This window comes from Miscanthus floridulus, chromosome 10 (assembly GCF_019320115.1).
Source record: "Miscanthus floridulus cultivar M001 chromosome 10, ASM1932011v1, whole genome shotgun sequence".
In the NCBI taxonomy this organism is placed as follows: Eukaryota; Viridiplantae; Streptophyta; class Magnoliopsida; order Poales; family Poaceae; genus Miscanthus; species Miscanthus floridulus.
The window spans coordinates 21,416,730-21,560,908 of NC_089589.1; the positions used below are offsets into that span (position 1 = coordinate 21,416,730).

General features: G+C 44.0%; 4 protein-coding genes, 1 long non-coding RNA gene and 2 pseudogenes across 11 annotated transcripts; 3 read left to right on the forward strand and 4 right to left on the reverse strand.

The window, feature by feature from the left end:
• Positions 1-14,051: 14,051 nt before the first annotated feature.
• Positions 14,052-15,175, reverse strand: LOC136485352 (citrate-binding protein-like). Its single transcript, XM_066482264.1, has 2 exons — positions 14,740-15,175; positions 14,052-14,640 (listed from the first exon to the last, which is right to left on the reverse strand). The coding sequence occupies exons 1-2, from the start codon at positions 15,049-15,051 to the stop codon at positions 14,239-14,241; spliced, it is 714 nt and encodes a 237-aa protein (XP_066338361.1). The 5' UTR covers positions 15,052-15,175; the 3' UTR covers positions 14,052-14,238.
• Positions 15,176-34,310: 19,135 nt separating this feature from the next.
• On the reverse strand, positions 34,311-35,301 carry LOC136487808 (abscisic stress-ripening protein 5-like). Its single transcript, XM_066484918.1, has 2 exons — positions 34,966-35,301; positions 34,311-34,850 (listed from the first exon to the last, which is right to left on the reverse strand). The coding sequence occupies exons 1-2, from the start codon at positions 35,173-35,175 to the stop codon at positions 34,662-34,664; spliced, it is 399 nt and encodes a 132-aa protein (XP_066341015.1). The 5' UTR covers positions 35,176-35,301; the 3' UTR covers positions 34,311-34,661.
• Positions 35,302-42,602: 7,301 nt separating this feature from the next.
• Positions 42,603-46,642, forward strand: LOC136487809 (uncharacterized). 7 transcript variants are annotated; one of them, XR_010767369.1, is made up of 4 exons: positions 42,603-43,171; positions 43,513-43,808; positions 43,886-44,883; positions 45,740-46,642. It is a non-coding gene; the product is annotated as an uncharacterized lncRNA (long non-coding RNA). The 7 variants fall into 7 exon arrangements; XR_010767365.1 differs by having other exon boundaries at positions 43,513-44,649; positions 44,732-44,883; positions 45,740-46,641; XR_010767368.1 differs by having other exon boundaries at positions 43,513-43,996; positions 44,441-44,883; positions 45,740-46,641.
• Positions 46,643-49,530: 2,888 nt separating this feature from the next.
• On the forward strand, positions 49,531-56,234 carry LOC136486349 (large ribosomal subunit protein uL3-like; annotated as a pseudogene).
• A 6,441-nt stretch (positions 56,235-62,675) lies between these two features.
• Positions 62,676-67,773, forward strand: LOC136486350 (uncharacterized). The gene is made up of 9 exons (XM_066483213.1): positions 62,676-62,863; positions 64,468-64,592; positions 65,923-66,003; positions 66,097-66,185; positions 66,252-66,326; positions 66,484-66,542; positions 66,625-66,684; positions 67,015-67,269; positions 67,356-67,773. Exons 2-9 carry the CDS (start codon positions 64,470-64,472, stop codon positions 67,439-67,441), a joined length of 828 nt encoding a protein of 275 aa, XP_066339310.1. The 5' UTR covers positions 62,676-62,863; positions 64,468-64,469; the 3' UTR covers positions 67,442-67,773.
• A 1,470-nt stretch (positions 67,774-69,243) lies between these two features.
• LOC136488170 (two-component response regulator ORR24-like) lies at positions 69,244-87,611 on the reverse strand. Its single transcript, XM_066485186.1, has 7 exons — positions 87,475-87,611; positions 87,265-87,383; positions 87,000-87,158; positions 71,362-71,742; positions 71,195-71,271; positions 69,655-70,755; positions 69,244-69,300 (listed from the first exon to the last, which is right to left on the reverse strand). The coding sequence occupies exons 1-7, from the start codon at positions 87,609-87,611 to the stop codon at positions 69,244-69,246; spliced, it is 2,031 nt and encodes a 676-aa protein (XP_066341283.1).
• On the reverse strand, positions 79,854-82,482 carry LOC136487144 (uncharacterized; annotated as a pseudogene).
• Positions 87,612-144,179: the final 56,568 nt, after the last annotated feature.

Here is a 144,179-nt window from a genome sequence, read left to right on the forward strand (position 1 = left end):
ATGTATGTGCTCCTGGAGATGTGAATGGGAATGCCTATGGCTTGTGTGTTGACTGTTGAGTGATCCATTTACTTGATGCGTGTACTGTTCCAGTCTCCAGATCAGGCCGAGATGAAGAGGAACGCTAAGAAGGCCACGGAGAAAGAAGGTGCATAGAGAAAATTCATTTAATAAATTATAAAATAGAACAAAAAAATTTGGGCCGCCTGGGACTCGAACACGGGTCTCAGGGGCTAAGTTGAGGGGTCTTAACCGTTGCGCTAGTAGGAGGAGTTCGAAAGAAATCTAAAAGTTATCCCACTTAACACCTAACTGCTACACCACATCACTGCCGGTTTGGAGAATGGCCCGGCAGTGATGTACCCCATCACTGTCGGTTTACATTCAAAACCGGCAGTGATGAGCTATTTTCGAAGTAAATTAATATTTTATTAAATAGAACAAAAAAATTGCCACCTGGGAATCGAACACGGGTCTCGGGGGCTAAGTTGAGGGGTCTTAACCGTTGCGCCAGTAGGAGGAGTTCGAAACAAAACAAAAAGTTATCCTACTTAACACCTAACTTAACACCTAACTGCTACACCACATCACTACCGGTTTGGGGAATGAACCGGCAGTGATGTACCACATTACTGTCGGTTTAGAAGCAAAACCGGCAGTGATGTACCCCATTCACCATCGGTTTTTAAACTAAAACCGACAATGATGTGTAGATGCTCCTCACATGCCAACAGTGCTCCCACTGACCACAACAGTTGGAACACTGCTCCCACCTACCCCGACAACTTTAGTTCAGAAATAAAAATATACCACGACTGCTAGTTCCTATAAAATGGCCCTCGGCCAGGAGCTAGCCTCTCCATGCATGTTGGTTTCAACCAGGCCTTATCTTCCATGATACAATATTTTCCTCTCACAACAAACCACAGATATCATTATGCGTCGTAGTCCACCAAAATGGTGCACACAAGAGGTACTAGAAGAATGCTACTGAAGATAGAGCAACGCCAAAGATTGGAGATGCCACGAGGTTCACAGAGCCATCCGCTGCGGTGCGCATCTGGAAAAAGGCCATGTACAGATAACGCGGATTCATCGATGCCATCTTGTCATCTCCAACCGGTATAGCTCGTAGACCACTCGGTCCTGCTGTTTGCCCCTAGTTGGTGCTAGAAGAATGCTACTGAGGTGGTTACATTATAATGTGTTGATACACATTGATTGTAACATTGACATGTACGCAAATAGGTATTTGTTATTGTATATGGAATTTTAGTGTAAGGTCTTTGTTATCGTATATGTAATTTATTTCTAATATTTTTGTTATTTTTTGATGTATTTCTTTACTATCTAAATAAATATATCATTGTTGTTAAAACTTTCCCACTGTACTATCTAAATAAATATATCCTTTACATATATGCACCTTCAGTGTCGGTTCTACTAACAAACCGGCAGTGATATTAACTTTCACTGTCGGTTCTACTTAAAAACCGGTAGTGATGTCCATGCCCCCCATTATAAAACAAACCGTCGGCCACATACATCAATCCCACCCACCCACGAACTCTCACAGCCTCATTTCTCACGTTTCACTCTCACTTCTCAAGAAATCCACTCTCTCTACGTGATTTGGTCATGGCTCCTGCATTTTTCAATGGTATTGATATGTTGTCTTCTCCAATATTCTATCTATATTCATTTGATCTATATTTATATTCCTGTTTCTTTGCATTCTACATTTATATATATTCTTATTTCTTGCATTCGATCTATATTTAATTATGTTGCCACATTTTACTTGGAAGAATTTTTTGTGCATATATTTTATGTTCATATTTTTTTGGCATTTTATCAATCAGGTGGTGTGAACAATGGACCTCCCCATCACAAAAACCAGGTTTCCACCCTAGCGATGAGACATTCACTCCTAATGTGGCCATTCCACGGTTCCCTGTTCCAGCTATTGTATGAAATATTTTCCAACATCTTTTGTTTTTTGATGCTAACAAATAAGTGTAATTAGTTTAATATCATTGTTGCATACATATATGTCGCAGACTATATCCCTAATAGATTGGCTGCGAACAGCACTTAGCTGGTTCTTTATCTCGGACATCGTTGAGAACACGGTATCTAATGCAAGTGGTCAGCTATGGACGTGTGAACTTAGTTTTTCCATCCCTTTGAGGGGTGCAAATCATCGGAACCATATCCACGAGACGGGAAGACAAAGCCCGGACGTGATAAGCGCCCAATTCAGTGCCGTGCGCATCTGTTTAGTGGCACTTCGACGTGTTTACTATGATGTGCCTGATTTCTCACACTTCGGGCCCGTTCGCTGGTCTGAACTTTGGCTAAAACTGGCTAAAAAACACTGTTCCGGCTGAATTGTTGTGAGAGAAAAACACTGTTCCGGCTAAAAAAATAAGGCGAACAAGCCAAACTTTAAGACAAGCGAACGGGGCCTTCAAGGCACTTGCTTTGAATGCTGGTGATATCCCCGTCCCGTAAGCAAGCGAATGGTTTGCGAGCTACAACCGTGCGGATGTGGTAAAATGGTCACTTATACGTGAGTCGTGGTTATTTGTTCTTTATTATTGTAATAACATTCTCTAATTTTTTTTCTTTTTCTCCACATGCAGATTGCGCTCCAGGACCTTACCTATGGTGCATGTGGCTTGTGGGCCGTTCTAGACCAAGCTACGAAGCAACTCGGGTACGATTGGGACTTCTGCAATGGTAACCTTGGCCAGCTCACTGTAGAAGGATGCCAGTACTGCATAAGGATTACTAACAGGGGTAGTGGTCGTTCAGTAGGTTACATCTATGGCCCACCATTCTTTCGGTATTGTGAGGCACGAGAGAGTGCACTCATATAGGCATTGGACTTCATCGATACAAGCGGATACATAATCCGTGACATCAATTACCATATATGGCTACAGAGGCATGTTAGTGTGCGTGGCCCGATCGAACCCGGCAGTGATTCCGATAGTAATTAATATTTATTAGGTTGTTTTCAAGGTCGTAGTTTAATTAGGTTCTAATTTTAATTTGTACGGCTTTGTGTATTTAATTATTGTCATGCATGTAATTCGTGTAACATTTGTTGGGCAACTAGAAATATACATTCCGGTGTCGTATTCATCTCAAACTTTTTCTTAGGCTTCCACGTGCCACGTATGAAGGAAACACCTAGTTTGGGATTTTTCGGAGATGATTTGCTAGTTTCTGAGGTTTAATTGAATTTCCGTGCGACGACACCGTTTAATTATAGGTTGAACTGAGTCTACCCACGAAAAGATCCGGAATGTTGCTAAACTTTTACACAGGCTCTAATGTGCCCTAGGGATAAGAATTTTGTGGAGGTGGATGACAAAATCTATTGGGTCCAAGATAAAATTCACCCTCTTTTGTCTCATTCGGCATAGAGAAAAATATAATAAATAAAAAAACTGATCAGAAAAACCTCAGATCCTATGTGGGGTCTTAATTTGGGTGTACATGCTTGCCAAAAAATTTCAAGTCATTTCGACATAGGCGGAGTATACATGCTTCACAGAGGTACATGTGCCCTTTCATCGAACCATGACTATACACATAGGTTATCAAGGTTTCTGTGGTTCATAGGCATTCCGGTGTCGTATGGGTCTCAAACTTTTTCTTAGGCTTGCACGTGCCACATGTGAAGGAAACACCAAGTTTGGGATTTTCGGAGATGGTTTGCTACTTTCTGAGGTTTAATTGAATTTCTGCGCGACGAGACCGTTTAATTATAGGTTGAACTGAGTCTACCCATGAAAAGATCCAGAATGGTGCCAAACTTTTATACAGGCTCTAATGTGCCCTAGGGATAAGAATTTTGTGGAGGTGGATGAACAAAATCTATTGGGTCCAAGATGAAATTCACCCTCTTTTAGTCTCATTCGGCATAGAGAAAAATATAATAAATAAAAAAACTGATCAGAAAAACCTCAGATCCTATGTGGGGTCTTAATTTGGGTGTACATGCTTGCCAAAAAAATTTCAAGCCATTTCGACATAGGCGGAGTATACATGCTTCATAGAGGTACATGTGCTCTTTCATCGAACCATGGCTATACACATAGGTTATCAAGGTTTATTTGGTTCATATGTATTCCGGTGTCGTATTGGTCTCAAACTTTTTCTTAGGCTTGCACGTGCCACATGTGAAGGAAACACCAAGTTTGGGATTTTCTGGAGATGGTTTGATACTTTCTGAGGTTTAATTGAATTTCCGCACGACCAGACCGTTTAATTATAGTTTGAACTGAGTCTACCCACGAAAATATCTGGAATGGTGCCAAACTTTTACATAGGCTCTAATGTGCTCTAGGGAATAAGAATTTTGTGGAGGTGGATGACAAAATCTATTGGGTCCAAGGTGAAATTCACCCTCTTTTGTCTCATTCCGCACACAAAAAAATATAATAAAAAAAACTGATCTGAAAAACCTAAGATCCTGTGTGGGGTCTTAATTTGGGTGTACAAGCTTACCAAAAAAATTTCAAGCCATTTTGACATAGGAATACATATGCTTCTATTTATTCAGTATATAAAAGAAATTTTTTAATATATATAAACATCACTGTCGGTTTCAAAAAACTAACATTGATGAGAATAAACCGACAGTGATACTGGTTATCACTGTCGGCTTATTTTAAAAAACCGGCTAGTGATATTTAAAAAATTAAAAAAATTAGTGCCAGCCCTCGGGTTCAAGCTCGGGTCTCGAGGCTGCAGAGTTCAGAGACTTAACCACTGCGCTAGTATAGGATGTGTGCTTAGGGTTATTTACTTTTTGTTTTGACCTTGATGCCGCTTAATAAATTATAAAATAGAACAAAAAAATTTGGGCTGCCTAGGGACTCGAACACGGGTCTCGGGGGCTAAGTTGAGAGGTGTTAACCGCTGCGCCAGTAGGAGGAGTTTCGAAACAAAATGAAAAGTTATCCTACTTAACACCTAACTTAACACCTAACTGCTACACCACATCACTGCCGGTTTGTGAATGACCCGGCATTGATGTACCCCATCACTGTCGGTTTACAATCAAAACCGATAATGATGAGCTATTTCTCTAAGTAAATTAATAATTTATAAAAAAACAAAAAAACTTGGGCTGCCTGGGACTCAAACACAGGTCTCGGGGGCTTGGTTGAAGGGTCTTAACCGTTGAGACAGTCGGAGGAGTTTGAAACAAAATGAAAAGTTATAATACTTAAGACCTAACTGCTAAACCACATCACTACAGGTTTGGAGAATGACCCGGTAGTGATGTACACCCATCACTGTCGGTTTGGGGAGTTACCCGACAGTGATGTACCCAATCATTATCGGTTTCAACTTACAACCGGTAGTGATGAGATACTAGTATAAAAGAGGCGCGGGTTGAAATTATCCAAATTCATTTCAACCCCGCGCCAATCCCTCCCCCCACACCGCCGGAGCACCACCCCACGTCGTCCACCGCCCCACATTGAAGCACCGCCCCATGCCATCCACCATCCCAAGCCAGAGCACTACGCTGTCCGTGCCCTCATTCATCGTCCACGACACCGGTCGTGCCCCTCCTCCTTCCTAGTGAGTGCGTTCAGGAGCACTCCCACGCCCGAGGCCTTCAGGAGCGCGCTGGACAGCTGCTTTCCCTCCCCCACGGTGAGTGTGTGGCTCACTGCCCGCTGTGTGTTTGATGAAATGCCCCACGGTGTTAGCGCCTCATAGTAGCGCTTCTCCCTCCTGGTTCCTACCTTCCACCACCTATGGCTAGTAACATTGCTGATTTTTTTGTATCACCCACATCACACGTATAATCATGGTCATCTCAACTCCATCTTCCGTGAGTATTAGTGGTCTCCTTAGACCATGTAGGCTCGGATGCCAGGTAAAGGAAAAAAGCAGGGACCTCGGTGGCTTCGTGGATTGCTAGATAGAGCACGGGATGAGTAAAGTGACCGAGTCACAAGATGGCATAACATGGAGTGGTTGGGACAAGAAGAAAGTGACAAATATACACTGTGTTAGGAAAAATTAGTTCTAATACATCCACTCCTATGTGTATTATAGTTTTTTAAGACAGTTGATAGTGTATGCCCACATTGATGATGCTGTTAGGGTATGTTTGTTTGTTCAGGCAAGAATCCTAGGCATCCGATTTTTAAATGTCTAGAACGAAAAATAAAGAACTGCCTTGTGACTTCGGAGAGCATTTGCTGGTTTTTATGAGCTTTCTAGCATCCTTACTAAGATAGTCTTTTCTAGCAGATTTTAGATGATTACTGATGATGATGTATTGTGTGATCTTGATACAAACACTGTAGCTACGTATTTGATGTTCAAGTACAAATTTGTGTGCTCTCGCCTCTCTGTCAGTCAGGAGAAGAAATGATACATTTCAATGGCACAGACATGCACCAGCATCCCAAAAATGCATCTAGTTGATTTTTTAATTTCCTGGAAGATGTGGTTTTCTATTATTTGTTCATCAACCCTTTTACAGCAAAAGCCCCATTGACATACCTACAAATATTGTTCATTAGAGCAGTGGTATCCATAGCCTCATGTTTCATGTAGATTTCGATATAACAGTGTGTGGATTACCAATGCATCAATGAGAGGTTTTTTAGATACTAATGGCAATGTAAAACATGACATAGATAGGTGACACCTGAATAAGTGGATTTTATTAAGATATGACTATATAAGTCAATTTTAGCTTCCTCCAAAATTCATAAACCAATCGGTATAATATGACTATTGGGAGCAATGAAGAATTTGGTTATTCATCTTGCACATGAGCAATACTGACAATGTATTGCCGAACAATGTTCTTACTCTTAAGCTTCCCTAGTTCAGTGAGTTACTATTACCACTTACCACATGCCTAATTTACTTAAATGTATAGGCAACCATGGCATGGTATGTAGTGCATGTTGGTCACATGCCTAGGATTTATCGAACCTAGGAAGATTGCTATGCTCAAGTCAATCGCTACCCTGGTAATTTGCACAAAAAGTACAACACAGAAGCTGAAGCTTTGAGGGCCTACTATAGTCATCCGGCCTACCTTGCAAACCATGGGCAACCGGCCTACTATGGTCCAATGAATGCAAACCATGGCCATCCGCTGGCACTGGAGATTGAAGAGAAGCCACCCGCCGGAGATGTGAAGATTAGGAGAATTGCTCCTTGGTCTTGGAAAGATGTCATGCTTTTATTTATGGCTATGGTCATTGCTTTTCTTATTTGGAAGTTGATGTAGGCTTAGTTTCATAGAACAGTAGGTGGACTTTGTTGTATGTGGTCAATCAAACAATGAATTTGTTCTAGGTGAACATATGCTATTATTTGACTTTGTTGTATGTGGACTTATTATTAGACTTTGCATTAAACATATTATATATATATATATATATATATGAACATATGCTATTAGTAGTTGTCCGCATCCAAAACTAACCACGATCGTGTCACAGCCATGACTCATCGTCGCCTGTTACCCCGTCGCCGAAGAATAGATCGCAACAAGAAGCGACTGATATCGCTAGGGATGGGAGAGCCACATGATCCGACAAACGGTGACGGTGTCAATCAGGATGGTGAGAATGAGCAGCCATGGACCCCGTCCGGCCTGCTCGATCTAGGTCAAAATGACCAAGATGGCCAGGTAACTTTGGTATCATGTGACTATGTAGCCACACACGCTAATCAATTGAGAGGGTCATAGCTTACTTGGTGTCTCTAGTAGGAGCCTCCGCCGGCCAAGGAGCCAGAGGGTTCGGGTAGCAGGAAGGCCAGATCCAAGCGAGGCGTGTCAAAGATTCCTATTGGTAGGAATGCACACTGGCACATTACTGAGTTCGATGAATTCGAGGGATCCACTCTCACCGCCTATAGCTTTGACCAAATACAAGACTATCCTCGGGTTACTTGTTAGGGACTTCATCCCGAATTAGGTACAGGAAGTGGATTGGGAAAGATGATGACCCGTGGAGGGTTCCCAAAGTGAGAAGGATTACATATGGGATGTCAAGATCCTAGAGTATTTCACTTTCCCAATGGAGTATGACAGGGAGTTAGTCAAGAAAAAAGCAAAAGAAATCATGGGGACATGCTTCAAGAATTTCAAGGGGACATTGTACAAGAATTTTGTCCTCCAAAATAAAGAGCTAGATTTCGATGGTGGACAGTTTAGCAAGCAGAAGGACTTCTGGCAGGATTTCAAGGAATACAGGTTATCCAAGGAGTACTTAGAACTGAGCAGGAAGAATAAGGAGAACTCACAGAAAGCGACTGAATCCTCATCATCTCGGCTCTCGTGGCTACGCCAAAAAGATGCCAGAATTTGAAGCAGAACTTCAAAAGATGGATCGCCTTGCTGAGGAAGGCGTTCAGGTTGAGACCACCGATTGGGAGCCTAGATCGGTAATATACTAGTATGGGGAGGAATGTACGGCACGCCGAGGATGGGAGCTTTAGCTCCACAAATGAACCCATGAGCGAACTCATCCAGAGGATCTCCTAGGTAACTGAGGAGGTGAGGCAAGGGACTCGCACTTCTAATAGGGAGAAAGACGTGCTCACCCAAGCACTCGAACCAAGGAGCACCCTAGTCGCACTAGAGGAACCGGTGTTGTTCCTTGGAAACTAGCATTCCCCCAAGAATCTAACACTTACCGAAGCCGCTCGAGGGGTAGAGCGGAACAGGAGGCAGAGTATTTGAGGCGACTAAAAGAGATGGAAGACAGAATGGAAGCACGGATTGAGGCGACTGTTGAAGCGCTGAGTCGAGCAAATTTTGTTGTCCAAGGGCTCAGGAGTACCACAAAACCCTACTCCTACTGCCTTTAGCCCATAGTTTAGGGGTCGCAGCAGCTGCGGATCGACCCCGCTCGACGAAGAAGAGACGAATGTGCCTCATCCGGTGGACGGCATCACTGAACCCAGTCAATGTCAAGTTGTACATCCGTCAGGAATGGACAAAGGACAAGGTGGCGCTTGGCCAGGCCTGGCCTACGGGAGACGGGACAATTAATGGCCGCCCAATTCCACAGGGGTACTGCTCGCGTCACCATTGACAGAATACTTGATAAGAAGTATAACAAGATACCCATTGAGTACCCCGTAGCGGAAGACATGCCGAAACTTGGTCAAAACAAGGGCTCTCAAGTGGCCTGGCGCAAGCGCTTCATTAAGCTTGACCATCAATTGTCCTCTAATGATGAGGACGACTGCGAGTCTTCGCCCACCCGCGATGATCACTCACCATCTCCAACAGAGATCACTCCCCTCCTCATCCGGAGCCATCACCCCGAGAAGACAGAGGTCTCCTTCTATTCCTCCTCGTCCGACTCCATCTTCATCAGCCCCGAGAAAAGAGACTCCTCCTCCTCCTCCATCTTCATCAGCGCCTAGGAAAATAGAATTCTCGTCGTCATCCTCCTCCTCCTCCACCTCAGCCCAAAACAAGATCAAGGACATCCTCGCAGTCGCTAGAAAAGGTCCTTGGATTCGGTCGCTAATGCTCCCAAAGTGGACCAACAAAAAAGAAAAAGGTCGTTCAGTGGCAGCGTTACCACCTTGATGAAAGAAAAATTTACAGCACACATCTCGAAGGAAGATTGTGTTAGTTTCTTCAATCTCTGTGCCTCACTGCCTTTGTTTTGTTGAAGTCCGAATTCGAAAGGCAAACACAGAATAAATACGCTACAACAAGAGACGAAGAAATACACAATAAAGATTTAAGGAACATACAGAAGTACGTCGAAGACAACCTCAGGATTAACCATGGAAGAGGCCGCGAACATCTATTATGATGTACAAGGGACGGGAACACCGGCAATGAAGTATGAAAGGGGCAATCTTTTGGTTCCCGATCATGAGTATAAAAATCTGACAACATATATGCGCCAGTTACATGAATATTACATGGCTCAAGCAACAGAGACGGACGACTTTGGTTTTGAGGTTATTATCCGTTCGCCACATGTTTTCCATTATCCTGAAGAAGAGAAGTTCGATGTCGAGTGGGAGTGCTTGTTCCAGCTATACCAGAAATGCTCTCTCGATGTTCAAATGTTGACTGCTGTGGACTATGTAAGTACCCTACATGCACGATATTACAATTAACTACTCTCTCGAGACACAAATTGTTAACTTTTGAGCACTTCCCATGATTTTATGTAGGTGTATAGCAAAATTTTGCATTCTAAAAAGCAAATGGGATTACATAGGCTTCTTGGACCCCTTGCGAGTCAATGAGAGGACATGTCTAGGCCTCCATGGATGTGACATGGAAGACCTAAACAGAGATTGATTGCTGTTTTCGACGAATTCACGATGAAGAACAAAACCCACATACTTCTAGCCTACAACTGCGAGTATGTGTTCTCGGCTTTTAATTTTATGCTTCTTTTTATGTTAAGATTATTCGATAATTAGGATTCTGTGATTGCAGCAACCATTTCAGTCTTCATTTAGTGTAATCTTGCTAAAAATCTGATCGAGGTGTGGGACTCGAAGAAAAAACCATTTCATCATCTGGATGCACTGGTGGCAGTGCTGAATTAGTAAGCGATCCTAATAACATATTATTTTCTAATCACACATACCGCTTTCTAATGTTTCTCCTTTAATGTTGCTCAGTGTCCGAAGAAGACATATCGGTGGGACGCAGGTCCCATTCAAGGTTGTCGAAATGGAGGGGAAGTACCTATCACAGCCGGCGGGAAACAATGAATGCGGGTTTTATGTAATGTGGGCAATGCTTCGCTACATCGGCGGGAAATCAGGAAGAAGCCGATAAGTTGGTGTGTATAATCCCTATTTCATTTATGTCTGTTAATAATTCAACAAAATGATTTACTGATTCCTCTTTGGATATCATCTTTTTTGAACGACAGCGCAAGAAATATAACCACGAAAGGCTGTTAGACATGGAGATCGTCGCGCTGCAATCGGAGCTGGCAAAATTCATCTTAGCCTGAGGTATTAGAAAAAGATGGAGTCTTTTCCATTGCACAATCCATGAAGTTCAAGGACCCAATATGGTCCCAGAGCGGCTCGCCAGATTATTGTAACAAGTCCGAGAAGCATGCTTTATCTTATCGAATAATTTCTTTTTTATTTTGAGGGATCGAGATCTTGATAAGAACATTTGAACTGTAACCATAACATTTGTAATGTTTAATATTGATGGACATTGTCGTCTACGTAGCGTATATAAAGCGAAACCCAATTCCATGAAAAAATATAAATTAAAATAAATTATAAACAATAAAATAGCGAACGGGCCCTCACTGTCAGGTTAGCAACAAACCGACAGTGATTGTCGTAACCATCACTGCCGATTAGCAACAAACCGGCATTGTTATCATAACCATCACTGCCGGTTAGCAACAAACCTGACAGTGTTGGCTTGCTCAACACTGTCGGCTTGAGCCATGAACCGACAGTGATGGTTACGACAACACTGCCGGTTTGAGCCATGAACCGACAGTGTAGGCTTGCTCAACACTGCTGGCTTGAGCCAAGAACCGACACTCTTGAATGCAACCTTCACTGTCGGTATAGGGACTACAAACCGGCAGTGTTATTTAACTGGACACTGCCGGGTGGACCCTAGGAACCGCACTAGTTGCCTGTAGATCAGTGTCGGTTTTTAAGAACCGACAGTGATGTCAACCCTCCATCACTACCGGTATGTCACTGTCGGTTTAAAATCCGGCAGTGAAAGGGGTTTTCTGAACCGACAGCTATGTTCAAATCTAGGGTAGTGCACAGTAGCCCCCGAAGATCTTTATGATGAGTCGATCTTCCGCTCGACCTGTCAGTTACTCCATTAACGACACAATCCTCAAGCTCCTAGTTTTTGCTCATCATGAACACATGTATTGATAAGAATGGGGGACCCAAGGAGAATTCGAGTTGCCGGAAGTCTTGTCTGCCTTTATCATTCCACCCGTGATCAGTGGCGGACCCAGGATTTGAACGAGGGTAGTCCTAATCAAATTTTTTCAACACAATACAATAAAATCTGAAAAAATTCGCTAACCAAAAAAATTGCAATAAAATCTAAAAAAGTTCACTCACTAAAAAAGTTGCAATAAAATCTAAAAAAGTTCAGTGACTATAGATCCAATCAGCCCAAGCCCTTCTCACGCTCAGTCACTGTCTAGCGGGCCTACCTGTCAGGCTCTTCCCCTACCTCTCGATGTCGCCTCCGCCATCGTCGGCGCCCGTGCGACGAGGCCGCCCCACGCGACCAAGTCCGCGGACCGAGCACCGCGCGGAGCCAGCCCCCTCCCGCTACCGCGTCCAGCCGTCCACCGCACTACGCCCAACGCAGTCTCTCGCGCCCTGACCCACTCTCCCGCGCAACCGAATCGCGGCCGCCATTGACAGCGAGCTCCACGACCTGGCCCTTCCTCCTCCCCCCGCCTCCGCGTCCATAAATCCCGCCCCCTCAGCACCGCAACCACACGCCGCAACCGCTCCGCCCATCCCCGAACCCTCTCCTCTCCCCAGTGCCTCCATCCACTGCCGCCACCGCATGGACGAACTCCATCTCGAGCTCCTGATCTCCCAACTCCGAACCCCTCCGGCGCAGGCACAGCGGTTGCGGCCACCCCGGCTCGTCCATCGGCTCCGACTCCCTTCCCATTGCCGCGGCCGCAGCCTCGTCCCCGGCCGGAGGGGGTGGAAGGAGGTCGGCCACGGGCAGCCATGGATGCGGCCCTGGAGTCCTTGGCGAGCTGCCCGGCGGCGGGTAGTCCCGGGCCTACCTGGACTACCCGCTGGGTCCGCCACTGCCCGTGATACTGGAATAAGGGGAACACCAGCCATCCGATCCACCTACCCCTTTGGGCAGAGGCCTATAAAAGGCACCTCCGATGAAGCTCTCATAGACCAAGCTATATTGGAGGTTCCTAGTTCGTTCTCAAGAGAGGGGAATGAGTTTGTTATGCACTCATCATGTCTCCCTCCTCGAGAGCTCGCAGTCGCCATCGTTGATTTTCGGAGAAGGCTCTCCGTGTCAGTCTGTTTTGTTTCCTAAATGCAGCTATGGCTGCTCGACCGAGGTTTCTCCAATGTCCCGGGGTGTTTGCTCCGCATCTCCTCGAAGTCCCTTGCGGTTTCCCATTGCTGCCGCAAGAATGGTGTTTGACTGTCATCTCCCTTCCCTAGAGCAAAGCAAAAGGCACACACTAGTAGATATCAGAAGAAGACTCATAGCATGCCCCTGCGCTTGGTTCTAAATTCATGCACTGATGACTCGACAGACATCAGGGAAGGCTCCACGTGTATATGCAAATTCTCCTCTAGAAGCTTGAGCTCAACTGGTTCCTCCAGCGTCGAGTGTAATTTGTAGTTTTGCCAACCATCATATAGTTCTTTTCTCGAAAGGTCTTTGTTATTTTACAACTTTCGATCCATCGAAGGTCATTGTTATTGTACATCGAACACAATAATGCATCGAGCAGTTTTGTTCGTCAAACAGTGCCAGTCGAGTACATTGAGTACCTTTCACCACCATGGATGACGTTGGACGATGGCAATGTCTCCCCTGTGAATCGACCATAGGGTCCTGGTCTGATAGTTTATACATCGAGTATAATATTGTTTTGGTGACGCCTTCACTGGTACCATCGTTTGAGTAATAAACGGCTTGCATCCCGGGCAGCAACGTTTACCCCTCGTCGAGCTACAATTTAGATGAGCGAGTGGCGTCTGAGTACCCGTCGTTGACTATCCAGCTCCGTACTACAAGCTGGGACCACTCCTTAAACCCCCAATCAAATATCGACCAGCGTACTTGTCTGACTCGACCGACCACTTTCTCTGGGGGGCACGCCCGCAAATTCGACTAAGAGCTCGCTCGGTTTTCCAGATGCACGCGCATCATGGTAGTTTATAGTTATATACTCAATTATAATTTAGTGCAGTTTATAGTTATCAATTAACTTTTTTAAAAAAAAAAGTTATATTGTCTCTTGTAAACACAACTGCAATCAAATAAAGGACTTGGTTACAACATAAGTTACTACTCAGTTACAACTTTGTGTAGCTTGTAGTTATAAATATGAGACATATTTCTCTTATTCACTACTCAGCTACTTATTCACTAGCTAGAGACACATTTGAGAGACGTCCTCCATCATCACAGTTCACACATCGGATCCATGTTTCCATCAATCGTGTGTCACCAACTCACCATCACGCATACGGCTTGGTGTAGATGGCGACGTTCTTCCAGTGCGCCTCCATGCGGTGCGAATGGTTGTGGAGGCCCTGCGTGTACACACCGAACTTGAAGTAGTGCTCCGTCCCGCCGTGGCCCGGGACTTCCAGCCTCCTCTCGCCGTCGACGTACACGGTGACGTTCGCGGCGGCGACGTCGTGCACCACGTTGAGACGGATCCACCGGTCGTACACGCGGTCCGCAACCACCATGGTCAGGTTGTGGTAGTAGGTGAGCTGGCCGTCGTAGACGGGCAGCATCACCGTCGACGCGTGCGGCTTGTCCGCGCCGAAGATCTGCATCACCGACGCGCCCGACGTGCCCCATGGCACGTACACGTCGCCCTCGAACTGCCACACCCCGGAGCTGTACACCTTCTGGGTGATCAATACGCATGCATGCAGAGTTAGTACACATATAGGAAGAAGACCTGGAATGGTCGAGAAGTCTTGCCGTGGAGAGGAGAGGTGACGTACGTCGACTCTGATCTCAGTGCGCGGGTAGCCGGGGTGCTTGGTGCTGAAGGGCTTGTCGGTGTCGAACACCCACATGCGGCGGACGCCGCCGCACGGGTCGTACCGCTCGTAGACCGGCACGTCGTAGGGCTTCTGCAGCACGAACTGCGACTCGTTCAGCATGACACGGCTGAAGCCGGCGGTCAGTTGGCAAGACGAGGGCAATGACAGCACCGCCGCCGCCGCCACCAGCAGCAGCAGAGAGCACGAGCCAGAAGAAGAACCTGCCATTGCTGTGACTATAGCTAGTGCTATCGAGGACGGTGTACGCATCTCGATCGTCCGTCTAGCGCTATTTAACCGCTCGGCTGCCTGGTCGGTCAGTGTGCACTGGCGCTGATTACCGCGAGGTGGATCGCGTGTCGTGTGCACGGCGACAGAGACGGTGGCCGGCGGCCGGCGGGCGGTGGCGCGACGCGCGCCAAAGACAGCTAGCGATTCTAAATTCCAAGTTGGACGAAGGAGACCTCAAGAGTCGTCGAACGTCTGGAGTGTCGTCCATTCGTCCAACACAACATATACTCTGTTTGACTGGTTGGCACCGCACTGGATCTGTGGCCGTGACACGACGGCGACCGGTTGATGGCCGTGAGCCCGTGACACGTGAGGTCGACCATGCTGTCATCAGTTTTGGAGTGGTAGCTGTCTTTGGCACCGCACTGGATCTGTGGCCGTGACACGACGGCGACCGGGGCTGATGGCCGTCACACGTGACGTCGATCCTTATCCCTCGAGGAGAGGATTTACCGGCCTGGGAATGGCCCAGTGGGCGAGATGTGACGTGATCTGCGTCTCCGTCTGGTTCACGGCCCACACGTGCGTGCTCTCCTCCCAAGGCCCAGATCAAAATTGCTTCTGGGGCTCCTGGGCTCCGTGTGGACATGACACAACCTTCTGTCTTCTTTTAACAATTTTTATTGGTAATAATGCCGTCCGTCCACGCCAGATGCTCCGTTGGTGGACCCCGAAGTCTATCATATCCCTTCCGATCCCCTCCTCTCCGGTCACCCAGTTTATTAAAAAAAAAGCATGCATCACCATGACTGCACTGCGCCGCGTCTCTCTGCCGGTCTTCCTCTCCCTCTCTATCTCCCTCCTCCATCTCCACCGCATCCTCAATCTCCACTTGCAAGCGGCGACCGTCATGTGTGGCTAGGCGGCCCGTGAAGGGGGCCGTCGTGGGCCGGGCCCAGGCTAGGCGCAGGCGCAACTAGCCACTGCTAGGCCATGCCACCATCCTCGGCCGTCGGCTGGTCGGAACCGGCCGTTCCCGGCTCTGCTCTGTGTCGTCCGAAAGAACGGGTGAAAAATATATGTTGCAGGTCTATGTTTCAAGTGTTTTAGATGCTTTATAGGTATGTTGCAAATGTTTTATATGAATGTTGCAAAAGTAGATCAGGATGTTGTATATGTTGCAATGGTTATACACGTTGCAAGTTTCTGTTCCCAATGTTTCATCTGTTTTTCAGACGCATGTTGCAAATGTGTTTATTTGGATATTGCATTTATTTCACACATATGTTGCAAGTGTTTTATGAAGATATTATGTATGTTTGCAATGGTTTCAAGTGTTTTTGCAAGTTTTTCAGACACATGTTTTAAGTATTTCATCTATCTTTAAATGTATGTTGCAAGTGTTGTATCTGAATGTTTCAAAACGAGATCTGATGTTGCACATGTTGCAATGCGCATGAGAAACGGAGGGGCCGCGACGACCATGTATGCGGTCTTGTAGGGGCGTGCTGGCACGAGCACAGGCGTGGAGTGCAGGCGCGCGGGAAACGGACTGCAGCGTGGGCGTCAGGACGCGAGCGTCCATCTGGGCATCCGAGCGCTCGCATTTCCGTTTTTCATCACCATAAAATGTTCTATAAGGTTATATTACCTGTGGAATCGTAAAACCCTTCATAAAAAATTTTAGAAATCATAACAGAATAAAAATCAGAATGCAGAGGCGATGATGATATGTACAAGCTTACAAAATTACAGGGCGAAAGTTAACTTCATTATTATCAGAATAAAAATTGAGAAAGAGCAAAAAAGAGATGGGAGAATTAACAAAATAGTGTTTGTGAACAGCAAAGTCCAAGGAAGCCGTGCCGGAACTTTTTAAACTGCCTTGTTGTAGCTTCTAAGCTACAATGACAGGGGAACTGCAATTGTTTTCAAAACAAATACAGTTATTGATGGTTTCTATGATATGAAGACATGCAAAGTAAGACTAAAATGAAAAGGGTTAGTTACTATGAATACTTTTTTCTATTGCAACTTTTATATAATGAAAATATGAAATCATGATTTTGTGTGTTACATTTGGTAAAGTATATAGTCAGGTTGGGCAATCGGTTTTAACCGACCGTTGGGTTCGGTTTCTAAAACTTTGGTTTCTAGGATCTAGCACCCGATCGGCTTGTCGCAGAAGAAGGAACCGATGAGTTCGGTGTCTGGTTTCTCGATTCGGTTTTCAGTTTGAACCGAGCAAACCGATCGACACAGAGAAGAGAGAGAGAGGAGGAGAGTGCACCAAGGCCCGAAGAGCCGCATTGGGGCCACCCTGTAGTCACCGTGGCCGCTGCCTGCTCGTGCTACCTGCTCGTCACCGCCTGCCCGTGCTCGCTACTCGCGGTCGCGGCCGCGCCACCTGTTTGCGGCGCCACGCGCGCTCTGCTGCTTGCGCCGTCGAACCGCCCATGGTCGCTCCCTGCTCGCGCCGTCGCTCTCTGAGGCTGGATTAGATAGGGCTTCGGTGTGTGTTGGGCTGACCAGCTGAGGAAGTGGGGGTATGTGTGTGTGTTGCTCTAGGGCCATATTGGGCCATTGAGCAGCTGGTATCTAGACAACAGGGATACGCTGAACCGAAGTCGAGAACCGAAGCCGAACTTTCCAAGTATAAAAACTAAAACCGAACCGAAAAACTGACACTTCAGTTCAGTTTTGGTTCGGTTCTTTTGGTTATCGGGTTAAATATGCCCAGTCTGAGCATATAGTCAATCTTCATTTTCATTGGTAGTTCAATTATAACGATCTATTGATGATGTGTCAATTTCTGTATAACTTTTGTAAACTTCTAAACATGTTTTAGAGGCAATTTTTTTATTCCACTACAAGTGGGCAAAATCCAATCTTATATTGAAGAGTTAATGGATTACCATCCCTTGGGTAACATACTATGTTGATTACGCATCATATGTCTCCCGGTCCAAATTGACTTGGACTTCTATTTCAACCATGAACATCCAAAACCCAAATTCATACTTGCAATAGTAAAATCGATCCTTTTAACATGAACTTTCCACACATTCGAACCCCAAAATCATACTTCCAATATTAAAATTGACCCTTTAACAAGAGATTTCAACACACGCAGAAAAGTTCTAAGATTCAACTCTAATTTCACAATTATGAGGGGACCCTCACCATCACAATTTCATAGTGAAACCTTCAAAACCATTCACTTTTGGGAACACAAGCTATGTCAAGTAATGGCCCGACATGTTCAGCCCAGCCCACAAAGGCCCAAGGCGATAGCAAACAAGCAGTATGAAGGAATGAAGGAGCAGCCAGGTTCAGGGCATCGAATCAATTATCAGAACAGTCTTCTCCTACCTCTGTTCCTCTCCTCCCTCCTCTCACCTCTCTCTCCAAGTCTAGAGCTCTCCCTCCCTTGCCTAGTTCAATTCCGCCCTTCTCCACCTAGATTGCTCTACTAAGCTCGAGACCTCCCTTCCTCTGAGGTCGTGTAATCCGATTGTACCCCAACTGAGTATTGAGTGCCATGTCATCTAATAAGAGGTGTGTTAACAAATTGGTACTCAGAGCCAAATCCTGCACCACCACGAAATCCACCACCACTCCATGGATCCCAACTTCTAGTTGATCATCGACGCCCTTCTTGACTTCAACCAGTCTCTGACCCAGCGGTTCGACCGCCTTGAGCAGGCGCTGTCCTCCCGCTTTGATTATGCCTTGGAGGCTACCTGCCAGGTGTTCGACGATGGGACACCGCGCGTCGACCCTGCGGTCCGCTTTGTCGACTCCTCTGCTTCTCTCCTCGCTGACACACCAGTGAATCTCTCCGCGTCGGATGACTTTGAGCACACCATCGCCGTTAGCTACAGCCCCGACATGCTGCTCGACGCTGGCCTGAAGTTCGTCATCCCCCTATCCCGTGGCTCCAAGTCGTTGTGCCTCAGCTCCGTGCTCGAGTCCGGTGTCTCCTGCCCGGAGCAGCTCGCCAACGACGCTGTGGCGACTGAGTACTCATCCGCGTACGATGACCTAAGCAAGTTGGATCCCAATAAGGAGGAGTCCATCACCTATGTCGCGCCCTTGCCCGACTATCAGCTGCCCTAGGACGCCCTTGAATTGTTCATCTCCCCCCCCTTGAATTCCCTCTCCACGCACGTGCCGCCACTGACCCTCTAGGTGCTCAAGTCGCTGGGGATTAATGAGTTGCAGATCTACTCTGCCGGGAACAAGCTCCTTGTGGGCGACCCCCTCCTCCTCACGCCATCCTACATCCTCATCGCCATACCGGTCACATTCGTCCGTGACTACCACGCGCATGACGACCCTACCGCCATCATCGCCTTCAACCGCAGCCCACGCGACATCGACCACCAGCTTGCCTACACCGTCTATGCCTCCGAGTCCTTCCGCATCGGCCCGTCGAGTGCGCGCTCTGGGCCATTCCACTCGGTGGCTACGATGGCTCCCTTGACGATGGCCTAGAGTTTTGTCTCGCTGAAGTGGCACTCGCAGCGGCCGCTGCACTCTGCGTTGATACTGTTGGCACCACGGGTGGTGGCTCGCCAGCATGGTTATTGGCTGTAGGGTCAGCGTAGGCCACATGTTCTATGGTTTGCCAAGCCGGCGATAGCTGCTTCGCTAATGTCACCGTCGGCACACTCTAGGAGGAGGAGATGTTCCGCTAGGACAACAACAACCATGGGCTACCCCTGGTGTCCTATAGGGCCAAGCTCGAGATGGTGACCACACTTGTGCCTCCTATAGTCGAGTTCCAAGAAATTCCCGAGCATGTCAAGCCCAAGCCGGTCGTCATGGTGACTATTGCAATCAAGCCTTCATCTGTCTTGATGCATGCTCTAGTGTTATTCGATGAAATGCAGCAAAGGTATATCACCAACCTTCCTTCTGCATCTTGGATGAGTGTTGTTCTATTAGGTAGTAGTGCCACTAAAGCTGATGATAACCAGCGGGTGTTTGAGGAACTGTTCGCTCAGAATCTAGTGCAGCTTGTGATACTCGGTGATGCTGTCAAATGAAGACCAATTCCTTGACCATCTTTCTATGGTTATGCAGTTCCAGTGCACTTGATGATATCACAGCCACCTATTACACTTTAGAATTCCTTTGGGTGTGTACAGACTGTATATGGACATTTACTGTAGCATGTTTCGTTGGCTTGGAGGGGGTGGATCCATTTATAGACCACCATTTTGATCCTAGCTTGAGAGAAGTGCTAGACAAAGCCATGTCTTTAGGAGAGTGCTTGCTTGGTGGATGCACGGATAGCATGGTGGTCTTCTGTACATTAATGGTGAAGAGGGATGTGCTGTAACCTTGGCCACCACCTCATCAGCTTCAGATGTAGGGCAATGGAGTTCAGCTTAGGCCAACACCCTAGCCATCTTTCATGGTGAAAGGTCCTTGTTTGGTTTTGGTAATGGAGTGACAACCTTAGGTGGACTAATATGTGTTTAAGTGAGATACACAGGTGATTAGTCCACAAGTACATGTGTGAGCAACTTATGCCATGGAGGTGAAATGGCTTGGACTTGTTACAAAGCTCACACATGTGTGATGAAGGAGCTCATTGCATATGAGACATGACATTGAGTCATGTGACCAAGATGGAGAAGATTAAGACAAGGCTTGGCTTGATGGACCGGTTGCAAGTATGAAGGGCAAGTTGAGTGATGACTTGGCACCGATGGACCGAAGCAACGGTGAAGAGCAAGTGAAGTCAAGATCGATGAACCAATACGGTCATGTGATGATATGAAGTGGATCATATCATTTGTGACTTGGTTGGTGCATGTGTTGCATCGACATTAGAGGAGATGGAATGGAATGTGCAAGGCAAAGGTATAACCTAGGACATTTCATTTCACCGGTCATAGGTGTGTAGAGAAGTTTATGACCGGGTTTAGAATAGATGGTCGTACTATCAAGAGAGGCAAACTTGTTTGTATATCGGTCATCTAGTGCCACTTGAGCGATCTAACTTTGTGATGTTGCTAGGATCGAGTGGCGCGGTAAATTGAGTCATTAACTCCTTAAAAATGTTTGTGAAAAGCTAACACACATGCACATGGTGGTTTATACTTGGTGGTGTTGGCACATTTGCAAAGGAGAAGAACTTGGTGAAGAAAAATGAGTTGAAAGTGCTGGTCACGAGGTGACCAGACATGTCCGACTTAGGGACTGGACGCGTCCGGTATTTACCTAGGCTCGGGGAGTCGACAGTGACCGGATGCATTCGATATCGATACCGGACACGTTCGGTATTCTAGCCAGACGTGATCAACTGAGCCGAGTGACCGGACTCAGGTTCGAGGAGGTGACTGAACGCAGGCAGAACACTGTTCATGCATCAGGTCATGGTGACGTGGTACACATAAGTTGGTTCAGTGGGGATTGGACACAGGGGCGCGTCCAGTCGGCCGCACCGAACATGTCCGGTTGTCAAAGTTGCTCTCTAGACCCTTACTGGAGTCGAGCGGACTCTGGCTGGCTCAGTGGTTGTATTTATAAGTGCAAATAAAATATGAAGGATTCCGCAAGCGCACAGAATACCATTGTAGCATTTTACCGGGAGTATTCCAGGTATAATTATTTATATTTTACCATAGGGAAACAATGGAGCAAAGACTTATCAAATATCAAAGGAGTATCTATCAGTCAACATACCTGCAAGGCTAGAGCAGGGGTGAAGGTAATGATAGGAATTAAGGATAATGATACTCAGGGGGTAGATCTATAAGATAACATAAACTAGTCAACTCGGAAGAGCAACGAGTGACGTAGATTCCTGTGACATTCTTATTACATGGTCAAAGTATATATACATCCAACTATAGTTAAGACTAACTCTACTCTTGTGCACTTGGGGACGCCGCTTAGATGGTAGAGTACCCACAATAGATAACTCTACCGATGCGACTGCGGTCCTACAATTTAAGAACCTGCTCAATTCGGAGTGGACTACAAAGGATAGACGGGGTTGTCATCTCCCGCTGCTACCACCCAACCAGAGAACAGGGTGTACTCACAGGCAGAGCATTGTATAAGCACCATGCTTACATGAGGCTCGGCTACTTAGCCCAATCGATAAACTAGCAGGCTAAGCGCTCTACGAACCTGCACACAAAAGTAATGATAACCTCAACTAAGCAAGATACATATTAAAAGTAAGCATAGCATGTAGATAGGAATATGATTAATTTATAATAAGTCTTACAAGATGTGGAAGTGAAGATACAAGGCTTCGTCGAGCCTCCAAGACCAGATCCAAAACTTGAGCATGAGCCCAACTCGACCCTCACTCTCGAGCTACTAATCTACTACATTGGAGAGCCTAGACCTAATCCTCCTGGTGTATCTTCATCTCTGAATGAGACATATGAATTAGGGATGGCTCTAGGGAGGGGGCAGGGATGCTATATATAAGCCAGAGCATCAATTCTAGACCCTCGGATCAAACTGACTTGAAAGAACGGCGTAGATGCAATCTAGGAGGCGGTGGAGAACCGACATTCGAAGGAGGGGCCGATAGGTGGGCCTAGGGGGCTAGGCGACCTACAGGTGGGGCCAGCCAGCCCCACATGATAGCCACTTGCCCTTCGCTTCGGTAGTTTGCCTTCTAAAGTCTTCTAGAGTCTTCCCACGTCAGTTTACTATGGATAAACGTGGTTTGCTTTGACGAATAGGCCCTCCTTGACAGTTTTCTGAGTAAATCCTCCTGCAAACACAGATTCACCAAAACTTGTGAAATTGATTAGTTTAAACCCCTAGACCTATGTTGGTGATCCTTTTTATGCATTTTTATAAGTTATATTGATGGTTTATGATGAACGTTAACTACCGTCAACAAGTTCTCCCACACTTAATCTTTGCTAGTCCCTGAGCAAAGCCAAACTCAGCAATGGATCAGGAGTTGCTATAATACTTTCACTCCTCAAAAGTACATAGGTGTTCAATCAAAAATTTTCCTCTGGATTAGAATAAACTGATCTGACTTTCAAACTTACCCATATTACCTTCAACCATGGGGCTTCTTAGCCTTCACTTGGGTCTTGAGCAATTGAAAGACAGAGTGATCAAGTCAAGCGCTATGTCTCAAGTTCTTTGTTCCACCATTGTTCTGGAATTTTTATAAGTTTTCAAAATAAAACTTAGAGAGTCCATTGTATGATACTGTCAAGTCTCCCAATATATGTGGTATTTATAGATCCTAACCAAGGCAATAAAAATGTTATGCCTTTTCTCTTCCTACCACTAAGGCTTATGTGGAGTTTGTAGGTAGGGAGAAAGCTTAGAGCATATTTGCAATACATATATTGTAAAGTCAAACCTCGGATCCAAAGAGCGTTAAGTCATACAATCAAATCAAGATGTGCATGTGTGTGAATGTATATGTGGATGTATGTATGGTGGCTAACCTAATTCTAATATGCTCCTTGGAAGCATATCTCTCTTTTGAAATTTAGAAACATTTGCTAGAGAGCAGGGGCTATCTTATTAATCTCTTCTTCTTTTTTCAGGCGGGCATCTGAGTACCCATTGTTTTAAATATCTCGGACACTTTTGTGTCTATTTTTTCTCATCATCATTTTTTTCTTTTCTCTCTCTCTTTTTTCTTATGAATAACTTTTGCATAGCCCATGCCTCTTTTCTGCAATAAAACTTTGAGAGATAGCAACAAGAACTTGGAGCATTTATTTGGTGGAATAAAAAAACTATCAAGCATGTTTTTGTGTTCACTCCCAGTGTAGGAGTAGAACATTTTTGGGTGGATCTAGATGGAAAGCATGTTTTTGCGCCTACCCTCAGTGTAGGAGTAGTGCATATTTGGGTGGTGTGTACGTGATCTTGATTTTAAGAGCATGACAAACCTCTCATAAGGGTCAACAAAGCTTGACAAAACTCAATGCAAAAGCAAGTAGCATATATGTGGAAGTTTTCTTAGCCTAATTAACATGTATGGCTCTGGTGGGAATTCAAGCTTTGTCATACAGGAACTCATCATGTAGCATTTTTGTGCTTTTCAAAGGATAATGATACTCAGGGGGTAGATCTATAAGGAGACCAGGCGGCCTACTCCGAGGCCCGTTTGGGTCCAACTTTGGCGAGCGTGGTCCTTGGTCCATTACTTTCTGAATTTTATGATTTTCGCAATCGAATTCCGTTCTGTTGTCGCAGTGTGCTTTCCCCACACTTGTTTCATGTTTTCCTTTATGCACAACATGTGGAGACAAACACATATCCAAAATAGAGAGCAGGTAATAATAATAAGATTCCATTAATATCATAGGGCACTTTATTACACAATCAAACCTAATGCGATCTTTTAACTAGCAAGCACAAACTTCAATCACTCTAACAATCAGAGCTAAGCAAACGACTAAACATTGACCTAACTGTGCCCTATCAATCTATAAGCTAACTCTTAACTCTCATATTTCTCCTTGTTGACAACATAGCGACTTAAGATAGTGAGCTCATATTCTAGGTTCTTGCGATAAATGTGCTCCTTATCTAGCCTAAACTGTAGAGCGTGGGTATAATCGGTAAGGGTTTTAATCTTTTCATGCATCATGGCTACAGTTGGTCGCTGATGCTTCTCATTGTTCTCTAGGACATAGGGTGGCGCCCTCTTCTTCTTCTCCTTCGGTGGAACAACCTTCACTTATTCCGGTGCAGCGCGAACTCCGTCTATGCTCAAGCTAGGTAGGTGTGACTGACCTATACTTCGCAAACATGACATCTCCAAACTTATTGGTCTTGACTCTAGTCAGCATCTCATTCACCCTTGGTAGGATGATGTTGATCGTCTTGGGCACCTTGATCGTCAGCGGCACGTCGGGTTGACGAGGCTTGTCCTTGAGAAGTAAACACGGCGGCGGCAGAGCGATCACTGGACGATGGATGAAATGGGCGAAATAAGATTGATTGGAGGAAACTAGAGCCATGTCTCGTGGAGGGACGATGCTCAGCGCTAGAGCGTCAGGCTTCTTGTTCACATCAAACCCGAAGGGAACGATATCTCTACCGGCCATTAGAGCTAGGGAGGTGGAGAGCTTTGGTGTTGCTAGAGGTGGAAGGCTTTGATGAAATGGCTATGGAGGCGGATAGAGGCTTATTTATATAGGGGGGAAAACTTGCAGTAGGGGTCAAGATGTATCCATTAGGGTCTCGTAACGAAGGAAAAATGAATGCAATGAAAAACTGTAGGATTGTACAGGGAAAGACTCTAGAAGATACGAGAGAATCGACTGGAGGCGTGGTGGTTGCTAGGTGGGCCGACCGGTCTGTAGGTGGGATCGGTCGGTCCCATATGGTGGCCTCTTGCAGAGATTTTTCTCACGACAGTTTCTAATGTCTATCTAATCAGAAAAAAGATATTTATGCATTACAAAACATAAAGAGGATGGTAGTGGTGTAAATGTATGGTAAAATCAAAAAATCTACCTCAACCAAATCCTCGGGTAGTTTTTCAGGTTCTAGAAAGATCTTGAGACGGTGACCATTTACCTTGAATAATGTACCTTTGTCATTTTGAAGTGTTACCGCTCCATACGATGAGGTGCTTATAACTTTGAATGGTCCTTCCCATTTGCTTCGAAGTTTTCCGTGATCGAATAATTTAATCCTGGAATTAAAAAGTAATACCTTATCTCTGGGGGCGAACTCCTTCTTAATCCTCTTATCATGCCATCTCTTGGTTCTCTCCTTGGATATCTTGGCGTTATGATATGTTTTTTCACGCCATTCATCAATCTCAGAGAGTTGCATCTTCCTCTTGGTCCCTGCAGCTTCAAAGTCCATGTTCCATCGCTTGATGGCCCAGTGAGCTTTGAATTCTAGCTCAATAGGTAGATGATAGGTCTTTCCATAAACAAGTTGATATGGTAACATCCCATGTGGTGTTTTATAGGCTGTTCTATAAGCCCATAGTGCATCGGGTAGTCTATCCTTCCATGCAATTCCCATCACATTAACTGTCTTCTATAGAATGTTCTTGATTTTTTTGTTTGATGTTTCTGCTTGGCCACTTGTCTGAGGGTGGTATGGAGTAGCGACATTATAAGGGATCCCATGTCTTAACAAGTAATTGTGAAAGTTCTTGTTAGTGAAATGAGTACCTCCATCACTAATCACCATCCTTGGAACTCCGAATCATGGAAAGATTGTCTCTTCAAACATCTTCTTGGAGTTCTTTGCATCAGCAGTTCTACATGGCATGGCTTCAACCCACTTGGAGACATAGTCAACTACCACCAAGATGTATTCACAGTTCTTTGACTTTGGAAATGGTCCCATGTAGTTGATACCCTAGACATCGAAAAGTTCGATCTGGATGTTGTTGGTGAGTGGCATGGCATCTCTTGAATTGATATTCCCATGCCTCTAACATGCTCCACACCTCTGGATGAAGTCCTTTGTATCTTCATACATGGTTGGCTAAAAGAATCTACTTTGCTAGATCTTGGAATGAGTGTGGAATGCTCCATAATATCCTCCATATGGTGACGAGTGGCATCGCTCGATGATCATGATGCCTTCTTCTGCCGGTACACACCTTCTGAGTAGGCCATCAGAACAGACTCTGAAGAGGTACGGCTCATCCCATATATGGAGATGACTTTCGTAGACAAGTTTTCGTTTGTTCTCCCCTGGTGGTACATAACCTACAACCATAAAATTAACAATATTTGCGTACCAGGGGTCAGACTTTGTGATCTTGAAGAACATGTCGTCCCGCGGTGAATCGTTGATGGGTAGTTCCTACGAATTCTCAAACTGCATTGTGGAAAAGTGATTGGCAACATAATTTTCTACTCCCTTTTTATCTTTTATTTCTAAGTCAAATTCTTGGAGTAGCAAAATCCATCTTATAAGTCGAGGTTTAGCATCTTTCATAGTGAGCAGGTATTTCAAAGCAGCATAATCAGTATAAACAATCACCTTAGCTCCTACTAAGTAAGATCTAAACTTATCAATAATAAAAACAACAGTCATGAGTAATTTTTCAGATGTTGCATAATTAAGTTGAGTTCATGTCAGAGTTTTGCTAGCATAAGAAATTGCATGATGCTTTTTATCTTTTGTTTGTCCCAAAACTGTCCCCACAACATAATCACTAGCATCACACATAATTTGAAAAGGTAACGACCAATCAGGGGGTTGAATGATTGGTGCAGAGATGAGTGCTTTCTTAAGAATTTCAAAAGATTTTAAGAATGCATCATCAAATTCAAAGGGAACATCCTTGGCCAAAAGATTTATAAGTGGTCTAGCAATGTGTGAAAAATCTTTTATAAAGCAGCGATAAAACCCTACATGGCCAAGAAAGTTGCAGATCCCTCTGATATTTACGGGAGGAGGTAACTGTTTAATTACTTTAATTTTAGCTATATCTACCTCAATCCCTCATTCGGACACCAAGTGCCCAAGCACTATGCCTTCTCTAACCATGAAATGACATTTTTCCAATTAAGGACTGGGTGCTTTTCTTCACATCTTTGCAAAACCTTGTCTAAATTTTCAAGACAATCATCAAAAGTTTTTCCATAAACAGAAAAGTCATCCATGAAAACTTCCATGATTTCTCCATTTATATCAGAAAATATAGACATCATGCATCTTTGGAAAGAAGCTAGTGCATTACATAGTCCAAAAGACATTCTACGATAAGCATAAGTTCCATATGGACATATAAAGGTGGTTTTTCTTTGGTCATCTGCATGGATCGGAATCTGGTGATAACCTGAATACCCATCAAGGAAACAGATGAAAGAGTGATTTACCAGTCGCTCCAACATTTCATCAATGAAGGGCAACGAAAAATGATCTTTCTTTGTTGCCTTGTTAAGTTTTCGGTAATCAATACACATCCGCCATCTAGTGACGGTTCTTTGGGAGATTAATTCATTCTTTTTAGTTTTAACAACAATCATGCCTCCCTTTTAGGCACAACCTAAACAGGGCTAACCCACTCACTATACGAAATGGGATAGATGATCTCAGCGTGCAAGAGTTTCAAAACCTCTTTCTTAACAACCTCTCTCATCGCATTGTTAAGCCTATGTTGTGGCTCCCTATAAGGTGTAGAATTAGGATCCATAGGGATGCGATGGGTGCAAAGAGCAGGGCTAATTCCCTTAAGGTCTTGGAGTGAGTAGCCAAAAGCAAAGTGATGCCTTTCTAAGACAGCTAGCAAGTCGAGGGATTCTTCCTGAGAGAGTTTATCACTTATGATCATAGGAGAATCCTGATCATTATTGAGAAAAGCATACCTAAGACCAGAAGGCAGGGGTTTAAGCTCAATGGTGGGCTTGGGTGGTTCCAGCAATTCATCTAGAGGTTCAGGCTCTGGAGGATTTTTCTCTTCCTCTTCGATGAAGAACTGAGCATCATCTTCAAGGATAGGTTCGATCAAGTCATCAAGAGATGCAACCTTAACCTCTTCCATTGGGTCTTCCTCATGAAATGGCTCAGTCTCAACATTTAGAGAATGAATGATGGGTATAGAAAGTTTAAAAAAATTCCCGAGACTAATTTTTAACTTCCCCATTCATCCTTTTTGGATAAGTCTTTCAATTGGTTGTCCTATCAACAGGTTGAACTCCATGGTATCATAGACATAGAGGCTCAAATGAACCATAGTTCCTTGTACCTAAATAGGAAGGATATACAAAATTCCCACACTTGGGAGAATGTGTCCTGAAAGACTTTTCAACAACTTTGTTGTTGGGGTCAATGGCATGTGCTTCAATAAATCATGAATAAAAGATGCAGACATGATATTAACACCCACAATTGGATTATAAAGAGCGTCGAAAGGAGCTTTAATAATTTTGCAACGAATAGATATAGAAGGTGAGTCTAGACGAATCGCATCAGAGGAAAGCTCTGATTCTTCTAACCATTCATTGCTTATAATAGACACTAGCTCTTTCATATTCTTTTTAAGGAAAGCTTCCTCAGAAGGGTCTAAAGGTTCTTCATTGGATGATTATTTCCTAGGCTTCTGGGGTCTCCTCATAGTATGGTAATTCGAGGTATCTCCGTATTCATCAAAAAGTTCATCCTTGAATTCAAGCATGAAATCCGAAATTGGAGTTTCCTCCTTTTCTGGTGGTTCGAGAATTAGGATAGCTGAAGTTGGTGATGGGTTAGGCAAAAGATTGGGTTCAGCTATGTGGCATTCCTCCTCTAGTGGGTTGTTTTCTATGTCTTCAGGGGTGTTCTCTAAGATTTTAGTAAGAATGCTTCTCACCGAATTAGCGGAGACATACAAGAACGATCCTCCTAAAGCTGTATCAAGACGCTTCGAGGTTTTCCTATTAAGACCCATATAAAAGTGTTGAAGAAGAATGGGGTCTTGAATAGCAAGGTCAAGGCCAGTATTAATGAGAGCATTAAAGCATTCCCATGCCATGCCTAGAGATTCTTTTTCTTCTTGTTTAAAAGATAGAACCTCTGAACGAAGGCTGACTACCCTAGAGATGGGAAAGAAATGGAAGCAAAAGCTAGAACACAAGGCTTCCCAATCTCCTTGTCTACTTCCTATGGTGAGCTTGTACCAACATTTAGCTTTTTCCGTTAAAGAGAAAGGAAAAAGCTTCCATCGTAAGGTTTCGTCTGACATGCCAAAAATGCGTAGGCATGCACAGGTTTGCTCAAACTCATTTAGGTGGGAATAAGGATTTTCATCATCTTCGCCCGAAAAGGATTGATCTCGGACCATGTTGATTAAACACGGGCGCAGCTCATAGCCAAGTGTTAGGATAGGTTTTGAAGATTCTAGTGGCTCTAGGCATGCGCTCATAGGTGCGGCATATTGGTAGATAGGGGTGGGTGCTAGATCCATAATGAAAAGAAAAGAAAAGTAAAATATAAATATAAAAGAGTAACGATACAAGGTTAAGCTAGGTTTAAAGTTAACTCAGCAACCGTGTCTCCGGCAATGGCGTCAGAAATGCTTGTTGGTATATATTAACGTACACAGAATAATCCACAAGTGCATAGATATTATACCGATGTAGCACTTCACTGGGAGTACCCAGTTTTATATCGATCTCGAGGAAACGTGTGTGAGAATAACTAAATCTAACTTAACCCAACTTCACAATCAAGGCTAGATAATAGGAGTATAAAGGAGATCACAAAGGTCTTCTAGTGCTAACTTCGGTAAGCTTTGTCTTCTATTGTTCAATTCTAGGGGTATTACTAAAGAAAACATAGGCAGAGTATGTTTTCTATAGCAACAAGGTCCTGCTAAGCCTACAAACGGGAAGTGGACTATAAAGGATTCAACGAGACTATAAGAGTCACCCTCGCGAGCTACCACCGATCCAGAATATAGGGTACATCCACGAGTAACCGAGTCTAAGCACCACGCTTACACTATGAATACTACTTTAACCCAAGAGCTACAAGGATTAAAGTACTCAAAAGAGAGTCGCAAACCTAAAGAATAATATGAACAAAATACTTACTTGAATTAGAAGTCGATTACCAGAGAAATCTCAGAAGCAAGCTCATGAAGAACTTGATTCCGCTAGGGTACAAGCCATAGATAGAGCATCGACAGGCCGGGACTCCTCCAAAACTCTTCCCTCTCACTCTATCTCTCTATCTCTAATACAAGACTAGATCCTATTGAGGACTAATCTTCTCTTGATTGCTAGCTCTGATCCTGGTGGAAATATGAATTAGGGTTTTTGGCCCTTAGGCTCTCAGGATCAAATGCATGGATTCTCTAGAGGGGGGTACAGGTAGATATATATAGGGCCCTTCAAGCATCCTGGACCCTCGGATCAAACTGACTTGAGGCGGTGGAGAACCGACATAGCAACACAAAGGCTAACAGAGGGGCCCATAGGCCGGCTGGCCTGCAAGTGGGACCGACCTGCCCCACATGATAGGGGCTCGGGCTTCGCTTCGGTGGAGAGCCTCCTGGAGTCTTTTAGAGACTTCCCACATAGGTACCGCGGCAGAATTCTGTGATTTCCTCTAACGAATAGGTTCTCCTTGACGGTTTTTTGATTAAATCCAGCTGGAAACACAGATTCACCAAAACTCGTGGAATTTGTTAATTAAAATCCCTAAGTCTATGTTGGTGATCTATTTTAGTCATTTATACAAGGTCTATTGATGGTTTGTGATGAATGTTAACTACCGTCAACAAGTACAAATATGGCCACTACACCTCAGAATTGCAATGGTATTCTCTACAACAAAGTCCTCAGTCATCTTGATGATCAATTTTCTACAACCATGGACACCCCCAGGATATCGTACATGTCCAACATCAATTGCACTTGGAGGCATTTATTTTGGTATTAAGTTGATTGCATTAGTCAGGCCATCACCTGTTGGTTTGCTACATCTGTAACATGCTCTTTTGTGGCAATACTAGTGGCCAACTACAACACTTGCTAGTCAGGTTCAATGGCATGATGTCCTCGAGCTACTAATTGGTGGATGGTTCCTTGATTCCATTCTTTGGCTGCAAGTATCGGGGGGTTTTGACATAATTGTGTGCGCCATAGTGAACCTCGATGGTGCCTGGAACTTTTATTTGGAGCTAGACTCAAGGATTTATAATCATCTACAACTATACTTGGTTTATACTTAGCGCTGCTTAGATGAACTCTTGAGAAGAATATGCACAGGCCATGACATCTAAGAGATGGGTGCTGCACTGCCCTCGGCACATGACTTCATCCAATTTCCTTGGGATCCCGATTCTCATCTTCAACATTGGCTTGAGGGCAAGCCAAGTTTTAAGGTGGGGGGAATGTTAGGGATTGTCAAGTAATGGCCCGACATGTTCAGCCCAGCCCACAATGGCCCAAGGCGATAGCAAACAAGCAGTACAAAGAAATGAAGAAGCAGCCGGGTTCAGGGCATCAAATGAATTATCAGAACAGTCTTCTCCTACCTTTGTTCCTCTCCTCCCTCCACTGACCTCTCTCTCTCTAAGTCTAGAGCTCTCCCTCCCTTGCCTAGTTCAACTCCTCCCTTCTCCACCTAGATTGCTCTGCTAAGCTTGAGACCTCCCTTCCTCTAAGGTCATGTAATCCGATTGTACCCCAAGTTCCCAACTGAGTATTAAGTGTTGTGTCATCTACTGAGAGGTGTGCTAATAGAAGGCTTCTTAGCCTTCTTGTCCACCAAACTTAAGTTTGAAAGAAGTCATGGTGATGGTGACAAGGAGACCATAGAAATCCACAATTCACGATAGCTGAAGAAGCAACTTGTAGTCATTAATAGAATAACTGAAGCAAATTGCTAACTATTTATCCCCACCCTTACACAACCACACATGGGCAACAAACACACTATTTTGCTCTTCTTCCTTCATTTGATCTTCGCTAACAAAGTTACTCCATGTTGTTACTCCATGTTGTGGCATCACCACTCCATGCCTCAACTAGGGGTTAGCTAGGGTCAGGGTGTTCGATGTTAGATGGGACTCTTCTCTGGTGATGCACAGGGTATAGAGGGAGGTCACTAGCCTATTGATAGCCAGCAATGATGGCGAGGTGTGTGTGAGGCAACAAGCCATGGCCATAGGCAAGGAGCTAATAGTGGGTGACATAGGAGGATGCTAATGTCATGGCTATGTTTCTGAGAAAGGGAGACCGTACCATATGTTAAGGCAATAGTGGGGTGGCAATGATAGGGAACCGATAGAGGGAGGAGAAGGGTAGCGCGAGGCATCAGAACAGTTCATGCAATGACCGGCGACAAGGGTGAAAGTCAGCCACAACCTGTTGTTTCTGTGGGTGTTTGATCCACTCATCAAATCGCTCACTCGTCCCACCCTTCCTTGTTCTTCTCAACTCATCCACCATAGGGAAAAATGTTATTCCCCTCTAAGAATTTTATACATCTTTATTATTTGCTCCGGAACCGATTAGATCTTACTCCATCCATTCCAAATTATAAGACGTTTGGGCTTTTCTAGATACATAGCTTTTGCTACGTACTTACATACACTACGTAAAAAATAGTTTTTAGGGGCGGCTCTTAACCCTTTGTAGGGGTGGTTTTGCCAGCCGCCCCTACGAAAGGGTGGCTATAAATCACTGATTTATAGAGGCGGTTCCCAGACCGGCGGCTGGTGTTATTTTTTTTATTTGTAGGGGCGGCTGGATATTGAGCCGCCCCTACAAATCAATTTTTAGAAATCACGAAAAAGGGGCAAAAAATAGCAAAATTTTATTTTTAATCCGATGAGGTCCCCATCGGCAGCCACACACACCCACTCTATCGTTGCAGCATTTTTTCATAATTTTTGCACGGGTTTCGAACCCGCAACCTCTCGCTCGCGCGTAAACTCCTTTACCACTGCACCTCACGATCACTTGTATCTATATTCTATTTTTGTTCCCCACATATTATACAAAACTGAGCATAAATTGATTATTTGAGGCCCTAAACTAATTCAAATAAAAAAGTTATCAACTACAAAGTTTTATAACTTTTTGAGATCTACAACTTTCATTTTGATAGTTTCTCCATCCGAGGTCACTTATAAAATTTGAATTTCAAATTTGAGAAATTCGAATGTAGTTTTCTATCGCAAGATGATTTCAAATGAGAAAGTTATCAACTACAAAGTTTCATAACTTTTCAAGATCTACAACTTTTATTTTTACTGTTTGTTCATCCGAGGTCGTTTAAAAAATTCAAATTTCAAATCTTTTGAAATTCAAACAAAGTTTTCCTTGACAAAATGATTTCAAATCAAAAAGTTGTCAACCACAAAGTTTTATAACTTTTCGAGATCTACAGCTTTTATTTTGGTTGTTTCTCCATCCGAGGTCGTTTACAAAATTTGAATTTTAGTGCTTAATTTTTAATACTCGGTGTCTATTTGTAGGGGCACTTCAATATTGAGCCGCCCCTACTAATCCGATTTATAGGGGCGGCTGGATATAGATCCGCCCCTACAAATCGGGTCATTTATAGGGGCGGCTGATAACACCGGCCGTCCCTACAAATCCATTTGTAAGGGCGGCTTATTTTACAACCATTTGTAGGGGCTGCTCAATATAGAGCCGCCCCTACAAAGAAAGCAAGGCGTTACTATAAATCATTTTTATATATAGCAGTGATATATACTATGTCTAGATGCATAGTAAAAATAATGTATCTATAAAAGCTAAAATGTCTTTTGCAATGGAGGGAGTATATTAGAAAAAGGGGGAATATTGAAAACTAATGAAAATTAAACTCGAAAGAAGCTATCATAATTCATAAAGTTGGACGAGTTGATAAAATCGTGCTGCATTCACATGTCATACTCAAATATAGTACAAGCATTCAACTACTGATACACATGAGCCTTGACTAGGGAGCCACACATCATCATATCGCTCCAACTTATTCAACACAATTATACACGCAGAGAAAATGAAGCAGCAAGTACAGGAACACCTCGACGCTCATAGCCGGCCCCACCCCACCTCTTCTCAGTCTCACTCACACAAGCAACAGCTTATTAGCAAGGTCCGGAAAAGGGACTTATTATGGTGAACCGTCAAATTAACACGCATGCAGTACAGAATTAAACAGGTGGTGGTGCGCCGGAGCAAGCTCGATCGCCGTCCGGTACGGTACGGTCACCCGAAGAGGTGGTGGTGCTTCTTCTCGCCGCTGGCCTCCTCGGCGTCCTTGTGGTCCTTCTTCTTCTCGTGGTGCTCGTGGAAGGCGTAGCCGCCGGCACCGACGGCCGCTGCCGCCGCGACCTCCTCGGTGATCTTGTGCCTGTGCGCGTGCTCGGGATCCTTCTTCGCCTCGTGCTTCTCGTACTATATAGTATATATGGAAGGGGAAAAAAAGAATCCATGGAACGAAGACGAGTGAAATTAAGGTCGATCGTCGTCAGCACAAAGAACAAAGAAGAAGCATCGATCGATGATATACAAGGGCGAAGGCGCCGGCGGCGATGACGCCGGCCTCGCCGAGGTGCTGCTTGTGCTTGTGCTCCTTCTCCTCTTTCTTGTACTTCTCGTACTCGTCCTCGCCGGTGGTCACCACCTCGGTGGCCACGGTCTCGGAGTACCCGTACTCGCCGGTGGGCTGCTCCTCGTCCTTCTTGTGGTGGTGGAAGTGGTGGTGCTTCTCCTCCGACATGGCTGCTGCCCGGTCGAGCTACCTGGTCAGCTGCAGGTCTATACTAAGCTAGCTAGTGTGGCTTAACTGGGGGAGTACTAGCTACACTCCACTTGGCTACCAATTGGCTGTGTTTGACGATAGGAGATGGTTGGCTTGGGGGCGTTTTATAGGCGATTCCACACGCCATTACACAGTGGGCGGTGGGATTAGCATGACTAAACATGCATGTGAATAGGATAACGATATTATTACTGGAGTCACGGAAGCAGATGGGACATATTATGGCATGCATGTATATACCTACCTCACATATTCCTTCTAGCTGCAAAAGTTTGTTCCTCTCTAAGTGTAATTTATTTAGTACCTATAGGACAAAAAAAAGACAAATATTAGGCATTGTATGGATCCATCCAACTTAAGTTTATAGCTAGCTAAAATTTCAAAGTTAACTTTAGCCAGCTAAAAGTACTTCTAGCTAAACTTTAGCTACGGTGTTTAGATCCTCCAACTAATAGACTCAGCTAACTTTAGCTAGGTTAAAGTAGCTAAACTCAGTTAAACTTTAGCTGGACTTTTAAGTAGACCATTTATATCCCTAGCAGCTAAATTTAGTCGGCTAAAGTTTAGTTGGTGGATCCAAACAAGCCTTTATTGGGGTTTTATTTCAACATTTACAATGTTCTCCTTCTGTGAAATGACATACAGATCCCGCGTGATGTCCCTAGGTTTCACCAAAATGCAAATAAACCAATTGGAAGCTTCTTAAATTCTTATCCACACACCACTGGAGCCCATTAACGGGGCGCCACGTTCATTTGGACGGTGCGTCACAACGACCTTGTTGCCGGATGGATGGAGTAGCATTCTGTCATTGACATAGCGCCTACCCCATTTGAGACGACACTAGCTAGTACTACTGATCTTGTCGGCAGAAACTTAAAGTTGCGTATATATACTATATGGCGCTGGTATATGTTGTAGATCTACAGGTATATAAGGCGTATATACCTTGGACCTTGGTGTCTGGTGATTCCAGGTGCAGAAGTTTATAACTCGCCTGATTCGAGCCTACTAGGTAAGAAGTCAGGGGTGCATCCATGTGGTATGCCAGGAGAGCCACAGCATAACCTATTGGTCGGCTAACATTCATTTGATACTTGGATACTCACTTATTAATTTTGCTGTTATAGATAAATAAAACGATAATGATATGATGAGGACGTCCGTCTTGTGACTACCGTCCGTACGTGCTCCCGCAAAAAAAAAATCTCTGTCCATTCGTTCCACTCCCAGCGGCGCCTCCATCCCGCGCATCCCCCGTGGCACCTCCCCCCACCGCCGGCCGCTGCGCCAGCCGCCTGCCCCTTCTTCTTGTCCCCCGCCCGGCCAGAGCTCCCGGCCAGCCCCTTCTTCCCACCCCCCGCTCGGCCAGAGCTCGCCGGCAGCCGCCTGCGTCTACGCCTGCAGACGACCCCTTCCTCCCGGCCCTCACCTGGCTAGAGCCTGCCGGTGGCCTGCGCCATCTCTAGCATGTCCACGCCTTCCCCTCCGCCCACCTGCGACGGCGGCAGCCTGCATCCCAGCCAAAGCTTGCCGGCGGCCTGTCCGCGCCGACCCTCCGCTCTCCTCCAGGAGGGGTCGCGACGGCGCTGCCCTGCGCCTGCCCATCCCGCTTGCGTTGCGTCGTACGGAAGAAGAAGGGTGAAAAACACATGTTGCAAGCCTATGTTTCATATGTTTCATAGGTATGTTGCAAATATTTTATATGGATGTTGCAAAAGTAGATCGGAATGTTGCATATGTTGCAATGGTTGTACACGTATTTTGCAAGCTTCTGTTCTCAATGTTTCATCTGATTTTTCAAATGTATGTTGCAAGTATGTTTATTTGTATGTTGCATATGTTTCACATATATATTTCAAGTTTTTTATCTGGATGTTGCGTATGTTTTACAATGATTTTGAGGTGTTTTTCAAGTGTTTCAGATGCATGTTCAAGTGTTTCATCTGTCTTTAGATGTATGTTGCAATTGTTACATATGGATATTTCAAAAGAAGATGGGGTATTGCATCTCGCTCCCTCCTCGTCTTTTGATGCCTCGCCTCGGTGTCTCCACCTTCTCTCGACGCTGGCTAGGCATCTAAACCAAAGGCGCGGGCGGGCGCCGCACCCTCCCTTTCTTCTTGATGTGGGCGGCTCGTAGTGGGATGGCGGCGCGGCTTGGTATGGTGGCGCAGCGAGAGACGGGCTGCCGCGAGTACACGCGGGCGCGCGCTCTTTCTGTTCTGTTACGTGGGGGAGGGATAGGTGCGCTCGTTTCTTCTGTTATGCGCTGAGATCGAACAACTCTTGTTTCTCGAATCGGATTGGCCCGAGCTACGTCCGGACGCGTTATCTGACGGACATCCAAGCGCTAGTCGTCCAGTAAATAAAAATAAAAAGAAGCCTGTGGTCCAGTAGTACAACCCTCTCGCCCTAACTCTGAGTGTGCTAGTTCGATTCTCATAATCATCTGATTTTTATGTTTCCTATTTTTTTTCTTACACTTCATTTATTTTTTTTATCCCTAAACTAAGACGGTTCAGGTTCAATTTTTACCATGAGCTGCACTTTCTTTTAAACTTTTTCTATTTTTCTATCCCCTACAAAATAATTACCAATACTTATCTATTCATGCAAGGGATCACGTCATATTCCACTAAGTCCATATCATCCCTTATTAATTACAAAAAAATATACACGTCATCTCTATCATGTGCAATACTTTTAATCTTTAATTTATTAACATACGATTCATCTACCTACGCTATTTGTTTCATCACATATTTCTCTATAATGTGATCAAATATTCTATTGGTTTTCTTCTATTAGCTTACCGGTTTTTTACTAGATCTGATACAATAAAATAACATGCAAGTTAAATTCATATATATACATTTTCAAAAAAATCATATATATACACAGTATACATAATACCATATATAGTAATGTTATGTATATAATTGATTTATTTTTAAGAAAATCCTGCTGCAACGCCGGGGTATGCTTCTAGGTTTTCTCCAATTCTGTAATACAAGGCTCTTGTTCATGCGCTCTTAGGCACCCAAACGCATGCAACGAGTCCGTTACTCTCTCAGACAACATTTAGTGTTCTTTTCATCTGCATGCATGGCTAAACGGGTCTCCATATACTTATTCGGCATACAAATATGTGCTCTTATATGTTCGTCATACAAATCATGGTTACTTCAATTTGACCACATATTCGTATCGGTTCAAGTTTTTTTTTAACCTTTTACAAGGTCAGAACATCTCCAGGAGTCTTTGTTAAACTAACTCTCTAAATCATTATATGGAGAGTCATTTGAATAAAAATCACTCATTATATCTTTTCACCCTCCGACCGCTTTTCTAAATCTTGTGCACACTAGAGATCCAACTCCGTTCTCCATCTTCTACCGAGAAATCCGTAATAGAGGATGTCAATATTTGAAAATCCAATTAAATAAACCGTTGGAGGAAACCTTTTAATCTAAATCTTTGTTCTATTAATAAAGAAGGATATAAAGAGGCTTGTTCTCAAATCTAGACGTCGATGTGGATACTATCTTTGCATTTTGACAACCTGCAAAAATATGTCGGTACACTAGAGTTTGTAGAATAATGAGGGTTAGGAGTTAGGACTAAGTATGCTAATAATTTTGGTGGTCAATAGGATGCCTTAACTAAAAGGTCAGCAGCTTCCTCAATGGATACGGCTTATCTTTTGACAAAATAAATCTTATTGCCTACACTCGAAGCAATCGCCGTCCATTGGAGCTAGAAAAAAGGACCAGATCTGAAGGCAAAAAAAAAAAATCGTGACACCTCAAATGCTCTGAGAAAGTGTACTTTGATCGCGATATCGAACGACTTAGAAATTTCAGAGTTTTCTCATCCAAAAAACATGTCTTTCCATTTCTTTTTTGTTTGTTGAGATACCAGAAATGGGTCCAGGCAAATCAAAATAATAAAAAAAGATTGTATAGGTCTCCACGCACTCAAAAAATATTTGATTCTTTCACTTGATTAAGCTAGATACATGCATGTGGCAACTTGCATGCGTGTGCACACATATTTCTCTAACCCAAAGTGTTTCAATTTTTTTATGTCAAACTTTTGTTGCTTTGGTTGTGTCTAAAAATTGTATCATGACAAATTAGTTTCATTAAATCCACCATGAAGTATATCTTGATATTTCATTTATTTGCATTGGTATTGTAAATGTTAATGTATTTTTGTAGCTACATACTTGATCAAAATTAGAGAAGTTATACTTAATTAGGATAATGAATTGGTCATTTTTTACATTTTAAAGAGAGAGGGAGTTATATGATAAACCAATATGTACTACATATACCTCACAATGGCATAATTTGTTCTCCCTAATTAGCTAAGTCAGACATTAATGCAACGGTGTGTTCGATTTGAGGAAGAATATGGTGGTTCATCATTTTCTGAATCCTCAAGTTTTTGTTTGCTCTGTGGAATATATATAATGGATTGATTCTGCACCACTACATGCCTCTCAAGCTAATAGTTATATTATAGGATGAAATGGTTCGTCACACCAAATACCTCATAAGGCCATTCTCAGTGAGGAACTTTATGGCATTGTTTCCAAGACTGACAGAATGAAACTAAACATAGATGAAACACCCACTCTCAATGTAAAGTTTTATTTTATGGTTTCATAAACATTTGATTTTATGACTCAGAGTTGGTAATTGTGCCAAGAGAGTTTCATCCCCATGAAACTCACTTCTCTCTCTCTTCTTAAAAACATTGCCACTCATCAAAAATGATTTTGTGATAGCTTATTAAATGCAAATGAAACTCTGATTAAACTCACACCGATACTGGCCTAAATAACCCAAAGATTTTCGAACTTTGGAGAGAGGTTATCCTTTACAAGTTTGGGAATTATGACATGTCGACTCTTGTGTTTATGATCGATTAATGTACTATATATAATAAGGGCCTTAAAAGATCCACTTTTCCTTTAGCTAAAGAAGAGTATGATGCAAATCACAAAGGGAGCTGGAAGTTGTCGGCCACTTGATCGATCCAACACCCAAAATATCTTCACCAGACGATCGATCCATGCATGAAGACGACCCTTCTCCTATCAACATCATCATGCATTGCATCTTGGCTACCAAATAACTCATATTAAACAAAGCATGTATATACATATACATATGTGGTGTGTTCTTAATTCATTGGCCATTTGCATTGCAACCACAGGAACTTGTGCCGTTGATCTCCCCAAAGTGAGAATGGAGGTGCAAAAGGTCGAGGTAGTTGTTACCTGTGGATCTGGATCAGGTGACACCTTGTGGCCGTAGTCTATGCACGTAATCAACTGCTCAAGTGGTTGACTAGCTCGTCTAGTTCTCTAGACAGTCACTTCACCGAATAACCATGCATCTCGATCATTTGGACGGTGCAAGTCGTACTAGCTAGTAGCTAGTATATGGTATATTTAAACTGATCTACTAATATGTTTTTCATATCGATCTTTCTTGTGGATCATATATATGCATGGCGTATGCATGGATGCATTTTGATTATTTCTCACGGAAAGAAGCATATATATTGAGGCCTCGTTTAGATGCATATGTATCGATCTCAGTTTATTTGTGTTGAAGTGGATTGGTGTGGAATTTAAACTAAATTTCACCCCAACCCACTCCAACACACATGTATTCTAAACAAGCCCTGATGCAGACGGGGTTCATGGCATATCCATTCTCTATCATCATCATCATCATTGTTTATAAGCACATTAGAAATACAAATATTAGCTAGCAACCAATTCTTAGTTTTATCATTATATAAATGTTGGGACGAGCTCACCTTATAATCAATGGTTGTATCCTAAGGTGTTATGTCCTCATCATATATAGCAACTGGCTAGGTAAAAGAAAAGGTTTTATTTAGCTTGCCTTACTTTGGCGACCAGTCTTAATCTAAATGTACAAATTTTATCTTATTTCTTTTCTCATAGCAGAGTAGTCCAGGTGAGTTTGTCCATCCGGTACCTTATTTATCTGGCAATGTCGTCATTTCAAGCAAATGCAACAATAATGACATTGAAGTTAAAGGATGAAAGCAAAAGAGATGGACCAAGACAAGCGACATGTGTGCCCTGCTTGCATTGGATCCCAAGCAAGGTAGATCCAAATGTTCCATGGAGCAATAATGCAGCAAGCACGCAGCAGCAACCACTCCATTATTGCTGTGTTAGGAGAAGTAGCCCTACTACATTTTTCGTCACAAGTGCGATCCAGATCTTGCATCCCAACAAGAGGTCAGGCATGCACGGATCATGAATGATAAATAATAATGTGATGGCGTACATCTCTCATATTTTTGCAGCGTTGTACCACCTATTTCCTCCTATCACAAGTATAATTAAGTCCACTAAGGGCGTGATTGGTTGCTTTGGTGATGGAGAGCCGGGATGGAGAGGCAGTATAGGATTGTGAGATGCATGCTCAAATCGTGCACCCAGTCGCATTTGGTTGTCTTTGTTGTTGGTCCAGTATGAGATGTGATCTTATTTGGTTGCATGCATGGATAAGAGTTTTGAGTGTGTGACACATGGGCCCTTATACCATGGGTGCATCGTGTCATCCTGCATCGCGAGGGAAGTGAAAATTGAAAAGACGGAGCCGTGCGGGATGGTGGAGGGCAGCGGACTGAAACGAAGCAGGCAAAGCGTGCGAGGCGGGGAACCAAACATGACAGAGGAATGAGTTGAAACAGGCAAAGGGTGCAAGGGTGACCTGGTTCGGGCAACCAATCAGCCCCTAAGGCATCGATATAACATATATGGTCCCAATATAGTACTTTAACTTTGTTTTGTAAAAATAATATTGTTTCATATAAAATAATATTGTTTGCCTATCAGATAGAGCCTGTTATTTTTGGTACATCCTTGATCTTCAAACTCCATCCGGCCGGCAAATTGCAGACTCTATCCGAAAGTTCCTTCCAAAGGGATGGGCCAGCGGTTGCACAAAGTCATCTTCATAAGGTCTCCGAAAAGAAGACCAGGGCGCACCACCGGCCTCTCCCGAAGGGTAAACACGAAGACACCTTCAGGCGGTCCGAAACTACTGCCCTTCGAGAAGTGGGGCGAGGGCTGCCGAAGTCCTACTATGCCTGAGGAGGTGGCAATGTTTCGGAGGGCGGGCAGAAGCGAGGACATGGACACTGACCTAGGAAGTCAATTTCAACTTACATGGACTTAAAATCAAAAGACCATAATGTCCCTATGATATTAGGGGTATGCTCCAGGGTAGGAGCATTATGGTTATAGTCCTCGAGTGTAACTTTGACACTATAAATAGTGTCCCTCTAGAATAAAGTAGGGACATATAGTTCTTTGGTGACAACTCCGTCCCAAAAGGACAATATACTTGATGTTCTAGCAAAAAAAAAAGTTAGATATCCTCGCATACCCAGGAATCACTATAGCTCCACCCCCATAGCCAAAGATGCCTAAGGCCGGGCAACCCGGTGGCGTCCCTTAACTTTGCATTAAGCACCCACACGGCCACACCATCGAATGGAGATGGAGAGGGAACACGAAAGAAGCTTGGAGGAAAATGATTCAGGGAGAAAACTTGAGCCGTGACAATAATCCAAGGAGTTAAAAAATGTTTTTCCTTCGTCTTTTGAGCAAGGCAAGAGAAAGTTGGACTGCCCATGGAAGCCCACTTCTCACTAGCTCCGGCCCAATCTGTACTCCCTTCCCCTTCCTTTCCCTTCCCCTTCCCCGTCACCTCCCTGCTCATTGCAGAGCACGGAGCCACGGGCAGGGGCAGGGGCAGGGGCAGGGGCAGGGGCAGGCACGGAGGCGGGGTCTCGTCTCGACGGCTGGGGCACTCTGGCACAGCGATGATAATAGGATGACCCCCGCGCAGGGCCTCCCTTCTACATCGTCAAGGACGAGATCCAGGACTCAGTGAGCTGCTCACCTTCTGCCCGCCCTCTACTAGTCCCCGTTGCTCCATCCGTCCGTTTCTTTCGTTGTTCGGAACCGGGGTGAGGGTCTACTTTGATGCTCATCCGTCCGCGCTGCAGAGTTTGTGCGTGTAGTGAGTCGCGGTGGCATGGTAGGGTAGGGAGCAGTGAATCGAGCAGAGTTGGCGGCTGGCGCCGTTTTCTTGGCTGTATGCAAATGTTCGAAGAAATAACTGTTACACCACTAGTCGTCATATTTTGATTCCTAGACTAGAATTCATACATTGCGTACCCATCTATGCTGCATATGACTAAAGCTTTCTTCTTTTCCTGTTATTGTAGGGAATCACAAAGTGCAAGGTGCATTACACCAATAGGAAGCATACACCTGAACTGAATATGGGAGAATATTTTTTATCTGAACAAAGAACTGCTGACCAGCTGTGGAAGTATCCAATGGCAGGTGCATGGAATGGAGTTGCCTCAGCATTTGGATTCTTGTTATTCTAATTTCCAATCCATGCTATTCAGAAGGATTTCCATGTTATACATTCTCCTTTACATGCTTGCTACACCTCAGGCAGCATCACTATCAGCCGCTCATGTAGTGCTGTTCTGTTATGCTAAGTACCAGAAAGGTTATCGTAAAATTACATCTACTTATTTTGTGATACCGCCAATGTCCTTTACTCACTTGAATATAATTTCGAATAAGGTGGGTGAATCGGAGAAGGCAATTTCAGAGTTTGAGAGAGATCCAGCATACTACAGACTTAATGAGGCCAAAATTGTGAGGAGAAAAGGCTGAGTGACTGCACATAATGAGGTATTTTTCACAGGAGTTCTCAGTGCTGTGAACATATATAAACCATAATTTCACTGCAATAACATATCCATGTATTATGGGGCATCTCATGAGGTTTCATATTTAAAGTGGAATGTTGAAACTGGAAGACGAAAGATAGTCTTTGGATGTTCCACCAATCCTTCTGGATCAATCAGATCCAAGAAGCACGTTGTGCAAGACAATGATGAATTTATTGCTTCAGAATCTGATCAGCAGATGCTCCTGATAGAGTAATTCCATGAAACTTAGCTTGTTGCCTAAGTGTATATTGCTGTAGTCAAGCTTAAATCAAAAGAAGAACTAAACTTCTGCCGCATGGAAGATAATGAATACTAAACATGACCCCTCGATGTTTATGATAAAATTCTTGTTTTCTAAAAAAAAGAAATCCATTAGTCAGGCGTTGTGAAGCCTGCTTACTAGTTTCAGGGTTAGGTCTCTACGATGTCCTATGTCTGTCAGTCACGCTCGGCTTGCAGTTTCTTCCCTCGTCAGCCATCCTGCAACATCACCACTAGCTGCTGCTTCAGCGTTCCACCAACCATCGGACTCGACACATGCAGCAGCCGGCAGCATCAACCCCTGTGCATCCTATGGCAGTTGCCATCTAGTTCCACCACTACTTCTACCTGGTACGCTACTCGACACTGGAGCTACGTAAATGTCGATCTCCTTCCTAAAGATCTCTTCGATTGCTGCTTGCTACTTGTACAGAAGTTGCAAAAAGAAATAACTCAATGGGGGATGCAAGCCTACAGATAACTGAGTCTGCAAATGAGTAGATTGTAGGGCATGGAAAATTTTAATGTGCCTAACTGAGGGGAATTGTTTCCTCTTAGCAGTGATTAAATGATTATAATATACAGGTATGAAAATAGAGCAATATGCATACCATTACTTTGCATGACATGACATCATCAATTTAACTTTGCATGAAATGACTAAACTAAGATAGTTGGTAAGAAGGAGTTGGAAAAACCATAGCTTTCTTGTTAAATGCTTATGCTAAAGTCTTTTCAGCTTCCAGCATCTTCTTCAAAACTTAAATGACTGGTTTGCACACACCATTACTGATCCTCGATACATTTATGATGTGTCTCATGCACAAGCACAACCATGAATACAATGTGCAAGTGATTTGCTGCTAATTCACCTAGAAGATCTCTGATGCATGCAGAACTTTTTTTTAATTGCCTGCAACTCTCTCAATGCATCTCCAATATTAATGCGATCAGTTGGTGTCCCCTCCGAGCACATAATTCCAACCTTCAGAACCAAAACGATGCAACCAATTTCATTCTCTTCAGTGCCATGATAGTTCTGTGCTATTCCTTTAACACTCTGTGTTGCTCTTAGTAGGTCTTGGTCAATGACATTAGCTGCTTGATCTGGCAGTGCCATTTCTACATGCCTATGAAGGCTAAGAGCTTCCCCAAACTCGAGCTTCCCCAAACTCAGAGCTTGTTGGTCTTTTTCCAGTGAACATCTCCAGCAATAGTATACCATAACTGTAGACATCACCATGGATCGAGACTTCATTTCCCAGTCCATACTCTGGATTCAACAAACACTGTGTTAGATGGAAGTAAATTTTAAACAGATGGCTTCACTATAAATTAAATGAGTAGAATTATGCGCACCTGGAGCAACATAACCAATTGTTCCTCTTACTGCACTCCATCTAGTTGATCTCTCTAACTTGTCATTGTGTTCTTGATGTAGGAACCTTGCAAGCCCAAAATCGCCAACATGTGCAACCATGTTGTTGTCAAGAAGAATATTGCTCGGCTTGAGGTCACAGTGAATAATTGGAAATGGTTTGTGATGGTGCAAGTAGTCAACTGCAGAAGCTACATCAATGGCAATTTGGAGTCTCCCAATGATCAACACCTTAAGCAAGACCCTAGAAGCACAAGAGAGGATCCAAGATATCAAGCAAAGTCCAAGTACGAAGATAGGAACCAAGCCAGATGCAAGATCGCGAAGAAACGAGCTTCACAGAGGTGATCGGACGCGGCCCTTATAGCGACCAGACGCGTCCGATCAAGATGCTCGGCATCAGCAGGCGTCAGCAGTAGCGACCGGACGCTGAGGACTAAAAGTGACCGGACGGGTCCGATCGACAGTGACCGGACTCGGTAGTGCGTCCGATCAGGACGACAGTAGCGTCCGGTCAGTAGCAGAAGGCTAGGTTTCGCCTCCAACAACTACTTTCTTGGTGGAGCTTATAAATAGAATCTCCAACCGGTCATTTGAGGTGTGGAGAGTTGAGGAAACATACCAAGGGTGTTGATACAACATTTTAGTGATCTCCACTTGCATAGTGCTTAGTGATTCATTAGGTGATTAGCGTAGGTGCTTTGCGAAGTGCTTAGGTTGATTAGACCACCGCTTTTGCGTTTGCTCTAGGTTTAGGCCTAGTGTTTAGTGAGGTTTGCATATCTCTTACCACTCAGTGCTTGCGTGCACTATTGTTGTACATCGGAGGGGCTTGTAGTCTTACGAGATCATACCAACCGCGTTTGTGGTGTGGCCGCCACCGTGTACCGGAGGGAACAAGGCCCACGGCGTTTCGGCCAGAAGCTTGATAGTGAAGAAGGCGGGGAGCATCCAGGAGAGGCTTACCGAAAGGCACGTTGGAGACACACTTACGCATGGGGAAGGCCAGAGGCTATCCATGGGGTTACCCGACTAGGAGCTTGGCCCTTGCGAGGAATTCCTTGCGAGGGGCTCCAACGAGGACTAGGGAAAGCTTGCGCGCTTCTCGATACCTCGGTAAAAATACTGGAGTCATCGACGGAAGTTTGCATATCTCTACCTTACTCTTTAGCTTCTGCATTTACATTATTTGCATAAACTCCTTTTGCGGTAGAGATAGCAACACACTAGCAAAATCATAGTAGCACATTTAGATAGTTTATCTTTTTGCATAGGTTTTGCTAAGGATAAAAAAAGAAGCCATAGTTTAGAGTTAGAGTTTTAAGTTACCTAATTCACCCCCTCTTAGGCGTCACGGACCCTTTCATCCTCCTATCCTTTTTTTGGGGGGGGGGGAGATTGCAAAAAAACCCTCTCCAACAACTCCTAGTCCATCCTCCTACTCTTTTTGCACTTTCGCGTGTGAAGCAGAGAAGGAGTTCGTCACTGCCACCGTCGTCTGGAGAGGAGTTGATCGCCGCCGTTGTCGTGTAGAGGAGGTAATCCATCAAATTTGGGTCCCACTCGGTGGGATCGTTCGAAATTTGAAACTAGTCCCAGATTGAATCGCGTCGCTGCCGCCGAGGAGGAAGACGACAACGTCGGTTCAGCGAACTGTCTGCGTTGAGGCTTAGAGTTCCTGACCTTCGCCTTCTCAAGCGCGTCGCCCAGGGTGATCGCCGGCGTCACCCACCGTGGTGGCTGTGGTCCTCGCCAAGGTTTTCCGGCTGCCATTCAATGCACGGTTTCGCCGGCCTTCCTAACTCCTGCCAAACTGATTGTGCTACGTACCACTCGGTTTGGATCAACTCTGGCCTCCACCCCCTGCATGAGATGTCGTTCTGGACGTCGACCTCCTCGACCGTCATCGGAGCTGAGCTCCTCCATGAGGGCCCAATACTTTGGACCCCGTGAAATATCGCCTCCGCCCAAGGCGTCGGAGCCCGCGTTAGTCGGCGGTTCCCTCATCGCCTCGCTTCCCTCATTACTCTTCTACTAATCGACTGGCGATGCATAGATGATAGGTGTTTGGAACTATTTGTTAGAAGCAAAATATTATGAACTATTGGAGATGTCAATACTTTTTTAGAGTTATAAAACATGGAGTTTTTAGGATGAATATGTAGGGAACTCTTAGAGATGCTCTTATTTATTTCTCCTAATATTTTTTGACGAGTTAGAAAACTTCATAGTTTTACGAAGAAATTTTTGGGAACTCTTGAAGATGCTCTAAAACCATTATCAAGTATTCACTATCTTTTAACTAAAAAACTAAACTGCCTCCAAAGTCACTACAAACTAGGGTAGGAAGGTAATTTTTGAATGGTTGAAAGTTTAGAGGTGTGTAAAATATATATGGTTTTGGAGTAGGAGAAGGAAAATCACTACAACCTATTTCAAGGAGGTAGAATGAACTTTTAAAAAGAACCTATTCAAAATGAAAATATTTGCAATTTTACCACTCTCAAGTGTGCCGAGTGATTATACATACCCTTAAGTGAATGACACATATCTGGGTGTAGTTATATGTTTGTTTGTACACGGGTGATGTGAGTAGTGGGCGTGCGTGTGTACGAACACATGCTACAGCTGTACCCAAATGAGAGGCATTCAAAAAAGAAGAAGTGAATGACACATGGATCCATTTGAGTCAATGACATGTGGACCTACTAGCCGAAGACCCTTCAATTTTCACGGTCGTCCAATTTTGCCGTCATGTATAAGACCATTTTTTACTATTCAACCTTTAAAACCAATTATTCTTGTAAAAAAATAATTTTTAAAAATTAATTAAGAGGTTAAAAAACCGATTTTATAAATGAAAGAGAATAGCAGGATGACCATGAAAGTTGAGGAGGCTCCGAAGGGATGTTTTTCCTAAGGAAAAAGTCTACATTATCTCCTTCAACTTTTATGAAAGTCTGTTTTTTCTCCTTAAACTTTAAAACCGAGTTTGCCACCTCCTTAAACTTTTAAAACCGTTCGTTTTACTTCCCTGACCGGTTATAAGCGGTTTTCAAAGACGGTTTTGTCTTTTTCTTTTTTATTTATTTCGGCTAAATCTTTGAAAAATCATAGTAAATCATAAAAAAAAATCATAAAATGGGAAACTCAATTTTGTTGGACTCCATATGAGTAGATCTACATAGTGAATTTATAATATGATATGCTTTAGTATAAATTTTTTGTTGTACCTTTAGATCTATGCTTTTTTGTAATTAATTCATAGCTGTAGTTTCTATGGTCCAATTGTGGTGAAATTTTTATGGTGGGCTAACTATTGCATTCTTGAATTTTAGTAAAGATTACATACCAATTGGATAATGTATAACTTAGTTATAGATTTATAAATACTTTTTAACAAGCATGCACCTAAATAAATCTATAACTTAGGGGGTGTCAGAGGCTGCTCCACAAACTCCATCATGGAGCACCTCCAAAAAAAAATTAGAGTTTGTGGAGCATCTCTTTAGGTGCTCTCATAACGTCACTCTTTTTTCTCAAACAGAATGTGGAACTAAAACCGTTTATCTAAAAAACGTGGAGCGGAGCAGTGCCAAACACGCCTAGTTATGGGTTTACACAGAAACCGACCACTTCGTTGGAGTTTTTTTTTTTTTTTTTTTTTTTGTGTGTGTGTGACTACCACTTCGCTGGAGCTGGAGGCTGGTTTGCTTGCTCAAGTACGAACCAGGCAGAAATGGCACGGAGTTCACAGGCCGTGAAGGCCCGCTCCTCACTTCTCTGGCCCAACGTACACCAAGATCTAAGCCCACGTCAGCTACCGGTCTGCTGTCCTCTTCCTGCTCTCGTGTTGGCGATGCCACCAAACCGAGCGGAGAAGGAAGGGGATCCTCAATGGAGCCGGGATCTCGTCTCGACCGAGCTCCTGCCAATTGAATTCATCGGTGTCATTTCTGCCGGATTCAGTCCACCTCGGCTCGATCGAGGTGTCCTCGATCTGGGGCTCTCCGGCACTGCAATGAGAAGATGACCCCCGCGCAGGATCCCTTCTACATCGTCAAGGACGAGATCCAGGACTCGGTGAGCTGCTGCTCTCCTGCCGCCCGCCCCCCATTGCTCCACCCATCAGTTTGTTTCGTTACTTGCATCCGCGAGTCTTGTTTGATGCTCAAATTTGTCATTCGTGAGCATCTTAGCTTGTGCGCATGCCGGCCTGTCGGGTGGCCGTGGCACAGCCGCCGCACAGGCCGTAGCCCGTAGGGAGCAGTGAATCAGGCATTTTTCTTTAATCTGATGCGCCGCTTGTGACGAAGTGATGGAAAATTTACCGCCTTGTGACAAACATCAGGATGGTTATGAATCTGAAATTCTGAATAGCTGTACTCCCCTTCTTGCGGTTACATGCCTTCTTTCAGTTTATTGTGTTGTTGGCTGCTTAAATGTAGGTCATTGGGTATTGGCATAGGGGTTTGGATCTTACTTACAACAATTTGCACCTCTGGACCCATTTCCTAGGTTGTTCTGGCTCATTGCTGTACATCTGTGCGAGGCAATTGCAGAGAACATAATGTAGGTAGGTAAATCATTAGGATACATCTACATGGATCTGAGGTGGGGAGCTGCTTTTCTTGACTGTGAAGTACTAGCTGTATATGTTGATGCACAGCCGAGAGGAAGGACTAAAATTAAGGAGTGGTGCAGCTGGGCTGACCAAGCGAAGACTGCAATATAGCATTAGGTCCGATGTCTAGAAGGCTTGAACACTTTGCAGGATAATTCAGCCCAAAATCAAGCATGTACTCGTGGCGCTACTTGAGTCTTGCGCTGATGCTGCGCATAGTTATTGAACCAAATATTTACCATTATTGTAAGGGAAAGTAAAGGAAACTTGTTAATGATGTCCAATTTTTATTTGCATTTGTCCACCAATTGCTTGGTTTAGTATAAATTTTAACATATTGTAGAATGATGCATTCTATTATACTCACAGATGTCAGAAACATATGCTGATAATTTATATGTGGCTCAAAATATTGGCTGTTACACTACTAGTCATATTTTGATCCCAGAACTGTTACATATCATACTCATTTATGACGCATATGACTAAAATTTGCTTCTTTTCATGTTACTCTATAGATTGATAAAGTGCAAGATACTTTCCTCCAATGGAAGCAGACACCTGAAAATACTGGAGAGTATGTGCATCTGACCAAAGAACTACTAACCAGCTGTGAAAGTATCCAGTGGCAGGTGCATGGAATTTTCTCACCATTTGTATTATTTTCATTATAATTTCCAATCCATGCTAGAAAGAAGGAATCTGTGTTAGACTTTTTCCTTTACATGCTTGGCACATCTCAGGCAGTATCAATCACTCATGTAGTCCTGTTATGTTAAGTACCAGAATGGTTTTAGTAAATTATGATCTGCTTCCTTTGTCATATTGCCATGGTCCATTATTCACTTGTTGCAACCTGTAATTTTACAAAAAGGTGGATGAATTGGAGAAGGCAATTTCAGTTGCTGAGAGAGATCCAGCATATTATGGACTTAATGAGGCCGAAATTGGGAGAAGAAGGAGCTGGACTAGCACTGCACGTAACCAGGTATTTTTCAGGATAGTTTTTAGTGATGTGAGCACATATAAACCATAATTTCACTGAATAACATATCCAAGTATTACGGGGCATCTCATGCGGTTTCACATGACACAGGTTCTTGCTTTAAAGCGAAATGTTGAAGGTGGAAGACAGAAGAGTGTCTTTGGACGTTCAACCAATCCTTCTGAATCAATCAGATCCAAGAAGAATATTGCACAAGACAATGATGAATTCATTGCTTCAGAATCTGATCAGCAGATGCTCCTGATAAAGTAATTCCATGAAACTTAGCTTGTTTCCTAAGTGTTATGTTGGTCTAGTACCCAATCTACTAATCTAGCACTTCAAGCTTAAATGAACTAAACTTCTAATGCATGGAAGATAATGAATGCTAAACATGATCCTTGGATGAACTGAATGACACCTTTCATTATATCATTATGCTTTGATTTAATACTAGTTATATGTACATCTTCAATAGGCGACAAGATGAGGAGTTGGATGCGCTCAGTGCTAGTGTACAGCGAATTGGAGGTGTAGGTCTCACTATTCATGATGAGCTTGCCGGGCAGGTATTCCCTTTTTGTATGTACAATAATTCCTATGAACTCCATTCCCACCTTCCTTTTTTACACACGAAGTGCATATTCTACTGTGTTTTGTCATCAAAATTTCATAGCCTTTCTCATTCTGATATTTATGCTCCCTTTGCGCGTTGTACAGGAGAAGATTCTGGGCGAGCTAAGCCTCGATATGGAAACAACTACGAATCGGCTTGACTTTGTGCAGGTGTCTTTTGTACTTTCTGCTCCAGCACAGTTTGCTTTTCTTAGGAGACCCTGCTTTTTCCCCCTCATTTTCCTAACAGTTCAACTTGCATCTTAAGAAATTTAATTTTTGCCAATGTATTACCAGTTACGCTTACAAAGCTGGCAGAATCTGTTTCACTTGCTTTCTTCTGACTTAGGAGTTCAACACCCTGAAACTTCTTCCCTTTTGTTTGTGCAGAAAAGAGTGGCCATGGTCATGAAGAAGGCCAGTTGGAAAGGGCAGATCATGATGATCGCGTTCCTCGTGATTCTTTTCATCATTCTTTTCGTTTTGGTGTTTTTGACTTGAGATATGTGTGTCACTTGTAATTTTGTACCTTGTTGAGTTCAGAACGGTGCTGGAAGAGCAGAATCTCAGCCATTCATACAGATCATACAAGTGCAGTGTGCAGACAGTACATAAGCACATATTTGTAAGCTTACATTTGATAGGTTTGTCCATGTAAAAGCTATTCTTTCCCATGCTTGGCCGCTTGAATGCTAAAGAAATGGCATGTGAAGCTGAATATTCTGCATCCTATATATAAAAATTTTCTATATCTTTTTCCTTTTGAGAAGATGAGGCTCGCTGCCCAATTCCATTACAGCAATAATGGAAATACATGGTTCTGTTCGGAATGTTGACAAGTAAGATAAGAATGTCACCTATTATGCTACTATAAATCTGATTGAAGAAGTTAAGCATATCAGCGATGCTATTTTCTGTCGCATCATTCAGTCTGTTCGCTTGTTGGTTTCGGCCAGCCAAAACCAGACAGCCAACAGTGTTTTCCTCTCACAAAAAACCAGCACCAGCCCAAACCAGCACCAGCACCAACCAGCGAACAGGCCCATTGCTTGAAATGCTAGTTGGTGCCAACTGAATCAACCAAAATAATTGCACAAAAAATAAAAAATAAAAAAGATGTTTTCGACATCATAATAAAGTCGAACGGTATCATTGAAGTAGTAAAAACGTGAAATAGGGACATTTTTAAATATAAGGGAAATGGATATTGTAAACGAAAACAGAGTACTGGGCCGAGCCCACAATACCTCAGCGCAGAAACCCAGAACAACAGCCCATAATTCACAGGGGCATTTCGGTCCAGCGTGAACGAAACCCTCGCACCCGGGACCCTCCTATATAACCTCTCCTAGGGTTTACCTGCGCCCGGCTCCTCACTCACCCAACCCGTCCCTGCCGCGCCGCCGCCCCCCCAAAGGTGAGCGTAACGAATGCGCCGCCGGCGTAATCTCCTTCCGCCTCGACTCGCCTTGCGCGCCGGCGGCGGCGACATTTCGTCGCCGCGGGGGCGAGCGGCCCACTTTGAGCTCGCGGCGGATCTGATGGGTTTTGTTGTGATGTCCTGCAGGTAAGGAGGAGGAGTAGGCGAGGATGTCTCACCGCAAGTTCGAGCACCCGAGGCACGGCTCCCTCGGCTTCCTCCCTAGGAAGCGGGCCTCCCGCCACCGCGGCAAGGGTACGCACGCATCTCTCACTCCTCTGTCCGATGGTTCGGCCGTTCTTGTGTCCCCACGGTTGTTAGATTCGTTTGCGTGAGCCTGCCGATTGTGTGGTTCGTGTATCTTTAGGTCTGTCTAGTTTGCCACCGCTGCTTTGACATGCCTTGTCTCCATACATGGTGATCTGATACGTTCTACTCTTCAGCTTGTAGAACTGAAGTACTCCGTATTATTTATGTGACTTCTAGTTAAACAACTCATTCAGTGTTGCTCCACTTGTACTGCTTTGGTGGTATTGTTATTCGTCATGTAATAATTTTCAAAGGTTTGTCTTGCTTCAGTGAATGATTGTCTTTTGCATATGTAAGTGCAATCCGACACTGTCATCATGTATAATCTGAAAACGTGCTGTACAATTGGATTATGTTGCTGTGAATACTAAAATAGGGTTTGTTTTGGTCATGCTGCACAAGTGCTTTTACCTGTTTAGGATGATATGCCCATTCCTTTGGCAGGTTTACTTAGTGTCCAGACAATCTGATACTAGTTTCCCTGTTTTTGCAGTGAAGTCATTCCCCAGGGATAACCCCAAGAAGGCTTGCCACCTCACTGCCTTCCTTGGCTACAAGGCTGGCATGACTCACATTGTGCGGGAGGTCGAGAAGCCTGGATCCAGTATGTCCACCCCCCTTCTCTTTTTTAGTAATCATTTGATTTGATCACATTGTCCAGTTTTTGATATATGAAAAATGAATTGTAACACATGCATGATTTCCAACCAGCAGTTTTAGTTTTTTATGTATTTGAAAGCACTTTAGATGATAAGCCACACAAGTATTTCTTTACAGGCCCATGGACTTACTCAAGACATAGTTTTTTTCTTTTTGAATATGCGCAACTGCTTACACTCATGAATCTTGAGTACATGTATTACTCCATGATCATAACTGCTCTGCCTATTTGATCTTCAGAACTCCACAAGAAGGAAACCTGTGAGGCTGTTACCATCATTGAAACCCCTCCTCTTGTCATTGTTGGGCTTGTGGCATATGTGAAGACTCCTCGTGGCCTCCGCACACTCAACACTGTTTGGGCTCAGCATCTTAGCGAAGAAGTGAGGAGAAGGTTCTACAAGAACTGGTGCAAGAGCAAGAAGAAGGCTTTCACCAAGTATGCTCTCAAGTATGACAGTGATGCTGGCAAGAAGGAAATTCAGCTGCAGCTTGAGAAGATGAAGAAATATGCTTCTGTTGTCCGTGTCATTGCCCATACCCAGGTAAGAAGCCTAATTGTGCTGTGTTGCTCATTCATTTTTGTGGGAACAAGGTTTCTTAATGATTAATAATGCAATTACTATTGGTCTCTTATTTGGCTTCATTAGTCCTGTTTATGCAATCTTTGTGTAGTCAAATGACTGTTTATATGTCACTGATCATGTTGTGTTTTATTTATATACATGTTACAATCCTTGTCATGTTATTAAATTTCAATTTTCATTGTAATATCTGTCATGATCATGTTGAGTTTTTTATGCATGTTACAATCCTTGTCTTGTTATTAAATTTCAACTTTCAGTGTATGTCAGTGCCTGCAGGGAAGTAGACCTATCTTTCATATAATGGAAAAATTGACTGTTTTTTGTTCTGTTGAGGCACTTGGTATTAGCAAAATTTCACCTCTTGTGTATTTCTGTCTTTCAGATTAAGAAGATGAAGGGTTTAAAGCAGAAAAAGGCTCATCTCATGGAGATTCAGGTCAATGGTGGTACCATTGCTGACAAGGTGGACTATGGCTACAAGTTCTTTGAGAAGGAGGTCCCTGTTGATGCTGTCTTCCAGAAGGATGAGATGATTGACATTATTGGTGTGACCAAGGGTAAGGGTTACGAGGGTGTGGTCACTCGTTGGGGTGTCACCCGCCTTCCTCGCAAGACCCACAGGGGTCTGCGCAAGGTTGCTTGTATCGGTGCATGGCATCCGGCTAGGGTATCCTACACTGTTGCCCGTGCTGGTCAGAATGGGTACCACCACCGTACTGAGATGAACAAGAAGGTTTACAAGATTGGCAAGGCTGGACAAGAGTCCCATGATGCCTCCACAGAGTTTGACAGGTACTATTTCGGAGCTTCTCTGAAGCACTGTTTCATTAAATGAGAGCGGCATGAATCTGTAGTAACTTGCACAATCTGCTTTACCTTCGTTGCTCTTGTTGCTAATGAATGGCTGGTATCTGCAGGACTGAGAAGGACATCACTCCCATGGGTGGCTTCCCCCACTATGGTATAGTGAAGGGCGACTACCTGATGATCAAGGGCTGCTGCGTGGGTCCGAAGAAGAGGGTGGTGACCCTCCGCCAGTCTCTGCTCAAGCAGACTTCTCGGCTGGCCCTGGAGGATATCAAGCTCAAGTTCGTCGACACCTCATCCAAGTTTGGGCACGGTCGCTTCCAGACTACGGATGAGAAGCAGAGGTTCTATGGCAAGCTCAAGGCCTAAGTTTGTTCTGGTGCCGGTGCTGTGGTGCAGCGACAAGTCTCATTTGTCAAAACCATCGACCTGTGATACTCTTGTTACCTTGCCGTACTAAGTTTTGTAGTGGATGTTTTGGGAACATGTTCTGGCCTTCTATGGATTCTGGCCTTATGGATTTGTGCTCAACCGCAGACCTGCAGTGTCTATGTTCTGTGTGCTCTTTTGCTAGTTGAATGCCTAATCTTTGCATATAAATTACGAAACTGCGGGCTATTGTCTAGCGCTTCCATTTGTTCGCTGTTCTAAGCTGCGTGCTGGGAATGTGAACAATTAGTCATACTATTTCCTACCAGTATCTTCTGATAAAATGGCATTTCGTGGATCTGTATCCTTAACCTTAAGAACCTTATGCAGCCAGAACCTAATGAGCCTTGAAGTTTTTCGAGTACCCAGCAGTCTTCGGTCTTATGTATGCGTTGAGGTCAGAATATTTTCAGCTGGTTAATATAAAATGGATGCAGCTAAATTTTCAGCTGGATAATATAAAATAAAATGACGCAGACTGTCTTCCACCTTGCGTGCGTCCTCCCTTCCCCTCCCCCTTCTTCCTCCTCACCGGTGGCCGCGCTCTACTCATCGCCCACGGTGGCCTCCCCTTTCTTGCCGCCACCATGACCTTCTCCCTGAGCTCCACCATTGCAATGCCCCTGCCCCGACCTAGCTCGGAGCCGATCTAGCTCAGCTGGCTCCATTGCCGCCATGGTCCCTAACCAACCTCTAGCCATCCCCACCGTCTGACCGGCCTTCCTCCCACCAAACCTTCCCACCCTCCCCTTTCTCGTTGTCGCCATGACCTTCTCCCCTAGCTCCATCGTCGCAACTCTCCTGCCCCGACCTAGCCCGGCTGCCTCCATCGCCGCCCGCCCTCCAGCCATGCCCACCACCTGGCCGGCCTTCCTTCCCCCAAACCTTCCCTTTCTAAGCCCGCTAGAGTTTGTGGAAGATGAGAAAGAGAGCGCACTGGAACCCTAATGGATCTGCCATGGCCGCCACCGGGATCCGTCCGAAGCCGCGTCGTCCATGGCGTGGTGGGGCGCGGGCGTGGCCGCCGAGAGAGAGAGAGAGAGAGAGAGAGAGAGAGAGAGAGACACACACACACACACACAGAGAGAGAGAGAGAGAGAGAGAGAGAGAGAGAGAGAGAGAGAGAGAAGGGGGAGGGAGGGAGGGAGGGAGAGGAGAGAGGGCGCGTGCACGCTGACGAAGATGAGCTGGGCGTGCGGGCTGCGGGGCTGCGGGTAGTAACAAAAACAAAATACCATATAAAATTGAGTTATTCTTTATTGTGACCATGGACTTGGATAGTTCAAATTCGGATCTACATTGTGACATTTATAGACGATTTGTCGATTAGATGGTCTGGTTGTTAGATTGCTTTACGGTTTATATACAAATTGGGGATCAAAGTATGAGTATATATAGAAATAATAGAGTAAAGTATGCTAACGGTTCGGTCCCTAGACTATCAAATTGCACGTTTAGCTATCTGGTCCGGTTCTTAAACCAAATTTGTTCCGGTCCCTAAACTATCAAATCGCATGTTTAGCTACCTGAACATTGTTTGGATTTCGCATTAATCCTATCAGATCTGGACGCGTGGTCCATAATGACGGTTCAATATTTGAGCTCTTATGTTGTTGCCAAAAGCCCCCTTCGATGAGTATTTGCAAAGTGGAAACCAGCTCCTCCACGTTTCATCACATGCTATTTTGTTTCATCTCGACGATGGCGACAAGATTGGCTCTAGCAGCGATCGGTGGTAGAAGGAGGTTGCCAAATCGAGGAGAAAAAGGAGGCCAGGACAAAGCCACACACGTACTGGAGCAAGCCACAACCTCTAGGTGAGGATGGTGTCGATGCTGCGAGGGGAAGTGGAGGCGCCGCAGCCATACAGTGAGTTAAACATCCCCTCCGCTTTTCAATTTCTGGGTTATGGATATTGATTTCAGAGTTGTAGTGGTAAGGGTAGATAAGGACTGTTCTTGGTCTATTGATTGTGGTTTTGGGCGTCATTGATAGGGTTTGAATTTGAGTGATAAACCGATCAAGGTGCACTGGTAATGTAGGTTCTGGTGTTGATGGATTTGCTCATCTCATGTCGTATGTGGATGAGAAAATTGACTAGTTCGACTGGATCGAGTCTGAGAAGTAGTTTGCTTTGTGGTTTGAGGATTTCCTTTAGCAACTAGGATATGAGAACAACAGAAACATCAATCTATTGGTTGTGCCAGGGAAAAATATTGCTGATGGATTGATGGTGATTGCATCAGATGATGATGATACAAATCTGATGGTCAGTGTGGTTGAAAGGTGAATAATCTGGTTGTGTATGTTGATCATGATGACAATTTGGTAAGTGTTGACTAGGACGACATTGTTGCCAATCCAATGAATGAATTTCCTAAGTTATTGAGCCACCATAAAGTTGTTTGCTGAAAAGAAGACATGAGACAAGTTACGTATGTTCTATACTAATCTAAAGAAAGTAAGAGTTGATCAAGCTGGACCAAGCCAGGAACCTGATCATGAAGCTGACAATGGATCTAAAGTTCATGAGTTTATAGATAGTGACAATGAAATCTGTGGTTGAGATGATGATCTCATGGAGGATGCTATTCATTTGGAGGCCAAACAGGTCAAAGGCAACAAAAAGGCAAAAGGTAGCTAGGTGAAGGCTACTGTGATCAGTAAACCACCTCAAGTTCATGAAGAAACTGACACCGAGGATGAGGGACTAGAACTGACACAATCAGATGGGGAAAGAAGAACAGAGGCTGAGGTTCAATTCATGAAATCCAGAGGACATGAGCAACCCAACATCCTTTGTTGGGCTTATTTTCCCATCAGTTGAGAAGCTTAGAGAGGCAATAGCAGAGTATAGTCTGAGAAATAGAGTACAAATCAAACTACCTAGGAATGACAAGAGAAGATTGAGGGCTCATTGTGCTAAAGGATGCCCCTGGAATCTATATGCATCATTGGACAACATGGTTAAATCATTTCTCGTGAAGACATACTGTAAGGAGTGGGTGTTGAATTTAGAGATGCACTTCTAGATGGCTGCCAGACAAGTACATGGACTATTTCACAGCCAATGACAAGATGAGTATTACCAGCTTTGGCAGAATTGTTCAGAATGATTGGAAATTAGAATGACACCTTCAAGGAGTAAGATTGCTAGATCTAGACGGGGAGTGCGAAGAGCTATCGTGGAGGACGAGCCAAGCGCTGTGGCGTGGCTAGACGGGAGGGTGCGTTAGCGGCGAGGGCGTGTGCGGTGGACCTCGATAGAGAGGGCGCAAGCGATGGAGGTGGACGGGGAGGGAGTGTTCGATGACAGCAACAAAAGAAAAGCGGCGGTGGACAACGATTCAGGATTGGGGTGGACCTCCCAGATACGACATCGTCATTGGGTCGCAGATTGTAACCCGATAGGATTAAAGTGAAACCCAAACAATGTTCAGGTAGGTAAGCGTGTGATTTGGTAGTTTATAGACCGGGTTGACGTAGCTCAATAAATTTATGGACTGCTAGTGTGGACTTGTTCGGCTGGACTGAAAAATAAGTTAAAATACTGTTTCACCGCACACGCCAGCCATGTGAACAGTACCCGTATGAGTGGGCTGGCCAGCCAGCCACCAGCCAACCGAACACGCTTGTAGTGTCGAGACGACAGATTAAAGGGGGTGAATAATCCTTTCTAAAATTAATCACATCGACTAACCGAAACAAATACGGAATTAAAACTAACGGTCTAGCAAAAACTACACTCTATCTAAGTTCTATAGCACCTTACAAAGATATTAATTAAGCAACTAAGGTGACGGGTTAGCTAGAGCTCACATAACCGATTCTATAAGCAAGGTCACACAAACCTATGCAACTAGCACTTCAAGCACAAGGAAACTCCTACACAACTAGTATACAAAAGCACAAAGCCTAAGCTCACTAGCAATGCTCAATAACAAGACAACTAATATCAAATTAGAGAGCATAAATTACTTAGCTACATAAACTAAGCAATGTGACTAACAAGGTTACTCAAACCGAATTATTCACGCAAGGAAGCTACTTCTATGCTACACAAGCAATAAGGTAACTAGCAAGCTACACAAGCAAACTAATTACAAGAGCAACTACACAAGCACAATGTATATTCAAGTAAATACAAGCTTGTGTAAAGGGGATGCAAACCAACAGGAAGACGAGGATGACACGGTGATTTTTATTCCGAGGTTCACGTGCTTGCTAACACGCTAGTCCCCGTTGAAACAAGGTTCAAGGTTGCCGCCGGTCCTCTTCCTAGTGGTGACCTGCAAGTCACACTCTCCCACATGGAGTGCTTACCACAAGCTTTAGCACTTGGCCTGGTCGGATCACTTGTCTCCCTTCGCGTCTCGCTATACTAGAGTTTCTCTTAGCGGCTTCCGCGGGGTGAGCACAACCCCCTCACAATCACTTTTTCGGAGCACCGCACAATCTTCTTTGCGCGCTTCGACGGAGACTACCACCAAGCCGTCTAGGAGGTGGCAACATCCAAGAGTAACAAGCACCACCGGTTTACAACTCGATCACCTAGTGCCACTCGATGCAATCTCTCAATGCAATCGCACTAGAATCACTCACTCGCAATTGATTCGCACTCTTGCAAGCACTAGTGAGTTAGAGGGCTCCCAAACACTTTCAAGCATGGACACAAAATCCCCCAAGGTGCTCAACCTCAGCCATGGCCGAGACACCCCTCTATTTATAGCCCAAAGGCCAAATATAGCCGTTAGCTTTTTCTGCGCATCGACCGAACGCACATGCGCAGAGACCAGACGCGTCCAGTCGCATGCGTCCGGTCGTTCCAACGCCGCCACGTGTCACAATCGTTTAAAAATAGCCGTTGCTGCCCAAGGCTCTCTTCACGCGCGCATGCCACCAACTGATTGGACGCACAGGTCGCATGACTGGACTCACCAAGCCACAGCATCCGGTCTGGTCCAGTAAGCTTCCAGAGACGCCAAAACGCGATCGGACGCGTCGGGTCATACACGACCAAACGCGCCACCGCATCCGCTCGCCACGCGCGCTCTGTGCCATCCCATGAAAAGTGTTTGGCGCACGTCTGGTCGCCTAGCCAAGCCAGCGTCCGGTCGCATGCAGCCAGCTGCCTTTGCCTCGGGTCACTTGACCGGACGCGTCCGATCACCACGACCACTCGTTCTTTCACTTCACACGGTGCCTTCTTTCACTTGGTCAACAAAGCAAGCATGCAGCCACATGCTCCCTCTCTTTGGCTTAGAGTTAGGGATGAAAACGGGTCAGATACGGACGGATATCACCGATATTACATTTGTTTTCATATTTTTGTCCGGATTCGGATTCGAATACGGATAGTGTCAACTATGTCGGATAGGATACGATTGGATATCGACATCATAAATATGCGATTTGAGTATTCGGATACGGATACGGTATCGGATGTTGGATATCTGGACTCGGATACGGACAGATCTCAAGCCCTCTAAACGGATTCGGTTTCAAATACGGTCGGAAAATATCCGTACCGTTTTCATCCCTACTTAGAGTGCATGCAATGCTTGTCTATTTTTATCCTCCTCAAAGTGCATGCAATGAAATAGAAGCCGTGTGCACACAAGGCTCCCTCTCTCTCTTTGCAATGCATGTGTGCTCTCCTCCATTCATTGTAGCACACTTTTCTTCTCCATTTTCATCTCTTTTGCAAATATGCCAACACCAAAGTATACACCACCACGTGAATGTGTGTTAGCATTTTCACAAAACATTTTTCAAAGGATTAGTCACTCATCTCAGAAAAAAAAAACTAGGGGCCAGCACCAGCCTCAGCTTGTCTTTGGGTCAAACAAACTAGGGGCCTGGCCAAGCAACCTACACTACACACGCCAGTCGCCAGGTACAGTTAACACGGCACGGCTCGCCCGGTCCCACCTGCCAGCGAAGTACAGCCCCTCCCTTATCTCCAAGGCCATCGGCCTGTTCGCTGGTTGGTTTCTGGGCTGGTTTGGGCTGGCTGGTGCTGATTTGTTGTGAGAGAAAAACACTGTTGGCTGGCTGGTTTGGGCTGGCTGAAACCAACAAACGAACAGGCTGCATGTTTAGTTGGGTACCGATTTGGCGCCGGCAGATTTCGTGACACTGTAGCGCACACTGTAGCGTTTTGTTTTTATTTAGTAATAATTGTCCAATCGTTGACTAATTAGGCTCAAAATGTTCGTCTCGCAAAGTATAACCAAACTGTGCAATTAGTTTTTGATTTCATCAACATTTATTACTCCATGCATGTACCGCAAGTTTGATGTGACGGGGAATCTTCTTTTTGCATAGTGCCAAATTATGAAATTTGGGTATCTAAACATGGCCCAAAGCCTCACAGCGAGAGCGAAGGCGCCCTTATCCTACCCGCTTCCCGCACCCGGTGTACGAACGATCCCGCGATCCAGCGCGCGCACGGGCACGGCGCATCCGCGCAACGGACATCCCCTGTGCGCCGGGTCCAGGCAGGTGCCGGAGGATAACCCCGAACCGTCTCCCCACGCCAGCACGCTACGCGGCCCGGCCCAGTGTGCGAGGACGAGGACGAGGACGAGGACGAGGACGACGCGGGCGCACGCAGCAAGCCCTCCTGAAACCGCCCCACGTCCCCACCTCTCCCTCTCGCAGCGCCGCAGAGCCAGCCAAGCCAACCAGCCAGCCAGAAGAGGAGCACGGGGGAGCGGCAGCCGCAGCGGCCGAGGGCGGAGCACGCGAGGTGAGATTTTTTCCCCTCCCCTGGTTCCACTCCCCTCTCCTTCCCCCTCCTCTGCCCCGTCTCGGTTCGGCGCGGGTTCGTGGGATTCGGGGGACGGCCGGCTTTGCGCGGCGGGGCGCCGGTACGCTTGGCGGGTGGAGGCCCCGAGGTCGGGGGAGGCGCGGGGGTTGACCGGGCTGTGGGGCGCGGGGTGGGGACACGGGTTCGGTCGTCGCCTCGGGGCGCCTTCCTCCCTCCGCTCCCATTCGCGGCGTCGTTGTCACGGGAGCGGTTGGGTCCAGGAGTCCAGTGTGATGCGGTTCTCTACCCCTTTTCCCAAAGGGATTCGGGGGGTTTTAGGGGCCGCGGCCGGCAGCGGTTCTGGTTCTGCTGTGATTGATGCGTCGTTCTAGGTGTGCGCGTCGCTGCAGAGGATCGATTTTGGTATCCAAATCGTGTGTTTATCTATTGTGATTTACGTGCCCCATTTTTTGATGGGGTGGGTCAGTGGGTGGAGGAGGGTAGGATACAATTGGAAGTTTGCCAGGGTCTGGGTTCATTTCACTCTGTTTTACACCGCACTTTTTGATACATGTGTCAAGCTGTGTACTTGGTGCTTAAGACTTGGGGAACATGTATCCTTGTATATATATCATTCCTTAATATTTCCTTGGTTCATTGCCCATTGGTGTGGGGTTCTCGATACTTGTACCTGTCTCAGGCAGCATTATGGTAAGGGCTTTGCAGCTTATCTGATGTGGTGCTCAAACAATTGTTCTACCACGTCTGTTTGGGTAGCATATGTGTTGCCCTCAGTTTCCACCGTTAGTCTGGAACATTTGGCAGTCAAAATAGACTTTACTGTTTCAGAGTATTATCTTACATTAAAATCAAGGCTTTATCTACCAAAAAAATGAACACCGATTCGAGCCTTGAGATAGCGTACTGTTAGTATTTAAACAATTAAAATGAACACCGATTATTATCTTACATTAAAATCAAGGCTTTATCTCTTGTGAATTATGGATGTGGGTTTTTCGGATTGATGCTGATTCATGGTTTACCCTTTGAATGATTTCACGGTTTCACCAGACCAGTATGGCTTGCTTCTGTTTATTGTTTGTTTAGATTTGTCTTCACCTGTTTAGGTTAGAGATGTTCTGGTTTAAAGACATCAGAAGAGGCTGTTGTAGTGTCAATATGTACTTTTAGTATTTAAACAGGATTTACTCTTTTCCTTCATCTGCCGTCCTACTAAATGCAATCAGCTCTTATTGAGTCTGTCGTAGTTTAGATATGCATTATGGGTTCCAGGAAAAGTCTAAATCTTGTTTGCCTTGTTGCCTGTACTGTAGATACAATTTGCTGCATTTTTATATCTTTCTTCTCTTCACTCTTTGTTCTTCAGAGACAGAAATGTTACTTTGAGCAGTGTCTGTACTTTTCATCTTTAACTTGTTCTTACGTATGGCTTAGATTTCATGGCCTTTTTGAAGCCCCTGTTGTTTTTGATATGATGAGTTTTTGCCTGTATTATTTCTGCATGGTTTAGGGTACTCTCTTCTGAAATTTACCTGTTGATGGTCCATTGAATATAGTGTACTGAGATTTTTGTCAATTTATAGGCATGGATAGATACCACAGGGTAGAGAAGCCTCGGAATGGCACACCAATCAGCCAGAATGAAATCAGGATCACTACTCAGGGGAGGATGAGGAACTATATCAGCTATGGGATGTCACTGCTTGAGGTGACATGCTGTGATTCAATCTTGGCTTTGTTGTTACCTGTCATAAAAACAAGCATTCATATTGTTTGTCATATGAAGGGCGGGCCTGGTGCAAGCGGTAGAGTCTTACCGCCTGTGACCGGAAGGTCCCGGGTTCGAGTCGCGGTCTCCTCGCATTGCACAGGCGAGGGTAAGGCTTGCCACTGACACCCTTCCCCAGATCCCGCATAGAGCGGGAGCTCTCTGCACTGGGAACGCCCTTATTGTTTGTCATATTTAACTATTGCTGGTAAGTGTTTGCAATCTGAAATTATGTGGAGTGGGGATAGTGTTAGGGGCAACAGTTTGTTTTGGTTTGTGCATGTATGTGCTTTTATTTGTCAGTAGCCTTTTCTTTTTATGATTGTAATAAACCATTAAATCTCTCATCTGCTTGTCTATATTGTTTATTGTTACAATGTACATTAGTCAAATGATAATTTTTTTGGGCTTTAAATGCCTTCATTTAACATTCTCATTTTGTTCACACATCAATGCACGACTTAAACAGAGACACCTATCGAATGGAAAGCCTGCTATTTTGTTTGTTGTGGTATAGTACACGGTTTGTTGCATTGCCAATACTTTTGTCTCCCTTCACACGTTCTTTGCTCTTATGTCCTAATGTCCTAGTGCTCATTTCATTGCACTATTTCTGATTAGACCTTTTCACCTGAATTATGTGAAGCTCACATTATTTAAGAAATAATAGTGCTGATGCCATGTGCTCGTGTTATTTCTTCATCTTGTTCATTGTTCTTCGGAAAATTGCGCACCTGCTTCATTTTAACATTCAAAATATATACAATTTGTCAAATGGTAAGTTTACTCCATTAAATCTTCCATCTAACATCCTCATTTTGTTCAATGTTCACACATCGAATGCACGTCTTAATCAGAGACACCTTTGGATTTTCAGTCTGATATTTTTCTTCTATGATAGTTCCTGTCCTGTTTCCATTCTTATACATAAGAATTCTTAGCCCTTCGCCCCTTCCTGGTGACTGTTTAGCGATCCTTGCGTTGTGTTCAGAGTTTGTTGTTTCAGCTGCTATGAAGCTTATTGGTTTGATACAAAGTACACAAATTCACATATAGTTCAGAGCATTTAGAAATTTCTGCCATTATTATTTGCACTTGTTGTTTCTTCAGTATATATAGCATCTTCTTCTGACCATTCTTTTAATGGTTATAGGCCAATGATGCCACACTACCTTTGCCACTTCTCTTTGTGCAGTAATCTTACCACAGTTGAATTGATACCTGATCCAACTTTTTCTTATTATGAACTTGTTCCCTTCCACTTTTACAGGAAAATGGACATGATGAGATTAGTATCAAGGCCATGGGACGGGCCATAAATAAGACAGTTATGGTTGTTGAATTGATCAAGGTTGGTAGTAGTAGCCTCTTCTGCCTTAAAATGCTGCTATTGGAATTTTTATTAGTGTCTCATTTTTTATCTGGCACTTGACTGTTCATCCAGAGAAGGGTTGGAGGTCTTCATCAGAACAATGCTACTGAATCTGTTGATATCACAGACACATGGGAACCTTTGGAAGAAGGCCTTCTCCCGTAAGGATATTCTTATATTCCTTCAAACAGAAGGAGATTGAAACACTAACACACTTCTTTACACAGACTAGAGACAACTCGCCATGTGTCGATGATCACTGTGACACTGTCAAAGAAGCCTCTGGATACATCATCTCCAGGGTAAGTCGGAAACCTGTCCTCTGGCTACAAACACAGAAGAGTTTCAGGCTTGATCACTTTTCCTTCCCTAATTTGTAAATGGCTGTTCATAGTTTTGAAACTTTCTGTCAGCTTGCCTGCTCATTATTGGTTATGTTTGATATGATATTGTACTTAGATACCAACCACCTATCCCAGCTGAAGAGGTGAAACCTGCTTTTGACTATGATCATGAAGGTGATATTCTCAGTTGATCTTCTCTACCAAATGCTGTAGTTAGGATCACCTCATAATCACCATTTTGTTCATGGTTTTTTAGAATCGTATCCCACTGGTCGTGGAAGAGGACGTGGTGGTGGGAGAAGAGGCAGGGGAAGAGGTATGTTCTCTTATCGTCTATATGAGCAGCAAAGGCAATAGTCATAGTTTTCTGGACAGTATCTTATAATTTTATAATGCTGACTTGTTGAGTTATGGTCACGCTACACTCAGTCCTGTACTTGGTACTTACACCTGCTTTTATGCTCAATATCATAATAGCTGTTTTTAGGCATGCACAACATGTAAAACTAATCAACTGCAGCTGCTGTCCAGGTTTCAGTTTGTGATATCTATAACTTAAGTCAGCACATATACTTTATTTCCTGAAATCAGTAGTGTTTGAAAAAGGAATGTATTTTTATTAATTCTTGCATTTGAATATGCACAGGTATGAGCAATGGCCCCCCACCACCTGCTTATGGTTACAATGACGAGTGGGAGGAGGAAGGAGATTATTACAACAGAGGGCGTGGGAGAGGAAGGTCACGTGGACGAGGAGGGAGAGGCCGTGGTGGCTACTATGGAGGTGGGAGGCGCGGTGGCTACGGTTATGATTATGGCTATGGCTCGAGAGGCGGCTACTATGAAGAGCAAGATGAATACTATGATGAGCCCGAAGAATATGCCCCTCCCCCTGGCCGTGGTAAGCCCCAGACTGATGACATTACATGTTGATGTGGATTTTGCTTTGCATTCCCAACTTATGGTTTGTGGTCTGCTGTTTTACAGGGCGTGGCAGAGGAAGAAGGGGGATGCCTTGGCGCGGGCGTGGTGGGCGTGGGCCACCGCGCGGCGGCCGAGGAGGCTACTACTAGACAAGAAATGCGACGTGCCAAATGGGTGTGCTGAAGCTAGCAATGGCGTGCTTAGTTATCTGTTAGCGTTTGCTCTGTGCTCTTCTATGAAGCTCCGACCCCGGACCGGAATTATCCCGTAGGCCTTTCCAGGTGCTACTTTATTTCAGCTGCTGTGCCTGTGCAGCTCGTCTGGGCAAGTTTTGTGGCTCGCTCGTGGTTTTGTAGCTAGGTTAAGCGAGTGAAAGTTACACTCGGTAGCGCAGTGTTTCCCCATCGGACGACATGCGAGATTGTTTATTCTGCTGTTAATCTACCTACCTTCCTATTTAGTATGGATGATGGATACTGGATGTATGAGTTTCGTGTTTATTTATTTCCTTGTATAATCTAGCATCTGTCATGCTAGACAGTATGAGGCCTTGTTTGTTTCTACATCAAACCAAGGGGGTTAGAGATGATTGAGAGGGATTTTGACTTGTAGGGGATTAAATCCTCAATCCCCTCTACCCCCCTTGGTTTGGGGTAGAAATGAACAAGGCCTGTACACTAATGATTTGCGGTCAATATGGGTCAGGCATTTTATATATCATATACAACAAGAAGTGTGGTGCAGCAGATCCGCACGAAGCGGGGCGCTCGGAAGACTCGAACTGCACGGAAGGGTAGCAGTGCTGGTTGAGGTTGGGGCGGAGTGCAATGGCCTTGGGGAGTGGTGGTGACGGAGATCTGGGATGGCGGCCCGGCTCTCTCACATCGTTGGTCGTTTAATCGTAACAGTTGATGCACGAAAATGAATAGGTTTACTCGTTTTCACTCTAATATTTTGTTCCCATCTCAATCTAGAGGAAATAATAATCAGCTACTAGTACCAATCACACTAGTAGGAAGCGCCGAAGTACTCCTTGTCCTTTTACCAGGAGCTGAACAAAGCTGCACTAATACTCCTTCCCGTTCACTGTTCACTCACTGATATGTAAACAAGAAAATTGAACTGCTAAAGCTGCTGGTGTCATCTAAGACTTCAGATCAAGGCAAAACTGAAGCTACCTCAGGAAGCTGCTGGTGTCATCTAAGACTTTAGATCACGCAAGCAAAACTGAAGCTACCTCAGGGCTTGTTCGGTTAATCCCTAGTCCAAAGGGATTGAGGGAGATTTTTACATGTAGAGGATAAAAATCCCCTTAATACCATCAGATTGGAGATTAACCAAACAAACCTTTAGAGATACACTGAACAATATGGAAGCCGCTCCTGCTTGGCAAACTACAAGCTACTTGTCCGCAGCCCTACTACTGCTGAACTGAAAACCATACACACAAAAAAAGAAGATGTGTATATTAGAGGAGCAATTACATTTGGATAGCTAAAACATACATGGAAGCTGATTAAAAAACAGATGAAATACAACAGTTCAAATAGTTCATGAAAATCATACCACTGGATAGCTAAAACATACATGGAAAAGCTGGCATAACTTTGTCTATGATCACAACTTTAAAAAGGACCCCTAAGAGGGGCTAGGTTGTTTTATGTAAAAATAAAAATCATCACTAAAATTCAAGCCGAAGAGGAACACATAGGTCAGGGGTTGGCAGGGGTGGCACATCCACACCTCCTGCCAAACTTAACACCACAGGTTAAAAGCTACAGCTGATACAAAAGAGAACCAACATGACTACACTAGTGAAACACGGGGATTCCATCAAAGATTGCCTGCTCCTAGCTAGCCTAGTACAAACATTGCAAATTTGCGCATACAACATGCGAGAACCATGAATTGGTCAGCAGCTAGGCGAAGCAAAAATATCTCTCTTCAAGAGTCAAGGGGCGAATTCCCAGACCCCGTCCATGAAAGAATCACCATTGTTGACGAAATCCTGTTGAAAGAAAACAAGTTTAGTTAGATAAATATCATTTAAGTAGTAGTCATCAATATATTCCACATGCAAAGCCTTAGTCTAGACAGAGTAAATTTAAAATAAGCTAGCAATTTAACATGTCTTATGGTCAGGTTATGCATGAACAAGCATGATGAATCTGAGCAATACACTGAGCCACTAAGTACTAACAACTAGAAGTATTTTTTATTTAACTAGAAATAATTAAACCAACATCAGTTAGGAAATTCCTCATGTGTTAATTTACTTTTGCACAAAAATGCGAAATGGAATACAATGAAAATAAGGACAGATACAGATTGTATGCATAAAAAGGAGGAGAAAGGATCTTACTTGATTAACCAAGTGAGCAAGGAAATCATCCAAGTCACCACTCTCCGCATTTTGTGCCTCACTTGTTCCCATGAGGAATTCATTGATGTTATTCACTTGGTCATTAACTGCTTGCTGATTAACAGTGCTACCTTCATGGAGGTTGTCACTTGCACCACCGCCATTCAGCACCTGGGTTAGCATGGCAGAATTGTCTATCTGAAGGTTAGGTCTCGTGCTTGAAGAACTAGCCAAAGCAGAATTGCCAATCGGCGTCAATGTAGAGTGTTTGTCGTTTCCAAAGCTGAATGGTGCCACTTGCTCTCCGAAACCAACCACTGGTATGGCTTTCCCCATGATTCCTGTGATTTTCTTTTGATACTCATTTCCGAAAGTTGGAACCTGTCCAGAGGTGCGTGCAAGTCTTGACAACTGGTTGATCTTGAAAATGTTACCCTGTGAAGGATCTTCAGACGTTCCAATATTATGACCAAGATCAGAAAACCTTGATGGCATAGCAGCTTTCCGGGAGTTGCTAGGTCCTGCAAATTGGTGAACTTCCCTAGCAACCTTGTTAAATAAGCTAGCAGAACATGATTGAGGCTTAACCGAAGGCTGGTTCACCAACTCCGGAAACTGCAATGGTAAATGACCAGGAGCCAGCATCTCACCATTTGCTATGTCTTCGAAAGGAATATCTCTGCTTGATCCCAAAATCTTGCCACGCAATATGCTCGCATAGGAGCTGCAAGAACGTGACGAAGAAAAGCACATGTTCGAGGTCAATGGTGGACCGTCGTTTGAGCTGTTTGCAAATGAACTCCCAGAAATATCAACAGAGAAAGGTTTGCTTGCATTCAACAGCACACCATTTGAAACATTTCCAAAGGAGTTGCCAGAAGGACCAGAAGGGAAGCACTGGCTTGCACCTGGCAGCCCACCACTCGATACAGGTGCATAGGACTTGCCAGAAGAGATGAATTTGCTGATATCCTGCACTGGCATAGGCATAACATCTTTGTGCAGGTTGGCACCATGGCCAACTGTTTCCATGTCTGACCGAGGAATGCCCAAGTTTTTGTGTGCGCTCATGACATTTACTGACTGTGTGGGCAGCAAAGTCTGCGTTCCAATTGTAGATGAGGAATTCATCTTTCCAAAATGGTTGCTTGAGCTCGGAGAGCCAATGAAGGATGGGACATTCATGTTTCTCCACAATGCTTCAGTTTCATCAGCAAATGGATTAGAATTCGTCAGTGTGCCGTCGCTGAGTTTTTTGAGGTAGATTCAGTACTTCTGAACTCACAAAATAGAAAAATAACGTTTTGTTAAGAAAAAAAATGACAAATCCATAAAATGAATGAAGTGGGCTCTTAATCATGGGAAGAAACAAAAGAAATTCAGGGCAAGAAAAACTAACTCTAGAAGTGCACATGTGTATAACATACCAAACTCCATACATATGTGTACGCGACTAGAGCTTTGTGTGTATATCTTTAACAATAATATAGTTGATAGTAACACAAGCATAGCGATCAAGCATAAGAGTAGAAAACCAAACCAGCAGATGGCTGGCGACATTCTCTCTAGTAAGGCCTTCCACATTCATGATTTCTAATATCTTCTTTGGAACAGCCCCTACATTTACAACAACAAAATATTTGTTAAGAGAAACATATTTAACAGAAGAATTGTTGATAGATAAATCCATGAAACATGAGAACTTACTGTCAATGCCAATCTGACCAACAGCCTCTACAAACTTCCAGTGTAGTTGACCACACCACCGGACCCTTTGCTTCTTCTGTGCTGATGTGTTCTCATTTTCCTCATCAGCAACATCCACAACCCTTTTGTTTTTCTTTGAATACTTCTTTCTACGGTTTGCTCCAATTTTCTCACCTTTATCAGCATCCCCAGATGGCAACTTCTGAATAGCATCATCACTGTCACTGTTGATGCTGTTCCGTGGATCATTCTTACTATTCTTCACCACATGTGTCCTTATCCCCCTAAGCTGCTCGAGGCGCACTGGCTTTACCAAATAATCACAGGCCCCATGCTTTATCCCTTTCACTATAGTCTGTGTCTCGCTGTTTGTGGATAGCACTGCATGACATAAGGCAACATAAGTCAATTATGATATACAGAAGTCAATAAGCTCAATAGACTAGACAATGAATGGTCTAGTGGCCTTCATATTCAGTTGACTAGGCACATTTTTCAATTTCTGTTTTCTTTAGGCATTGCATGTGTCATTTACTTTCATTTTTAAGAAAACATGTTATACAAATGGTAAATGCAATTCTCTATCATTTCCACTTTTGTCATTTCAAATAATTTAAAATAAACTTTACAAATTTATTAGAACGGGGCATTGTTCACATCCTTATGGAAACGTCTAGTTATTATAAAAACCAACACTAATGAACCAAATTGCAGGCGATAAATTCAGAAGTTATCTTGGTTGCACCTATAGGGCTTACTAATCCATGGCATTGTACGAAACCGTGCATAAGTGACAGGATTCAATTGTTAGATTGATTGCTCCTGTTACTTAAATCTGAACAAATGGTAGCACACGAGCTACAAGAAACAATATAGTAGTTACTGATTGCACCTACTACATATGAACAAATAGTAGCATATGAAATTAACTACAAGCAACAGTTCAGTAGCTAGATTGATTCAGCGATTTGGATTTGTTAAAATTTCTTTTGCATCTGAAATTGTTGAAATTCACAAATTTTCCATCCAAATTGCAGTAAAAAAGTTAGATGAAATCTGAAAATGTGAATTTCTAAATGGTTCACTAATATGCTTCCTACTTTGCATTTATAACTTAGCCGTAGACCACAAACAAGCTTCAATTATGACTAGAAGGGGTGTCTGGTTTGAACCATATAGCACAGTAATTTCCCCCTCTTAGATGCAAGAAAATCGAAGGAAAAAAATGGTTTAGACGATAAATCTACCCTAAGACCAATTAGACATAGGAAAGGGTGCTTACCACATCAGCAAAGTATATAACAACAATACAATTCCAAAAGAAAGATACTCCCTCTGGTCACAAAAACATGTCATTTTGGGCAAGCTTTGGTCAAAGCTTAAAAACTACAAACATTATTAACTTTTAAATTAATGGGTTTTAAGATATAAGTTATATGTATAGGTTTCTATTCAAAACACTTGCAAAGCCTCATGAATTTTAACAATTTTAGGAAATATTCTAGAACAAATTAGAGGTCAAAGATACACATCAACATTTTAGGGAAAAAGATATGCATCAAGAACCGTGCAAAGTCAAATGTGACAATTATTTTTGACCAAAGGCAGTACTTCAGAAGGAATTTTTTGGTGAAATAATTTTCTTTTCGTCAATGAACCAACGATAGTGCACAAAATGACAAATAACAAAATTCGATTACATATAGGGAAAACTATAACATATGTGTAACTAAAATTGAAAACAATGAGATGTCGACTTGGCTATGAACAAATAGTAACACACACAAGTACAAAAAACAAAATTTATTTTCCATAGGGCTAATGAATGCGCCATAACATATGAAACTAAAAACAATATCATTAAGAAGTCCATCAACATCATCTAGCGCTTATATGAACAAACAGTAACGGTCTAATGCATACTGAAAACAGACAAAATTTTAGTTTCCATGCAATGCTTACAAACAAACTGTGAGCGTGAAGCTACAAATGACAAAAATAAGTAGCCAGCGCCACTGTACTTAGCACTTACGAACAGGAGGTAACATACAAGCACTACTACATATATCATTTATAGGGGCGGCTCAAGACCATTTGTAGGAGTGGTTTGGCCAGCCGCCCCTACCAAACTGTCTCTACAAATTATGTATTTGTAGGGGCGGTTCCCAGACCGCCCCTACAAATCGATTTGTAGTACAGCCGCCCCTATAATATCTATTTGTAGGGGCGGTTCAGTCTAGAACCGCCCCTACAGTACATTTTCCCGCAAAAAAAATATTCAAATTTACAATTCAATTTTGACCAGAACACTGTTTGTTTCCGCGTATTCCATCCAACGTTCGCGTTGCCGGATGCCCCGCGACCAATGTTCCGCCGAAGGCCCCGCGACCAGTGTTCGCGTTGCCGAACTCCCCGTGACCAACGTGAGCGAGGAAAGCAAGATAATCCCACCGAACGTCCAACGACCAACGTTCCGAACCGCGTTCGCTCAAGAGTATTATATAAACTACAAGCACAAGAGTATTATATAAACTACAATTACAAGTCCAATTCACAAGAATATATACAATCCATCATTAAATATACATAATTCACAAGGTAAAACCAATGTCAAATTCCATACACATTGTTATCAATGTTCTAGAGCTAGCATTTCAGTCTCACGAAGGTGTTGGTACTGAGAATTTCTACCTAAGTTAGCCTCTCGGTCATGGTAGGTGCCTTTGACGTGTACAATATGGTCCAATATAAAGTTGCAAAGGTCGCTGACGAGCTCTAAGAGTTGGTCATCCTTGTATGGGTCTCTTTTCATTTCTTTCTCTTCTTTCCACCACAAGAGAGTAAGTTTCGGTTTAGTATTTCATACCATGTACGAAGTTTTTATACTACGGGTGAAGAAGTTCAAACTTACCCTTAAGGGGTGTCTCCTGTAGGCACCGGTGTTACTCATCATAGAACATATATAGTATCCACAATGTACACTCCCAGGCTTCTGCTTGGGGCACCATGTGTTTTGCCTATGAAAATGTTAAGTAATGCTTTTGACAGCCATGTAATGGAGTACTGAAGAAGTAAGTTACACTTACCGCACATAGTGTTTTTATTGCTAGCTTTTCCTTCCTTGCTGGATCATGCCTTCCGTGATGTTTAGTGACATAGAACCTAAATGCCTTGTTCAAATTATTTTAGCAAATACAACTTGTTAGTATCCAAAAGTGAACGTTAGAAGTATGTATACAAACATATAAGCTAATGAGGATTGTCGATATGTATACGTCTTGAGAATCGATATGAAGTCTTTGTATGTCACCGGGTCCCTATCTATTGAATCAAAGACCCATGCCATGCTCCTCCTGACATCGACGTCTATACAAATCCAGTGGTTGCTATATGGATTTAATCATAGAACTAGATAAGCTATTTTGCATAAGCTTTAAGTATAGAGTTGAACTTACTCGAAGTTGTATGGTAGCCATATAGTAGAGTGCTGTTGGAGAATTTTGAAAGCCAGGGCAATGTATGCCGCAACCTTAAGGGACTCTTCCCTTAGTTTTGCCGTACGGATGTGCTCTTTCTCTTGAAGAGCCTTTCCAGTAGCTAGCTCTTTGGCATCCAGTAGCCACTGTTTAGGATAATTAAAATTTATTTGTGCTATAGCTTGAGGGTCTATATACCCGGCTTTCACACTTGGCATTTGTTTGACAATGTGCACTTGCATTCTACAAATCACGGCATGGGTTAGTTACAACAAAATTCAAAGATTACATTCATATCATATCGGGAGGACAAGGACTTACAGGCACCACGTGCGAATTAGATTCATCTCCATTGCTCCAAGGTGAAAGCATGTCTGTATGTCATTGAAGTCAAAGACAATTTTCCCGGTTGGGCTTCCAAATGTGCCGGTGGGGAAGCATGCTTGTATGAGGTCTATGCTCATTGGGAGAACATGCAAGTACCAATCATGGAACCTTCTCATTCCAAGTGGTAGGCGCTGGATGTCCTGGTTTGGTAGGAAGGGCTTGCCTCTTTCATATATTTTTGGGCAATCCTTTGACCATTTGATGGCATCAATATTTGGATACTGCTTTGCTGTTTGGTGGAGTTTGCTAGTGACGGCCTCCTCAGAACCCCATGATGTGACTTTTTTAACTTGGTTCTCAGGCTTGAACTGGTCATGGGAATGCCACTTGGACACCGACGAGACGTCTTTCATCGGAACATAAATTGGTCTTATGGTGATTGGATGCTTCTTTCGAAGTTCCCATTCAGGCACGTCCTCATCTTCTTGTGCATCTCCTTCTTTAGGAGGCACTCGTTGTTCATGTATCAGCTATGCTTGTTGAGAAGACTGTGTCATCTCAATATGCACTTGCTTGGTACGAGCTGGAGAAGACACATGCTCGCTAGGAGGCAGGAAGAATGTGGCATCTCAAGAATGTGGTGGTCATAAGACTGTGAAAATATCTCCCCGACCTCAACAACTCCCTCCAAATTTGGGAGAGCGGGAGGCGGCGAAGAAGCAATCAATATAATGTTCTGTTTGTGCCAGAGGATGAACTGCCCCATTACGTCTCCGAGTAACACCAGCCCCTCAGGAGTTGCGTAGTCTATTCTCCACTGCATGAACTCGGGCTTCACGGTATGCACCTCGACCCTAGTGTAGTCCGGCGAAATCTTATTATTGTGGTGTAAGCCATCGGGAGGATGTGCCACACCCGTTGCCACCTCCATCACAATGTTTTGCCGCCCGCTGAGAAACACCAAGGTGCAACTAGTTGGTTCCCGTATGCGATCGACGGGGTTTGTGGCTACAGTGGAACCTTGGCTACTAGGAACTTTCGGAGGGCTACCAACTAATGCCAGTTCTCCTGGTGGCGTCATTAATGTCCGTGGCTCTATAGACAATCCTTGCTCCTCCAACGCCTTCGCAACTAGAGCCTTTACTTCGAGCTCAAGATTAGTCTCCCGGTCTCTGCCATGTTTCTTGTACATGTGTCTGTCCTCTTCGAATCCTTGCTTCTAGGTCGTCCTTTTCCCTAGCCCCCTGGTGTAGCCTGTGTACTCCTTGTTTCTCAAGCCAAGGCTAAGCTTGTCCCTCTCTCTGGAAGGATTGAATGAGCCCTTCTCCTTGTCTTCAGCATATTTCAGTATCCTTGATACTGCCTCTTGGGTCTCTGGTCTATCAAACTTAAGATTACGGCCGGATGATTCTGTACTCCTCGCATATATCCAATTCCTTGAGCGTACCTTCAAATTCATCACATCGATATTCCTAGCAGTTGCGGCCTCTTCGTCTATCTTCCTAAACTACTCTTCCTTGGTATAGTAGCCACCGGGGCCTAGATGATGGTGGTGTTTGTTCCACTTCACTAGCTCGGTGTTACGGGCACTGAGCTCCAATGCCTCCGATGAAGTCTTTTGAGCCACGAGCTCCTCCCATTGACTAGGAGTTATTTTGCTGAACTCGTTGAAGGGAGTTAACCCCTTTTGGATATACTTCTTGTTGAGCTCCGACCTCCAACGTCAGAATGACTCTCCCATCATCCTGAAAGCATTTTTTTTACCAGTTCATGCTTACCCTCTGAAAATCTAAAATTGAGCTTCAGCTACCTATCTCATAGTTCATTCTTTTTCTTCTCTGGTACCTCTTTCCAGTTAGGGATTGCTGGGTTCAATTTATCTCTTACTAGGGCTCCGGTCACATTACAGAATCATCCTCTTAATTCCTTTGGCTCAAGGATCTCCTCTACTGACTCGACCTCCGTTATAACATAGCATGCCTTATCTGGATATAAATTTGCTTTTCTATCCCCTTGTTTCCTCTTAGGCTTGGTAGTCGTGGTTGTGTCTTGAGGTTGTGGAGCAGAGGCCTCAATGTCCATCTCTATAGCTGTTGCCTCTGCTCTCCTTTCCTCTACTCTGTCTTGTCTAGCGAGATGTCACGGACGTCGATGTTGTCTTTTCCGAGTTTCAGGAGGGACCTGTATATACGACAGGTCAAAGTGTTAGCAGAGGTAACACAGCCAAGCTTTAGCAAAATTTACAAGCTAAGGCTTTATCCCTACCTCCTCGTTCGGGTCAAAATCCTTGTCCAAATCTTCCTCCGTTGGCCTCCTTCTGGCTTCACGTGGGAAAGGATCCTCAGGACTTACATATCCCTCTTCTGAGTCATCATCATCATCATCATCCTCTTCTTCTTCGCCTTCAGCAACCTCTCCTACTCTTCCTTCTGCTCCCCCTTCCTCCTTGTCACACTGCTCCTGAGTAAGCATCACTTCTAGATCATTTTCTATCTCGTTATTGAACTTCTCCTGAGTAAGCTGGTCCTCTAGTGCTTGCTCCTCATAGGTTGGCTGCTCATCATGCTCGGGGCATCGGGCTGCACTGTCTGGTGTCCGTGACATTATTTCATGCTTTGTTCTAATAGATGCAAGAAAGTGTGCTTTAGGTACGTGAGAAGATATAAGAAATCAAAAAGGTCTATAAACCAAAGTAGTCCTATAAAACAACAATATATAAAAAACGAGTAGTAGCAGTAGTAGAGGCCTCAGAAACATGTCAATCATCATCTGATCTTAAACTTGGAGCATCAAGGCATCATAACAGAGAAGAGAGGAGAAGGTAATGTAGGGGCGGCTGCTAATGATGCCACGTTCCTTACAAGTTCTTGATCATCAGCTCATATTCGATATAATGTATGGACTTAGACAATTTCATCATCGGCAAAACAAAGGAGAGGAGAGGAGAGGGGAGATTTGGCAAAAAAAGCAACAGATGCTTAACAAACATAGAGAGGAAAAGGTGTAAAAAAATAGCAGCTGCTTCCCAAACATAGAGGATAGGAAAAATAGCCAAAAAACAGTTGACTGCTGCCACATGGTTGGAAGACCCCTGCAGATCAAAATCTAGTAACTTAGATGTGGTAAATAATGGATTAGAGTAGAGGAGTAATAGTAGATAGAGTAATAGTAGAGGAGTAGAGTAGAGGAGGAGTAGAGAAATGTAGCAGCCAGTAGTTAAGAGCAGCAGCCACTTAGATACAGTAGTAGTCGTAGATAGAGTAGTAGAAGTGAGCCACTTAGTAGCAGCCACTTAGTAGTATAGGGAAGTGAGTAGAGTAGCAGCCAGCAGCTAGGGAAGAGAGTAGAGTAGCAGCCAGCTAGTAGTAGGAGTAGCTAGCAGTAGCAAGTAGAGTAGTAGTAGTTCAGTAGAGTAGTCTAGGACAGTAGTAGGACAATAGTATAGCAGTAGAGTAGAGAGTAGTTCAGTAGTAGTAGAGTAGAGAGTAGTTGAGTAGTAGTAGAACAGTAGTATAGCAGAAGTAGTACACGAGCAAAGCCACTTAGTAGTGCAGTTGAGAGTAGGAGAGGAGTAGTAGGATGGTAGTATAGCAGGAGCCACTTAGTAAGTCAAACTGGAAGGAGATTCCAAGAGCTCAAACACGGAAGATACGAACGAAACAGCTTGCTGGACTGGAAATTCCAAGAGCTGCAATCAGAAAATCAGTCTTCACAAGGCAACGCACAACACAGGAAGGAGATGTTGCTGCTGCACAAAAAACTTGGCCGATTTGCCTGGATGGCCTGGCGGATCAGCAGGCTTGGCCGAGCAGCCTTGCTGCTGCTACGCACACATCAGAGAGAGAGAGAGAGAGAGAGGTACAAATGGAGATAAGCTCTCAACCATGCATACTACTCTAATCAAAATGAAGTAATATAACACTTTCAGTAAATATATATAGCCAATGATTGATTTGGTATTTCACGGATGCATCAAGCAAGCTTTTGACCAACCAAAATCAAGCACGGACAGTACATGCACAGCGACAAGGGGCTACTCTCCGACCTGCTCTAGAAAGGACGCACGCACAGGAACGTGCAAAGCTACCTCTAAAAAAAAAGATCACATGAACTATCCGACCTCTAATCGATGAATTGTGGCACTGGACCAGAAAATTTGTTATGGGACAGATTAAGGTCCAGCAGTGCTTTCATGCTGCTGAAGGATGAAGGGAAAGAACCCTGAAACATGTTTCTGTCAAGATAGAAACTATCTTAAAATGATTTGACCCTCTTGTCAATTTCATAAATTCATTCAGTTTATATCGAGGTGCTGAGGTTATCGTATCAATATTAGCTTCTTAACTAATTTTCCAATCTAGTTATCCTATCATATGAACAATATTAATTGGAATGGTTTAATTTCGAGCAAGGTACTTGAGAAGTTGCTACCAAATTATGAGTTTGTTTATATACATATAATTATATTGAGCTTTATCATGGTTTGTTGTTGTATTTCATTATCGAATACTACTTGTAAGTAAAAATTAATTTCAGCTTATATAGCATATATAGGAGATGCTATGTCCTTAAGCATGCATGAGTTGTGTTAGCAATGCTCCAGCAACGATATATACTAGATTCACCCTAAGGTCTCCTTTGGATGACATGGGGGCAAATGCGCGTGGATTTCAACACCAAAGGAGATTTTTAGCCCTGCACATGACATCCCCTCCCACTCCGGTGACAGTAACCCACGGATGCCAAATTTCCAGCGGTGCAATCTGTGCACGGGAGCGAGAACATGGGCGTGGAAAGTCGTGCAGCTCCGGCGCAGAGCAGAGCAGCAGCAGGTAGGCGACGCCGGTGGCCACTCCGCTGGTGGCTTTGAGTGCAAGCATGTAGATGGCCGCCCTGGCCCCGCATGAGCCACCACGCGCGGCCCACTACACTTGCGCCACGCCGCCTGGGCTCTGCCGCGGACACGGCAACAGTGACGGCGCATAGACGTCGGTGAGGTAGACGAGGAAGAGCGTGGCGAGGAGCGCAAGCAGCGCGTCGAGAAAGAGCAGCATGAGAGAGTAGTCCAGGAGGATGACCGTGAGGCGCGAGCACGGCCAGGGCCACGATGGCGGCGGCGCGGGCTAGCTCCAGGACGTACCCAAACGCGATGGTCAGCACGGCCCTAGACTTTGCCCTGGGCCACACCGAGCGCCTCGGTCACGGTGGCGCGTCGGTCTGCGGCAGAGAAGACGGTGGAGATCTTGATGGCGGATCCGGCCACAACGGCGGCGAGGAGGCAGCCGACGGCGGCGAGAAGAAGTCGCTGGAGGTCGGACTGGAGGGCCTTGACGAGATCCCGGTACGCGGCGGTGGCCGGGTCGACGCGGCTGGTGGCGTCTGCGTCCAGCAAGCACAGCGGCGTCTAGCGGCTGCACGGACAGGGCGTTGCTGATGAGCAGCGCCGCGGCGAGGGCGACCATGAGGACCAGGAGCGGGATGAGGAGCACGCCATTACGGCCCGGGAGGACGGCGCCGTGCTTTAGAAACGTCAAGGAGCCATGGCCATGACGAGGCAGAGACGCTTGGAGATCCAGTCATCTAGCGAGCGCGAGGGATAGAACGATGGGGAAAGAGAATCGCGAGTGCGGAGTAGTTTTTTCTGCGCCCCGGGGAATTGACGGGGATAGGGCTACAAAGGCACGGGTTACGTGGGGGTGTGGTGTATCCAAAAGGGCACCGTGGATTGGCGAGGCAGCGAAGACACTGGCCTTCTCCCCCACGCGGATTAGCCAGGAATCCCCCCCGTGGATTGGGCTACCCAAAGGAGCCCTAAGTATATATTTTAGTGGTCATATTGAGTATAGTGTCGGTTTCTATTTACCTCGGGGATAGGCTATCTATTCATAATAAGACAATGCAGACGGCCATGCAGAGTCGATCCCAAAAAGAAGCGCATCCAAATCAGCAAAAACAAAGAGCATAAAAAAAACAGGCTAAACTGCCACCCTCAACAGTAGGCGATAGATAGGTATTCAGTCATGCGTACGATACGTATCAGCAAACGTATTCACAAAGCTAGCTAGCGGATGAAATAGCTCTGACTCCACACTGTACATGCATGGGTGGTGCAAACGTACAGACCTGGTTCCTGGACAGACCTGGTTCCGGGTAAAATCGTTTTAAGGATGTTGGACAGCTGAATTCTTGTCAGGCCAGTTAGTTTCCCAATATCAGCAGCGATGTTACCAGAGATAGGATTATTTTGCAAACTGAAAAAGAAAAGATCGCTTGAAAGATTGCCTACGGAACTGGGTATAAATCCTTGGAGTTGATTATCTCCGAGGTCCAATACTTGTAAACCAGTACAATTTGTTAGTGCATCCATAAAATTATTGCAAAGATCTCAAGGTATTGCAAATTTCCTATGCCGGAAGGTATTGCAAATAGATATAAGGCATTATTGGGGTATCGAATTCTGCCAAGGCTTCACTACCTTGAAGTCAGCAGCTCCATTATTAAAAAAAAAAGATAGTGAAGAGAGTTCTATTAAAGATGGATCAGGGTAATATTTTTTTTATAAACATTTAATTTGGAAAAAAATTTAAGGTGAATGGTTTATAAGAAATTTAGTGGACATGGTCAGATGTTCTAGGAAGTGTTTCTATGCCATGGCCAAACCTAGACTCTGATTTCAAATAAACGTCACATCAAATAGAATAGCTGTTGCACCATTCTAACTTGCCTTGAGCCAGCCGAAATTGGCCATTTAAACAAAGAAATAAAATATAAGTCATTTCACACATCATGCCTAAAAGAAATCCTTCCCATATATAGTTGTTATGAGATAAGCTAACACAGCAGCATTGTTGGTAGTATCAAAATTCCTGTGTGTTGAAACATTTGCGCTAACCGCTCATATCAGCATCTTCGACTCAGTCAAGACTCAAGATCACAACTCCCAATTAGTAGCTAGAGTATTAGTGTATGAGCATACTATGTAGCTAGGCGTACAGTTAGATAACTCTTAACACCCAACACCCGGCAAGTGGATTAAGAACCAAAGTGGTGATTAAGTAAGCAAAAAACAGTATGGGCCGAACAATAAACTCCAACAAGTGCTATCCACCTAAGTTCATTCAATCGCTAGCCAGTGAATGGAGAAGGGGTTGGGAGTACCTGTAGAAGACCTGACAGAGAGGGACGCCGGCAGCTGTGTGCGGTGGCCGGGGATCTGGACGGCAGAGAGCACAGGCAGCCGGGCCGCCCGTCGTTGGAGGAGCGCGGATGCCAGAGAGCATGGGAGGCGGCGGCGGCAGAAGTAGATGCCGGAGAGCATGCGCGGGCCGACGAGTTCGGTGGTCGAGGTTGGAGAGGGAGCGCCGGTGGCGGGGACACCAGCTAGAGCACGAGGCCGAGCCGGCGGAGCTCAAACCCTAGCCCCCGCCGAAGTCGATCTGGCAAACCCTAGCCGCCCGGGGGTGTCGAGCTATGGCCCGGCGGTACAGAGAGGGGGCGCCGGTGTCGGGAGAGGTCCGGGAGGCGGCGGAGAGGTGGTGCGGAGAGGGAGGCGGTGGCGTTGGGGATGTCGAGTTGTGGCTCGGGGGTGCGGAGAGGGGGCGCCGGCGTCGGGAGAGGTCCGGGAGGCGGCGGAGAAGCGGTGCGGAGAGGGAGGCGGTGGCGTCGGGGATGTTGAGCTGTGGCCCGGGGGTGCGGAGAGGCAGCCTGACGGTGTCGGGAGGAAGAAGTGAGCGCCCAACAATTAGTCACCCGAGCACCCCCGGTTATATACCAAGGGTGATTTGTAGGGGCGGTTCCTGATCCAGCAGCCCCTACAAGTTCCTAATCTAGCTGCCCCTACAAATGCATTTGTAGGGGCGGTTCCTGATCTAGCCGCCCCTACAAATATTTTCTATTTTATTTAATTTTTAATTCTGTATTTTTATATCACAAAAACATAAAGTAATATAAGAACAATTGTATATATGCACAAATATAATATTTTGTATTATTCTATATATGCAGAAATATATATATATATATAAACAATTATAGTCAAAACAATATAGAAAACAAAAAAAAAATTAAAAATTTGAATTTTAAAACTTCGACTACAATTTTATGACATTAAATGAAATAGAATGAAAATGTTGTAAACATAAAAGTTGTATAACTCATCAACATGTACACCTTTTATTTTGGTCATCTTGTCATGTGACTTTTTTTTGAAGGATTCAAAATTTGAAATTCAAATAATTTCAACTTGAAATAATATTTTGAAAGAGTAAATGTTTTCAGCTGAAAAACTCATGAATACCAAAGTTGTAGAACTCATCAATATGTACAACTTTTGTTTTGATCATCTTTTCATTTGATCAAATTTGAACAGTTGAAATTTTGAATTTCAATAAATGGCAACTTCAAACAAGATTTTGAAACCTTAAATAATTTCAACAATAAAAGTCGTGAACATAAAAGTTGTTGAACTCATCACTATCTACGACTTTTATTTTGGTCACTTCTTCATGTGACATAGTATTAGTAAACATTGTTCACAAATTCATATATTACTCATAATTTCATGAACTATACGAGAAACATGTTGATTTGTGAACAATGTTTACTATAACTTTGTCAGATGAAGAAATGATCAAAATAAAAGTTGTAGATCTTGATGAGTTATACAACTTTGGTATTCATCACTTTTTCAGCTAAAATCATTTAATGGTTGAAAATCTCTTTAGAACTTGTCATTTTTTTAAATTTGAAAATTTGAATTGCTCAAACTTTGTCAAATGAAAAGAATAACCAAATCAACACAGTAACTTGATAGGGCATGATTTTAGAAAATTTTAGGAAAAAAATCATCACATTTGGAGTTAGTATGAGGGAGAAAGAATAGTTACAAATTTTACCCAGAGATTAAAAAGAAAAATCACAACTGTTCATGATGATCAATGATTAACAAGTGTGATTTCTCTTTTTAATCTGTGGCTGAAACTTGTAACTAGTTTTTCTCCCTGATACTAACTCCAAATGTGATGGTTTTTTTCCTAATTTTTTCTAAAATCATGCTCTATCATTGGGATGTTGTACATGGTCAAGATCACGTTGGGATGTTGTACATGGTCAAGATCACTGGGATGTTGTTTAGGGCCAGAAATAAAAATAGTGAGGAGAAGGTACTTTCTCTTCTGACACAACCATGTTGGGATGTTGTACATGGTCAAGATCACTGGCCAAGTGCTGTGGTCACTCATCCTCTCATTGAAAGGATTCATTCCATCAGTGCTCAAGCCAAACCGTATATTTCTTGGGTCATCACTGAATTCTTTGTGATTCTCATCAAACATTTGCCATTGACTACAATCAGTCGGGTGTGCAATCTTATCATCATCCACCTTGCGCTCATCATCCCACCATGTCATGAGTGCGGCTTCTTTAGGGTTTAGGAAGATACGTCTCAAGCGGTCGGTCACTGGCAGGTACCACATTACCAAGGCAAGAATTCTTCTCTGCTTTGCATCGTTGCCTAATGGAGTGTCCTCTGGGGGCTGAGATTCTTGTACCATATTCTTTGTACCTTTCTTATTCCTCTTTTTCCCCATGGAGGCTTCATCCCCACCGTAAAGGTCATTGTTCTTGTACCGGTTGGCCCCACACCAGGGATATTTATCTAGTGACTTGAACGTTTCACCACGAAAAAGTACACAGTGGTTGAGGCATGCACGGATTTTTTCAACTCCCATTGTCAATGGACTTATGACCTTCTTCGCTTAGTATGTGTTGGCGGGAACTGAGTTTGGTTGTGGCAGCACCCATGATAGGAGATGCAATAGATCATTAAAACTACAGTCTGACTAGCCGTACTTAGCCTTCAGGATGAGTAGCTCAAGCACAAAACATAGCAATGTCCAATGTGTTGGACAACCCTTTTCAACACCATACACAGTCTCCTTCAATGCTTTTGTTACCCTTTCTAAAATTTCTAGACCTTTTGGGCGATTTAGTAAAATCTTTGGTCCAAGGGCTCGAATCATGTCCTCCAAATCATCTTCATCCCCGACATGTGCTCCACCATTATTATTGGCACCACCTTCATCGTTACCATTCCACCCACCAGCATCACCACCTTGTTCATTGCCAAACTCAGAATCCATTTGTGCATCAAGCTCTGCTGAATATTGGGACAGGGATTCTATAGTTTCGTCGTCGTATTCCTCCTCATCCTAGTCGTTAACAATAACCATTTCATCATGATGAATCCACACTGTGTAGTCCTCAACAAATCCTCGCATAATCAAATGTGATATGATGATAGTCACATCTATCCATGCCATACGGTTCTTGCAATCTTTACAAGGATAAATAATTTATCCTTATTCTCTGTCAACGTCGTTGCATGCTTCTTTACGGCTTCAATAAATTTATCCGCCTCTTCACAGAAACCTGCCTTGAACCTTAATGAACCATACATCCAAGAGTTCCTATACTCCATCTTTTACAACAACAACAAAAAAAACATTAAAGGACCACTTATTCAGATATATATAAAAATGAATCAAATTAATAATTACTTAAGAATAATTGTATATACTTCAGATATATATGAATATAAATCAAATATAATTACATGAAGCATACAAACACACCATGGTATAGGAAAATTAATTAATGGTCCATTTATCCATAAATAATTAAAATACATATTTGCTGATTACAATAAACAATTTCAAAGACAACAATTAGCAACAATTATATTTTACCCAATATCTTTCATACAAACCCTAGTCCAATTTCATCAAACACAAATTTAAAAAACAAAATTAATAAAAAAATCAAACCCTAGATCTAGATCTACATGCACAAGAAACATCCATAAAATTAACTAATTGTTCACTAAAATCAAGAAACATGGACCAAATAAGGGTATGATCTTGTTCCCCTACCTAATTTACCCTAGTACATTCAAAACTTGGGTCTAATTTGCTTCATTAGTAGCTTAAGCACCATAGAAGAGAGAGAAAAACAAAACTCTAATTACTCACTAACCAACCATTAAAACTTCAAAAAAAAGTGTGGAATAACATTTTCTTACCTTCTACAACCTCTCCACCAAAGGATATGAGGCCAAAACCTCCCCCCCTTAGTAGAGCAATTTTTAGGAGGTGCCCAAGGCCTCCCCACCTTTCTTTCATGGGTTGGAGTGAGTAACGCGAGGAGGAAGAAGGTGCTGCAGTTTTTTATATGTGGGTCATTTGTAGGGGCGGCTGGTGATTGAGCCGCCCCTACAAATAGCAGGTGTTTATACGCGGAGCATTTGTAGGGGCGGTTCAATCACCAGCCACCCCTACAAATACCAACACCGGGGGCAGCTGGTGAGTGAGCCGCCCCTACAAATTAGACCCATTTGTAGGGGCGGCTCATATCACCAGCCGCCCCTGCTGTTCCATTTGTAGGGACGACTGGTGTCTGGGCTCCCGAGCACGCCAGTGTAGGGGCGGCTCCATCACCAACCGCCCCTACAAAAAATTTGTCCCGTTGCTACAAACCGTTTTTCACGTAGTGAAGACTAGAACACAAACAATTATTAGCTTGATTATATTTGAACACATGCACCCCAAAATCAAGACTTATGATTGGCATATTTACTAGACCTTTAATGATATCCTAGCCAAACATTCATAACTAGTAGCTTTACTGAGTTATAATAAGCAATCCATTCAATACATCTATCCAGAACAACATCCAAAAATGGTAGTACAACAAATTCTCATGATCGCTATACTCTATAAGATCAAAATTGAAGAATGCCATGCATAAAAATGGGAAAATGAGTTTGACCAAGGGCTTTACTTATGACTAGGAGATCCATCTCCAGGCCGATGAGCTCGAGGAGCTTGAAGCCGTCCATGTTGGGCATGACGACGTCGCTGATCACCAGGTCGAACTGATTCCTGTCCTTCCTCTCCCTAAGAATGTCCAACGCCATCCTGGCATCCGTCACCACCGTCGCTGTGTCGCACCACCAGAATTCCAAAACAATTTCATCGTCTGGCCTAAAATTCTATCACAATGGAATCGGGGAAATAGGGGCGGCTAAGAAGGCAAGAATACACACCATTGTAGTTGCAATACTTGAGCTGCCTCTCTAGGATCTTGAGGTAGACATGGTCATCGCCAACGATGAGCACACGCAGCCCTGTTGGGAAGGTGTCCGCGTCCATCTCTTCTAATCTCCTATATCGAAAACGTACACAATCAGTTCCAAGAAAGCAACCGCCGAACACCAAACCCCGCAAGGAATCCGAGAAGACTCAAACTTTCTTACCTGCTGCAATGGTTTCCGTCGAACAACCCCCAGGGAGCAGCAGAGACAGAGGTTAAAGCGAGGCAATTTTTGGGTGAAGAAGAGCAATGCAGCGAGTGCGAGGGGAAGGGGGGGTTTATATCAGGGGCAAGGCGCATTGGGGGGGGGGGGAGCGGATCATAATGGATGCGTGCGGCTGCAAAGACGGAAGGTGTTCATCCTTGCGATCTAGAATTTCCCTCGCATTAATTCCTGCCTTCTGTTATCCTGTGCTTCCACCACCAGACTTGCTGGGTTTGCTTGTTGCTTGTGTGCTGTGGTTCGCTTCAGTTTCATGATGGATGGAAAACCAGCCAAACCACCCAAGAATCGCCCATGGTTTAGGAATTGTGGTATGCAGTGGCCGGACTCACCCGTCTTCGCCGCTGGTCCTAACAGAGGAACCTCCAGAGATGTGGATTCGGTGGCCATGGCGTACATGCATGACACAATTGGAGACCTCCAACCTGCTTTTTCATTCACGAGAGTCTCCACTACCCCAGATCTGGACATCACTGTCGGTTCAAAAACTCCCTTCACTACTAGATTTTGAACCGAGAGTGGCATACTGGCAGTGATGAGGGGTTGACATCACTGTTGGTTCTTAAAAACCGACACTGATCTGCAGGAAACAGTGTCGGTTTCTAGCTCCACCCGACAGTGTCTAGTTGAACAACACTGCCAGTTTGTAGTCCTAATCGACAGTGATGGTTGCTTCAAGAGTGTTGGTTCTTGGCTCAAGCCTACAGTGTTGAACAAGCCTACACTATCAGTTCATGGCTCAAGCCGGCAGTGTTGAACAAGACAACACTGTCGGTTCATGGCTCAAGCCGGCAGTGTTTTGCAAGACAACACTGTCGGTTTGTTGATAATCGGTAGTGTTTTGCAAGACAACACTGACGGTTCATTGCTAACCGACAGTGATGGCCCATTCACATTTTATTGTTTTATAATTGATTTTAATTTATATTTTTTCGTGGAATCGGGTTTTGCTTTATATACGCTACGTAGACGATAGATCCATCAATATTAAACATTACAAATGTTACAGTTACAGTTCAAATGTTCTTATCTAGATCTCGATCCCTCAAAAAAAAATTGTTCTCGGACTTCACAGATTGTGCAATGCTTCTCAGACTTCTTACAATAATCTGGTGAGCCGCTCTGGGCCATACTGGTCCTTGTACCTCACGGATTGTGCAATGGAAAATACTCCATCTTTTTCTAATACCTCGACTAAGATGAATTTTGCGAGCTCTGATTGCAGTGCAACGATCTCCATGTCTAACGGCCTTTGGTGGTTATATTTCTTGCGCTGTCGTTCAAAAAAGATGATATCCAAAGAGGAACATTAAATCATTTTGTTGAATTATTAACAAACATAAATGAAATGGGGATTATACACACCAACTTATCGGCTTCTTCCGATTTCCCACCGATGTAGCGAAGCATTGGCCACATTACATAAAACCCGCATTCATTGTTTCTCGCCGGCTGTGACAGGTACTTCCCCTCCATTTCGACAACCTTGAATGGGACCGACGTCCCACCGTTATATCTTCTTTGGATACTGAACAACATTAAAGGGAGAAACATTAGAAAACGGTATGTGTGATTAGAAAAAAATATGTTATTAGGATCACTTACTAATTCAGCACTGCCACCGGTGCATCCAAATGATGAAATGGTTTTTTCTTCGAGTCCCACACCTCGATCAGATTTTTGGCAAGATTGACACAAATGAAGACAAAATAGTTGCTACAATCATAGAATCCTAATTATCGAATAATCTTAACGAAAAAAGAAGCATAAAATTAAAAGCCAAGAACACATACTCACAGTTGTAGGCTAGAAAACAGCAATCAATCTCTGTTTTAGGTCTTCCACGTCACATCCATAGAGGCCTAGACATGTCCTCTCATTGACTCGCAAGGGGTCCAAGAAGCCTATGTAATCCCATTTGCTTTTTAGAATGTAAAATTTTGCTATACACCTACATAAAATCATGAGAAGTGCTCAAAAGTTAACAATTTGTCTCGAGAGAGTAGTTAATTGTAATATTGTGCATGTAGGGTACTTACATAGTCAACCTCGAGGCCGATGGGGTAGATCATTTGCTTGGCCAAGTATGTCTTTTTTGGCAACTCGTTTTTTTCTGGGAGCATTTTCCTTATTATACCTAACAACTGATCGAAGCCTTTATTGCTCAATCCGTTTGTCGATTTGAACTCTAACAGCATGATGTCGGCTTCTAGTTTGCTCATTGGACAATTCCTATACAATGGTGTTTTGCCATCTTGTCTCATTTTCTCTAGCTTTCTCAGCTGTCTTTCACTAAGACATCCGGTCTCTACATTACGTAGCAGCTGAGAAATGCCATTGTTATCCTCGGTGTCGTCAGCTAGCGTGTTCCTAAACATATTATTAACTGTGACCATAGGTTCCATGTTGACACTGGGTTCCTCGTCAGCATCGTGGATGGCTACGTCAGGCATGTCCACATCATCATCGCTTCCCTGCAGAACATTCACACCAACCTCACCATGCATAGTCCATATCGTATAGTTTGGCATGAACCCCCTGGTAATCAAGTGCGATCGTATAGACTCAATTTGACGAAAGTTCCTATGATTCTTGCAATCTTTGCATGGGCAGAAGATAGGGTTCCCATTCCCAGCATGGGCTTTGACATCAGTGATAAACTGGCTGATGCCATGAATGTACCGCTTGTCCGTTCGGGACAGATGCATCCACTCTCGATCCATCTCTGCACAAAAAAATACTGAGACAGTAATTACAAAGAATTAATAAGAAATTGAGCTTCATGAACAACAATTGTAGCTCGAAAGTATAATTTTTGGAAAACATTATTGTACACTAATTATTGAAAAATTGTAATTGGTAGCCCCGGCCCTGTAAATTGAAAATCATAGTAAAAAACAATTATTGCACAATATTGAAGAACAACTATTCTACTATACTTCTAACAACTAATTATAGCATCACATACTAACAATGATGATCTTGACCACCATGGAATAATTAGCTAGGAATTTAAATGTGTTCATAGACACCAACCTTTTGGATGATGGATTCACCACATTTGAGCCTTGCACAAATGTCCAATTGGAAAAGTGCTCTCTAGAATGGAGAAAGAACTAGAATGAGAATCAAACAATGTAGCCATCAAAACGAAGCTAATTAAGCAACAAAATCAAAGGAGTGGATGTTTGTTACTAACCTTAAAGCAAAAAGATCAAGCCATTCTTCAAAATCCAAGCACTAGCTTCATGGTGAAGAGCTACCGCAACAATGGAGGGAAGGGTCCAAACGCGCGCCTCTGTTCTCGGGATGGAAGAGAGGAGGAAGGAGAGGACGGCTGTAGCCTTTTTGTGTTGTAGGCTTTTCACCGTCGGTTCTTAGCTAGAACCGACAGTGATAGTGCCCAATCACTGTCGGCTCTTGGCTTAAACCGGTAGTGATGAGTGCCCGCCAAAACACTGCCGGTTCAAGCCAAAAACTGGCAATGATGTGGTTCTTCACTGCCGGTTTTAGCCCAGCACCAATCATTTTTTCATTTTCAAGCTCATAACCGGCAGTGAAGGTACATCACTGCCGGTTATCACAAATCCAGCAGTGATGAGGCCGGTAGTGATGTGCAAATCTGGCGTAGTGCTCCATCCCCACTATCTGTTGGCCACCCAATTTGTTTTGTGTTGGTGCATCTGCTGCGTGGAGGTGCCGGCGAGGAAGTCGAGCGGATTGTGGTATGGCAAGCGCTGACCTGGTGACAACAATGGGGTCCATGCCGGTCAAACTGTGTATCTTCTAGCTCATTTCTTTATTATTATTGGAACCAGAGAATTAATGAATATATATAACTATATAAATATATATAAATATATATAATAAGACTCTAATAGAATGTTTTTTTGAGGTAGACGCCCACAACACGCACGCACACTCACCCTTATGAACACATGTATGCAAACCCTGTCCTTATGAGCACCTCCAAAGGATTGAGCTGACAGATCTCAAGATTTACGAAGTCACCACAGGCGCCGCGCTGTCAATGGGGATGTCGCCTACCGCTGAAAGCATAGCGCCGTTAAATCCTGGCATAAATCTAGGAAAATACGAGCACCCGTGCCAAGTCAAGGACTTTAAACCCGGGTGGGCAGGTTCCACAATAAGGAACCCAACCAAGCCTTGCTACCATACTCCATTACCCTATAGGTGGTAAGATCTTAAATAAATCTGAGCCTTTAATTTTTCAAATATATACAATAGTTAAGTAATTAATAAATAATTTAAAAATAACAAACAAAATCATAGAAATCCTGCCAGATCTCTTTCCTTAATTGCTTCTGGGCCAAAACAGTCAAAATTACTAACAATAATATCTTAGAAGAACTATTTAGTCCTTAACAAAATCCCTGCTAGGTCTTCCAGATTGAGTTTGCAGGATAAATAAAATCATTTAAATGTATATTTAGTTCATATTACTAACAAAATTTCTCAATCAAATGTCTTCATTGTACCCATGGCTCTAGCTCCAAATATTTCTAGAGCTATGAGTGACCAGCTCCAAGAACTATTGGAGCTAGAAGCCTAGAACTAAAGCCAAAAAAGGTCCTATAGCTCAAAGGCAATGTAAGCATCAATACAACAGCATATCTAAAATTTGCTCCAATATCCATCTTGGAAGTTGTTGCATGGAGAACATCTTCTCAATGAAAGATATTGTCACTAATTGCAAGAGCAGTTAGCAAACAAGTCTACACCTCATTAGAGTCGAGTATGAATCCCTAGTGTTGATGTCAGGGGCTTGTTTGGGGGTGGCCGACTAGGGCAGGGTGGAGGTGGCAGCATGCTAGGGTGGCGGTGGGTGTAGGTGCGGCAGCGGCGGCGCTAGGGAGAGAGAGAGAGAGATTTGTTTAAAGAGCAAGGCTCTATTTCCTTCTTGAGTTGGAATAGTTATAATGCCCTACATCTATAGTCCCTATTGGACTTGCACACCAAGCAATCTATCAAGGAGTCCTTATAGATTTGGACTCTCATTTCCTAAGAAATCTAAATTCCTTCCCTAAACAAAATCTATACCTATTTTTCCTAAATATTTTTATTCTCCTAAATCACCTAGAATTCAGGATGACATGGAGGTGGAAGGCCACCCCCTTGCGGCTCCTCCTAGTGCACGCATGTGCCCCGTGGCCTTGGCTACCGCCGGGTCTCGGGTTCTCACTGGCCCGCTAGGACAGCTATGGGGGACTCCCTTTGTGGGCGTGAGCATGACATCTCCCCCTTCTCCGCTCGGCTCGTCCCTAAGCCGAATCATTAGCCAGTCATCGATGCCTTGCAGTGGTGTAGTCGATCTGGCAACTCGCTCAATGTGGACCAATAGATCGCCACGGAGAACTCCTATGGATAGTAGGTTGCGGGGCTCTTGGTCGAGGATGAACTCAAAGGAATATTGGAGATTGCCACTATAGACATGGATCTAGTAGTGGTGCTCTCCCATGGCTGCCTCCTGGAGGAGCGGTTGCTGAGAACGGACGAGGGTCGCTCTGGCGATGTTGGCATCGAGGTGGAAGTGGTGCGGTCCCTACGGAGCTTGCTCAAAACCCCATACCTTGTTGTTCACGTTGGGGAGGATGAAGCTAGGTATTTTGTAGTAAATGGTGGAGGGCTCATGAATTGTTGGCATGGTTGTCAAGTAGAGCATCTCACTAAACATGAAGTCGATGTCATTGAGGTCATTTGTCGTGATCAAGTGGCGGCGGTTGTTGGCATTGGTGTCGATGTCGATGGCGACGTTGGTGATGGTCAAGCATCAGGACCCCCTGTTGTCGAAGAAGGTGACCATTGCTGAGAGTGGATTGCCCCTTGCCCATGGGCGAGTGAGCAATATGCTAGATGGCAAGTTGTAGGTTTGTGTCACTGACATTGGGAGGGTATGGAACCCCACTGCAAGATAGTTGAAGTTGTGGACGCAGTTGCCGCTGATTAGTGTGTCGATGAGGGTCAGAAATAGAGGTGAAGCCATTGGTATGTAGAGGTGCTCATTGAAGATGTAGCTGGCTTCCAGCGACCATGCTTGGGCCACCGTCTTGTTGATGATGGTGATGTCACGTAGTTCTGCCTCATGCAAGGTTGCTCGGTAGAGTGTGTCAAAGACTGGTGCCTCCTTATTAATGTTAGCAAGGCAGTTTGGTCGTTAGGGCCGTGTCGCTCGGCTCAGGAGGTAGTGCGCCAGTGCTGGTGGTGGAGGGGACCGTGGCTGCTGTGCGACTAGTCTGAGTGTCTTCATTACTGGAGCCAAGGAAGGGAGTCGCGGTGGTGCCACCATCCATGCGGCTGGTGCTGGTGGTGCTTCACATGTGGTCGGCGCTGGTGGTCTCGCCCATGCGGCTGGCGCTGCCCATGTGGCTGGCGTTGGTGCCGCCACCCATGTGGCCGATGCTGGTGCTGGCGTTGCTGCTGGAGGTGCAGGTGGTGTTGGTAGGGTGAGGTGCCGTGGTGGCGCTCAGTGGTCCGAGATGCTGGTGAAGGTGACTGTCCGATTGTCCCACCGAAATTGCATCTCTAGGGATGTAAAATTCCAGAGGGCGTTGCTGACGTGTGTCAGCCATGGAGCTCCCAAGATGACATTGATGTTGTCGCCGATGGAGAGGAGGAAGACATCAATCTGGAATGTCTCACCATCGGTGCGGAGCGGGATGGTGAAGCAGGCCCCTCGGCAGGCTAACTCCATGCCACTACCAACGAGCACGATAGTGGTGACGCGACGCTTGGCTAGGCTGATGGTATGGGCGGTGCTGGAGTCAATGATGCTGTGGGTAGCACTGATGTCGATGAGGATCTAGACACCCTGGCTGAGGATCGCTCCCACCAAGGTCATGGTACATGCTTCTCACACCCCTAAGTTTGGGGCGCTTGTCAGCATCATCTTGCGGGGGTCAATTGCGATGCTATCATTGTCGTTGTTGTCATAGATAAATGATCTGCAACCAAGACCATAGAGTTGTAGTAGTGGTGTTGACGATGCTCCTCGGTGGCTCCATAGATGGGGAAGCTATGGTAATTAGCTTGCTCGCCACTACGTCCATAAGATCGAGATGCATGGTGGTGGTGGGCGCCTCTTGCTTCCTCTTGAGGAACATGAGTCCGGCATCCTCCATGATGTGCTTGCTTCCTCCTCAAGCTCCTTGGCTAGGACCTCATGTTCCTTAGGGCAACGTTGACGCTTTGGCGAGGCGGGCGTTGTGCTTCGTGAAGTTCATGTTGATCTCGTTGAAGCGGATGCTCATGTTGACGGACAAGATGCTCTTCATCTTCTTCATCTCGGCAATCATGGTGTAGGTGGCCATAGGATCGATCTGGTCTCCGGATACTAGATGTCAGGGGCTTGTTCGAGGGTTGTCGGCTAGGGGGCGGCTAGGGCAGGGTGGAGGTGGCGGCGTGCTAGGGTGAGGATAGGTGCAGGTGTGGTGGCAGCGGAGCTAGGTGTAGGAAAGAGGGGGCGACGCTTGGGAGCAAGAGAGAGAGAGAGAGATTTGTTTAAAGAGCAAGGCTCTATTTCCTTCGTGAGTTGGAATAGTTATAATGCCCCTATATTTATAGTCCCTAATGGATTTTCACACCAAGCAATCTACCAAGGAGTCCTTATAGATTTGGACTCCCTTTCTTAAAACAAAACCCTCTCCTTTCCTAAGAAATCTAAATTCCTTTCCTAAACAAAATCTCTACCTATTTTTCATAAATATCTTTATTCTCCTAAATCATCTAGAACTCGGGATGACATGGAGGTGGAGGGTCGCCGCCCTCCCTTGCTGCGCCTCCTCCTGGCATGCGTGCGTGCATCGCGTGGCCTTGGCTGCCACCGGGTCTCGGGCTCCCATCGGCCCGCTGAGCCTGCTATAGGGGACTCCCTTTGGGAGCGTGACAATTGATGTGTACAGTGTGGTTTTTTGCTCTTGTTTTCTAAAGTTGAATTTTTTGTACAATATTAATATGCTTACAACTAAAATGCAATTCCAATTCTATCATACACACGTTGACAACAAAGTGGTAAATGTGGCGTCAATAGATAGGGTTTTTGAAGTTGAGACTAGATATGCTTTGCTAGAAATAAGAAGCTACAATAGGGTTGCCATCCATACATGGTAAATATTTGGAAATAAAGAGATTCAATGGTCATCTACCTTGAATATGTAGAGCAAGCAGAAAACTCCCTAATAGCTTTTGGCCTATATAATTAGTAGAATGAATTGTCCTCGTCTAATAGCTTTTGACATGAAACTTAATTCATCTACAATGATATAGGAGCATTTTTTCAATATTTTTCATTATTCATGTAAAATTCATTTAGGCCAATTAATAATTAGAATGTAAGTGATGCATGCTGAACAACCAGTCTCGAGCTAAATGGTTGTTGAGCCCACTTTTTGGCTAACAATGGGCACCAGTTGTTCAGCATCTAATATTTAGATGAAATAAGTTTTTTTCCTTAAGAAAATGTTAGAACAATATAAATTGTCTTCCCAGGGATGCTAATCTCCAAGAACAAAGTAGAAATAAGCATACAAAATTTCAAAAACTAGAGCAACAAAAGTAATGGGCAAAATTCAATCTTAAAAAACAATAAAATTAATCAGTAAATATAGATATATTGAGAAGGACCAAGAGAAATGATAGCAACAACTCATAAGCTTTTCCCAACAGCGATATCACAGAGGTTTGCTTGGTTAGTCTCTTTGTCCTATTATATTTCATAGTAAGATGACTCTACATTTTATTTTATTTGTATTTCAAAATTAAGATGATTCTATATAATTTGACACACAAAAAATTAAGTTTATGGAAATGAATAATATATTATATTCAAAGGTTAATAAGCACAAGAAGCCAGAAAATAGAGAAACAAGAGTTGTGGTCAAATTTGCATCTTAAGAAAACAACGAAGAGCAAAAAAAAGTTAATGGAAAAGTACAAACAGAGTTTTTAGCAACAAGGAACAAACTTTGATGAACAATGTTTTCATTTGAATTTATTGGTGACTCTGTTGTCCTTTTGGTATTTCTCTTTCAAAGTTAAGATTGTATTGTATTGCCACCAACAAAAAAGGCTTTAATCAACTTTGATTACTATTTCCTATTAGAATCTATTTATAAAATCAAATAAAGTATATGATTATGATACTACTTCTTAGATGAATCTACAGAATGATAAGCTTTTACAAGTCCACAATAAGTACTTCAAAAGTTATTGACATCAAAGTTTAAATATTGGACCAACCATGTCCAAATTATCAGTTTCTATGACTAGATGAAAAGGCAAAGGATGGAGTAAAATCCTCATAAATAAAAGGAAGAATATAAGCAGGGCAACGTTCTTCAAATATTAATAGTTAAAAACTCTCAAAGATGCATATGGACCAGAGCAGATATAATCGATCTACTACTTGAAGGTTTCATATGGATCCTTGTTCTATCCTGAACTGATGTGGAAAAAGAGATGTTTAGCTAACTTGCAGGTTCCATATGGATCCTTGTTCTATCCTAAGTTGATGTGGATTCTCTGTCCATGGACATGATCTACACAACAACATTAGAAGGATCATATCTTCTTTCATGAGAGTCTCCATCTGCACCATCCATTGCCCTTCCATATTTGTTTCCCATTTGTGCTTTTGATAAGTCAAGGTGCCACCAGGGAGGTGAGGGGGGATAATGGTATGGGCAAATGGGATGCAAAGACCAGATGAGAACAGTGTGGTCCAGGCTAGTCAAATTATGTATCTTCTTGTTTCTTTTGCTTCCTTTTCTATTGGTTTCTAGCTCATTTATTATGTGAAAAAGGAAAAATAAATATTTATAAATAATGAGAATCCAATAGAATGGTTTTGATCCCAAGGTAGAGAGGATTCAAAGAAAGTTGTGAAATTATTTTATCCTATCTGAATGCCTAGAGAGTCCCTTGTTGTTTTGGTGTAACAACAAATCATGCCTTTTCATACCATGAGAAAAAAATAAGGATGGAAGCTGTGATTGTTGAGTTCATCCTTGACACCTAACATTTCAAACTTCTATATGCACATTGTGGAATGAGTTAACATTTAGCCTTTTTCGACAACAAATGGTTATCACATGAGCTGGATGGAGTCAATGTGATGATCACTATATTGGTTGGTTGGTGTATATGCGTATTTCTATTGGTAACTATAGGAACATGTCATTATAGGAACACAGATGCAATTTCCAAAACAATGCAGATATTCTCAAATGATGAACTACAAGCCAACCCATTTTGGACAACGCAAAGATATATATGAATCGATCGATTGAATGTCCTCAAGGCAAATAAGGAATGTGATAGTCCTACCCTATTTAGAACTAGCTAGGTAATATATGGTGTGATTTGTTGCTTGCATGAGTCTTAGACTACATTATACGTTATTCAACACAATCTACGATGGTAGAAACGTATGCAATGTTCTTGGTTTGTTGTCCTGCATAGGCCAGTTGCTTTTAGTAATATTGTGTTTGGTTGCTTACATTGTGTTCACCTACATGTTATATTAGAGGTCTAATGTTATAGTATAGGTGGGGGATGTGAGAAGATTTCATTTTTGTGTGCGTATCGGCTTGTGCAAATCTGCATTGCCTAATACGGCCAAATTTGGCATACTAGCCAATGCTGTATTAGGCCTACTTCGAGGATTTTACAAGCCTGCATAAGAGCCTCTGCGGCCAATAAAACATGGGTGAACTACACTACGCAAACCTGGATACAGACTAATGCGGGCAACCAAACAGACCGATAGGTAAGGTACATGATCTGCTCAATTTCATCAATGGGGGATAAGTATGGTAAATTGGTAATGCCTACCTATCATTATGGTAAAATATTTATCATGTACTATTGATCAAGGATAGACATGGGGATTATCGTAACAACATCTACAATTTTCTCCAATTTTAATTCTAGAAATTGTTGCGTCAAGAACATCTTCCTGATGAAAAATCATTTCTACTAATATTAAGAGTGACGGTCGGCAAACAAGTCTGCACCTTGATGGAGTTTAGTGTTCCCTAGTGTTGATATGTATAGTGTGTTTTTTTGTTTCTTATTTGCAACAGTGAATCATTTTAGCACAATACAAAGATGATACAACCATAGCAACTCTAACTCTATTATATGCATGTTTAGAAACTGGCCAGTGATTTCAGTGGGCAGGGTTTCAAACTTAAGACTAGATATGCATTGATTAACATAAGAAATTAGAAAATAGGACACATATGTGCAAGGAAAGAGATACCTTGTTTTCGAACATTGACATCCTAAAACTCTACAAGTTAGGATTACTCACCATTTAGCACAAAGTAATGAAGAAATATACATGTGTTTTGCTCTGACATACTTTTGATTTCTTTGTGAAATTGGTATGCAATGATGTAACATAACCTTGAACTAATAAGCCACCTAATTTCGAAGTCAAAAACTAAAAATTTTCGTGCGGTCAATATGAAGGTATACCGCATTGCAGTGAAAATTATGGTAAGATGAAGATGGATCATGATTCACGGACGCATTGTGGTTTTCTCACTCGACAGCAATGTTGATGTCTTCCTCAACATGGCGAGTTGGCGTGTCGAGTCTCCTGCAGCACAGAATATCCGATAGCTCTTGTTTAGCAGCATGAGGCCACTAAACAGTGAATGTCTGCCACTACCGGAGACGACTTCTTTGCTGAGTGTCCCAGACTTTGCCGAGTGTTTTTTATCGGGCACTCGGTAAAGAGGCTGTTTGTCGAGTACCAGATAGAAAGCACTCGGCAAACAAATGGCACTCGACAAACAAATGGCACTCGGCAAAAAGGTGGTTTGCCGAGTGCCGAACACTCGGCAAAGAATAACATTCGGCAAAGACCAGGTTTGCCGAGTGTCAAACAATAACACTCGGCAAAGGGCCGCCACCGTTAACGGCCGACAGCCGCCGTTAATCCTTTGCCGAGTGTCTTCTCCTGGCACTCGGCAAAGAGGCTCCTTTGCCGAGTGTCATTTTTTGACACTCGGCAAATCATATTTTTTTTTCACTTTTGACCTCCAAACTTTTTACGCAGTCCTTAGACAATACCTGATACTCCATGTTTCAATGTGGCACATTTCTCGGACTTTTTCTATATTTCTTTAATTTATTTCATTTAATTGAATTTTCTTGGATAATTCAAATTATAACTGCTAGTCATTCGAATAGTGAAAAAATGAATGGAAAAATAATATTCATGTTATTTAGTATAATGTGAGGCCGTATCCAGGAACAGACCACCAATTTCGAACATCTTGTTCACGAAACATGACCACAAACTTGCGGTCGAGTTGTTTTTAAATTCTATAAAAAGCAAACGAAGTCCGAAAATCATGAAACTTGTTAAGATGTCAAGATATCATATGTGGAGGCTATGATAAAAAATTGAGGAGGTTTCGCACAAGTTGTCACGTACGATGCTTGCAAACCGAAGCAATCGACTCGGCCGCTACTCCCAGTCTCTCCCAGATTCGAGCAAGCAGCACGAGCAGGAGCCTGGCCATACGACCTCGGTAGGACACTTCACACCACTGGGTGGAGGCACTCGAGGTTATTCCTGGTTTATTCGTCGTTCATTTGTTTTTTCATACCTTTCCTTTGCATTATTGTAATATTGGGGTGAATATATTGTAGGCCCAGCTGGAACAAGGGAAGAGGATACGGGAGCAGATGCAGGCGAAGATGGAGAGGGTGGAGGTCGAGCGGGAGGCCGAGCAGTAGAGGATGGCGGAGATTCTTCAGTACATGTAAAGTCTTGGCGCCACTACGGGTGTAGCTCCGCCACCTTCGCTATTCGCTCCAGCTCCAGCTCCACCTCCTCACTATTCTACTCCTGTGAGTATAAATGTTTTAGTTTGTATGTTCATGCTTACGGTAAAACCTAGTGGAGTATAAAAGTTTTATTCATGTATGGTATATATTTATCTTGTCTCACACATGCAATCTCTTCTCCTTTGTGCAGAATCAATCGACGGCATCGAATGATCCTCACGCTTCAGGGAATCCTTCACCAAATCAGTGATGATACTTGTGGTTGTTAATGATACTTCTATTTGCAATTATGGTTGACGATGATGGAGCACTTGGATTGCTTGTGAACTTATTTGTGATATATTGTGAGACATGTGACGTTTGTGATATATATGTGACGTTTGTGATATATATGTGGTGTTGGTGATATATATATGATGTTGATGATATATATGTGATGTTGATGATATATATGTGATGTTGGTAATGTTTGTTATATATATCTTCTGTTTGTTTGGATGGGATGTAAAAAACAAATAAAAAAGGCTATTTTTAGTCACTTTGCCGAGTGCAATGGCCATGACACTCGGCAAAGTGACCATCTGGGAACTACCTGGGAACATGCTTTGCTGAGTGCAATGGCCATTGCACTCGGCAAACATCACAGGTTTGTCGAGTGCCACGGTCCAGGCACTCGGCAAAGGTCGCCACTTTGCCAAGTGTCTTGTCGGCGACACTCAGCAAAGTGGCCACCTTTGCCGAGTGTCTAAGTCAACGGCGCTCGGCAAAGCGGGTACCTTTGCCGAGTGCTTGACCTTGACACTCGGCAAAGCCGCCGTCACGGTGGCGCTCGCCATCACGGCCACTTTTCTTTGCCGAGTGTCGGATTGGCACTCGGCAAAGCCTTTGCCGAGTGTCGGATTGGCACTCGACAAAGCCTTTGCCGAGTGCCCGATAAAGTGCACTCGTCAAAGAGGTATTTGCCGATAAACTGTTTACCGAGCGCCCTTTGCCGAGTGTAACACTCGGCAAAGGCTTTGCCGAGTGTAACACTCGGCAAAGGCTTTGCCGAGTGTATATCGGCCTTTGCCGAGTGCCTCAGGCACTCGGCAAAGAAGCCGCCTCCGGTAGTGTGCTGTCCAAACAGGGCAGGCCAGTTCATTTTGCTGCAGAACAAGAGTAGCACGAATAGCAATATAATGAATGGAGCGCATCAGATAAATGTACAACACATTGCAACAAACATCAAACACAGATGACACAGATCAGTAAGTAAGATGGCGTCAAACACATATGGCTTAGTAAGATGGCCCTATGGCTGTTTCTCTCACTCAACAGCAATGGCGATCTCTTCAACCGGTCCATCTTGGGGTTCAGAAGCTGAATCAACTGCATCGAATTCAATTCCTTCTCCAACATTATATTTGTGCCTTGGGGTTGTGATGAAACTGAACCACCTGTGTCAATGTACAGTTCAGTCAATGTAGATTTCAGTTTCTTCTGGCTGTAGATTCCAGCAATGGGGCCCCGCCGTCAACAATATGCTTGAGCATGACCTCCATGTCGTCGCTGGTGTTGGTGTAAGAGAGCTTGCCTAGTCCCTTGCATGAGCATATTCGGGCGGATCAGGAGCATGTAGTTGGATATCACCTCGTTGTATCGACGGGCGGTGGTGGATCCTTGCACTGAAGCATGCATCTGACGATGATGTTTGTTTGGGGTGGTGAAGGCAGAGGTCAGTGGCAACATGCCAGACCAGGATGCTGTGGTCAAGCTCCACAGTAGCAGTCGTGGGTGCTTGTGTCTGCCGATGGCCCATTGCCCCTCAGATTGTTGAATCTCCTGTAATTGTCGCCATGGACAATATATTGCCTCCATCCGTCTTTCGCATGCTGAAGCACTGGGCCTAGAACTTGATCCAACGCTTACGCGTGATGTACCAGTGCTTGTTGATGTAGTCACTGAAACCCATGATGGCAGAGAACTTCAACAACATGGTGGGCTTCCTTCTTAGAGTGTGGAGAAGGAGATGAGGTTGTGTTGGGCAGCAGTAAAAGCCCAAGGACACAAATGGTAGCCCCAAAAGGCAAAGGACTCAAAAGTGAGGTTAAAAAATGATACCAAGTTTCTACAGCACAACAAGATATATGCTACTTTGACTTCCTTCTGTAGGTTGCCAATCAGCCATGTTCATGGTTCTCGCCGAAGAGCACCGCGGAGGATAGGGTGATGAACTGAAGCAACAAATTGACAAGGAAACCCTGAACACTGAACTACCAAAACTTGAACATTGACGGGCCGAGATACTACATTCTCCACTCCTTCAGTGTTGATACCCTCGATAGCTTATCGCTCTCAAGACAAAAAAAATACCCATAGATCTCCCTTCGGTGTAATTGGATGGATTTCATTGGGCCTCAGGGGCTGATTATATAGGGTACATAGGACTGACACCCACGTGGGTAGACAATGTGATACTATTCCTATTTACTCTAACACCCCCCGCAGTCATAGCAGAAGTACTACAGATGGTGAGACTGTAGAAGAAGCCGATGAGTCCTCATGCAAGGCATTAGACCTTTGTGCCGATGTGTCAAGGTAGCCGAGTGTGGGAGCGAAGGAGCCGTGGTCGAGGATGCCATGTTGGAGATAGCCGTGGTCAACGTAGCAGTCGAGATAGCCGTGCTGGTGGCGCTGCAGGTGCACAAGAGGCACCATGGTGATGACGGAGAAGCGTCGAGGCAGTCAGCGTGGAAGGGGACGATGCTGAAGTCGACGCATTTAGGGCCATCGAAGACATAGACGAAAGGTGATGATGCAATCGAGGCAGACGGGGTGGGAATGGGAGGGTTGATGCTGAAGTTGATGCAGTCAAGCTACCTGGACCGAGGTGTGGGCTAGGTTTGCCAGACCCAGCAATGCATCGGCTACGAAAGCATGCGCCAGTGTTGCCAATAGCGGATGGACAAAGTAGAGGGCCCCAACCATGCACCAGCGTCCGAGGGACCAGCAAAGGAGGACTCAACAACGGTTGTAGTGCGCAGAACGGTGGGGTGTAGAAGGTGCTGATGCAGCACATGGTTGTCGGAGTAGATGAAGTAGGTGGGGACAAGACGGCGACACTGACGTTATGGTTGTGCTAGATGAAGTAGCAGCAGTGCGGGAGCGGATGCGACGAACCCGAAGGCGAGCAGTCCGGGCGCATGGTGTGGTGGGCGGTGGCCTCACACACAAGGGCAGCGGCGGTCTCACGCTCACAGGTAGCGCTCCAAGTCAACGGCGAACACCTGGTCTGCTAGACGAAGACCTTTTGCTGACAGAAGGCACAACGAAGATTGCACATCACAGCCGTCGATGCATAGGGGACGACAATGTAGATGTAATGGCGTAGCGGACACACTTCGAACGGCGGTGCTGCGTCCTGATGAGGTGACACAGCAGCAAGCCAGCAACCCTGTTGCTCAGAGAAGATGCGTGTAGGACTCAACGATGGACGTCATCGGAGACTAGTGGACCGAGCATAATCGGTTGTATGGATCGAGTACGTGCAAGGTAGGCGATGAAGGAAGAAGTCGGCGAAGGCGTCCCGATCTGTGGTGGAGATGACGAACCGATGATTTTGATGTGCGGACTGAATGACCGAGAAGCGACGTAGGAAGGCATCACCTTGGCATCGTATGCTCCGTTCAGGCCGCATAGTCGAAGATATAGATGTCGGTGTAGTCAATGCCGATGCTGGAGTAGGTACGCGCAAGGTCGACAGGTGGTGGGCGACTCAATTCCAATCAGTGATTAGGCAAACCAAAAAAAGGGTACAAGAGCAGCGGTGGGATCCTCTAGGTGCATCTCACGGGTGCACTTAGCCTTAGTCCTCTATCCTATGTTTCTCACATCTATGCTTCTCCCAGGCACACGAGGAAGAGGAGACAAGAGAGGTAAAGTCTGGATACGCCCCTCAGTCGGGGATGGTGTGGCCCGGCACCACCCCTAGGGGCAGCACGAAGGGGCGGGCGGCGGTGCCAAGTTGCAGGGCGGACCGGAGGGGCAAATGGCCCCTCGGGCAGTGACGACAGTGGCGGATCCATGCCTACAACTATCAATTAAAGTATCTCTTCAAGCCTACAACTATCAATTAAAGAAATTCAGTAAAGGAATTGCTGAAGTACAGGCCAATCAAATTCGCAATAGGTTCAATCAATTTCACTTACCTTTTCTCTTTTTTCCCCTGTGTTGCTGCTGCATCAGAACTTTCCATCGCTTAACTTTCCAGCAGCAGCAGTGCAACGTACTCCTAGCAGGCTAGCAGCGGTCAGCAGTGATGTGCACTCGCCGCCGCCCGTCGGCACAGGCGCACAGCAGCAGCGCAGGAGGCGCTGAACTGAACGGAGATGGGGTTGGAAACTGAAACGACGCCCACGACCACGGAGCTAGACGCACACGCACAGACTTTTCACCTTCTACATGGGCTTCATGCGGAGTACAGGCCCAGCCCAGGTGCGGTCCAAGACTCGAGTGAAAATAACGCTTAGATAGTTCGCACTAGTAGAGAACAGATCTTTGATCCTCGATTAAAATGGGCTCTACTTCCGAAATTTTTTGCGCCCGGGACTAGAGATACCTTTAGTCCCGGTTGGTGGCTCCAACCGGAACTAAAGGTCCCTGCCCAACGGCTACTGCGCCAGACAGAGGTGGCAGGGACCTTTAGTTCCGGTTGGAGCCACCAACCGGGACTAAAGGTATACTTTTACTCCCGGTTGGTGGCTCCAACCGGGAGTAAAGGTTTACTCCCGGGCCGTGGCTGCGCCCGGGTTGGAAAGTTACCTTTAGTCCCGATTGGAGCCACTAACCGGGACTAAAGGTCCCCCTTTATATCCCGGCCGTCTCCTTCTTCCTCCCCGAGCCCGAGCTCAGCACATTTTGAAGCTCACTGCACTAGTGTTCTTGCTTCCTCCCTCCCTCCATTGTTCCTCCATCCATTCTTCGATTCCTTCGTCAATTTTTTCGATTCTTCCGTTGATTCTTCAGTTGTAAAGGTTACCAATCTCATACTCTCATTTTTCACCATTGTCTTATCTCATTTTGTTCACTATATATATATATGGTTCTTTATTGTGGTTTTTTTTCATTTGTAAGCAATTTGAGCTCAAAATCACTTCAAGCTTGCATATTTACATGAAAGAAAGTTAAAGTAGCTAGTTGAACTTGCGGACCGTGTTCATCTCGGCGACCATGTTCTCTGCCGAGCGGTAATGGACGTCAAGGAGGAGCTTTGATTCTACGAGGGAGAGCGGCAATGGTCGTGGAAGACCGTGTTCCCTTCCTCGTAGAATCGGAGCTCTTCCGTGGCCAAGTACGGTGCCGTCCGGTGGAGAAATGCTCGCCGAGATGATCACGTAAGCAAGTTCAACTAGTACGGATGATTATTTATTCACATGTCCCAATATCGTCGCAGTAGTCTGTCAATCACCGTACCCAAACGTAGTATATATATAAATATAAACTTAGAAAATAGTTAGAAAATTATAGAAAATCTGTACTAGTTGAACTTGCGAACCGTGTTCAGCTCGGCGAGCATGTTCTCTGCCGAGCGGTAACGGACATCAAGGAGGAGCTTTGATTCTACGAGGGAGAGCGACAACGGTCGTGGAAGACCGTGTTCCCTTTCTCGTAGAATCGGAGCTCTTCCTTGACCAAGTACGGTGCCGTCCGGTGGAGAAATGCTCGCCGAGATGATCACGTAAGCAAGGTCAACTAGTACGGATGGTTATTTATTAAAACATGTTTTTGAGCTATAATGTATTAAAAAATGAGTATAGAGATATAGATAATTTTATAGTTTCTTAATTTTATTTGTTTATAAAATGAGAAATTTATAGTGTATTAAAAAATGAGTATAGAGAGTAGATGACAACTGCTTCATTGTTTAGAGATATAGATAATTTTATAGTTTCTTAATTTTATTTGTTTATAAAATGAGAAATTTATAGTGTATTAAAAAATGAGTATAGAGAGTAGATGGCAACTGCTTCCGGGTCCTCGGCCTCTCATGGGTTTCCAAAGCGACTTAGGCCGGGCCTCCCTCTCATTCCATGCGGCAAGTGTCGTGATGAGACGAAGATTGTGATGGAGTACCGAGTGAAGAAGGAGGGTCCCAACAAGGATCGTATCTTCTACAAGTGTCCGGATCGCAATGTGAGTTATTTTATCGTATTTAATGATTATGGTTAGTTTATACCTATTTTCATGATGGTTGTGATTAAAGTTCTAATTTTTTGTTTTAATTTCAGTGGGATGGCAGTGGACGATGTTCAGGCTTCTACTGGGAGGAAGAGTATATTGAACTCGTGCAAAAATATCTTGCACAACAGGCAGATACGGCGGCTAATGAGGCAGTGATCCAGCCGAAGAAGCCCAAAGATGTTGCACAATCGGGGGATCTGTCTGTTTTAGTTGAGATTGGTCGCGAAATCCTTGTGCTCCTGAAATGTATTTTAGCTTTAGTTCTTTTAGTGGTAGTTGGGATTGTCTACATTGTAGCGATGCTTTCATAAATTTGTATCTTTTGTGGTGGCACGCATGTTGTATAAATAATTAATTATGATCTAGGTTTTAATATGGTATTTATGTCATGTAATGCAGATGAGCCGGCATTGGATGTACAATGCTGATCACCGCTCCCAAGAGTTCATTGACGGCATGCATTCTTTGTTACGTGCGGCCGAGGCAAACAAACACAACGGTTTCATGTGCTGCCCATGTGCCATATGTAAGAATACGGTAGAATATCCTTGCTCAAGGACTCTTCATTCACACTTGTTCAAGTCGGGTTTCATGCCAAACTATATTTGTTGGACGAAGCACGGAGAAACCGGTGTTGTAATGGAAGAAGGTAAAGAAGAACAATGGGACGACAATGATATTATTCCCAATGGTGCATGCTTCAATGATACTGCAATGGGAGAAGCTGAAGAAGAGGTAGCCGCAGAAGATGAGCCGGCTGATGATCTTTCTCAGGTCATTCGTGACGCACAAAGAGAATGTGAAAGTGAAAAGGAGAAGATCAAGTTCGAGCGGATGCTAGAAGATCACAAGAAATTGTTGTACCCAACTTGTGATGCAGGGCAGAAAAAGTTGGGAACCACACTAGAATTGCTGCAATGGAAGGCAAAGAATGGTGTATCTAACAAGGGATTTGGAGAGTTACTAAAAATCCAAACGAAGATGCTTCCGAAGGACAATGAATTGCCCGCCACTACCTACGAAGCAAAACAAGTTGTCTGTCCTATGGGGCTAGAAATCGACAAGATATAATGCATGAACACACTGTTTCGGTGATATTAGAGGTGTATTCTTGAAAAAATGTCGAAAGGTCGTGTACCTTGGCCATCGTCGATTTCTTCCTGCAAATCACTCCGTAAGAAAGAAAGGCAAGCATTTTAAAGGGAAGGCAGACCACCTGACCAAGCCTCACAACCGAACCGGTGAGGATGTACTCGATATGGTCAATGATGTGAAAGTCGTCTTTGGAAAAGGACATGGAAGCCAACCTGTTCCGAACGACGCTAACGGTCACGCATCCATGTGGAAGAAGAAGTCCATATTTTGGGACCTACCCTATTGGCAAGTCCTAGAGGTCCGCAGCTCGATCGACGTGATGCACTTGACAAAGAATCTTTGTGTGAACCTACTAGGCTTCATGGGTGTGTATGGAAAGCCTAAGGACACATTTGAAGCACGACAGGACCTGCGTTGTTTGAGAGAAAGAGACAACCTGCATCCAGAGAAGACAGATGATGGACGCCATTACTTACGTCCTGCCAGCTACACTCTAAGCAAAGAGGAGAAGGAAATCATGTTTGAATGCTTAAACAACATCAAGGTACCATCTGGATTCTCCTCGAATATAAAGGGTATTATAAATGTGCCAGAGAAGAAATTATGTAACTTAAAGTCCCATGACTGTCACGTTCTCATGACACAATTACTTCCAGTTGCATTAAGAGGAATTCTACCTCCAAATGTACGTCTAGCCACCATGAAGCTATGTGCATTCCTCAATGCAATTTCTCAGAAGGCAATTGATCCAACTGATCTAGCTAAACTACAGAATGATGTGGTTCAATGTCTCGTCAGCTTTGAGTTGGTGTTTCTTCCTTCCTTCTTTGATATCATGACACACCTCCTAGTTCACCTAGCCAAGGAGATTTTCATTCTCGGTCCTGTGTTCCTACACAACATGTTCCCCTTAGAGAGATTCATGGGAGTCCTAAAGAAATATGTTCACAACCGTGCTCGCCTAGAAGGAAGCATCGCCAAGGGCTATGGAACAGAAGAGGTCATTGAGTTCTGTGTTGACTTTATTCCCGACCTTGACTCAATTGGTGTTCCTGAATCGAGACATGAGGGGAGACTAAGCGGAAAGGGACACTAGAGAGGAAAACATATATTGGTACGGATGATGATTATTTCAATAAAGCGCACTACATAGTTCTACAGAACTCCTCTTTGGTAGATCCGTATATTGAGACACACAAGGATCTCTTACGATCCGAGTTTCCAGGGAAGACTGAAGCTTGGATTACGCGTAAGCACATGGAAACTTTCGGCGGTTGGTTGCGAAAAAAATGTCAAGGTGATGAGAGCATCCATGATCAACTGTATTTATTGGCTATGAAACCATCATGGCATATCGTCACATACAAAGGGTATGCGATAAATGGGAACATATTCTACACAGTAGCCCAAGATAAAAGGAGTACCAACCAAAACAGTGGTGTCTGCATAGATGCCACAGACCCAAATGGGAATAAGCAGACATATTATGGACGCGTAGATGAAATATGGGAACTAGAATATGCACCTACTTTGAAGATCCCATTGTTCAAGTGCCAATGGGTCAAGGTGACCGGAGGCGGGGTAATAGTAGACAACGAGTATGGAATGACAATAGTAGACCTTAGTAATATTGGGTACAAAGACGAACCATTCGTCCTTGCCAAGGATGTGAATCAGGTGTTCTATGTCAATGATATGTCTACCAAACCAAAAAGAGGGAAAAACGATAATGACTCAACCAAAGAGACAAAGCGCCACATAGTTCTTTCAGGGAAAAGAGTCATCGTGGGAATTGAGGACAAGTCGGACATGTCAGAAGATTATGAAAAGGATGACCGAATTCCGCCCTTCAAAGTGAACAAAGACCCTAGCATCTTGGTAAATGATGAGGACACTCCATGGTTACGACGCGATCATAACCAAGGGACATATGTAAAGAAGAAGTTCACTGCTGTGCCCACTTGATGATATAGTGATTTAATGTAGTGTGTGTTTGAGATATTATGTAATAATTGTGAATTCAGATGTTTATTATGTCATGTTTCAAATTAAATCAATGTTTGATTTGGTGGGATCTCTCTCTCAAAAAGGTAAATTAGGATATTGAGTGATGAAAAATTAAAATATTAACGTTAAAATGATGTGAAAACAAATTTCCTGTCCAAAACCAATAGTTTTAATAATTTTAATTAAACACTACATTTTTGCATTAACGAAATAATAAATATTAGTTACATTATGTTTTATAATTGTAACAAAAAATAAAAAAGTTAGGTTATAAAATTTTCCTATGTGCAATAAAGAAAAAGAAAATCCATATTTTTAACAAAATAATTTTATGCCTTTTATTTAATTTACTATGTATTTAACAAGACTATTGCATTTCTATTAAAAAAATTTGCTTAAAACTCGTGGGAAACGAAACTGCAGCCCACCTTTACTCCCGGGTTGGAAGCCCACCCGGGAGTAAAGGTGGGCTGCATTTTCATGGCCCGCCAAAAAAAACCTTTACTCCCGGTGCGTGTTACCAACCGGGAGTAAAGGTATACCTTTACTCCCGGTTGGTAACACTCACCGGGAGTAAAGGACCTTTACTCCCGGTGGGGGGATGGCATCGGGAGTAAAGGGGCGTGGCATATATATACCACTGCCATCTTCTTCCTTGCGTTCTTCGCCGATTCCTCTCCCCCTGCGCCCACGCCACTCGGCTCACCACACCGAGGACGCCGCCGCCACCCTGCCCGACGTCGGTCATCGCCACCGCCTCGCGCGCGTCCGCGGTCCCCACGCCACCCCGCGCGCTGACGACCTCACGGCGCCAGCTGCTGCCCGGCCGCCCTGGCCAGACGCGTGGCCACACCGGTACCGTACCCTCGCGCGGACACGGCGCGACGACGAGGCCGCCAATGTGCGCGCGGCTTCCTGTCCTCCATTCCCAAGGTACACTGCTTGCTCCATTCCATCTCCAGGCTACACCATGACCAACAGATCGATGATGAGGAGCACGCTGTGCTTGCTCCGATCCTATTCCATCTCCATGCATGAAACACATGTTTTAGGCAAGTTCACTCATGGTAACCGTACATACTGTTGTTCACGTTTTCTTTTCCTACGTGCATGCTCCTCTATTGATACAGTAGCTACTGAAACTTTGGTTGTCACTTTGGTTTGCATACGTACGTACGTCAACAAATGTGTGTATCGATCACAAACCCAAACGTATACTTAACTAATTTTCATGGCACGTCGCACACAGCGTTCAGACGGGCATTATTCTCTGTCGCGCTAACTAATATAAGAAAGAAAGCGCCAAAGGAACAGAAAAAAATTCTAGTGTATACGCGCCATGCGTTTCTATGTATACGGCAGAGCACCGCCGCCCTCGTTCGCCCTAGGGTTTATACGGCGGAGCACCGCCGTCCTTGTTCGCCCTAGGGTTTAGGGTTTATACGGCGGAGCACCGCTGCCCTCGTTCGCCCTAGGGTTTAGGGTTCCGCCGCCCTCGTTCGATCATTTTTGGAGGGTGAAGGTTGGTTTGAAGGTGGTTGTGGATGATATAGCTGAGTCTATGAAGGGTGTAGCAGATGAAGTGGTTGAGAGTGTGCTTGAAAATACAGTTATGGAGATGGCGAGGGATATGGCATGCGAGGTGTGTTTTGAAGAGGATGCCCCCGATGTTTGGGAGTTCCAACACCAAGGGTCGACTTGATGTCTATTTTTTATCGATGTAACGTGTGTTGTTGTATTTGTTGTAAATTTGGCGTGTTGTTGTGAACCTCTTCGAGGGTTCCAATCATTGTAAACATTATTTGGAGCTGTTTACTCGACGAGTCAGGATGTAGTGCGATTTTGTTGTCACTTTGGTTTGCAGCAATGCCCCCCTTTTCTTTTAGGCGAGGCTCATCGTTTATTGTTCTCAGAAACTTGACGCGCAATGATGCCCCCTTTCTTTCAGGCGAGGCTCGCTATTTTCCGTTTAATAAAACCTAATGCGTAGCGATGCCCCCCTTTTGTTTCAGGCAGGACCGCCGCCAAAACCTACTCGCTTCCTGATTCTTCTTATCATACAAACCAACCTTCACCTGTCAAAACCTACTCGTTTAGGGTTTAGGGTTTATACGGCGGAGCACCGCCGCCCTAGAATTGCGTCCGTGACCGAGGGGCAAGATTTAATAATGCATATTATTCATAGATTTTACGCATGTAAGCAAAGATTTGATGTACTATATATTGGTTTTGTTTTTTGAAGCTAGATGGCCGACCCGAGAAACATGGATGAGGAGGAGTTGATGATGAATTTGATCAACACTGGCACTCAAGTTGCCAGCGATGATGGTGATAAAAATAACGTGCAAGAGGATGCAGATGACGGGAGTCAGTACTTAGCTCTTGAACAAAATGAGCAACAACATATTGGCCAAGTATATATTTTTTATTATTAGCTATATATATTATCATATGTCTTATGTGTGCTCATGACATTAAAAATAATGTTTATGTTTTGTAGCCCTCTGGATCCACATCAACAACTACAACGAAGAGTAAAAATGTTTGAGGTCCCAAAAAGCCATTGGAGAGCCGCTTCATCATCTCGGAGTTCAATGTGGATACAGGCGAACCGGGGGGCCAAATAAAATGAAATTCGTGCACCACTGTGGTTACCTTGTATGAGACCGGCTCTCGATCTGTACCCACGAATGGAAGAAGACGACCAATGCTCCTCATATCAGTTTTGTCTCCGATCGTGACAAGACGTTAATTTGGAAAGATGTCTTGGTACATTTCACGCTCTAAACAGATGGTTATGATGATATAATAGATGGTGATGAATTGAAGGAGCGAGTTAGGGATTGGGCAATGAAGAAGATGGCCACCCAGTTTCAGACTTGGAAGAAATACCTATATACGACGTATGACAAGAAGAACATAGCACCAGATTTTACTGTCCCAGACCCGATCTCAAAGCAGAGGCCCTATTGGGATGAGTTTGTACAGTACAAGACATCGGAAGAGGGTGTGAGTCGGGTGATAAAGAACCAACGTAATGCCCAACAGAAGACATACCACCATAACTTGGGATCAGGTGGCTACCCGACTGCCATTAAGAAGTGGAACAAAATGGAAGCAGACCTTCTTGCCAAGGGTATCACACCAGAATCACTCGAGTGGGGAGAGCGTGCAAAGAATTAGTTTTTCGCTCATGGGGGAACACTGGACCAGGAGACAGGGAAGTGCGTTTATGGTGCAAGACTGCAAGAAGCAGCAGAAAGATTGTTTTATGCTCAGAGAGCTACTGCTAGTGGTGCGTTCAGGCCCAACAGAGAGAAGGATGAACTGACATACGCCATCGGGACTATTGAACATGGTGGCCGAACTAGAGGCAAAGGAAGTGTCTCGTGGGAGCATGGATTCCCTTAGGACAGACCTTCCTACAGAAGCCGCCAGAGAAAGAAGGAAGAAGAGGCACAGCGGCTCTAGAGGTTGGAGGAAGCGGTGCGTGAAGCACAGGAGCGGGAAAAAACCTTGAAGCGAGAATGCAGGAGGAAATCAGAAGGCAAGTGCAAATAGCAGTGAGTGCAAGCAAGCAGGCATCAGAGCTAGGAATCAACATTAGCCAATCTGTTCAGTTGAAAAGCAGCTGCGCTTCCACAGAGATACCAAATCAAGGGGACACAGGACTGCGCTTCCCTGTGGATGACGTCACTGAACCTTGTACATCGTGTGAGCTACACATTCCGAAGGGGAATTCCACAATCAAGGTGGCTATCAGTCTTGTTAATCCTATCGACCGAACCAAGACACCAAGGATTCATGGGAATATAATCCAAGAAGGATATGCTACCATCTCGGTAGATAAAGCTGAAAAAGGTTTTAGTGATTTGCCTCTTGACATTCCTGGAGGTGATGGCGAGAAGACTCTAGGAGAAGCAGAGAAGACATTCATTCTATGGTGCAAGCGCTACATCATCATTCCCGGGATGTCGGCTCCACCTCCTCCTGAACTACCTCACCATAGGTGCGGATGAAAACACTACATCATTAATTTATATTGGCTTAAATAATTAACAATCTGCTCATAATAATATGTCATTCCTTTTTTTTGTAGCAGATCCTCCCCCAACCTAAATCCAATTGTTCAATCGCCAGATCATCATAGTGCTCTATACAATGACATTGTGTTGGAAGGCGAGGCTACATCCACACCATCTCCAAGGAGGTCTCCAACGCCGCAGCCGCCACCTCCAAGGAGGTCTCCAATGCCGCTGCCACCACCTCCAAGGAGGTCTCCAACGCCTCCCCCGCCCCCGCCTACCAAGAAGCCAAGTGCTAGCAAGAGGCCAGCCCCGCAAACGAAGAACCAGTCCCCGCCGGCAAAGAAAGCCACCGTGAAACCAAGGGCTATTCCCAAAATAATATCTGAAGAGAAGGAAGAAGGAACTGATGCATATAAAAAAGATATGTCCAGATTCTATGACAAACTTAAAAAGAATCAAGAAGCAAGGAGAAACCCGAAGAAACCGTACTTCTTCGTAGCTCCAGATATTCTAAGAAAAAAGGTGGCTTCTTACCAGCAACAACAGCGGGAATCTCGTAAGCCGTCCAAATCAACGTTAACGGACTATGACCGCACTCTCACCAAGTCAATTGAGGCAGCACAGAAAAAGAAGCGGGCAGGGAAAGGAGTTGCCCAACTCGGACAACAATTGCACCAATCAATCCCCCCGCTAGTTGTTGGTAATGAATATGGTTCGAATTTAGGATTAATGCATCAGGCAAACATACCTCCGGATGTCGATTTGGATCACCTTGGAGAATTTATTGATGAGATTGGTCTCGACCTTTACCAGATGTTTGGTGATGGAAACATTGAGAGTGCAACGGAGGTTGATATTTGGAAGAAAAAATTTGTACTAGGTCAGAGTCTATACAACCCTCAAGCCTTATCTGATCTGGGGACGCAAATGTACCTGCTAAACAAGTGGTACATACAGGCGTCTACCGGTGGAGACTTATGCGTTGGTGTCAGAATTAGAGACGAACATTGGTTCCGTGGCGATGATGTTATGTATGTTGACTTTGCAGAATTTCATCAACTATGCCACCTGACCTCTCTGGACAAAGTTATCATTAGCTGCTATTGCCTGTAAGTAATAATTCTTTCGATCTATTATTAAACTCATCATATGTGTGTATATGCATATAAATTATCCTAACAAGTACTATATATATGCAGATTTACAATGACAGAGCTCAGAAAGGAAGGCTGCAATGAAATTGGTTTTGTTGATCCCCATATAGTATTTAAAGACCCAGTTACTCCAAAGACTAATTGAAAGTCTGAGTTAGAGAGTAACCTCACGAACTTCTTAGTGAACCAACGCCACAAGAAGGATATACTCTTTCCCTACAACTTCAAGTGAGTGTTAATAATGTCGATCATCCTTAATGGCTCATATGTTGATTCTAGTTAATTAATGAGTGTTATGCATTATATCCTATAAACACATGCAGCAATCACTGGATATTGATGGACATCGATATGGTGAAAAGTCACTTGATAATCTATGATTCGATGAGAAAACCACAATAAGACTACCAAGATATGATAGATATTATCCAGAGGTAATTTCGGTATCTCTAGCAACTATATATACACACAAACATGATGATTAACTATATCTGATGACGTGGCAAATTTTTTATTGGGCAGTGTTTGGAAAACCTTTATTGAGAAGCAACACATGGGAAAATGCAAAGCGCCACTGAATGTAATCCCTTTGAAAGTAAGTCCCCTAAATCGCATCATCTTTATTAATTAAACATATAGCTTTCACCGGATCACCAGATTGGATGACAAATCTTTTCCTCGTAAAGTGGTGTCTGAGACAGGAACAGGGGAACAACTACTGTGGTTACTATGTTTGCAAGTTTATCAAGGTGGTCTCCCAAAGAACTCTTACAGAGAGACTCAAAGTACGTTAAAAATACACTATATATTTATTTAATTATTATTATTGATTGTGTTACTATGTCTTTATATATATATATATATGTACATATATTAATTTATTTTCCTTTAATTCAAACCTGTAGGCTCGATGGTTGGAGGAAATGGTCATACGACAAGACCAAATCAAAGCAATTCAAGAGTCTATAGTCGGATTTTTTAATGAGCAGGTCATCGATTCCAAGGGCGAGTTCTACTTCGACCCAACACTGCCATGGAAGCCAAGCTAGAGGATGAGAGGAAACTTGTTATATCACAGCAACTGTAATGCAATCTTTTGTAATATATGCACATGAAATAATATAATGTAAAATACACATATGCATGCATGCATGTAAATATATATATATATATATATATATATATATATATATATATATATATATATATATATATATATATATATTTCTATGCTTGAATTGTGTGATTTAATACGTTCATTGTGCTTGAACCGAAACATACTATACGCGCATATAAATGTATAATTAGCAGCGTACAATATGACTTCGAAAACCTATTTTGAAAAGAAAACAAAAAAATGAAAAGAAAAGAAAAAAGAAAAAAAACCTTTAGTCCCGGTTCGTATTACCAACCGGGACTAAAGGTGCCGACCATCATGGCATGTCAGGAGGCACCTTTAGTCCTGGTTGGTGTTACCCACCGGGACTAAAGGTCCTCCTTTAGTCCCGGTTCCTGACCCGGGACTAAAGGACCCCCCTTTAGTCCCGGATGCTTGCTCCCGGGTGGGGAACTGGGACTAGAGGGGGTTCCCCACCGGGAGTAAAGCTCTGTTCTCTACCAGTGTCGACCTTTGTCTTCCTCGCCTTCGTGTTCTTCTGGTGCCGCCGGCCATGGGTGAGGAAGGGGCGGGGTGGGTAGTCTCGCCGGTGGGGAGGTCTAGCGGCCTCCAGGCCTTACCAGATTGGCGGATCTGCCACTGGGTGACGGCGAGGCCATGCGCGGCTCCCAGCAGCATGGCTCAGGGCCGTGCTGAACCTTGGCCGGCGCCGAGGCGGCCCAGCACCACCACCAGCGGCAGCCCGAAGGGGCGGGCGGTGCCCGTGGGTGACTGCGCGGCCTGCAGCACCCCCAGCGAGTGGCTCCAGCCAGCGACGGCACGACCTACTAGCACCCCCAGCATGCAGCACGGTGGCGCGAGCGGCTCCTAACCGGGTCAGCAAATGGGCGCGGTAGAGGATGGGGACGACGTGCAGCGACACTCCGGATCTAGCTGCCTCCAGGCGGCTCAGGGTCGGGGCATGGCCGGGCCCGGCCACCACCACAGCGGCACGGGATGGGGCGAGATCCATCTGCCTCCATACGACGAAGATCAAGAAGTTGGTGATGGCGATAGCTGGGGAGCCCGATCTGCAGTGCGACGACGACGAATATGGCAGAAGGATCAATAGGAACCTGCACCTAAACGGTGGCGCTGTCCTCGGTGGAGATCGATCTCTCCCCGGGGGCATGCAGTGCAGAAGCTGCGTTATCTAGACCTAGACTCGTGATAAAGTGCAGGAGAATGTGATTGGTGTAATGGGATGGATTGCATTGGGCCTCGTGAGCTGATTATATAGAGTACATAGGACTAACACCCCATCATTAGTAGACAATATGGTACTATTCTTATTTACTCTAACCCATTTGATAATTGATAACTATCCAATATTTGTAGGTCGGATGAGTTCACATCGTGCTGCCTCAGTTGCTTGATCGGAGGTGCCGCTGCAGGGTCAGCTGATGCTGTTGCTGGTTTAGTGGAAGACCAGCCAAGGGAAGAGAGGAGGAATGAGGTTCGTGAAGTGCTGCTTGCCGATCCAATTTGGGGCCTGAAAATCTATTCTTAGCCAATCTCTTTGTTAATCCTAGATTTTTACGAAGCAGTTTTCGCTAGGTAATCTTGGGACGTGGAGAATTTGTAAATGTTTTATTAGCACAATGAAACGTGAGTATTCAGTAAGGTTCCCTGTCCTTTGATTTGAAGCACCGTGAGTTTTTTTTTTTTGTGACTGAAGCACTCGTGAGTTACGCAGATTATGGGATGAATTTCTGGGAGTAATTGGTGCAAAATTTCAACATCTCCATAAAGCAAAAGTTGTAGCCCTCATTTTTATCTTTCCAAAGGTGCTGGTTTCAATCAAATCAGATTAACAGTTTAGGACAAACGGCTAAAATGGTGCTCCTGTCCGAGTCCAGGTAGAATTTTCTGAGCTGGAATATTTCAATTATTTTCGACATATATAGAATCAAATTTGGTCCTGGGCACTTAAACAAAAGTTGTAGACACAAGTTGTAGGAAATTTTCTTTAGATGTCGGAGAGCTATTTATTTACAGGAGATTCTTCCGTAAGGATATTCTTATATTCCTTCAAACAGAAGGAGATTGAAACACTAACACACTCTTTTACACAGACTAGAGACAAGTCACCATGTGTCGATGATCGTTGTGACACTTTCAAAGAAGCCTCTGGATGCATCATATCCAGTCTCCAGGGTAAGTAAAAGACGTGTCCCGTGGCTACGATCACAGAAGAATTTCAGACTCGATCACTTTTCCTTGCCTAATTCGTGAATGTTCATTTTTTTGAAACCTTCTGTCAGTTTGCCTACTTATTATTGGTTATGTTTGATATTGTACTTAGATACCAACCACCTATCCCAGTTGGAGAGGTGAAACCTGGTTTTGACTATGATCATGAAGGTAATATTCTCAGTTGATCTTCTGTACCTAATGCTGCAGTTAGGATCACCACATAATTAACCACACCATTTTGTTCATGGTTATTCAGAATCGTATCCCACTGGTCGTGGAAGAGGACGTGGTGGTGGGAGAAGAGGCAGGGGAAGAGGTATGTTCTCTTGTCTATATGAGCAGCAAAGCCAATAGTCATTGTTTCCTACAGTATCTCTTATAATTTTATAATGCTGACTTGCTGAGTTATGGTCGCACTATACTCAGTCCTGTACTTGGTACTTACGCCTGCTTTTATGCTCAATATCATAATAGCTGTTTTTAGGCATGCACAACATGTAAAACTAATCAACTGCAGCTGCTGTCCTGGTTTCAGTTTGGGATATCTATAACTTAAGTCACCCGATATACTTTATTTCCTGGAATCAGTATTTTATTTATTCTTGCATTTGAGCAATGGCCCCCCTCCACCTGCTTATGGTTACAATGATGAGTTGGAGGAGGAAGGAGATAATTACAACAGAGTTTGTGGGAGAGGAAGGTTACGTGGACGAGGAGGGAGAGGGCGTGGTGGCTACTATGGAGGCGGTAGGCGTGGTGGCTATGGTTATGATTATGGCTATCACTACCGGAGACCGGCTCTTTGCCGAGTGCCAGGTGGTTTGCCGAGTGTTGTTTTTCGGGCACTCAGCAAAGACGCCTTTGCCGAGTGTTTTTTTTTGACACTCGGCAAAGAGGCTCTTTGCCGAGTGTTTTTTTTAACACTCGGCAAAGAGTCTCTTTGCCGAGTGTTTTTTTTGACACTCGGCAAAGAGCTTCTTTGCCGAGTGTTTTTTTTTTGACACTCGGCAAAGAAAATTTCAAAGCACATTTTGAAGCAGTAAATTAATTCAAATAAAAAAGTTTTCAACTACAAAGTTGTATAACTCATCAAGATGTACAATGTTTGTTTTGGTCTTTTCTTCATACGACAAAGTGAAAATAAATTTGTTCACAAATGTAACATATCTCTCTTGTAGTTTATGAAACTACAAGAGAGATATATAAGATTTGTGAACAATGTTAGAACGACCATGTCGGATGAACAGATGACCAAACAACCAAAATAAACTTTGTAGATCTCGAAATGTTTGCTTGGTTAGTGTCGTGTGTTCGTATCCACGGTGAGCATCATGGTTGTTCGTTGGAGGTCGATGTGTGGGTCTCGGGTGGCTTGGACACTCAAAACATGAAAGGGACAGAGCTCGATTTATCCTGGTTTGGCTTTTGAGGCCTACGTCCAGCAGTATAGTGATCTTCGTGTTAGGAATGCCCAATTGGGTGGTTATAATGGTGGAGATCGAGAGAGATTGGTAGGGGATCGCTCGGTGCTATTCTAGAGTTTGTCCGTCTTCTTCCTCTGAGAGTGAGCACGAAGCCGACCTCTGAGAGTGAGTGTCTCTATTTTCCCATAGTCAAGTCCCTCTTATAGGAGCCGCCCACCCTTATATTCTGAGGACTTGGCGTACAAGTCTGTTCATTTCTAGTCTACCATCTATGCACTAGGTGCATGAGTCCTCTGCTATGGCGTTGCTAGACGTAACCTTGTCACGTAGGGAGGAGCAAAATGTGATGCATGTCACACCCAATTTTAAGGATAAAATGGAGTGCAAAATTTTATGTGCGTCCAGAGATCAGTCACACACATAAGCTGACAAATTATGAATAGTATCATCACAAGTGTTTATTACATCACGAATAAGACAGAGTTATCACATAAATATAGCGGAAATAGTAAAAGATCTCTTGCGGAAGCTCTATTTCACAAGGATGTCGACTGGTTGACCACAAGTCTAGTAGTCCTCAGGAAAATCATCATGCCCAAAGCCATCTGTTACCCATCCGGGATTTTTATCCAAATAATGAAAATAAACAAGTGTAAGTACATGTCGTACTCAACAAGTGTAACACGGGGTTCATAAGGCTCAAAAGGCTTGACTCAGGTTTAACAGCATTCAGCTTTTAGTTGTCACAATTTTAGCTTAAGAGTAGCAACAAGTTGTTTCAATTTCCAATGCAAAACACATGATCAAATGTAAACATGAATAATGAATAGCATAAACAGATAATTCTTAGTTTTCATCTATTCCATAAGGGTTCCAAGGCCGCTTGTGACCGTGAACACGGCTGATATACCAGTTTTACACTCTGCAGAGGTTGTACACTTTCACTGTGAGTCATGATACCCATATGCCCGGGTTAATTACTCCCAAAACACTTCCAAGGTGAGCAGGCAGGGGTCACTATGAAGCCTTTCAAAGGTTCATCTAACAAGTTAGGGCCATTAGATTCACTCAGCAAACAGTTATAGGAACCCCCTGTCAAATGACACAATTCCCTCACGGCTATACACATAAGAGTAGAGGTTGTCCTATACCCGATTCGTCAAGCCATTCTTACGCCAATAAAGGTAACCTCTAACAAGCTAGAAAAGGTCCTCATACTGAGCTCAAGCTAGAGCCATGTAGCCCTCACAGCTGTACTGTAAGTCCAAGAAGATCACTTATAGATAAGTCCTTAGGGAGAGGAATCTAAAACATTTAGAAAGTAGCTAAACACTCCAGCCCCCTATTTCCAAGTTGCTAAAAATTCATATTTTAATGTTTATTGCATATACCATTAGTCAAGTTACAACATCATGGTTTAATTGAGCACTAGCAAAGCTAACCAATGCGTAACCCATAGGTAACAAGGTAAAAGTTCAATTCTAGGGAATTCCTATCAAGGCGACACATGCAACATGAATTTAATGAATTAAAGTGAATATGAAACAAGGATGATCCCATGCTATATTTGCCTTTAGCAAAGTACTCCTGCTGGTCCTACTCGTCAAAGTTGTACCCTTGATCTCCAACGAATTGCTCACCGTCTATATTCGATAATCACAGCAACATACAAGCATCCAAGAGCAATCATGCAAAGCAAACAAGGCTATAGATTAGAACACACACCAACAGCATAAAATCAAGATGAAAAGTTTGGAAAACAAATCTACGTCTTGCTACGAACACACAGACGCGAAGATCATGAAAATTGGAGCTAAAACGGAAAAGTTATGAATTAAACAAGATTTCCTATAGTAAAATAATTGATTAAATCTACTCTCAAATTTAAAAGTTGAAAACCTACTTAACAGTAGTATAAACATGTAGATTACTTAATTATGAACCTAACACAACTTGAACGGATCAAATTGGAATTAAAACAAAGATTTTATGGCTAAAACAAGTTGAGTGGCAAAACTGTAAATACCTAAAAACGTATTTTCAATCTAAACGAACCAAAATACGCTTTCAAAAATAGAAAACAGAATCTAAAAACACGCTTTGGACTGTGAGTTAAATCTGAAATAATTGTAAGGGGCTTTTTGAAAAATGGACGGCGAAAGGGTATCTTGGATCAAGGACCGCCGGATTAGATCAGAACGGCTGGGATTCAACCGGGCGGGAGAGAGAGAGAGGGGTCACGCCGAAACAGTGCCAGCGGTGAGTGGGTGATGGCGGCGCCATTGGAGAGCTCACTGGAGCTTGTGGCTTTCGGTCTACGACGCTCAGTTCGATGAAAGAAAAGGCCCAGGAGATAGAGGGAGCGACGGTGGACTCACCGGACCCAAGCGGGGAGGAGAGGAAGAGCGGCGGCCTAGGAAGGAAAAGAAATGGGCCGCGCGGGTGGACTTGCCAGCGGAAGGAAAACGGGCCAACAGGCCAAAAGGAAAGAAAGAAGAATCCCTTTTTTCTTAAACATATTTCCAAAATAAATTCAAAATGCAAATTCAAATCGATTTAGAATACAACTTCAAACCAAGCAATACAAAATATTATGTAACAGCATGAATGCACACTCATGTATGTTAACCTATATTTGATTTTAATTTAATAAAAATATTATTTCCCTAAATTCAAATGCCCCCATAAATGCATAATTAAACATTTTCTCCTATGTTAAAATGTTGAAAATTTTAGGGTGTTACAATTCTACCCTTCTTAAAATGAATCTCGTCCTCGAGATTCGGACGATACTTACTCAAATAACCACAAGTATGTTTTCCTCAAATCCTCTTCTCTTTACCAAGTAGCCTCATCTTCTGTATACCAATTCCACTGAACCTTACACATCTTTATAACTCGGCTCCTTGTAACTCTTTCCGCCGTCTCCAAAATCCTTACCAGAAACTCCTCATAAGTGAGATCTTCCTTAACGGTAAGCTTTTCTAACGATATCTGCTCCTCAGGTACACACAAACACTTCTTTAGTTTAGACTCATGGAACACATCATGCACACCTGACAAACTCTCAGGCAATTCCAACGGATAAGCTACTTCTCCACGTCTCTCTAAAATCTTGAAAGGTCCAATATACCTTGGTGCTAACTTCCCTTTCATGTTAAACCTTCTCACACTTCTCATAGGTGACACCTTCAAGTACACATAATCACCTACTTCGAAAACTAATTCTCTTCTCCTAGTGTCGGTATAACTCTTCTGTCGAGACTGAGCCACTCTCAAGTTATCTCTGATCATCCTTACTTGCTCTTCTGCGTCTCTTAAAACATCTAGTCCGAACACTTGAGTTTCTCCCGTTTGATTCCAAAACAACGGGGTTCTACACTTTCGTCCATACAAAGATTCGAAAGGTGCCATATTGAGACTTTTCTGATAACTGTTGTTGTACAAGAACTCTGCATAAGACAAACTCTTGTCCCAACTTGTACCATACTGCAACGCACAAGCTCTCAACATATCCTCTAATATTTGATTAATTCTCTCAGTTTGCCCATCTATCTGAGGATGATATGCTGTACTAAAATTCAGCTTGGTTCCCAACGAACTATGTACTTGCTGCCAGAAATGAGATGTAAATTGGGTACCTCGGTCAGACATAATTTTCTTGGGAACTCCATGTAGACACACTATTCTTTCCATATATAATTGGGCTAACCTCGGTCCATTATAAGTAATCTTGACTGGTAAGAAGTGAGCAACTTTAGTTAACCGATCCACTATTACCCAGATTGAATCATAACCTCTCTGAGTGCGTGGTAACCCAATGATGAAATCCATACCAACTTCTTCCCACTTCCACTCAGGTATCTTCATTGGTTGTAGCAATCCTACAGGTCTTTGATGTTTAGCTTTGACTCTCTGACATGTGTCACACAAAGCAACATATTCAACATCTCTTTTAAGTCCATACCACCAATACTTCTCCTTCAAATCCAAATACATCTTGGTACTTCTAGGATGAATAGAGTAAGCAGACTCATGTGCCTCACAAAGAATTGCCTCTCGTATAGCCTTATCCTTAGGCACACATAGTCTTTTCCCAAACCACAGAGTTCCATTGTCATCCATACGGAATCCTGGTGCCTTACCAATCACTATGTTTTCCGCTATATCTTTCAACTTCGCATCCTGTAACTGTCCCTTACGTATTTCTTGCTCCAATTTAGGCTCCAACACCAGCTCCACTACATTAGTGACAAAGCCCAAATTTAGTCACTCGAATTCAGCACACAACTCACTTGACATCAATGTCACTTGCACCTCATTGGCATAACTCTTCCTGCTAAGAGCATCGGAAACAACATTCGCCTTTCCAGGATGATAGTGTACCTCTAGATCATAATCTTTGATCAACTCTAACCATCGACGCTGTCTCATATTCAGATCCGTCTGAGTGAAAATGTACTTCAGACTCTTGTGATCAGTATAGATGTCACTCTTATGCCTGATAAGATAGTGCCTCCATATCTTCAAAGCATGAACCACTGCTGCTAACTCCAAGTCATGAGTAGGATAATTTAACTCATGCTTTCTCAACTGTCAGGAAGCATAAGCCACTACTCTGCCTTCTTGCATAAGAACACATCCAAGACCTTGACGAGATGCATCACAATAGATAGAAAAACTCTTGTTCAAATCAGGCAAAATCAACACTAGGGCTGTAGTCAACCTCTTCTTCAACTCTTCAAAATTAGCCTAGCACTTCTCGGACCACACAAACTTAGCATTTTTCTCCAACAAAGCTGTAATAGGCTTGAAAAGTTTAGAGAAACCTTCTATGAACCTTATATAGTATCTAGCTAATTCCATGAAACTTCGAATCTCTCCGACATCTGTCAGTGGTTTCCAATTCAATACATCTTTCACCTTGCTTGGATCTACTGCTTTTCCACCATTAGAAACAACATGGCCTAGGAAAGAAACTTCCTTCAAACAAAATTCACACTTGCTTCGCTTAGCATACAACTTGTGTTCTCTGAGCTTCTGCAAGACCAACCTCAGATGTTCAGCATGCTCTTCTTCTGTTTTGGAGAATACCAATATATCATCGATGAATACCACCACAAACTTATCCAAAAACTCCATGAACACCTTATTCATCAAGTACATAAAGTAGGTAGGTGCATTGGTCAAACCAAATGACATAACAATGTACTCATACAAACCATACCTCGTAGTAAAAGCTGTCTTGGGTATGTTAGTTGCACGAATCTTCAGCTGATGGTAACCAGAACGAAGATCAATCTTAGAGAAAACACAAGCACCTCTCAACTAATCAAACAAATCATCAATTCTAGGCAACGGATACTTGTTCTTGATAGTAATCTCATTGAGTGACCCATAGTCAACACACATCCTCTGAGTACCATCTTTCTTGTCAACAAATATAACTGGTGCTCCCCAAGGTGATGAACTAGGACGAATAAAACCTTTCTCCTATAACTCCTTTATTTGTTTCTTAAGTTCTTCTAATTCCTTAACCCCCATTCTATATGGACGCTTAGCTATAGGTGTAGTTCCAGGCAATAATTCAATAATAAACTCAATGTCATAGTCAGGTGGCATACCTGGCAAATCATCGGGGAACACATCTAGAAATTCATCAACCACTGGGTCCTCCTTGTTGTTGCTATCATCAAGCTGGTTCACTGTGGCTGTCGGCTGTGCTTGTACTACCACATCAACACTAATTCTTTCCCCATTCGGTGCAGTCCCAACAACTACCTTCTCCTTACACTGAATCATTGCTTGCTGTTGCTTCATCCAGTCCATACCTAGAATCACATCAATACCAGATGCTCTCAACACAATGGGGCTCACTTTGAACTCTACCCCCCTTAAGGATAGACTAGTCAGAAGACAATGGTATGAAGCTTGCATACTTCCACCCGATGAGTTTACTAATATGGGATTTTGCATGGCACATAATGGTATGCTATGATTTCTAACAAATGCTTGTGATATGAGTGAATGCGAAGCTCTAGAATCGAAAAGAACAGTGGCAGGGGTTGAGTTGACATTGAACGTACCGAGCATGACTTTTGGTTCCACTAGCGCCATCTCGGTAGACACATGGTTCACCTTTCCTGTGTTGCGTGCTGGCTTCTATAGTGTTCCCTTTTGATTACTCTGCTGACCCTAGGGTGTTTGCTGATTCTGCTTCCTAGGGCAATGGTTAGCATAATGCCCAACTTCTCCACAATGATAGCATATGTTGGGGGTACTAGGTGCACTGGTCTTCATGGGAGTGCTATTGGGTGTTCTCTATCGTGGTGTCTACTGACCACTCTACGGCTGGGGACGTTGATTGCCAGCCTGCTGCTGGTTCGGGTTGCGCTAATGGTACTGACCACGATTCCACTAACTGGGTGGTCCCTGAAACCTCTGCTAGAAGCCTTGCTGAGGATTGGTGCGTGGACGAGTATTACTCCCAGAGGCCTATCCCTAAAGCCTCCTGTTCTTGGCCTCCATCTCCTTGCGCTTGTTGTCAATAACAATAGCGCGATTCACCAGCGTATGAAAATTAGGGTATGTATTGGACATAAGCTGGAGCTATAGACCATCATATAGACTCTTGAGAAAGCGGCGTTGCTTGTCAGCATCATCAGCCACTTCATTTGGAGCATAACGTGATAACTGAGCAAACTTGTCACGGTACTCAGCGACGGACATAGATCCCTGCTTAAGAGCTCTGAACTCCTCCTGCTTGAGCTCTATCAATCCCTCTGGTATGTGATAGAATCTGAAATTCTCCCTAAACTCCTGCCAGGTGATAGGAGGAGCATTGGCGGGACGTCCATACTCGAATGACTCCCACTAGTCTTGAGCTTCTCCCTGGAGCTGTCTTGAAGCGTACAACACTTTCTGTTGATCATTACATTGTGCTATGTTGAGCTGCTTCTCCACTGCACGGAGCCAATCATCTGCTTCCAGTGGATCAGTGGCATGAGAGAACACCGGGGGACGACCCTTGAAGAATTCACCACGCTTATCACGCGGTGCTCCACCAACCTATTGGCTCTGCTGATTCTGCACCAACACTTTCATGATCTGTGTTTGTACTGCCAAGAGTTGCTCAATAGATGGTGGCAGTGGGGGTGGTGGATGTGGGGTAACACCTCCACGACCTCGGCCTCTTCCTCTTCCAGACATCTGCTATCAAATATTCAAAATTTAGAAATTTCCAAGTTAGAATACATTCTGAAAATTTTCTGGACGAGTCTCAACATCAGCAGCTCTGTAAAACATTTATATCTCGAGTTCCAGAAATCCAAATTAGGTGTACTTTATAAGGTTGAAAATCTTAAGAAATTATCTACAACTTTTATTCAGACCACATTCCCAGATTCTGTCGTTAGGTTACTCAAAAACAGGATACAACTGAACCTGTTTCCAGATTCCAGACTGCGCAAAAACTTTATCTTGAAACAGAGATATCTCACAAACCAGATCAGATATGGTGGTGATTCCAGAGGCATTGAAAATATACTTAAGTCTAGTTATTCCCATAAAAATTTCATAATTTTTGGTCAAGTAGATTTTAATTGGCATTGAGATAAGGCAGACTGCTCCAAAAAATAGATTCCGAGAGAACAAGATGTAACAAACCCAACTATTTATTTATTGACCCAATCTTTAATATTCTTAACCATGGAACTTGCGGACATGCCCACAAAGTTCCAACACTTATTACAAAGATCCAACTCACACATAAACATAATAACAAATCAACTAAACATACCAATGTTCACACCGCACTAATAGACTCGACTAGACTCAGCTTAACTCGTTCTACTATCGTTTTATTACATAAAAGGGACTCCAACATCTATGGGCGGGACTTATGGGGAAGCTCCTCGTACATCTTTGGCAAGTTGAGGCACACCCTTTGTTCATCTATCACCTGTCGGTGTCTCTTGATTGTTTTCTACTATGCCTTCAATTAATCCTCTAGTCGGTGAATCTTTGCTACAGACTCATAGCCAAAGTGTACCATCACTTGTGTTGTTGGATCCGTGCCCTATAGGTCCATCATTGCCCATCCCAATTCCAGGTGTTGGTGAGGGAGGAATCAATATTAGTCATTCTTCATATCCTCAAATCGGCGACCACGGAGGCCTATGCAAGCTTCAGTGGCTGCATCTTCTATGCCATCCTCCATGGTAGCACGGTGAGCATGGTGTGCATAGTTTGAATCCAGCTGATGTGCGCCTTTCTGTTTGTCCTTGATGGCGATGCACACCCTGGTCTTCTAGTAGGTATCTTCAAGAGGGTGTGTATGTTCTTCGTAGACGTACTCCACAGCTGCATCCCAGTCGACGTAGTAGGTCTGAAGCATGCTCATGAGTCGGTGATTTGAAACGGAGGATCCACATCTCGGCATATACCACACCTTTGTCATCCACCCTAGGGGTAGGATCAGCTCATCCTCTTCAACGACGTCTTCCTCATCATCATCGGACAAGTGGACGACCTCGACTTCTTGGGGTTCCTCCTGGACTGGCTCAGGCGTGGGTATAGGTGTTGGCGAATCAAATTCTTGTTCCTAGGGTTCCTCCTCCTTAGGTTCCATGGACAAACCATGAGGCGGGTAGTACCCTCCAGATTCTGATGCGGACAGTCTTGCTGGCACGAGGCATCTACAGAATTAGATTTAGTTAGATTAGATTAGAAGCAACAATTTTCATAATAGAATAAGGCAAAAGAAGCATAAAACTTTAGCAAATAACAAGGGTGAGATAGAAAGCATGAAATGAGTGAAGCAAAAGAAGTTAAAACGACCATTGCTAACTAGGCTTTCGTCCTACAGTCAACACAGCTCTGATACCAATCTGTCACCCAATTTTAAGGATAAAATGGAGTGCAACATCTTATGTGCGCCCAGAGATCAGTCCCACACATAAGGTGACAAATTATGAATAGTATCATCACAAATGTTTATTACATCACGAATAAGTATCACATAAATGTAGTGGAAATAGTAAAAGATCTCTCGTGAAAGCTCCATTTCATAGGGACGTAGACTAGTTGACCACAAGTCTAGTAGTCCTCAGGAAAATCATCATACCCAAAGCCATATGTTACCCATCAGGGATTTTTATCCAAATAATGAAAATAAACAAGCATAAGTACATGTCGTACTCAACAAGTGTAACACAGGGTTCATGAGGCTCAAAAGGCTTGACTCAGGCTTAACAGCATTCAGCTTTTAGTTGTCACAATTTTAGCTTAAGAGTAGGAACAAGTTGTTTCAATTCCTAATGCAAAACACATGATCAAATGTAAATATGAATAATGAATAGCATAAACAGATAATTCTTAGTGTTCATCTATTCTATAAGGGTTCTAAGGTCGCTCGTGACCGTGACCATGGCTGATATACCAGTTTTACACTCTGTAGATGTTGTACACTTTCACTGTGAGTCATGATACCCATATGCCCGGGTTAATTACTCCCAAAACACTTCTAAGGTGAGCAGACAGGGGTCACTATGAAGCCTTTCAAAGGTTCGTCTAACAAGTTAGGGCCATTAGATTCACTCAGCAAACAGTTATAGGAACCCCCTGTCAAATGGCACAATTCCCTCATGGCTATACACATAAGAGTAGAGGCTGTCCTATACCCGATTCGTCAAGCCATTCTTATGCCAATAAAGGTAACCTCTAACAAGCTAGAAAAGGTCCTCATACTGAGCTAAAGCTAGAGCCATGTAGCCCTCACAGCTGTACTGTAAGTCCCGGATGATCACTTATAGATAAGTCCCGGATGATCACTTATAAATAAGTCCTGAATGATCCCATGCTATACTTGCCTTTAGCAAAGTACTCCTACTGGTCCTGCTCATCAAAGTCGTACCCTTGATCTCCCACGAATTGCTCACCGTCTATATTCGATAATCACAGCAACATACAAGCATCCAGGAGCAATCATGCAAAGCAAATAGGGCTATAGATTAGAACAGCACACCAATAGCATAAAATCAAGATGAAAAGTTTGGAAAACAAATATACGTCTTGCTACGAACACACAGACGCGAAAGATCATGAAAATCGGAGCTAAAACGGAAAAGTTATGAATTAAACAAGATTTCCTATAGTGAAATAATTGATTAAATCTACTCTCGAATTTTAAAAGTTGAAAACCTACTTAACAGTAGTATAAACATGTAGATTACTTAATTATGAACCTAACACAACTTGAACGGATCAAATCGGAGTTAAAACAGAGATTTTATGGCTAAAACAAGTTGAGTGGCAAAACTGTAAATACCTGAAAACGTATTTTCAATCTAAACGAACCAAAATACGCTTTCAAAAATAGAAAACAGAATCTAAAAACGTGCTTTGGACTGCAGGTTAAATCTGAAATAATTATAAGGGGCTTTTTGAAAAAACGACGGCAAAAGGGTATCTTGGATTAAGGATCGTCGGATTAGATCAGGACGGCTGGGATTCAACCGGGCAGGAGAGAGAGAGAGGGGTCACGCGAGAACAGTGCCGGCGGCGAGTGGGTGACGGCGGCGCCATTGGAGAGCTCACTGGAGCTTGTGGCTTCCGGTCTACGGCGCTCGGTTCGACGAAAGAAAAGGCCCAGGAGATAGAGGGAGAGACGATGGACTCACCGGACCCAAGCGGGGAGGAGAGGAAGAGCGGCGGCCTGGGAAGGAAAAGAAATGGGCCGCACGGGTGGACTGGCCAGCGGAAGGAAAACGGGCCAACAGGCCAAATGGAAAGAAAGAAGAATCCCTTTTTTCTTAAACATATTTCCAAAGCAAATTCAAAATGCAAATTCAAATCGATTTAGAATCCGACTTCAAACCAAGCAATACAAAATATTATGCAACATCATGTATGTTAACCTATATTTGATTTTAATTTAATAAAATTATTATTTCCCTAAATTCAAATGCCCCCATAAATGCATAATTAAACATTTTCTCCTATGTTAAAATGTTGAAATTTTTTGGGTGTTACAATGCAACCGCCCTCTGACGTTGCTGCCATCATTCTGTCACTTGACCACCATGGGTTGCATGCTGTGGTGCGACCTCCCCCAGGTGAGCCTTCTCGAGGCTTCCTTGGATGGCAAGGAGCCCCTACCTGGAGGGGATGATGAGTGGGCCCTAGAGCCCTTCGCACCTAGAGTTGGTGAATTCCCTTGTCCTATTGTGTCACGCCGGTTGCGTGACCCTACCAAGAGAGAGGCAGATAGGACCTCATGCCCGTTGAATGGGCAAACGACGTGACATCTCCATACATGTCAGGCTTTGGGTGCCTAGGCCGGTTCCTGACCTATGGCTCAGAGCATTGGGTTTCGCCCGGGTGCTAGCCCAAGAATGCATTTGGTGGAAGTCAGGCTCAAGCTGCTATCGCTCAGTAGCCCTAGGGTTGCGCCGAGGCCTCGTGCCATGAGCAGTGGCCGCAGGTGTGCTCATGCTTGCTCTAACTCCTTCTAGAGGGTACGCATGAGCATAAATGATGAGTATAGCCCCTGAACCCTCGAATAATCCATGGGATCAGTTGGGGGGGGGGTCCATCAGTCAGCATCACCTTTGCCGGGGACTTATCATACCCCTATGTTAGACTCACGTCAGGAGCCCCCAAGGCCTTCGTGGCCTTTTGGGTCGAGTCCATGATGGTGATGAGGGGTTGAGCCTAATCTTTGATGACTAGGTCGATCGGGTCTTGGGTCGGATGCCCTTCTGAGGTCACCCGAGCCTTTAGGTGTGCACGTGGCTTCTTAGCGGAGTGATGTTGGGATTCAACGTTGTGCGAGGAGACCTGAGCGAGGGTTTGCTGACCTGTCGGGGAGTCGCTAGCTCTAGGCTTGCGTGGGGCACCCTACTTACCTTGGCCTACTATGGTCGAGCGACGGGGCATCGAGGCCCTGGCTCGGTGCCAATCCATCACTCGGTGTCCCATGCCCATATGAGAGCTTGGTGATAGGCCTCCTTGGATCGGGTTGCACTATGCAATGGCCGGGGGCATTTTGTATGCCCTGGGCTTAGGTGGCCCTTGGTGGGCCCATCGCTCAGTGCCTCTACTCCTATCTTTATTATGCTCAGGAGAGTCCATGGGTCGTTCATCGATCGCCCCCTAAGGATGTTGTGGGGCCTGTTTGTCAGCAGGTGGGGCGGTTTCTCTACACGCCCTTTTCGCTGATGCTCAATGTAGTTTTTTGATATTCCTTGGTCATCATGTCGACAAGTGGTTTAATGCGTGCGTCTCGTGCTCCTTGAGGGGTGAACCATCGTGCCACGCGATGACGATCCGAGGGTCGAGGTGTTGTGGTGTTTTGAATGCACCTCGGGGCCATAGGCCCTGTGTGGAGGCTTCAAGGGGAGGCGCGACCCCTCAAATACCGCACCGGGGCATGCGTGAAGTTGGCTCGGTCCCATCGTGTAGTGGCATGAGTTGCGGAGCAGTACATGACTGGTCAAGAGTGTCCCGTTGTGTCACGCCTTTATGGCATGTGGTTCCCCCATGCAATTAGCTGGCTCGAGATTCGCAGCATAATGGTGGGGGACCATCCCATGGGCTTCAGCGCCTTTTCATATTTTTCTTTCAAAGTTAAGATTGTATTGTATTTCCACCAAACAAAAAAAGGCTTTAATCAACTTTGACCACTATTTCCTATTAGAATGTATTTATAAATTACAATAAATTATATGATTATGAAACTACTTCTTAAGATGAATCTACATAATGATATGCTTTTACATGCCCACACTGAGTACTTCCAGAGTTATTGACATCAAAGTTCTAAATATTGGACCAACCTTGTCAAATTTTTTAATTTTTATGATTAGATGAAAAGACAAAGGACGGTGTAAAATCCTCATACAGAAAAAGAAGAATATAAGGAGGACAAGGTTCTTGAAATATTTATATTTAAAATCTCTCAAAGATGCATATGGACCAAGAGTAGATATAATCTACAACCTTGAAGGTTCCATATGGATCCTTGTTCTATCCCGAACTGGTGTGGAAAAAGAGATGTTTAGCTAACATTGCAGGTTCCATATGGATTCATGTTCTAACCTGAGTTGATGTGGATTCTCTGTCCATGGTCATGATGTACACAACAACATTAGAAAGATGTCTTCTTTCATGAGAGTCTCCATCATCTCCATTCATGGCCCTTCCAGATTTGTTTCCCATTTGTGCTTTTGATAAGTCAATGTGCCACCAAGGAAGGCAAGGGGTGATCATGGGAAGCAAAGACCTGATGAGAACAAGTGGTCTAGGCTAGTCAAAATATCTGTCTTCTTGTTTGTTTTCCTCCTTTTCTATTAGTTTCTAGCTCATTAATTACGTGAAAAAAAGGAAAACTAAATATAATTATAAATAATGAGAATCCGATAAAATGGTTTTGATCCCAAGATAGAGAGGATTCGAAAAAAGTTGTGAAATTATTTTATCCTATCTGAGTGCCTAGATAGTCCCTTGTTGTTTTGGTGTAATAGCGAATCATGCCGTTTCATGCCATGAGAAAAAATATATGGATTGAAGCTGTGATTGTTGAGTTCATCCTTGACACCTAACATTTCAAACTTCTATATGGACATTGTGGAATGAGTTAACATTTAGCCTTTTTTTACAACAAATAATTATAGCATGAGCTGGATGGAGTCAATGTGATGATTACTATATTGGTTGGTTGGTGTATAGTCATATTTCTATTAGTAACTATAGGAAAATGTCATTTATAGAAACACAGATGCAGTTTCCAAAACAACAAAGATATTCTCAGATCATGAGCTACAAGCCAACCCATGTTGGACAGCTCAAAGATAAAAATCGATAGATTGAATGTTCTTAAGGCAAATAAGGAATGGGATGCTTCGCGGGGACACGTTTTCCTGCTATGATAATGAGAAAGTTCAAGGCTATGTGTATTTAACGAGCCGGACAGCAGTGTTGGTGGCCGGCGACTCCTCGAGTAGTAACGGCAATGAGCAATGGGAACATACTCGAGCGATGAAAAGTACAGCACCGACTGTGACTCCAGCGAGGAGGAGGACAATCCGGAGGACTATGACTCGTCCAGCGATGAGTCTGGCAAGTCAGTGAATCACCATAGCGCTAGTGAGGAGGAGGAGGAGGAGAATGAGGAAGAAGAGGAAGAGGAAGAGGAAGAGGAAGAGGAAGAGGAAGAGGAGGAGGACGAAGAGGAGGAGGAGGAGGAGGTGGAGGAGGCGGAGGATCAGGCAGCTGCGGATGCGGCGGTGGAGGTGCCTGTAGTCATTAACAAGGAGGGGGAGGTGGTGGAGGCGGATGAAGCAGAGGAGGAGGCGGCGGCGGAAGCGGTAGTGGAGGCGGCAGTAGTCGCCGACGAGGAGGAGGATGAGGGCGGCGACAGTGATGATAGGAAGGTTGATAACTTTACAGCCGTTCTGCCAGGCTTCTCTTCCATGCCATGCTACAAGTAGCGAAGGTTCAGCCCTCCATCCGCATGAGTCAAGATCATGGAGGATGAGGAGGAGAAGGACGACGATGACAACTAGAGCGATGACACCGCGACAGAGGCATCGTCCTCTAGCAATGGGGATGGCAGCAGCATGCTATTTTTTTTTAATTTTTAGCCGTGAAATTCATGGCTCTTTTAGTTATTTATCATCCTATTTTAGTTTTTTGTTTATTTATATTATGAGAAAACTGAAAAGGCAATAACTATCTAATCGGATATCGGACATATAAATAGGTGCTCAAGAGAAAAAAAATGAAAAGACGGATATTAGGTACCATTTTATCGTAATCATTTCCTATTAAAACACGGTTAAGACACATTAGTCTAGATCTATATATAATTATAAAATTCCAGTCTCTGCTAACCAGACGTGGCAATTTGCCCGCACAAAAATTTGATGTAGGGTGAAAATTTCGCACCACAAAGAGCAATGTCGCCAATAGGCACCGAATATTAGATCTCTCTCTTTTGCCCTCCGCATGAAAATAGGTTTACCACACCATTGATTTTAGACAAGGACAATTGTGGTATTGTGATGGCCACATTAAACCGCAAGGAGTCAATGTCTCCTCCTTCATCTCTATTCTCTAGCCGCAACATCTCTCCTTCCGCTCCAAAGCCTAGCCCCGTGGCCTTCCCCTCCACTCTCTAGCCGCCCCCTCTGCCACTTCACTCTGAACCCTAGGCACCATTAGCATAGTAGCTTGACTCCCTCTCCGCTCTCAAGACACACCCCTCTCATACTTTTCTGTACCCTAGCCGAAGGCAAATCCCCTTCATTGACAATAGGTCCGCTGACGGCGGAAGGACCGCCTCGACAACGATACAAGCCAAATCCGGATCCCCTATGTTTGACTAGATCCAAACCCTAGGTGAAGCTGGATCTGGTAGCCCTTCGTCAATACTGACCGCACCAATTCCACGACCATGATGACATGACGACAGTGCCAACGCTAAAGCGTAGCTAGGGAACACAGACGTACGAAGAGGTACCCAAATTCCTTTTAGATGTGTGTTGTATTGTAGTGCTTTAACCTAGGATTTGTAGATAGCGATTGGGTTATATGTTTCCTAGTTGATTGTAGCTGACATATGCTTTATTGGATTAATGACTTCCGTATCTGTATAAGCTAGAGTTAGGTGCTTATTTTCTCACTCTTGCTCTATTATGTTGACATTTGGTAGAAGCTTTAGTTAATAAATGTCTTTGTAATATAGATGAACATCCACTAAATGCTTATGAATGAGTGCGGGAGGAACAAATTGCAAATAATCTTAGAAAGATGGAAGAACTTGGACTATGTGTGGGCCCAAAAACTATGTCTCCAAAGGCAAAAAGTCTTGCACAAAGAGTAGACACGCTGAAGATTTGGAATATATCCTTAAACCAGGGTAGGTAGTTGAGGGATTTGGTGATATAGATGCAATAGATTCAAATTTAGAAGATGAGCCAGTGGCCCTTGCAATTGAGGTGCATGTTCTATGTTCTATTGACTTTGGAGGGGAGGGGGTGGTGGTGTAGGTACAATGCAATCCTCTGCTGTTTGGATAGCCTGCTTAAGATTGTTTCTCCAATATCAATATTTGGGTCGAGGAAGCGATAGAGGAGGCTCTGCCAGCAGGGCAAAAGGCAGTGCTGATATGAGTCCTGGGGAAGGTAGTCCAAGAGAGTGAAGTCAACACGACCTAGAGAGTTGACTCATGGAGTTTGTACTTGGTCCACCGCTAACAAAATGTTGGACGTATCAGCAGAAGGTGGACACAATTCTCCACCACTAGCGACAACCATACCCAGGACAAAATTCCACTTTCATGAATTGACTAGAGACATTAGTCTGGATGGTGCCCTACACAGCCTTGTGAGGGACTGCTCACGTCCAGATGATGATAGCCATGCCGAAGTGGAGTCCTCTGAGCAAACTCCCTTCTCCCCCCACCTGTAGAACGATAGAAGTTGCGAAGGTTGGTATTACCTTACAAATGTCTATCAAATAATTCGCACTAGCTATTTGATATCCATGTTACTTTTCTAACAATCTGAATGTTTGAAAACTGTGTAGTACCATTGGAAAGAAGAGCAAGGAAGCCGAGACTTCAAACTACTGGAATTTTGCCTGACAGAATGAGCAGATCGTTGGGAGGAGCGAGGATGCTCATCTCTGTTGCCAAGGGGAACAGAAGGCCACATGATCCAGTGCAAGCTGCCAAGTTTGCCTCAGAGGCAGGTGTAGTAGTCACGCGTCAAGTACCAATTTTGATGCATTGGAAAGGGTACAAGAATGGGACTGGCGTTGTCCATTACAAAGAATTTGTGAACAGGCTAACTGTATGTATGGGTATCCCCTCTTGACATTCAACTCGGCCTTGAACAACTTAGTACACGGATTTAATTTGCATTTACAATTCTGCATTCAAGGCTAGGCATTGACAAGGATCACCCACCAACAAAAGAAGCTTGTTGGAATGTATTATAGTCTGGGTACGGCAGGCACGCTACAGGTTGAAGCAAACTTACTTCAATGGCATCCCTACTGATCAGATCCGCCATCATGGATGCCCCCTGCCATGCATGCCAAAATAGTTCTATGACTTTCAGTTTTTAATCATGGATCAAACCACTTCTATGACGAGTATCTCAGGTTCGTCACATCACAACCAATATGACGCGTCATTTTTGATGAACAATTTTTGGTCATAAATTCATCATAAAACTAAATTATGATGAATTTCGCTTCTTCAGTCACGAAAGATGTTTGTCATGTATGTATAGGTTTCTACTAGTGAAGCCAAGCCATGTTGGACAGCTCAAAGATACAAATCGATCGATCGAATGTTCTCAAGGCGAATAAGGAACCAGATAGTCCTACCCTAAGAACTAGCTAGGTAATATATGGTGTATTTTGTTGCTTGCATGAGTCTTGGACTACGTTATACCTTATTCAACACAATCTATGACGGTATAAATGTATGTAATGTTCTTGGTTGGTTGTCCTGCATAGGCAAGTTGCTTTTAGTAATATTGTGTTTGGCTGCTTACATTGTGTTCACCTACATATTAGAGGTCTAATGTTGTTATAGTATAGGTGGGGGGAGGTGAGAAGATTTCATTTTTGTGTGCCTATCGGCTTGTGCAAATCTTCATTGCACAATGTGACCAAAATGTGGCATACTAGCCAATGTTTATTAGGCCTTCTCTGAGCATTGTACAAGGCTACATAAGAGCCTATGCAGTCAACAAAACATTGGTAAATTGCACAGCGCAAGCTGGATATAGACTAATGCAGGCAACCAAACAGACCGATATAGTATTGATGTGACGGTCTGCAAACAAGTCTGCACCTTGATGGAGTTTTGTGTTCCCTAGTATTGATGTGTATAGTGTGGTTTTTTTTATCGTATTTGTAAGTATGAATCGTTTTAGCACAATGCTAAGATGATACAACCAAATAGCAACTCTAACTCTATTATATGCATGTTCTGAAACTGGCCAAACATGATTTCAATATATGGAAGGGTTTCAAAGTTAAGACTAGATATGCATTGGTTAACATAAGAAATCACAAAATAGGACACATGTGCAAGTAAAGAGATACCATGTTTTTTGAACATTGACATCCTAAAATGCTAGATGTTAGAAAAATGCATGTGTTTAGCTCTGGCATACTCTTGATTTCATTGTGAAATTGGTATGCAATGATGTAACATAACCTTGAACTAATAAGCCACCTAAGTTCTAAGTAAAACTCTAAAAATCTTCATGCAGTCAATATGACGGTACAACATTGCAGTGAAAAATAAGGTAAGATGAAGATGGATCATGATTTTTTTTAGGAAAACAGGAGGGTGCCAGGCCCTACTGTGCTTTTATTAAAACATTAAAGAGTTTACAACAAAAATCATGATACAAAAAAGGTTACAAAGAAGATCAAAGCAATTACACATAAGCTTCTATCCATTGACTAATAAATGGTTCATAACTCTTCTTTGCTCAAAGGATAACTTGAGCAAAATCAGTTCTGAAGTGCCTTCTTGCATTTTGAATGGTTGGCTGAATATTCCTGAAGTTTGCATCATTCCTAACTGACCAAATGTCCCAACACATAGAAATTATGACCTCCATAGAGAAAGGAATGGCTAACTGATTTCTGAAAGAGGTGATTGTTTGAAAAGGATTGGTGAAGTATTCAATGCCTAAACCCAAAGTTGTCCAACAGTCCACTGCAAATGAACAATCAAGGAAGAGATGCAGAAGAGTCTCGTCAGTGCCAAGACTGCAGACAGCACAATTATAATCGTTCAGAGCGATGTTTTTCTTCTCAACTAATTTCTAGTGCTGAGTCTATCTTTCATAAGCAACCAAAAGAAAACCTTTCTTTTATTTTGACTACAGCTTTTTCAAAGCCAAGAATAAGCTGGGTGTACCTGTCCTTTTCCAATAAGATGTGCATAAGCTTTCTGAGATGAAAAAGATGGACAGTTCCAAATATAGGTCCAATTGTCATTCTCCTCTAAGAAACGCAGACTGGCAAGGAGGTTTGAAAAATCTTGAAATTTCTGAAAGGCTTCCTCTGATAGTGGTAAGGGAAAGAGATCATGGATCTCTTGGCTCTGACCTACAACTCTGACTGAAATTAAAGTGTTTATAGCATAGGAATGCAATTCTAGAAATAGGACCTAATTAGACAATAAGTCATGCCACAGAAATCAAGTAGCACCATTCTTAATTTGAACTCTTGCCATTCCTTTATAAGAGCTCAAAAGCTTGACAATGTCTCTCCACCAAAAAGAGCCAAGTCTAGAGGTTCTAGACAATCTACCATTTGAATAATACCTTTCCCAGACCAAATGCACCCAGGGGATGTCCCATCTGTTGAAAAACTTATGTCGATGCTTTAGAAGGAGACCGTCATTTTGGATGGATAAGTTCAGAACTCCCAAACCTCCACTTTCGATTGGGATGCAAACTAATTTTTTCCAAGCAACCATGGGGGGAGCTTTATTATTAGTATCACAACCTCTTCAGAGAATGTTTTCTAAACTTGTCTATTTGCTTGACCACTGTTTTTTGCAAAAGAGAAGTACACATTGTAAAAGTAGGCAAGGCTGTAAACACTGCATTTGTTAACTCCAATCTTCCTGCTTGGCTAAGATAAATAGAAATACTGCTGAGCCTTCTTTCACATCTTGAAACAAGTGGCCAATAGTCAGCTACTGAAGGCCTTTAGAGCAACCAAAAGTATTAGCAAGGATATCAAAATTTTCTGCTGCAATTTAGTTGGAGCCATAAAGGACTTACTGTAATTGACTTTAAGGCCAGATCTCTCAGCAAAAGAATTAAGCAAAGCCTTGAGGAAAAAAAAGTTGTCTGGCATCACCCTCCATAAAAAATCAATGTGTCATCAGTATACTGAAGTATTGGAAAGTCCTGACTATGGACCAAATTGATTGGTAAAGAAAGAAGACCTTGCTACTTAGCTCTGTTCAAGACGGTCTGCAGAAAATCAGCTGCCAAGACAAAAAGCAAGGGTGATAGGGGATCCCCTTGCCTAACTCTCCTTCTACAGTGGAAGACTTTACCAGGTACACCATTCAAAAAGACAGAAGAGGTACCTGAGTTGAAAATCATATTCATCCGTTGAATCCATTTACTGGGGAAACCTTTATGCTGCATAATTTCAATCATTAGCTGATGCTCTACCTTATCAAAGGCCTTTTCAAAATCCAGTTTCAAAATAATAATCTCCTTCCTGGATTGATGACAAATGTGAACATATTCCAAAGCCCAAGCGAAGCAATCTTGAATAGCCCTAGCCTTAATGAACCCATATTGATTTTTGTGGATCAGAGATGGAAAGAGCAACTGTAATCTATTAGCTAGCAACTTTGTCAAAATCTTAACTGAGGTATTTAGCAGGGAAATAGGCCTGTAATCTGAAACCTTGACTGCGTTGCCATGTTTTGGGACAAGAGTGATATGAGAGCCATTGATGCTTCTCAAGCATACATTACCAGCCTAGAAGGCAATGCATAAGCTGTAGAAATCATGACAAGTCAAAGCAACACTTTTTAACAAAGTCAGTATTGAAGGCATTAGGACCTGGTGCTTTATCAGAAGGCATAGCTTTGACAACTTGATCAATCTCTTGGTGACTAAAAGGGGCAATTAAAGCTGAAAGATCAGTAGCATTGTGCAAGAGATTATCAAGATTAAAGAGAACACCTGTAAAACCATTGACTCCAAGTCTTTCCTTGAATGATTGCCAAATTAGGAGCTCCTTCTATTGATGATCACTAAGACACCTGAATCATTCTCCAAATGGGTAATCAAATTCTTCCTAAAACAAATAGTAGCATGAGCATGAAAAAACTTTGTACTTGCATCCCCCAAAGTTACCCATTTAATTTGACCCCTCTGCTTCCAATAAGTTTTTTTTGCTGTTTGAACAAACTCTGAAGCTTTAGCTGCAAGATTTCTTTAAAATTCCATTCACAAAGTGAAAGATCTCTGAATTCCTCAATTAAAGTTAGAAAAGAAAGAACTAACTTCACATTAGAAATAGTAGCTTTCAAGTTGGACAGAGAGTGTTTCCAAAGCCTAAGAGACCTTCTCAAATTTTTGAACTTGGTACTTGAATTAGTGTTGCATCAGTTAGATGGGCAGGAGCCACCCAACTGTTTTGAACTTCACATACTCATGGTGGTTTTCTCACTCGATAACAATGTCGATGTCTTCCTCAGCAAGTCGAGTTGGCGAGTCGCCTGTAGCACATTATATCTGATAGCTCTTGTTTAGCAGCATGATGTCACTAGCAGTTAATGTTGGCCCACAGGATCACCGGCTCAGGTGAGTGAACCACTCACCAGTCTTGCCGAGCACCCACTAGTGTTGCCGAGCACCCACTAGCCGTGCCGACCACGAACAAGCGTTGTCCGTCCCCACACACTATGGCTAGAGCTAGAAGAAGAAGGGAGAACAGAGCAAGCACACACAATACAAGACACCAGCGCTGGCCGAAGCCCTGTCTATGAGATGGCAAATCTGAACTCTTTTTACTGAGTTGCCATGGTAGTCTATTTATACAACTCTATCCATCTAGTCCTAGTACAACACACATGCTATAACAGTAACTAGATAACATACAGGGCTAACTCTGCGTCGGCCACTGCATGTGCCAACAGTGTTGCAGGTGAGCCGTGCGGCGCCTGTACCTGCAACGGCTATAGTATCACAGTAGGGGGCCTTTTTGGCGCCACCTTCCCTTGCTGTGTTCACACAAGGTAGCAGTAGATTATCTAACAATCTTCCCCTAATCCTACTGCTAAGCCTTGTACCCCCTCCATGCCGATCATCTCCTTTAGCTCCATGAGTCGAAGACGTCTGAATGGCTTGGTGAGGATGTCCGTGAGTTGCCGACCAGTTTCGACGAACTCAATGACGATCTGCCCTCCATCGACATAGTCCCTAAGGAAGTGGAACTTCATGTCGATGTGTTTACTCCGGTCGTGCAGAACCGGATACTTCGCGAGGGCGATGGCGGGCTGGTTGTCCACCATCAGTGCTAGTGGGTGAGCTTCCACGCTGGTCAGCTTGCCCTGCAGCCGATGTAGCCACACAACTTGACACGCCGCTGTGGCCGCTGCTACGTACTCTGCCTCGCACGTAGATAGCGCCACCACCTTCTGTTTCAGTGACAACCATGAAATTGGGGCCGACCCGAGGAAGACGAGCACGCCAGAGGTGCTCCATCGCCCGTCAATGTCCCCCACCATGTCTGCATCGCTAAACACAGTGAGCTGCAGCCTACTTCCGCCGGTCTTGGGGAAAATGATCCCTTGATCCACCATTCCCTTGACGTAGCGCAATAGCCGCTTCACCGCAGCCCAGTGATCCTCTCTAGGATCCTCCATGAAGCGACTGACGTAGCCCATGGCAAACGCAATGTTCAACCTCATGTGGACTAGGTAGCGTAGACCGCCGACGATGCTCCGGTAGAGTGTCGCATCCACCTTTGTCGTGGTGCTGGCCTTCGTCAGCTTTAGTCGCTCCTCCATTGGAGTCACGCATGGCTTGAACTCAGCCATGCCGCTCCTCTCCAATAGCTTGGAGGCATACATGCTCTGACCGAACGTGAGTTCCTCCTTCCCCTATCTCACTTCGATGCCGAGGTAGTAGGAGAGTGCGCCGAGATCGCTCATTCGAAAATGAGCCACCATCTCACGCTTGAAGTTGTTGATGTCCTCCGTGTGTGCGTCGGTGACGATCAGGTCATCCACATACATGCCGACGACGAGCTCCTCCTTTCCCCGCCGCTGCGTATAGAGCGCGTGCTCGGTTGTCAACCTTTGAAACCCAAGCTCGCCTAGCGTGGCGTCAAGCTTGGCATTCTATGCTCGGGGGCCTGCTGTAGCCCATAGAGTGCCTTGTGCAGTCGGAGCACCCTATGCTCCTCTTCCTTAATGGTGAAACCTGGAGGTTGCCTGACGAAGACCGTCTCCACCAGTTCACCGTTGAGGAAGGCCGATTTAACGTCCAAGTGATGGACGCACCAATCCTTTGCTGCTGCCAAAGCAAGTAGCAAACGGACCAACTCCATGCGCGCTACTGGCGCAAAGACCTCCTCGAAGTCTATGCCCTCGCGCTGAACAAAGCCTCGGGCGACGAGGCGTGCCTTGTGCTTGACAATGGCGCCAAGCTCGTCCCGCTTGACTTTGTACACCCACTTTAGACTGATCAGATGATATCCTGAAGGTGGATCGACGAGCTGCCAAGTCTCATTTTCAGCGATCGTCTTCATCTCCTCCATCATCGCCCGTTGCTAGGTTCCATCGCGCTTGGCTAGCATGAACGTGAGTGGTTCCTCTGCACTGATGAGTAGTAGCTCTGCGTCGTTGAGCAGCCTGCCCGCCAAACATGAGGGACCTGTACCACCGACGGTGTTGTCTAGCCTACGGAACCGCACCTCCTCACCTTTGTGGATGGCATCCACGAACTCAGTGATGTCACTGGAAGGTGAGGCGAACTCGATTGGCGTCGATGGAGTTCCCTATTCCGCTAGAGTGCTTGGCACAACACCTTGAGTGCTCGGCACTACTTCTGGATAGCTTGTCATAACTCCTACAGTGTTCGGCCACACTGTAGGAGTGCCCAGCCTCAGTCTTGGAGTGGTCGGCACCACTGCAAGACGTCTTGGCTCCACCACAGGAGTGCTCGGCACCCATCCTGGAGTGGTCGCCACCACTGCAGAACCTCCCAGCACCACTCCTGGCGTGCTCGGCATCCCTCCAGAAGTGCTCGGCACTCCTCCCGAAGTGTTCAACATCCCTCCCGAAGTGCTTGGCACTGTCCTAGGAGTGCTCAGCTCTACCACCGGAGTGCTTGGCACCTCTTCCCCAGCGTCTCCACCACCGTGGATGACCAAGTGCTCGACGACGAAGGTGCTGGTGAAGCCGTCAGCTTCCCTCGTGCTTGGACTATTCCAGTCCCAAGCCACCTCCTCTTCAAACACGACGTCGCATGAGACAAGCACCTTGTTTCTACCTGGGTTGTAGAGCTGGTATGCCTTGGTACCCTCTGCGTAGCCCAAGAACACCATGGGTGTGCTCTTGTCCTCCAGCTTGGTGAGGTTCATCTTCATCTTCCTGACGTGGCCGATGCAACCGAATGTCTAGAGGAAGGACACGCTCGGCTTGCGCCCATACCAAGCTTCGAATGGCGTCTTGCCTGTCAGGGCCTTGGTTGGAGTGCGGTTGAGGATGAACACTGCTGTGGTCACCACCTCCACCTAGAACCTTGCCGGCATGCCTTTGTCCTTCATCATTGATCGGGCCATGCCGACCACCGTCTAGTTCCATCGCTCCAACACGCCATTCTGTTGTGGCGAGTACAACGCAGTGTGGTGTTGCCCTACACCCTGATCCGCGTAGTACGCAGTGAACTCCACCGAAGTGAATTCACCACCATGATCAGTCCTCAACACGCAGAGCTTCTTGCCGCTCTCGGCCTCCGCACGCGTCTTGAAC

Bases quoted from the DNA above. Each gene is read 5' to 3' on its own strand.
- LOC136485352 (XM_066482264.1), bottom strand. From the start codon at position 15,051: ATGCGTACACCGTCCTCGATAGCACTAGCTATAGTCACAGCAATGGCA. The intron at 14,641-14,739 runs GTACGTCACCTC...TTGATCACCCAG, and splicing joins GCACTGAGATCAGAGTCGAC to AAGGTGTACAGCTCCGGGGT.
- LOC136487808 (XM_066484918.1), bottom strand. From the start codon at position 35,175: ATGTCGGAGGAGAAGCACCACCACTTCCACCACCACAAGAAGGACGAG. The intron at 34,851-34,965 runs GTATATCATCGA...TATACTATATAG, and splicing joins CCGCCGGCGCCTTCGCCCTT to TACGAGAAGCACGAGGCGAA.
- LOC136486350 (XM_066483213.1), top strand. From the start codon at position 64,470: ATGGATAGATACCACAGGGTAGAGAAGCCTCGGAATGGCACACCAATC. The intron at 66,543-66,624 runs GTGATATTCTCA...ATGGTTTTTTAG, and splicing joins TTTTGACTATGATCATGAAG to AATCGTATCCCACTGGTCGT. The intron at 66,685-67,014 runs GTATGTTCTCTT...GAATATGCACAG, and splicing joins GAGAAGAGGCAGGGGAAGAG to GTATGAGCAATGGCCCCCCA.
- LOC136488170 (XM_066485186.1), bottom strand. From the start codon at position 87,611: ATGCGCCTTGCCCCTGATATAAACCCCCCCTTCCCCTCGCACTCGCTG. The intron at 87,159-87,264 runs GTGTGTATTCTT...GGTGCGACACAG, and splicing joins CAAGTATTGCAACTACAATG to CGACGGTGGTGACGGATGCC. The intron at 69,301-69,654 runs GTAAGATCCTTT...TTCTTTCAACAG, and splicing joins TTGCTCACTTGGTTAATCAA to GATTTCGTCAACAATGGTGA.